The sequence below is a fragment of the Colias philodice genome, chromosome 29, assembly GCF_061535455.1.
Source record: "Colias philodice isolate Cphi_HAF_F1 chromosome 29, ilColPhil1 Martin Lab GWU primary, whole genome shotgun sequence".
Classification (NCBI taxonomy): Eukaryota; Metazoa; Arthropoda; class Insecta; order Lepidoptera; family Pieridae; genus Colias; species Colias philodice.
The window spans coordinates 1-122,139 of record NC_143114.1 but is presented as its reverse complement, the minus strand read 5'-3'; the positions used below and the strand labels follow the sequence as shown (position 1 = coordinate 122,139).

At 48.4% G+C, this 122,139-nt stretch overlaps 25 protein-coding genes across 25 annotated transcripts; 20 read left to right on the top strand and 5 right to left on the bottom strand.

Moving 5' to 3' along the window:
* The first annotated feature begins 3,801 nt into the window (after positions 1 to 3,801).
* On the top strand, positions 3,802 to 4,742 carry LOC149475586 (uncharacterized). Its single transcript, XM_089713145.1, has one exon. The coding sequence runs from the start codon at positions 3,885 to 3,887 to the stop codon at positions 4,713 to 4,715; it is 831 nt and encodes a 276-aa protein (XP_089569271.1). The 5' UTR covers positions 3,802 to 3,884; the 3' UTR covers positions 4,716 to 4,742.
* A 1,548-nt stretch (positions 4,743 to 6,290) lies between these two features.
* Positions 6,291 to 6,886, top strand: LOC149475585 (histone H2A). Its single transcript, XM_089712600.1, has one exon. It carries the CDS (start codon positions 6,324 to 6,326, stop codon positions 6,696 to 6,698), a length of 375 nt encoding a protein of 124 aa, XP_089568726.1. The 5' UTR covers positions 6,291 to 6,323; the 3' UTR covers positions 6,699 to 6,886.
* Positions 6,887 to 14,270: 7,384 nt separating this feature from the next.
* LOC149475584 (histone H2B) lies at positions 14,271 to 14,791 on the top strand. The gene has a single exon (XM_089712738.1). It carries the CDS (start codon positions 14,292 to 14,294, stop codon positions 14,664 to 14,666), a length of 375 nt encoding a protein of 124 aa, XP_089568864.1. The 5' UTR covers positions 14,271 to 14,291; the 3' UTR covers positions 14,667 to 14,791.
* Positions 14,792 to 23,584: 8,793 nt separating this feature from the next.
* Positions 23,585 to 24,334, top strand: LOC149475583 (histone H3). Its single transcript, XM_089712514.1, has one exon. It carries the CDS (start codon positions 23,693 to 23,695, stop codon positions 24,101 to 24,103), a length of 411 nt encoding a protein of 136 aa, XP_089568640.1. The 5' UTR covers positions 23,585 to 23,692; the 3' UTR covers positions 24,104 to 24,334.
* Positions 24,335 to 24,631: 297 nt separating this feature from the next.
* Positions 24,632 to 25,260, bottom strand: LOC149475582 (histone H4). The gene has a single exon (XM_089712714.1). The coding sequence runs from the start codon at positions 25,203 to 25,205 to the stop codon at positions 24,894 to 24,896; it is 312 nt and encodes a 103-aa protein (XP_089568840.1). The 5' UTR covers positions 25,206 to 25,260; the 3' UTR covers positions 24,632 to 24,893.
* Positions 25,261 to 29,877: 4,617 nt separating this feature from the next.
* LOC149475581 (uncharacterized) lies at positions 29,878 to 30,818 on the top strand. The gene has a single exon (XM_089713147.1). It carries the CDS (start codon positions 29,961 to 29,963, stop codon positions 30,789 to 30,791), a length of 831 nt encoding a protein of 276 aa, XP_089569273.1. The 5' UTR covers positions 29,878 to 29,960; the 3' UTR covers positions 30,792 to 30,818.
* A 1,548-nt stretch (positions 30,819 to 32,366) lies between these two features.
* LOC149475580 (histone H2A) lies at positions 32,367 to 32,962 on the top strand. The gene has a single exon (XM_089712599.1). It carries the CDS (start codon positions 32,400 to 32,402, stop codon positions 32,772 to 32,774), a length of 375 nt encoding a protein of 124 aa, XP_089568725.1. The 5' UTR covers positions 32,367 to 32,399; the 3' UTR covers positions 32,775 to 32,962.
* Positions 32,963 to 34,667: 1,705 nt separating this feature from the next.
* Positions 34,668 to 35,188, top strand: LOC149475579 (histone H2B). Its single transcript, XM_089712736.1, has one exon. The coding sequence runs from the start codon at positions 34,689 to 34,691 to the stop codon at positions 35,061 to 35,063; it is 375 nt and encodes a 124-aa protein (XP_089568862.1). The 5' UTR covers positions 34,668 to 34,688; the 3' UTR covers positions 35,064 to 35,188.
* Positions 35,189 to 43,980: 8,792 nt separating this feature from the next.
* Positions 43,981 to 44,730, top strand: LOC149475578 (histone H3). The gene has a single exon (XM_089713197.1). The coding sequence runs from the start codon at positions 44,089 to 44,091 to the stop codon at positions 44,497 to 44,499; it is 411 nt and encodes a 136-aa protein (XP_089569323.1). The 5' UTR covers positions 43,981 to 44,088; the 3' UTR covers positions 44,500 to 44,730.
* A 297-nt stretch (positions 44,731 to 45,027) lies between these two features.
* LOC149475577 (histone H4) lies at positions 45,028 to 45,678 on the bottom strand. Its single transcript, XM_089712583.1, has one exon. The coding sequence runs from the start codon at positions 45,599 to 45,601 to the stop codon at positions 45,290 to 45,292; it is 312 nt and encodes a 103-aa protein (XP_089568709.1). The 5' UTR covers positions 45,602 to 45,678; the 3' UTR covers positions 45,028 to 45,289.
* A 7,352-nt stretch (positions 45,679 to 53,030) lies between these two features.
* On the top strand, positions 53,031 to 53,983 carry LOC149475576 (uncharacterized). The gene has a single exon (XM_089713121.1). It carries the CDS (start codon positions 53,126 to 53,128, stop codon positions 53,954 to 53,956), a length of 831 nt encoding a protein of 276 aa, XP_089569247.1. The 5' UTR covers positions 53,031 to 53,125; the 3' UTR covers positions 53,957 to 53,983.
* A 1,476-nt stretch (positions 53,984 to 55,459) lies between these two features.
* LOC149475575 (histone H2A) lies at positions 55,460 to 56,153 on the top strand. Its single transcript, XM_089712571.1, has one exon. The coding sequence runs from the start codon at positions 55,489 to 55,491 to the stop codon at positions 55,861 to 55,863; it is 375 nt and encodes a 124-aa protein (XP_089568697.1). The 5' UTR covers positions 55,460 to 55,488; the 3' UTR covers positions 55,864 to 56,153.
* Positions 56,154 to 68,424: 12,271 nt separating this feature from the next.
* LOC149475574 (histone H2B) lies at positions 68,425 to 68,963 on the top strand. The gene has a single exon (XM_089713005.1). The coding sequence runs from the start codon at positions 68,464 to 68,466 to the stop codon at positions 68,836 to 68,838; it is 375 nt and encodes a 124-aa protein (XP_089569131.1). The 5' UTR covers positions 68,425 to 68,463; the 3' UTR covers positions 68,839 to 68,963.
* A 3,595-nt stretch (positions 68,964 to 72,558) lies between these two features.
* LOC149475573 (uncharacterized) lies at positions 72,559 to 74,103 on the top strand. The gene has a single exon (XM_089712479.1). It carries the CDS (start codon positions 72,559 to 72,561, stop codon positions 74,101 to 74,103), a length of 1,545 nt encoding a protein of 514 aa, XP_089568605.1.
* A 3,105-nt stretch (positions 74,104 to 77,208) lies between these two features.
* Positions 77,209 to 78,046, top strand: LOC149475572 (histone H3). The gene has a single exon (XM_089713198.1). It carries the CDS (start codon positions 77,317 to 77,319, stop codon positions 77,725 to 77,727), a length of 411 nt encoding a protein of 136 aa, XP_089569324.1. The 5' UTR covers positions 77,209 to 77,316; the 3' UTR covers positions 77,728 to 78,046.
* Positions 78,047 to 78,242: 196 nt separating this feature from the next.
* Positions 78,243 to 78,890, bottom strand: LOC149475571 (histone H4). The gene has a single exon (XM_089712554.1). The coding sequence runs from the start codon at positions 78,820 to 78,822 to the stop codon at positions 78,511 to 78,513; it is 312 nt and encodes a 103-aa protein (XP_089568680.1). The 5' UTR covers positions 78,823 to 78,890; the 3' UTR covers positions 78,243 to 78,510.
* A 7,188-nt stretch (positions 78,891 to 86,078) lies between these two features.
* Positions 86,079 to 87,031, top strand: LOC149475570 (uncharacterized). The gene has a single exon (XM_089713122.1). The coding sequence runs from the start codon at positions 86,174 to 86,176 to the stop codon at positions 87,002 to 87,004; it is 831 nt and encodes a 276-aa protein (XP_089569248.1). The 5' UTR covers positions 86,079 to 86,173; the 3' UTR covers positions 87,005 to 87,031.
* Positions 87,032 to 94,177: 7,146 nt separating this feature from the next.
* On the top strand, positions 94,178 to 94,714 carry LOC149475569 (histone H2B). Its single transcript, XM_089713008.1, has one exon. The coding sequence runs from the start codon at positions 94,215 to 94,217 to the stop codon at positions 94,587 to 94,589; it is 375 nt and encodes a 124-aa protein (XP_089569134.1). The 5' UTR covers positions 94,178 to 94,214; the 3' UTR covers positions 94,590 to 94,714.
* Positions 94,715 to 97,579: 2,865 nt separating this feature from the next.
* LOC149475568 (histone H3) lies at positions 97,580 to 98,424 on the top strand. Its single transcript, XM_089712518.1, has one exon. The coding sequence runs from the start codon at positions 97,695 to 97,697 to the stop codon at positions 98,103 to 98,105; it is 411 nt and encodes a 136-aa protein (XP_089568644.1). The 5' UTR covers positions 97,580 to 97,694; the 3' UTR covers positions 98,106 to 98,424.
* Positions 98,425 to 98,620: 196 nt separating this feature from the next.
* LOC149475567 (histone H4) lies at positions 98,621 to 99,251 on the bottom strand. Its single transcript, XM_089712720.1, has one exon. It carries the CDS (start codon positions 99,198 to 99,200, stop codon positions 98,889 to 98,891), a length of 312 nt encoding a protein of 103 aa, XP_089568846.1. The 5' UTR covers positions 99,201 to 99,251; the 3' UTR covers positions 98,621 to 98,888.
* Positions 99,252 to 107,105: 7,854 nt separating this feature from the next.
* On the top strand, positions 107,106 to 108,058 carry LOC149475566 (histone H1). Its single transcript, XM_089713115.1, has one exon. It carries the CDS (start codon positions 107,201 to 107,203, stop codon positions 108,029 to 108,031), a length of 831 nt encoding a protein of 276 aa, XP_089569241.1. The 5' UTR covers positions 107,106 to 107,200; the 3' UTR covers positions 108,032 to 108,058.
* A 1,479-nt stretch (positions 108,059 to 109,537) lies between these two features.
* Positions 109,538 to 110,228, top strand: LOC149475565 (histone H2A). Its single transcript, XM_089712572.1, has one exon. It carries the CDS (start codon positions 109,564 to 109,566, stop codon positions 109,936 to 109,938), a length of 375 nt encoding a protein of 124 aa, XP_089568698.1. The 5' UTR covers positions 109,538 to 109,563; the 3' UTR covers positions 109,939 to 110,228.
* A 1,664-nt stretch (positions 110,229 to 111,892) lies between these two features.
* Positions 111,893 to 112,450, top strand: LOC149475564 (histone H2B). Its single transcript, XM_089713002.1, has one exon. The coding sequence runs from the start codon at positions 111,951 to 111,953 to the stop codon at positions 112,323 to 112,325; it is 375 nt and encodes a 124-aa protein (XP_089569128.1). The 5' UTR covers positions 111,893 to 111,950; the 3' UTR covers positions 112,326 to 112,450.
* Positions 112,451 to 117,415: 4,965 nt separating this feature from the next.
* LOC149475563 (histone H3) lies at positions 117,416 to 118,260 on the top strand. The gene has a single exon (XM_089712537.1). It carries the CDS (start codon positions 117,531 to 117,533, stop codon positions 117,939 to 117,941), a length of 411 nt encoding a protein of 136 aa, XP_089568663.1. The 5' UTR covers positions 117,416 to 117,530; the 3' UTR covers positions 117,942 to 118,260.
* Positions 118,261 to 118,456: 196 nt separating this feature from the next.
* On the bottom strand, positions 118,457 to 119,099 carry LOC149475562 (histone H4). The gene has a single exon (XM_089712549.1). The coding sequence runs from the start codon at positions 119,034 to 119,036 to the stop codon at positions 118,725 to 118,727; it is 312 nt and encodes a 103-aa protein (XP_089568675.1). The 5' UTR covers positions 119,037 to 119,099; the 3' UTR covers positions 118,457 to 118,724.
* Positions 119,100 to 122,139: the final 3,040 nt, after the last annotated feature.

The window sequence follows — 122,139 nt, the reverse complement described above, 5'->3', positions numbered from 1 at the left end:
CGGGGGGGTCCTCGGGTTTCCCCTTCGGCGGTCTCGTCGTGGCCGTGGGGCCGGCCTTCTTGTTCCTTGCCTCACGTTTAAACACAGGGCAGGAGGCATTGTTAGCCGGGTGCGGCCCTCCGCAGTTTGCGCATGTCGCCGGCATGTCTTTAGGGCGGCTGCACTCTTTCGCCGCGTGCGCCTCCCCGCATCTTACGCACGCAATTTGACGGTGGCAATTGTGTGATGAGTGACGAAACTTTTGGCACCGGTGGCATTGTGCCGGCCCCTTCTTCGCTCGCCAGGCTTCAATCTTGACCCCCGGCATACACAACATTTCATTAATGTTGTATATGGCCGGGGTGGTGTCCGCTTCTCTTTTGATGATGGCGAAAAATATGCAGCCGGGCCGACCCTTTCTCGCCCTTATTGGTCGTGCATACTCCGCCGTGTGTCCCAGTTCCCTGAAAGCCTCGATTATTTCCTCTGGGAGCGTCTGGCTTGGGAGGCCGCGTATTGCGACCTTAAGATTTCTTTCTTGTGGCGGCGTGTACGCGTGCCACGCGATATTTTCGAGCCCATCCAAGTAGTTTTGGATGACTCGGAATTCATCGCCATCCTCAGGCATAAATCGGATGCCTTTCCCGTATGGGCGGGCGCTGGGATTCCTTCCTAGGATCTGTTTCAATTTTCGGAAGTGGGCCGACCAGTCGGGGAGCTCATCCACTACTATTGGCGGATACTTCTCTTTTTTGGTGGCAACGGCGGCGGTGCCCTGTGTTGCAGGCGGCGGCTGCTCTCCCGCGGGGGGTGGGGAGGATCCCACGGCCTTCGCGTAGGACAGCGTTTCGGGGTTTGGCCGCTTCTTTGGCCTCTCATTTTCTACTTCGTATTCGTCGCTTGCGGAGCGGGGGCGCCGCAAGGGGGTATCCGTCGGGGGGACGGGGGCGCTCTTCACCTCCTCTATTGCAGCCCTCTCCTCCTCGGTAATCGGCTGTGCCATCATCGACTGTATTTCATTCCTACGTTCGTTGAGGCACGCGGCCATCGCGGCGTTCATTTTCTCAGAAAAGGCACCCATCAGGACGAGACGTCTCGTAAGTTCAGCGTCCTTTTCAAAAAGGGCGCGCGGGGACAAAGTTTTACCGGTGTTTTGTGCCGGTGTAGGCTGTATATGGAGTTCCTGTTCTTCTTCTTCATCGGAGTTCCCATCGTCCTCCATTGGGCTGCTTCTTGATGCGCGGCTCTCCGCTCGGTCGACCGCGGTATCAATGCCTCTGGGGCTCTCCGCTCGGTCAACCGAGGCTTCGGTGTCCATGCGGCTCTCCGCGCGGTAAACCCGTGTATCAGTGTATGGTACGCTGACGCTAGGTGACGCTTCGGTGCCGCGGCTTTCTTTGCGGTAAACCCGCTGGTTCGCGGATTGTCCGCTAGGTGGCGCACTACTGGAGCTCGCCAGTCTGGGGTCGCGATTGCGCGGCTCCATTCCAACGTTTTAGAATAATTTCACACCGTTGAAATGCAGATTGGCCCTAAAAAGGGCCTTTGGTTTGGATACACTCTTCTGCGAAGAGCTTTGGGAGCGATCCACACGGTTCTAGGAGGGGGATCTACAGCCCCTCCTCCTCACGTTTCCCGGTGAGACCCGCTTGTGGGAGGCCGGGAAATGTGAGGAGGCGAGAATAAATCTTCCCTCCGGAATCTAATGTGAAGGCTTCCAACTCCTGGCGGTTACGACGAGAAATTTTGCAGCAACAAAATCCTCGGTAACCTCAGTCGTGTGCGTGAACCCGTGTGTGCTAGACGTCGACTCAGCGAATCCTGCGCTCCGCGCCATTTCATGTCGGACTTTTATACACACACATTATACACGCGTTTCGCTCGGCTCGCCCTCGACGCGCGACGGAGACGGATAGATATATCGTGCATATCGAGGGACTGCGTTAATAATCTTTGAATAATAATAATAATAACTCAATCACAACAATTGACAACATTTCATTTTTTAATCGCATATTTTAAGAGAAATTAAATAAAAAAAAAAATAACGATAAATGTGATGATGACGTCATACATACGGAGGAATAAAAAATAAAAATACTATCACATTTACACTAGACATTAACAGGGTAGGTATGGCATGTGTCAAATTTCATATTAATGTAATTTTTGTGAATTATTATATAAATAAGTAGCTTGAAATTTTTTGAAATGTATATAATAGATCGTCATTACTTAATTAACTTACTTGTGTTGTTATCATTATCCTTCTAATATTATAAATGTTACTATTTCACGCAAATATTACTGAACTGATTACAATGAACTTGGATTAACACATAGGATAGGTTTTATCCTGTTGAAAAAAAAAAATAAAAATCGACACAGCAAATTAAATAAGTAATTATTATTAACCAACTCTCTATCTATAAATATAGATCCCTCGTAGTTATTAAGTATAGTAGAGCCATTTTAAAATAGGCAACATTTGACAGTTCAACAAAATTCAACAACGTAACCTAGTAACGACGACATAGAATAACAAGATATTTCGTTTTGTTAGAACTGCACATTTGCTTAACTTTTTTCAATTACGACTACATAATATTAATTATAATAATAATGACCGATAAAAGTATTTTTTTTTTTTTAAGATTTCATTTTACTGATAAACCATTCTAAACATAATAAATACCAGAGACGTTACTCTAAAAATCGAAATCTGACATCTAGAATCGAATGCTTCACTTTAATCGATGTTTACTGCGCTCAGGTGCATTACGAAGATTTAAGGAATCTACAACGGTACGACAATAATAATTCATCAAAACATGGATACGTCATTGTCGCTATTGAATTAATCGTAATTGCAGTTGATGATGATGATATTATATATAAGTAACTTAATGATTAGGTAAATAATAAACTATTAATTAACTACCTACATTCGTGTTATTATCGATTCGTCATAATATTGTTACTACTCCTCTGTCTATTATTTAGGTATTGCTTATTATGCGTTATTATGCGACGATATTAAGTTAACACAATAATAATATTATAATAAATACGCAATTGTGAATCGTAGTCTCGTTCTCGCGCGGCCTATATAATATTTTGACAATATTAAAACGTGCGGGCGTTGCGGTGTGGTGTGCGTACTATGTACCTACTAGCTGTTAGTACCTGTGACTGTGAATATAATATTGTGACAAATATGTGACATTTATTTATAATATTGTCATTTCGTTATTGTGGCACATTCGTATTGTTATTATTTTTGTATTTAAAGGACGTTAAACATATTCGACCGATCGCCGAACTGTGTGTGTAGCCGGCCGCGCGGTCGTCGTTTGCGTTATGCTGTTCTACAACAGGTCACATTCATCCCCCTAAAAACCGTCGCAAACATATTATATGGCGATTACGAATAGTTTCACCTTAACGTCTGTATATCAGTGTATTGAGAGAGCCTTTTTCGAAACGACAATCGGTTTAATTACAGGTGAAATGATAATTTTAAAGTTGACACCGCGCACGCGGATAGCCCTTGGCAAAATTTAAACGTCCATCGCTATCGATGCGCTCCTCGAGCGTCGCGCGGGCTTGCACACTACGAGGGCCGATCTCAAAAGGGACGAGAAACATGTGAAACGTATACTTTTAAACGTTAATTTCACGTAAAATATACGTTCGAACGGAGGCATGTTAGTGAAAAGTTTCAAGCGCGACCGCGAGAAAACGTATCTCGATTGCACGGTTCCCCGTGAGGTAAACCGTCCAGTCGATTCCTACACTAGCGACACCGTACGTCGAATACAGTGAAACCTACTAAGTACTACTTATATATACTAATTATTATTACATACTATTGTCGACGTAAAGTTGAATTTTAATTAACAAAAATGGCAGACACCGCAGTCGAAACTGAAACTCCGGCGCCAGCGTCGACGCCCGCGAAGAAAGCGCCCAAAGCATCAGCAGCAGCAGCAGCAGCGGCGTCGGGAGGAGCCAAGAAAGCGGCCAAAGCAAGATTGGCGCACCCGAAGACGTCGGAAATGGTGAACACTGCTATCAGCGATCTCAAAGAGCGTAGCGGCTCTTCCCTGCAGGCGATCAAGAAGTACATATCGGCCACGTACAAGGTGGACGCGGATAAACTGGCGCCGTTCATTAGGAGATATCTCAAGGGCGCCGTCGAATCCGGCACGCTCGTTCAGACGAAGGGCAAGGGCGCATCTGGCTCGTTCAAACTGGAGTCAAAGTCCTCCGCGGCCAAGAAGAAGACCTCTCCGTCGAGCGGAGCCGCCGGCAAGGGCTCCGGAGCGGCGGCGGCCGTCAAGGTGCGCAAATCTGGCGGCGGTGGCAAGGCGCAAGCGGCCGCCAAAAAGACGGCCGTCAACGCAGGCAGCAGGTCCAAGAAGGCGGCGGCAGCCGCCGCCGCAGCAGCGGCCGCAGACTCGTCGTCCTCGCCGTCCAAGTCGAAAGCGTCAGCGGTGAAAGACAAGAAAGTAGCTGCAGGCAGAAAGAAGCCCGCCGCGGCCGCCAAGAAGGCGCCGGCTGCGGGCAAGGCGGCCGCAAAACCCGCCGCAGCAGCGTCGGCCGCCGCGCCGAAGGCTAAGAGGAGTGCCAAACCGCCGACGAAGAAGCCGAAGGCACCGAAACCGAAGAAAGCGGCAACGCCAAAATCCAAAGCGGCCACCGCCAAGAAAGCCTCGGCCGCGTCCAAGAAGTGAACGTGTGGTGTGCGTGCAATCGATCAATCGCAAGCGCAAGCGCAACCTAATTCGACTTCGACGAAGGTTAAGGTTGGAACTGGTTATGCAGTGCAGCGGCGACGGCGAGTGCATCGGGCACAAGTCTCAGCAAAATAGATACATATTATATATTATCTATCGCCAAAAAGCCCTTCTCAGGGCTAACATATATTTTCGAATGCGCACTCACTACGAACGTTAACGTTTCCTTCCAATTTGCGAGGACGAACAAGCAACTTGTAGGTACCTACACAATAAAACTACAATTATTACAATTTTACAAATTACATAATAGTTATGTAACATCATAATATATTATAGTAGCAACTAGCAACATGCATGCACAATATAATAACAACAAGAAAATCAAATCTACTACTAACTAATCTACAGCTTTACGTTAGGTTAGGTTTAGGTTTAGGTTTAGGTTTAGGTTTAGGTTTAGGTTTAGGTTTAGGTTTAGGTTTAGGTTAGGTTAGGTTAGGTTAGGTTAGGTTTCTTAAAAAAAAACTACACAGAAATAGGAGCCCCGCGAAGCGGGGCTCCGTCGACGCGCAATGAAATAAGGAATAAATAAAAAAACATCAAAATATACCTACGTAATACGTACGGTAAACACACACGTTACTTTTTACCTTCAACTTGCAAAATAAAATATTATGTAACTATTCATCGCACACTGCAACACGCTACCACACAGACAGACACAGACACAGACACAGACACAGACACAGACACAGCACAGACACCGCCCGCCCGCCCCACACCAGCGCACGCCGCCCGACCGACCGCCCGCCCGACGCCCGACTCCCGATAGTACATTTTACCGAAACTTACTAAATACCTACTCTCTAAAATCTATACATACCTACTGCTATGAATAATTATTAATTATTATTGATGGTTGTCTAGACAACACAGTCTGTTTCTGTCACCTGACAAGTTACTTTAAAAACAATCAACCACGGTACAGATACAAACTGTCTTTTCGACATCGTCATAGATTGTGACGTACGTACTAATCATTATTATTATGAGTAACTAGCGGTCCGCCCCGGCTTCGCCCGTGGTACATGTTTACGTTTTCTCTACGTAAGAACCATCCTCGTACTTCAAGGAATATAATAAAAAAAAAAGAATTATCGAAATCGGTTCAGCCGTTCTCGAGTTATGCGCTTACCAACACATGTTGCGATTCATTTTTATATATAAGAAGAAGAAGAAGAAAGAAGAAGAAGAAGATAATAATATTTGGGGATGCTGTACACTGAATCAAAAAAAAAAAAATATCATTTTGCATGTATGTTAAGAGATGAAGCCTCGCTTAAATAAAAATATAAATAAAATATGTACATAACAATATAAATTATTATTATTTGACACGGTCGTGTTCACTGCGCATCGCTCGTCGTTTGTGTTCGCTCGCATTTCACGGCGTCATGCCCACCGCAATCACTAGGACGCGTAGCCGTTATATATTAAATCAGATGGTGTCTTAAAAAAAAAACATACTTTAGTGATCGGCGCGTATCGTTGTACGTATCAGTTTTTCGTTTATTATAATATTATCAAAGAAAACGGTAAATAATGTCTGGACGCGGTAAAGGCGGTAAAGTGAAGGGGAAGGCAAAGTCACGTTCCAACCGTGCCGGTCTGCAGTTCCCCGTCGGCCGTATTCACAGATTGCTCAGGAAGGGCAATTACGCTGAGCGCGTGGGCGCCGGTGCCCCGGTCTACCTGGCGGCCGTGATGGAGTACCTGGCGGCTGAAGTTCTCGAGTTGGCCGGCAACGCGGCGCGCGACAACAAGAAGACTAGAATTATTCCGAGACATCTGCAATTGGCCATACGTAACGACGAAGAGCTGAACAAGCTCCTCTCCGGCGTGACCATAGCACAGGGCGGTGTATTGCCTAACATTCAGGCTGTGCTGCTGCCCAAGAAGACGGAGAAGAAGGCCTAATTGGATTGCATTGCATTTACCAATAACGCTACAATTACATATTTTTATGTATGTTCATCATAATATTATGAATTGTTCAAAAGGCCCTTTTCAGGGCCGCAATATATGTCTTGACAACAACGATAGATAGAGTTTCTAGCAGCCTAAACTCTCATCTCTTCAGTGATCGTTTACCATTTGACACGTACCAGAACATGAATAATATTAATCTATGTGTTTCGCCCGCATTTAATATTATATTATAATATAGCCTTTAACCCTAGAACCGTATCCATATTAGAATTTCATTAACGCTACCCAGGTGTACAAGACGTGTAGGTACCCCGATGAAAAAAAAGTAACATTCATTTGAGTATTTTTAATTTAATTTATAATGGCATTTTTGTATTTGATCAGTAGTTCCTGAGATTAGCGCGTTCAAACAAACAAACTCTTCAGCTTTATAATATTAGGATATAGATAAGAATTATACATAATTATTATAGATGTTTAGTTTATAATAAACCTTCTTGTTGAACGCATCAAAATCCGTTCCATTTTATGTTTGTTTGTAATATATATAATAACTAGCTGTGCCCCGCGGTTTCACCCGCATTGCTCCGCTCCTATTGGTCTTAGCGTGATTATATATAGCCTATAATAGCCTTCCTCGATAAATGGGCTATCTAACACCGAAAGAATTTCTGAAATTCGATTAGTAGTTCCTGAGATTAGCGTGTTCAAATAAACAAACAAACAAACTCTTCAGCTTTATAATATTAATTATAGATAATGTTCGTTCGTTAATCGTTTTCGTCAAGCGGGAAACTTGGAATATTGAAACTGTTTGGCGAGGCGAGCAACTGTTTTCATACTTCGTATTGTGTAAGCTGGAAATTTAAATAAATGTTAAATCAAGTAAAATTTTTAATAAATAGGTACTTGCTATTGTTTGGATACTATAGATTTATTTATTTATCATTTTATTTGATTTTGATATTTTATTTAAAGAAAAACCCGTTCCCGTAGGATTTCCGGGATAAAACCTTCTAATCTTATGTCCTTTCTCGGGTATCAAAATATCTCTAAGTATACCAAATTTCATGCAAATTGGTTCAGTAGTTAAGGCGTGATTGAGTAACAGACATACAGACAGAGTTACTTTCGCATTTATAATATTAGTATGGATAACAACAAACAATTGATGGAAAATTACCATACCTTTCAATGCTGCCTGCCTTTCAATTTTCTCGGTTTTGGAGACGACTGTATATTATGTTTTTATGTTTCCATATTATGCTTTCCAGAAATAAAGACGATGCTTAATTTGTGTGTGCACATGCATGCACATTTTTGTGGTTATCCTAAAAACAAATTAATAATAAATTATATACCATCATGATTAAGCTCGATATTTTTATACATGTTACATAATTTTTTTCACTCACAACCATTTTATTATATTAATTATTAATATAACAACGCGATGCGATTTCATGTACTATCTTTGAATCAATATTATAATTATTTTGACAGACATCGTCAGTTTGATTTATTGGTGTCAATTTAAAAAAAAAAAGAAAAGTTTAACACAAATAAGGTTTCATATCTTTAATTAAGTTAAGATATTAAATAAAATCCTCCTTGGTGATTCCCAATTCGACTGTAGTCTGTACTGTTATTTTACCTCAGCCTTATGTGATTTAAAAAAATAAATAAAATGCCAAATGTAAACATCTAAATGATTCACCGCATGTTCACCGCCCACTGTGTGGAGGGGACGCTTACGCTCCACGGTATTGGCCGATAACCAAAAGTGCTAGCTCGCATTACTAACCGACGGCCGTAACGCCGTGTGGCGCGATCTAGACCGGTTTTTGAACCGAAAAATTTTATGGAAGGCCACGTCCGTCGCCTTTTGATATATGCCCGTGCTTATACCAACTGTGTCGTGTTCGTGTCTTACTGTTTCCCTCGTGCGTACTGCGCTTCTTTCGTGTTTGTAAAGTCAGTGTCAGTCGCCCCACTGAGGAGTTCGCCCGTGCTCGTTGAAGCCCAGGTACGTTCCGCAGCACCGTCTGCCGTTTGACGGTGAAAGCCGAAAAGCGGAGAGGGCGGTGATGCGGCCGTAGCTGTTGAGACAGCACTGACGGACGCCCCAGTGCTTCGCCGAAGCACTCGACCGTAAAGGCCCTTCTCAGGGCCACACGGAGGACGCTGCAGTAATGCACGCGACTCCCGCGCGATCCGCGCGATTATCGCGCCCGCGCTTCATCGTGAGAAGAGACCGCTATGGAGCAGTCCGGTCGAGCTCCGCTCCCGGACGCCCCTCCCACCCGTTTTGGCAGCCCGCCCCGCTGTGGGAGACACCCAGGCCCGCCGCCGCTGCTGAGGACGAGTCCGGCGCGAACCAGACTACATCGCCGCGCACCGCATATTTGTCGGACGTGGCGATGATTGATCGGTTCGTGCAGTCGGGCCTCCTTTCATATAAGCTGCGCGGATGGCTAGCGTCATATATTGAAATGAGAAGAGGAGACCTGGCGCGAATGCCGCCCGGCTGTTGGGAGGAGCCATCGCCGGAGGACGAGCAGGTCCTGTTAGACAGGCTCGCCTCCGTGCCGATCCCGCCTAGCAAGCCGCGAGCGCGGCGCCGTCGCCTCATCAGTAGCAGCGACGAAGATGAGGAGCCGGTCGAGTCGGCACAGGCCAAGCGGCCTTGCCAGACTCCCGCCCTCACCGTCGCCGCCCCCGCCGTCGCCACTGCGATGGATACTACCATCGCGCCCGCACCGCAACCCGCCACCTATGCCGCGGTAAGTGCAGGCGCCGCCTCGAGCAAACCGCTCCACCCGCGGGACCCGCGCCGCCCCCGCCGCATCGACGTCGGAGCGGCCGAGGAGCCGCAGCCCGGCCCTTCCGGGCTACAACCGCCGCCAGCAGCAAACCGCGGCACTACGCCCGCGCGGCCGCCCGCGCAGCCGCCCGCGCAGCCGCCCGCGCAGCCGCCCGCGCGCACAGCAGTGCCAACTAGCGCCGCAGCTGCCAAAAGGTTCCCGCCTATCATTGTGGAGTCGTTCCCGAACTGGGCGACCCACATGCGGGAGCTAACCCACATAATAGGACACCAGGTGAGCGCGCGCGCCTATGGCACGGGCGTGCGCTTCACCCCAAAAGACGAAGCCGAGTACCGCGCAATCGACCGATACCTGCGCCGCATAGAGGGGGAGGGGACCGACATAAGTTGGTTCTCGTACTCCCCCGAAGCCGAGCGCAGTATAAAGGTGGCGATCCGCGGGCTACCGCATAACACGCAGCCAGACGAGCTGCTTGCCGCGCTGCGCGAATTAGGGTATGACCCAGAGTTCGCGCGGCCCATCCGCGCTAGGAAGGGGCGCCCTGGATGCCTCTTCCTTGCGATCCTAAGGAAAACACCGAATCTCACCCCGGGCATCTACGATGTCAACGAGTTGATGCACATGCCCGGGGTAATCATCGAGGCGTGGCGCTCAAAGCGGGGCCCGGCGCAATGCCACCGCTGTCAGGGGTTTAGACACTCCTCCCACAATTGCCACAGGCCGCTTGCCTGTGTGCGTTGTGGGGAGGGGCACACCGCGGCTGACTGCAATCGGCCCGCGGACGCCCCCCCACGGTGCGCCAACTGTGACGGGCCGCACCCGGCCAACCACGCTTCGTGCCCAGTGATGCGGCGCGAGGCCCGCAATAAAAAGGCGGGCCCTATCGCGCGCACCACCACCACCACCCACGCACAGCAGCAGCCGCGCACCGCGCCGGCCGCTCGACCCAGCGCGCCAGTAGCGCCACCCGCACCCGTCCAGCCGGTGCCGCGCGGAGAAGCGCACACCAGCGGCCTCATGGCGGCGGCGAACCCCGCCTCCGCCGCCCCCGCAAAACGCAAACGGGGGGGACGCGGGAAAAAATCCCGCTCGCAGCCCCCTCGGAGCGACACCGCCACAGTGCCCCATGCCGGCCCGCCCGCGCACATTCCGCCGGCGCAACGTCGTGCAATGCCGACAACAGCCGAGCGCCCCCGAACGGAGCCGAGTACAACTTCGGCTCCCGAGCACAGCCGAACACAGCCGACGACCTCAACGTCGGCACCACAGCGCCCACTAGCGACGCCTGCCGATCCCGCGAAACGAGCGGTGATCCGAGCGGCGTCGCTAGTACTCCAGAGTGTCCTGAGCGCCTTAGAGGAGGGGACGGACCCCGTACCCATCGTCATGCAGGGCCTCCTCAGCCTCCTGCAGCAGTAGCGCTCAGGCTGCTGTACTGGAACGCCCGCACTATGGTGCCGGCGCACAAGAAGCCTCTGCTCCGCCACATAATGCGGGAGCAAAACGTCGATGTAGCGCTAATCAACGAGACGCAGCTGGGGCCCTCGTCGAAGCTGAGCGCGTCCGGGTATGTAGTTTATCGCAGGGACGAGGTATCGCCTACTGGCAGGCGATACCGCGGGCTTGCGATCCTAATCCGTCGGTCCATTCCCCACACCCCCCTCCCTGCCTTCACATCCCAGTCATTTTCCGCGCTTGGCGTTGAAGCGGAACTTCCATGTGGCAGAATACGTATGTATGCTATATACAGACCGCCTGCGGGGAGTGTCGACACGAACGAGGTGAAACGACTTTTCGCCTCGGACGTGCCGACGTTCGCTGCGGGTGACTGGAATAGCAAGCATACGCACTGGCTGTCTCGCTTCAACTGCCACAACGGCAACGCCCTCTATAACCTTATTGATTATAACAATATCGTGATAGAGGGCCCTCCTGAACCCACTCACTATCCCGATAATGACTCCCACCGCGCGGATATTATCGACTTTTCGATCCACAATGTGGTCCGCCAGTCGATAACGCAAACTGTCATTGTGGACGAACTCGACTCAGACCATCTGCCGGTATTGGCCGAGTTCGCTGCAGACAGTCCGGCAATCGCCCCATCCCGCTCCCTCCGATGTGTAAATTGGAAGTTATTCGCAAGCACGCTTGAGCGCTCCACCCCCGCACGCGCGGTTACAAGCGCCGCGGATGTGGAGATGTTTGCGAATGATTTGCAAGATACACTACAAACCGCCCTCGTCCGAGCCACGACACACAAACCGTCCACCTCCCGTCTCCCCCCTCTTCCTGGTTACCTCAAAAACCTTATCCAGAGGAAGCGAGCTCTGCGACGGCAATGGCAGCGAACTCGCTGCCCGACCCTCAAGCGGCAACTTGTTCGTTTGCGAGAACAGGTTAGCAAGGCGCTTGAGGAGCACAAAAGCGAGGGCTGGCACCGGTCGCTCGAACAGGCCGCCGAGGACTGGCCGTCGCTTCATCGACTCTGTCGCAGGTTCAAATCCTCAACCGCCCCCGCGCGCCCACTCACCGACTCCGCAGGTACTTATGTATATAGCCCTCAGGGTCGCGCTGACTTGTTTGCCGAACACCTGGCACAAGTTTTTCAGCCGAACCCCCTGACGCCGTCGAACGCCGCCCACGCAACGGCAGTGAACGAATACCTAACGAGTTTTCTAAATTCACCGATGCCACTCGCTGAGGAAGCATTCTTCACGTCCCCGTCCGCCGTCCGCCGTGCGATTTCGCGTACAAAGTTGCGCAAAGCGCCCGGCGCGGACGGCGTGACGAATGAATCCCTGCGCCACCTCCCCCGTAAAACAGTCGCGGCTCTGTCGCGGCTGTTTAACGGTATATTACGCTCCGGTCATTTCCCTTCAGTGTGGAAGACCGGACGCGTAATAATGATCCCCAAACCAGGAAAGAATGCTTCCTTACCGAGCAGCTATCGACCCATTACTCTGTTGAGCACAGTCTCCAAAGTATTCGAGTCATTGCTGTTGCCGATGCTGCGCCCGTACGTGTCGCCTCGCGCTGAGCAATTCGGCTTTCGCGAGGCACATAGTACCACCCTTCAGGTGACAAGAGTATTGCACCACCTTAGCTCCGCTTTGAACAAGAATGAGAGAGCGGTTGCAGTACTGTTGGACATCGAAAAGGCTTTCGACCGCGTCTGGCATGAGGGTCTTATATATAAGATCCTTACCGCCACCCAGTGCCCCGCACGGCTCGTGAGGATATTGCACTCCTTCCTCACGAATCGTTCCTTTCACGTATCCGTGTCCCCCGCCATTTCACAAGACCACGCTGTGCAGGCGGGTGTCCCGCAGGGCAGCTGTTTATCGCCCGCGCTATACTCTGCCTACACAGACGATTTCCCCTCCCCCGCGCAACCCACCAACCAAATCGTCGCATTGTACGCCGACGATGTAGCCTTTGTCGCCGCATCGATGTGGACATCGAATGCGGTGATAAAGGCGCAGCGTTGGTTGGACGAATTGCCTGCGTATTTTGAGCGCTGGCGGATTACCGCGAACGCTAGAAAGACGCAGGCGATTATATTCGGCGGTTGGACCCCCTCCACCCATCTCACTCTGGCTGGTGAGCAAATCCCTTGGTCCAGCACTGTCACCTACCTGGGCATCACTATTGATCGCCGGCTTCGCTTTAACAGCCACGTGAAGCAGGTAATCAATAAGTGTAAATCCGCCCACGCAATACTTCGTCCGGTGTTGTCATCCGAACTCCCGCTGCGTATAAAGGTAAGTCTGTATAAGATTTACCTAAGGCCGCTCCTTACGTACGCCGCGCCCGCCTGGTATGCTTTTGTGGGTGAAAGCCTGCGCCGCAAAATGCGCGCGCGGCAGTCACTCGCATTACGCACTATCGCTGGCGCGCCGTGGTGCGTGAGGAACGAGCGGATACGCAGCGATCTCGGTGTGGAAACACTTGACGATTTCATCCTACGCCTATCCCAGAATATGTTTGCGCGCGCGGATGCATCCTCTCACTCCCATCTCCGAGAGATTGCACCGATGCGCGCCCCTCCCGAGTCGCGCCGTCCTTTTCCGCGCGACTTGTTATCACCCCCCCCTCCCGCGGCGTATACAACGCCCTCCTATCCTCCGGAATTGCTAGCTGCAATGACGGCTCCGTTACATACACCCGCGCCTCCAGCGCCACCTTCCGCCCACGCACTCCGTGCGCTCCCTTATACTCCGGTGCATAACGCACCATCCCTCCATACCTTCCTGCATGCACTCATAGTGCACTCCATCACTCCCCCGCCCCCGCAAGTCCCGTACTCTACTGCCCCGGCGCGCCCAGCCGCGCCGCCCACTACCCCTACGCCTACACCAATACAAATCCCGTCTGTCGGTACACAAGTACCCAGCCCACTTCCCCACCTATACTCCCACGCGCAATTGGCGCCTCCTACCCCGCCCACTCGTGTCGCTTCGCCCCAGTCCCCCTCCGTCCCCGGCCATGACACAACTCATGGCCGGGCTCGTAAAAGAAAGAGGTCGATTGATTCGTGCGACGCGGAATCAAATTCCAAAAAATAAGGGCTTTTCACGCCCCCCCAAATTCCCGCCCGTGTTGACGGGCGGCGTTATATACCCATTGCAGGGGGCTTCCCGCCCCGAACAATGTTCCCCACGCAGCCTCCTCGCGGAGGCTGCGTGTGCGAAGATCCTAGTCAGCAAAATTTTATACAGTTTCTATTGATTGAACTTATACTACAACAAGCAACATGCCGCCAAAAACGAGTGGAAAGGCCGCCAAGAAGTCCGGCAAAGCGCAGAAGAACATCTCGAAGTCTGACAAGAAAAAGAAGAAGCACAAGAGGAAGGAGAGCTACGCCATTTACATTTACAAGGTGCTCAAGCAGGTCCACCCCGACACCGGTATCTCCTCGAAGGCCATGTCCATCATGAACTCGTTCGTGAACGACATTTTCGAGCGCATCGCCGCGGAGGCGTCCCGGCTCGCTCACTACAACAAGCGGTCGACCATCACGTCGCGAGAGGTGCAAACCTCCGTGCGGCTGCTGCTGCCCGGCGAGCTCGCCAAGCACGCGGTCAGCGAGGGCACAAAGGCTGTCACCAAGTACACGAGCTCCAAGTGAGCGGTGAGCGGTCGTCGGGACAACGGCGTGGCGTGTTCGACTTATCGAACGCCCGCTCGCTCGCGTTTTGTGTTTATTATTATTATATACTATCAAAACAACAACGGCCCTTTTCAGGGCCACAATATATTTCATGAATGAATTGTGTGTGTGTGTACACGCCAAAAATACGTTTCTCCAACACGAACAACAGCAGTGAGAAAAAAAAAAACCTAAATTTGTAAGTAATTTTGAAATTCGAATTTCGAATTATACGTTCAACAATAATTATTAACGTTGGTCATATTTTGTGGGTATGATTTATTTTATTTTATTTACAAACTAGGGCTTCGCCCGTGGTACATATTATTTCGCAATAATAAAAAGTAGCCTATGTATGTTCTTTCTCAGCGTCTAAAGATTGTCTGTGCCAAATTTCATCAAAATCGGTCCAGTAGTTTTGATGATGAGCCTATTCATTAACAAACAAAGTTTTCCTCTTTATAATATTAGTGTAGATACAATATTATGATTGTCAGATCTACCAACCCGATATGCACACAACATTTCATGAGAATCGATCGAGCCGTTTCGTAGGAGTTTAACTTTAATTGGTTTAGATTATACAGAAGAATAAAATATAATCTAAAAATCTATATAGGTAGGTAGGTAGGTAGGTAGGTAGGTACGTACAATATAAAAATGAGACCCGTTTCGCGTTGTCACGGCATCACGTGTGAACGGCTGAACCGATTTCGATAATTCTTTCTTATCAAGTATATTCCTTATTATAATATTAGGATATAGATAAAAATTATACATAATTATTATAGATGTTTAGTTTATAATAAACCTTCTTGTTGAACGCATCAAAATCCGTTCCGTTTCATTTTATGTTTGTTTGTAATATAATATATATAATAATAACAACAAACAATTGATGGAAAATTACCATACCTTTCAATGCTGCCTGCCTTTCAATTTTCTCGGTTTTGGAGACGACTGTATATTATGTTTTTATGTTTCCATATTATGCTTTCCAGAAATAAAGACGATGCTTAATTTGTGTGTGCACATGCATGCACATTTTTGCGGTTATCCTAAAAACAAATTCATAATAAATTATATACCATCATGATTTGGCTCGATATTTTTATACATGTTACATAATTTTTTTTCACTCACAACCATTTTATTACTTATATATTAATATAACAACGCAATGCGATTTCATGTACTATCTTTGAATCAATATTATATTTATTTTGACAGACATCGTCAGTTTGATTTATTGGTGTCAATTTAAAAAAATAAAAAAGTTTAACACAAATAAGGTTTCATATCTTTAATTAAGTTAAGATATTAAATAAAATCCTCCTTGATGATTCCCAATTCGACTGTAGTCTGTACTGTTATTTTACCTCAGCCTTATGTCAAAACGTAAATTTAATTGATATACAACAAAAAATTAATATTAATTATTAAATGGAGAAATAATTAAACTTGTACAGTTAATTTGAAGTTATTTTTTTTTTTTAATAACTGTTTAACAAATAAATGGTAGATTGATTAGTTATCGCCCGCGGCTGTGCCTGCATTGTTCAGAACGTAACAAATTATATATACTAAAAGCTTCCTCGAGATGCAGCCTATCTATTGAAATAAACCGCATCAAAATCGGTTCTCTAGTTTTAATTATACAAATTTATATAGGGAATATAGCACACACGGACAGACATTCAAACCGATTTTCTGTTATATTTATATAGTTTTGTGTTTTGCAATAGTTTTGGTAAATTAATATTTTGTACTAGATTTCCGCCCGCGGCTTCGCCCGCGTTTTCAAAGGAAAACCCGCATAGTTCCCGTTCCCGCGGGATTTCCGGGATAAAACCTACCCTATGTGTTAATCCAAGTTACCTTCTATATGTGTGCTAAATTTCATTGTAATCGGTTCAGTAGTATTTTTCCGGACGTATAGAAATTTTCCTGGCGTATGGAAATTTTCCGGACTGAGAAAATTTTTCCTAACCTAACCTAACCCAACCTAACCTAACCTAACCTAACCTAACCTAACCTAACGTAACCTAACGTAACCTAACGTAACGTAACCTAACCTAACCTAACCTAACCTAACCTAACCTAACGTAACCTAACGTAACCTAACCTAACCTAACCTAACCTAACCTAACCTAACCTAACGTAACCTAACGTAACCTAACGTAACCTAACGTAACCTAACGTAACCTAACCTAACGTAACCTAACGTAACCTAACCTAACCTAACGTAACGTAACCTAACGTAACCTAACGTAACCTAACGTAACCTAACCTAACCTAACCTAACCTAACGTAACCTAACGTAACCTAACGTAACCTAACGTAACCTAACGTAACCTAACGTAACCTAACGTAACCTAACGTAACCTAACCTAACCTAACCTAACGTAACCTAACGTAACCTAACCTAACCTAACCTAACCTAACGTAACGTAACCTAACGTAACGTAACCTAACGTAACCTAACCTAACCTAACCTAACCTAACCTCTCCTAACCTAACCTCTCCTAACCTAACCTAACCTAACCTAACCTAACCTAACCTATCCTTTTCCACCTTATAGAAATTTTTCCTGACGTATAGAAATTTTCCTGGCTTATATAAATGTTCCTGACTTATAGAAATTTTCCTGGCGTATAGAAATTTTCCGGACTTATGATAATTCTCCTATCTTATAGAAATTTTCCTTTCTTATGGAATAATCAACTTGAAGATTACTCGAGATCTCAAAAACGGCGCAACGGATTTTGATGCGGTTTATTTTAATAGATATAATTTTTAAATGTTCATAAAATTTGCAACCGAACGAGGCCGCGGCGAATTTCTAGTTAGGTATATTATGAACGTATTATGTATTTGTTGGTATTTTTTTTTTTAGTGCTGTTTTGTTTTGGTATACGAAAATACCTATGTAGAGTATGAAGTAAAATAAATATAGTTTGAAAAACTAAAAAACACGCTTTCAAGTTAGATACTTACCACTAAAAAGTAGAAAATAATAATTCTTTAATCTTGTAATCAAGCAATAACCAAGACATATTTTATTTTTGAACGCATTTTTATGAAACTTTGCACCTATGTAGAGTATGTATGAAGTAAAATAAAAAAGTAGAATAATTTCCATCCATTTTGGATAAGACCGTACATGTAAATTTAATGAATAGATCCAGTACGACCATACCATAATGACGAACATAACAATATTATGACATGGGCTGTGTATGACATTGACAATATTATGACAGTGCAGATTGCACATTGCACATTGAAGATCGTTTTTCTTTTTTTTTTTTTGTTTTCGAGTTCGAGTAGTTAATTTTGCATCAGGAATCGTGCAAATCCAACACAAAACTTTGATTATTATTATTTTATCTCTCTTTTCTCGACATACACACCGCGCGAACGGTTACTTATCGATGTCTCTCTCGCACTCGACTACGATGAATAACGAAACGGAGACGAGTGTACCTAATGTGTTTATAAAAACGGCGTCGTACGCGTTTTCGTACATCAACATACCGGGTTTGGCACTCGAGCTGAGCACTCGTGCTTAGCAAGAGCGCCCTACCTGCCGTCTATTGTTCTCCGTAGAGACGGGGGACCGCTACCTGAGATTCGCCGAAAGGCAAATTCCGGGAAGTGACCCGCGCCTTTGTTGTGAACAATAGCGACCGATAAGCGACCGGTCCCACCCCGCCTGCTCAGGTAGTTTACTACCTGGTCAGTCGCGGTGCAACCGCAGCTGCACTCGCAGCGTACAACTAATTCTTGTTTCTCGACGCGCCAGTCGCGGTTTCTCCGTTGCCCACCTAACGGTGTCAAACGGGCTTCGGAGAAATTAACACCATCCGGTGGAAGTATCTGTGGGGCGCAGATACCGCACGTTTGTATAAACGGCGTACAGCCTCACCGCTTCGGGAGCTTTTCGGTGACTGTGAGTCCGGGGTCCTCTTAGTAGGCACTGCCACGGCGGGCAGGTACTCCAACTGCTCGCTAGCGCCCGGACTCGGCCGAGAACTACTCCTGACGGGTCCACGTCACGCTTTCGCAGGGGGTCACTCCAAGACCCCTGCGAACTGTTAGGTAGTGACAACCTCACCCCGCTATCACCAGCGGGACGCACCAAACACACCACACACACATACATACGTGTAGGCACACAACCCCCCCCCCGCCCGGAAGCGGGGAGGGCCGCTAGGACGACGATTAGGAAAAATAAAAACCGTTAGGATGTCCGATTCGTTGGAGGACCTAGATATAAAAGCCTTTATGGCTTTTTTAGTCAGGGAGAACCCGGAGGTGCTGGATGCATTTAAAGCACACAGCGCCGCCGGGGCTCAAAAACTTGCCGCGCCCGTTGCGCAACCGTTAAGGGACTCTCCTGAGTCCCCACCGCTGTCCCCAGTGGCAGTCGAAGCGGGGTTCGAAGCCCCGACCGTTATGGAGTGCGAGAGCGCTCCAGAGTCAGAGTCGATAGCTTCGGAGGCGGAGTCCTCAAATTCGTCAGACGGCTTCGAAACCGTCACAAATAAAAAGAGACGCAAACTAAAAAATGCTGCTCCGCCCGCCAAACGGAACGCGACCGTTCGCGATTCCGCGCGCGCCGAATCTAGCCGTGCGCCCCCCGCCCCTCAGGCATCCGCCCCTCAGGCACCCGAAGGCCCGACCGCGGGCAACGCCGCGACGCGTAAACCGCCCTCCCCTCCCCCCGTCTATGTGAGGGATAAGTCCGCGTGGCTGAAGATCTCAGCCTTTTTAGATAGTGAAGGAATCTCCTTCAAAGCTCGTCCAACTAAGGACAACATTCGAGTTCAGTTATTAACGTCTACCCATCACAGGGTTTTCACTTCATATTTAAGAGACCAAAACATAGGCGGCCATTCGTTCCCCCTTCCGGAGGAACGTTCTTTAAGAGTCGTTATAAAAGGGATCCCCAAAGAGATCTCTGCCGATCAAGTCTTCAATGACTTGAAAGACCAAGGTTTCCCTGTGCAGGAGTGCTTCCGCATGCACAATAGAATCACTAAAGCACCATATGACATGGTCCTCGCGGTCCTAGATCGTACCCCGAAGGGTAAAGACATTTTTAAAATGCGGCATTGCTGCAAACTCTCAGGGCTCAAGGTGGAAACACCCGACTCCCACAGCTATATTAGACAGTGTCATCGCTGTCAACTTTACGGGCACTCTGCTCGTAACTGTTTTTCGCGGCCTCGCTGCGTCAAATGTTTAGGCGACCACGGCACGGAGGATTGCACGAGGTCCAAAGATTTGCCTAATGAGGATCCACCGTCCTGCGTACTATGTGAGACTTCGGGCCACCCCGCGAACTACCGGGGTTGCCCGAAGGCTCCCAAGCACAGGGCGGGGGGTCGCCAGAAGGCGAACAAACCTCGCGGGATCGCCCGCGCCGGGGCTCAACCCCCACAACCAAAGCCGGTCTTTATACCGGCTCCACCTCCCAAGACAAACGCTTGGACGAAACCTCCGTCACTAGTGACGCAGGCCCAGTCGAGCGTGGCGGTGCCGCCTTCAGCGGCTCCCGCTATACATATAGCACCGAAGCCCTCAGCTAAAGTGCACACACCCGAATTAGACTTGCCTGACGAGTCTATCGCAAACCTCGTTTACTTAATGAATTATATTCACGAAATCAACTTTGATGAGGTAAATCTAGTTGCAAACCAACTTAGGAATGCCAAAAGCAGCCTAGAGAGAATCCATATATTAGCAGCTCATAGGGAGTTGGTAATAAAACTCAACAAGACTCCCTAATGGCTACCACAAGTAGAATTAAACCTAGAGCGATCTCCGTAGTTACTTTTAACGCGGACGGCCTTCTCAAACAGACTAACTTAGTTAGGGACTTTGTCACCAGACGGCGTGTCGATGTGCTAGTAATGCAAGAGACATTCCTTAAACCATTTAACCGTAATCCGCGTATCGCCAACTACATGTTGGTGCGTAACGACCGCGAAAACAGCCCCTTAGGCGGCACACTTATATATTACAGAAGGGCCTTGCACTGCACGCCCATCGACACGCCGCCTCTAATTAACTTAGAAGCCACAGTGATCAAGGTGTCTATGACCGGTCATCAGCCCGTCATAATCGCCTCGGTCTATCTCTCACCGTCAAAGGCAATCTTGGAGAGCGATCTCAGAGCCTTGCTTGCACTGGGCGACTCGGTCATTCTGGCCGGCGACCTCAACTGCAAGCACTGGAACTGGAATAGCTCCTACGAGAATGCCAATGGCAAACGACTAGACCGACTGACTGACCTACTTAACGTCACGATTGTAGGCCCCTTAGAACCGACTCACTTTCCGAAGAACACGGGACACAGACAGGACGTGCTCGATGTGGCGGTGATGCGGAACGTGACGCTACAGTTGCGCTCCGTTGAAACGTTGCACGAGCTCGACTCTGATCACAGGCCCGTGTTGTTCGAACTGGGTCCCCCCGATAGCACCACCGTAGAGTACATGACGAAGGTAGACTGGCGAAAGTTGCACGAGGCCTTACAGCCCGTCGACTCGCCAGAGCTGGAGTCTGTACCTGACAAAATCGACACGGTCGTAGAGGCGCTCGACGCGGTCTCCTCGGTCACCAGCCACATTCAATCCAAGATTGAATACGCGTCCCGGCGGGTCCCCGTTGGCCTCGGCCACCGGTTGGATCTGCCCCCGGACGTACGAAGGCTGGTGGGCGATAAGAACGCGGCGACGCGCGCCTACGACCGAGCACCGACAGACGAAAACCGTAGAATACTTCGTTCCTTACAGAGAGAGGTAAGAGAGCGAATTCACGAATTACGCAACGAGCGGTGGGACTCTTTACTTAGCGATCTCTCTCCCTCGCACACTGCCTACTGGCGGCTTGCGAGGACTCTCAAATCTGATGGTATTGCCGCCACGCCACCGCTCATTCGTCCTGACCAACCTCCCGCTTTTGACGATTTTGAGAAGGCCGAATGCTTAGCTGACAGTTTAGAGGAACAATGTTCCCCCAATCTCGACATGACCGACTCGACTCACATTAACGTAGTTAATCAAGAGATCGCACGTTTTACCGAAACCCCTCGTATCGATGCCGAGCCCTTGTCACCAACGACGGCCACCGAAGTAAAATCACTCATCAAGTCACTTGCCAATAGGAAGTCCCCAGGCGGAGACTCTATTCCCAATAGAGCTCTAAAAAGCCTGCCGCCCGCCCTTATCGCTCTCCTAGTAGCCACCTTTAATTGTCTCCTGGCCAATTGTACCTTCCCCGCTAAGTGGAAGGAAGCAATTGTGATCGGGATCCACAAACCGGGCAAACCCCGGAACGTGGCGTCTAGTTACCGTCCCATCAGTCTCCTCAGCTCTCTGGGGAAAATCTATGAGAGAATCATCTCTAAACGCCTCTGGGACGCAGTCATTGCCAAAAAGCTGCTCCCGGACGAACAGTTCGGCTTTAGGCGAGCTCACTCATGTCCTCACCAAGTACACCGCATCACGGAGTACATTCTCGCGGGCCTCACCCGCCTCACACCCCACAGAACGGGAGCGGTCTTCTTTGACGTAGCGAAGGCGTTCGACAAGGTCTGGCACAACGGTTTGATTTACAAACTGTACACTCTCGGCGTGCCAGACAGTCTCGTGTTCATCATACGAGACTACTTGTCTAACCGGTCCTTCCGCTACAGACTAGACGGCACGCTCTCGTCTTCACGTCCCATCCAGGCCGGAGTCCCTCAGGGCTCCGTCTTGTCGCCCCTCCTATTCGCGCTATACACTAGCGACATCCCTAAGCACGATAAAGTGCAACTATCCCTCTTCGCGGACGACACGGCACTCTACGTGTCGAGTCCATACCGCAAAAGAATAACTCCACTCCTACAATCCGCGACCGATGCACTAGGCAAATGGTTCCGCAAATGGGGTATCACTGTGAACCCCGACAAGAGCGCCGCCGTGCTCTTCAGGCGCGGCGGCCCCGAGGCCATAGATAGTGTCAAACTCTATGGCCAAGTCATTCCGTGGCAAAAGCACACCAAATTCTTAGGCGTCACTCTAGACGCACACATGTCATTTAAAGCCCACATTAAGGCAGTCCGTAAGAAAGCCAGCTATGTTCTTAGCCGGCTCTATTACCTTATAAACAGTCGCAGTAAAATGTCCCTTAGACATAAGGTGACACTTTACAAAACGGTGGTCCGTCCTATCCTCACTTATAGTAGTGTAGTTTTCGCGCATTGCGCCCCCAGCTCCATACACAAGCTCCAGACGATTCAGTCGCGGTTCATGAGAACGGCGACTGGAGCGCCCTGGTTCGTGCGTAACGTGGACCTACATAGGGACCTAGAACTCCCCACCATAGCCCAATGGATGAAGCAAGCGTCTAAGCGCTACTTCGACAAGGCTAAAAACCACCCCAACCCATTGGTGACAAAGGCCATCGCATACGTCGCGAATCCCGATCCCACTCGTCGTCGCAGGCGGCCAAGACACGTCTTGGACGACTCCGACGACGACATTACCAAAGCCAACGCACGGCTAGACTCGGCGATTGAAGCCCAACGTCGAACCAACCGCGACACCGCACACACCACAGCAGAAAGCGTACACCGTCTTCGCCGGCGAAGACGAGGTCCCTTGTTCCGCGTTCCCGCGCCCACCCGGGTGAGCGCCCGTCCGATTAGGGCCCTTCTGGCCTCCTCCACTCAAGCGACAGCTCAAGCCGAGGTTCGTGGTCCCCGTCAAGGGGGGACGCCCTTGTGCATGTCGCTACCAGGGTGAACCTTCAGTTCACCCCCGCGTCCGCGTTAAAATGTAGAAGCCCTTCTGGCTAACATTGAGAGACACCACACAAAAAAAAAAAAAAAAAAAAAAGCGTTTTCGTATTCATTCGAAGCGCAACCACTTCTCCGTGCGGTCGTATTTGTTGTTTTATTTCTCTATAATAAATATAGTGAATTCGAATTTCGAACAAGCCCCCCGGTCACAATGGCTCGCACAAAGCAGACCGCTCGCAAGTCCACCGGTGGAAAGGCGCCGAGGAAGCAGCTCGCCACCAAAGCGGCCCGCAAGAGTGCGCCCGCAACCGGTGGCGTGAAGAAGCCCCATCGCTACAGGCCCGGCACGGTTGCTCTGCGTGAGATTCGTCGCTACCAGAAGAGCACTGAGCTACTGATCCGCAAGTTGCCGTTCCAACGTCTCGTCCGTGAGATAGCGCAGGACTTCAAGACCGACCTCCGCTTCCAGAGCTCGGCCGTCATGGCCCTGCAGGAGGCGAGCGAAGCGTACCTCGTAGGTCTATTTGAAGACACCAATCTGTGCGCTATACACGCTAAGAGAGTGACCATTATGCCAAAGGACATTCAATTGGCCCGCCGTATCCGTGGTGAACGCGCCTAAGATCCGTTTGTTGTTTGCATTGTTCGTGTCTCGTGTCGTGTCGTGTGGTGTGTGGTTTCAATATGAAATAACATAACATAACATGACATAGCACAGAGGACACGTCATCGGACATCGAATGTTAAAAAAAAAGGCCCTTTTCAGGGCCGCACGTGATTCATTTTAATAGTAGGTACCTAACCTAACTATAAACGTTTTCCACTGTGCAGTAACGGAAACATACAACGAAATATCTAATAATATAATGATAATATTGTTATGAGAATGATAAAATGTATTAATATTATTATATTACTATTATAAACAGAAAACTTACCTACCTGATGAATTTTAGATTTTAGTAATGTAATCATTCAGTAGCCATTAACTTTAAATTCTTCTAATGAAATAGTTTTATTTAATATTATAAATGCAAAAGTTGTTGATGGATGGACGTATGTATGTATGTACCTATGTGTTGAACCGATTACAATGAAATTTAGCACACATAATAATAGAGAGATAATAGAGTACAAGTGAAATGATAGTGAGTGTTGTAGTTTTGCGCGCGTGGGGAAACATATCCATAATACAATAATATATAATATTGTGGAATTAATGAATCGTATGCGGCCCTGAAAAGGGCCTTTTTGTTGTTAATTTGTTTGTTTCAAAATCATCGCCGTGGTGGTCGTACGCCCATCTTTATTCGTACCAAGAATAATAATTATTAAAACGCCGAATCGATTGCATGGAATAATTATTGACGTACGTACGAACGGACGGACGATCTTTGAAGTAACACAATTAATTAACCGCCGAATCCGTAGAGGGTACGTCCCTGACGTTTCAGCGCGTACACGACGTCCATTGCGGTGACGGTCTTCCTCTTTGCGTGCTCGGTGTAAGTGACGGCGTCACGGATCACGTTCTCAAGGAATACCTTGAGAACGCCGCGCGTCTCTTCGTATATCAAACCGGATATACGCTTGACGCCACCCCTGCGAGCGAGACGACGGATCGCGGGCTTCGTGATACCCTGGATGTTGTCACGGAGCACCTTCCTGTGCCGCTTAGCGCCACCTTTTCCGAGCCCCTTGCCTCCTTTACCGCGGCCTGTCATATCGCCGACTGTCTTGCGTTATTCTACTCGTTTACTTGCTTACTCGCTGCGTGCCCGAAAGCTTGTGCGCTCCGCGCTTCGGGGGTCTTCGCTCCCACCATCACTGGTGAGGGGAAAGAGTACCGGGGCTAAGCCCCCCAACTCTAGTGTCTCTCGCCTCCCGCCACTACGGGAGGGTCCCTGGATTAACCCCACATCTGTGGGGCTGTTATTTGTTTAATTGTCGCTTGTGCGTTGTTTCTGGTGGTGTTCTAGATACGCAGTCCCCCGCCCAGGCAACCTGCCCACGGCGACTCGGGGTCCGCATTTCCGCTGACTGGGCGATCCGCCCCACCGGGTGAGACCCTTACGGGAAGCCCAGCGAGTGCGGATCAGCGACCATGCGCGGTGGCGACGCGTCCCCTTCGTCCCGGGCCAAGTCGCGCGGGCAGGGCTACGCATCAGTCGCGCTAGCTTTCTATCTTCCATTGTGGAGCTCAAGAATCTTGGAGAGTCCCTGGACGACCGCCGTCACTGGGCTTTCGTCCTTTTGGATCGCATCTAAGACATCTATTAGTATTTGGACCAGTACGGCCACCTCCTCCCTCTGACGGGGCGGGTCGTGGCGCGTTTGGCGTGGGAACTCTCTTGCTCTCGGTTTCTTTTGTTTGTCTTCGGCTGCTGCTGCAGCTCGACCGACTGTTTGGGCGGCTTGCGGCACCTCATTGGGTTCTACGTTGGATGGCGGCGCTTCATTCTTCTTCTTCTTCTTCTTGGACTTCTTCTTTTTCCCCTGTGTGGCCGCCGCTACCGCTTTGGGCATGTTTGCCACGGCCATTAATGAAGCGCCCGTTTGTTCCCCCAGTGGGACGGGTTCTACGGTCATCGGGGCGGGGGGGTCCTTAGGTTTCCCCTTCGGTGGTGGTCTCGTTGAGGCCGTGGGACCGGCCTTCCTATTCCTAGCCTCTCGCTTAAAAACTGGGCAGGAGGCATTGTTAGCAGGGTGCGGCCCTCCGCAGTTGGCGCAGGTCGCTGGTATGTCCTTAGGGCGGCTGCACTCCCTCGCCGCGTGCGCCTCCCCGCATCTTACGCACGCAATTTGACGGTGACAATTGTGTGATGAGTGACGGAACTTTTGGCACCGGTGGCATTGCGCCGGCCCCTTCTTCGCTCGCCAGGCTTCAATCTTGACCCCCGGCATACACAACATTTCATTAATGTTGTATATGGCCGGGGTGGTGTCCGCTTCTCTTTTGATGATGGCGAAAAAAATGCAGCCGGGCCGACCCTTTCTCGCCCTTATTGGTCGTGCATACTCCGCCGTGTGTCCCAGTTCTCTGAAAGCCTCGATTATTTCCTCTGGGGGCGTCTGGCTTGGGAGGCCGCGTATTGCGACCTTAAGATTTCTTTCTTGTGGCGGCGTGTACGCGTGCCACGCGATATTTTCGAGCCCATCCAAGTAGTTCTGGATGACTCGGAATTCGTCGCCATCCTCAGGCATAAATCGGATGCCTTTCCCGTATGGGCGGGCGCTAGGATTCCTTCCTAGGATCTGTTTCAATTTTCGGAAGTGGGCCGACCAGTCGGGGAGCTCATCCACGACTATTGGCGGATACTTCTCTTTTTTGGTGGCAACGGCGGAGGTGCCCTGTGTTACAGGCGGTGGTTGATCTCCCGCGGGGGGTGGGGGGGATCCCGCGACCTTCGCGTATGTTGGCGTTTCTGGGATAAGTCGCTTCTTCGGCCTCTCGTTCTCTACCTCGAGTTCATCGCTTGCGGAGCGGGGGCGCCGCAAGGGGGTATCCGTCGGGGTGGGGGGGGGTTCCCTCGCATCCTCGATTGCAGTCCTCTCCTCCTCTGGAATCGGCTGCGACTTCAAGTTCATTATTTGATCCTTCTTCTTTTTTATGTGTGCGGCCATCGCAGTGTTCATTTCTTCAGAAAAGGCACCCATCAAGACGAGCCGTCTTGTGATTTCAATGTCCTTTTCTAAGCGGGCACGTGGGGATAAAATTTCGCCGGCGTTTTTTGCCGAAGTAGGCTGCTTATAGGGTTCTGGTTCTTCCTCATTGGAGCTCCCATCACCCTCCATAGGGCTGCTTTTTGATGAGCGGCTCTCCGCTCGGTCGACCGCGGTTTCAGTACCTCTGCGGCTCTCCGCTCGGTCAACCTCGGTTTCGATGTCTCTGCGGCTCTCCGTACGGTCGACCTCCATTCCAGTATCCGTAACTCGAACGTTAGGTGGCGCTTCGGTGCCGCGGCTCTCTTGACGGTAAACCCGCGGGTTCGCAGATTGTCCGCCAGGTGGCGCTTGACTGGAGCTTGCCAGTCTGGGGGCGCGTTTGCGTGGCTTCATTTCAGCGATAAGAATGATATTTCACACCGTTGAAATGCAGTTTGGCCCTGAAAAGGGCCTTGGATCTAGATACACTCTTGCTACGAAGAGTTTGGGGAGCGACCACACGGTCCCAGGAGGGGGATCTACAGCCCCTCCTCCTCACGTTTCCCGGTGAGACCCGCTTGTGGGAGGCCGGGAAATGTGAGGAGGCGAGAATAAACCTTCCCTCCGGAATCTAATGTGAAGGCTTCCAACTCCTGGCGGTTACGGCGAAAAATTTTGCAGCAACAAAATCCTCGGTAACCTCAGTCGTGTGCGTGAACCCGTGTGTGCTAGACGTCGACTCGGCGAATCCTGCGCTCCGCGCCATTTCATGTCGGACTTTTATACACACACATTATACACGCGTTTCGCTCGGCTCGCCCTCGACGCGCGACGGAGACGGATAGATATATCGTGCATATCGAGGGACTGCGTTAATAATCTTTGAATAATAATAATAATAACTCAATCACAACAATTGACAACATTTCATTTTTTAATCGCATATTTTAAGAGAAATTAAATAAAAAAAAAAATAACGATAAATGTGATGATGACGTCATACATACGGAGGAATAAAAAATAAAAATACTATCACATTTACACTAGACATTAACAGGGTAGGTATGGCATGTGTCAAATTTCATATTAATGTAATTTTTGTGAATTATTATATAAATAAGTAGCTTGAAATTTTTTGAAATGTATATAATAGATCGTCATTACTTAATTAACTTACTTGTGTTGTTATCATTATCCTTCTAATATTATAAATGTTACTATTTCACGCAAATATTACTGAACTGATTACAATGAACTTGGATTAACACATAGGATAGGTTTTATCCTGTTGAAAAAAAAAAATAAAAATCGACACAGCAAATTAAATAAGTAATTATTATTAACCAACTCTCTATCTATAAATATAGATCCCTCGTAGTTATTAAGTATAGTAGAGCCATTTTAAAATAGGCAACATTTGACAGTTCAACAAAATTCAACAACGTAACCTAGTAACGACGACATAGAATAACAAGATATTTCGTTTTGTTAGAACTGCACATTTGCTTAACTTTTTTCAATTACGACTACATAATATTAATTATAATAATAATGACCGATAAAAGTATTTTTTTTTTTTTAAGATTTCATTTTACTGATAAACCATTCTAAACATAATAAATACCAGAGACGTTACTCTAAAAATCGAAATCTGACATCTAGAATCGAATGCTTCACTTTAATCGATGTTTACTGCGCTCAGGTGCATTACGAAGATTTAAGGAATCTACAACGGTACGACAATAATAATTCATCAAAACATGGATACGTCATTGTCGCTATTGAATTAATCGTAATTGCAGTTGATGATGATGATATTATATATAAGTAACTTAATGATTAGGTAAATAATAAACTATTAATTAACTACCTACATTCGTGTTATTATCGATTCGTCATAATATTGTTACTACTCCTCTGTCTATTATTTAGGTATTGCTTATTATGCGTTATTATGCGACGATATTAAGTTAACACAATAATAATATTATAATAAATACGCAATTGTGAATCGTAGTCTCGTTCTCGCGCGGCCTATATAATATTTTGACAATATTAAAACGTGCGGGCGTTGCGGTGTGGTGTGCGTACTATGTACCTACTAGCTGTTAGTACCTGTGACTGTGAATATAATATTGTGACAAATATGTGACATTTATTTATAATATTGTCATTTCGTTATTGTGGCACATTCGTATTGTTATTATTTTTGTATTTAAAGGACGTTAAACATATTCGACCGATCGCCGAACTGTGTGTGTAGCCGGCCGCGCGGTCGTCGTTTGCGTTATGCTGTTCTACAACAGGTCACATTCATCCCCCTAAAAACCGTCGCAAACATATTATATGGCGATTACGAATAGTTTCACCTTAACGTCTGTATATCAGTGTATTGAGAGAGCCTTTTTCGAAACGACAATCGGTTTAATTACAGGTGAAATGATAATTTTAAAGTTGACACCGCGCACGCGGATAGCCCTTGGCAAAATTTAAACGTCCATCGCTATCGATGCGCTCCTCGAGCGTCGCGCGGGCTTGCACACTACGAGGGCCGATCTCAAAAGGGACGAGAAACATGTGAAACGTATACTTTTAAACGTTAATTTCACGTAAAATATACGTTCGAACGGAGGCATGTTAGTGAAAAGTTTCAAGCGCGACCGCGAGAAAACGTATCTCGATTGCACGGTTCCCCGTGAGGTAAACCGTCCAGTCGATTCCTACACTAGCGACACCGTACGTCGAATACAGTGAAACCTACTAAGTACTACTTATATATACTAATTATTATTACATACTATTGTCGACGTAAAGTTGAATTTTAATTAACAAAAATGGCAGACACCGCAGTCGAAACTGAAACTCCGGCGCCAGCGTCGACGCCCGCGAAGAAAGCGCCCAAAGCATCAGCAGCAGCAGCAGCAGCGGCGTCGGGAGGAGCCAAGAAAGCGGCCAAAGCAAGATTGGCGCACCCGAAGACGTCGGAAATGGTGAACACTGCTATCAGCGATCTCAAAGAGCGTAGCGGCTCTTCCCTGCAGGCGATCAAGAAGTACATATCGGCCACGTACAAGGTGGACGCGGATAAACTGGCGCCGTTCATTAGGAGATATCTCAAGGGCGCCGTCGAATCCGGCACGCTCGTTCAGACGAAGGGCAAGGGCGCATCTGGCTCGTTCAAACTGGAGTCAAAGTCCTCCGCGGCCAAGAAGAAGACCTCTCCGTCGAGCGGAGCCGCCGGCAAGGGCTCCGGAGCGGCGGCGGCCGTCAAGGTGCGCAAATCTGGCGGCGGTGGCAAGGCGCAAGCGGCCGCCAAAAAGACGGCCGTCAACGCAGGCAGCAGGTCCAAGAAGGCGGCGGCAGCCGCCGCCGCAGCAGCGGCCGCAGACTCGTCGTCCTCGCCGTCCAAGTCGAAAGCGTCAGCGGTGAAAGACAAGAAAGTAGCTGCAGGCAGAAAGAAGCCCGCCGCGGCCGCCAAGAAGGCGCCGGCTGCGGGCAAGGCGGCCGCAAAACCCGCCGCAGCAGCGTCGGCCGCCGCGCCGAAGGCTAAGAGGAGTGCCAAACCGCCGACGAAGAAGCCGAAGGCACCGAAACCGAAGAAAGCGGCAACGCCAAAATCCAAAGCGGCCACCGCCAAGAAAGCCTCGGCCGCGTCCAAGAAGTGAACGTGTGGTGTGCGTGCAATCGATCAATCGCAAGCGCAAGCGCAACCTAATTCGACTTCGACGAAGGTTAAGGTTGGAACTGGTTATGCAGTGCAGCGGCGACGGCGAGTGCATCGGGCACAAGTCTCAGCAAAATAGATACATATTATATATTATCTATCGCCAAAAAGCCCTTCTCAGGGCTAACATATATTTTCGAATGCGCACTCACTACGAACGTTAACGTTTCCTTCCAATTTGCGAGGACGAACAAGCAACTTGTAGGTACCTACACAATAAAACTACAATTATTACAATTTTACAAATTACATAATAGTTATGTAACATCATAATATATTATAGTAGCAACTAGCAACATGCATGCACAATATAATAACAACAAGAAAATCAAATCTACTACTAACTAATCTACAGCTTTACGTTAGGTTAGGTTTAGGTTTAGGTTTAGGTTTAGGTTTAGGTTTAGGTTTAGGTTTAGGTTTAGGTTTAGGTTAGGTTAGGTTAGGTTAGGTTAGGTTTCTTAAAAAAAAACTACACAGAAATAGGAGCCCCGCGAAGCGGGGCTCCGTCGACGCGCAATGAAATAAGGAATAAATAAAAAAACATCAAAATATACCTACGTAATACGTACGGTAAACACACACGTTACTTTTTACCTTCAACTTGCAAAATAAAATATTATGTAACTATTCATCGCACACTGCAACACGCTACCACACAGACAGACACAGACACAGACACAGACACAGACACAGACACAGCACAGACACCGCCCGCCCGCCCCACACCAGCGCACGCCGCCCGACCGACCGCCCGCCCGACGCCCGACTCCCGATAGTACATTTTACCGAAACTTACTAAATACCTACTCTCTAAAATCTATACATACCTACTGCTATGAATAATTATTAATTATTATTGATGGTTGTCTAGACAACACAGTCTGTTTCTGTCACCTGACAAGTTACTTTAAAAACAATCAACCACGGTACAGATACAAACTGTCTTTTCGACATCGTCATAGATTGTGACGTACGTACTAATCATTATTATTATGAGTAACTAGCGGTCCGCCCCGGCTTCGCCCGTGGTACATGTTTACGTTTTCTCTACGTAAGAACCATCCTCGTACTTCAAGGAATATAATAAAAAAAAAAGAATTATCGAAATCGGTTCAGCCGTTCTCGAGTTATGCGCTTACCAACACATGTTGCGATTCATTTTTATATATAAGAAGAAGAAGAAGAAAGAAGAAGAAGAAGATAATAATATTTGGGGATGCTGTACACTGAATCAAAAAAAAAAAAATATCATTTTGCATGTATGTTAAGAGATGAAGCCTCGCTTAAATAAAAATATAAATAAAATATGTACATAACAATATAAATTATTATTATTTGACACGGTCGTGTTCACTGCGCATCGCTCGTCGTTTGTGTTCGCTCGCATTTCACGGCGTCATGCCCACCGCAATCACTAGGACGCGTAGCCGTTATATATTAAATCAGATGGTGTCTTAAAAAAAAAACATACTTTAGTGATCGGCGCGTATCGTTGTACGTATCAGTTTTTCGTTTATTATAATATTATCAAAGAAAACGGTAAATAATGTCTGGACGCGGTAAAGGCGGTAAAGTGAAGGGGAAGGCAAAGTCACGTTCCAACCGTGCCGGTCTGCAGTTCCCCGTCGGCCGTATTCACAGATTGCTCAGGAAGGGCAATTACGCTGAGCGCGTGGGCGCCGGTGCCCCGGTCTACCTGGCGGCCGTGATGGAGTACCTGGCGGCTGAAGTTCTCGAGTTGGCCGGCAACGCGGCGCGCGACAACAAGAAGACTAGAATTATTCCGAGACATCTGCAATTGGCCATACGTAACGACGAAGAGCTGAACAAGCTCCTCTCCGGCGTGACCATAGCACAGGGCGGTGTATTGCCTAACATTCAGGCTGTGCTGCTGCCCAAGAAGACGGAGAAGAAGGCCTAATTGGATTGCATTGCATTTACCAATAACGCTACAATTACATATTTTTATGTATGTTCATCATAATATTATGAATTGTTCAAAAGGCCCTTTTCAGGGCCGCAATATATGTCTTGACAACAACGATAGATAGAGTTTCTAGCAGCCTAAACTCTCATCTCTTCAGTGATCGTTTACCATTTGACACGTACCAGAACATGAATAATATTAATCTATGTGTTTCGCCCGCATTTAATATTATATTATAATATAGCCTTTAACCCTAGAACCGTATCCATATTAGAATTTCATTAACGCTACCCAGGTGTACAAGACGTGTAGGTACCCCGATGAAAAAAAAGTAACATTCATTTGAGTATTTTTAATTTAATTTATAATGGCATTTTTGTATTTGATCAGTAGTTCCTGAGATTAGCGCGTTCAAACAAACAAACTCTTCAGCTTTATAATATTAGGATATAGATAAGAATTATACATAATTATTATAGATGTTTAGTTTATAATAAACCTTCTTGTTGAACGCATCAAAATCCGTTCCATTTTATGTTTGTTTGTAATATATATAATAACTAGCTGTGCCCCGCGGTTTCACCCGCATTGCTCCGCTCCTATTGGTCTTAGCGTGATTATATATAGCCTATAATAGCCTTCCTCGATAAATGGGCTATCTAACACCGAAAGAATTTCTGAAATTCGATTAGTAGTTCCTGAGATTAGCGTGTTCAAATAAACAAACAAACAAACTCTTCAGCTTTATAATATTAATTATAGATAATGTTCGTTCGTTAATCGTTTTCGTCAAGCGGGAAACTTGGAATATTGAAACTGTTTGGCGAGGCGAGCAACTGTTTTCATACTTCGTATTGTGTAAGCTGGAAATTTAAATAAATGTTAAATCAAGTAAAATTTTTAATAAATAGGTACTTGCTATTGTTTGGATACTATAGATTTATTTATTTATCATTTTATTTGATTTTGATATTTTATTTAAAGAAAAACCCGTTCCCGTAGGATTTCCGGGATAAAACCTTCTAATCTTATGTCCTTTCTCGGGTATCAAAATATCTCTAAGTATACCAAATTTCATGCAAATTGGTTCAGTAGTTAAGGCGTGATTGAGTAACAGACATACAGACAGAGTTACTTTCGCATTTATAATATTAGTATGGATAACAACAAACAATTGATGGAAAATTACCATACCTTTCAATGCTGCCTGCCTTTCAATTTTCTCGGTTTTGGAGACGACTGTATATTATGTTTTTATGTTTCCATATTATGCTTTCCAGAAATAAAGACGATGCTTAATTTGTGTGTGCACATGCATGCACATTTTTGTGGTTATCCTAAAAACAAATTAATAATAAATTATATACCATCATGATTAAGCTCGATATTTTTATACATGTTACATAATTTTTTTCACTCACAACCATTTTATTATATTAATTATTAATATAACAACGCGATGCGATTTCATGTACTATCTTTGAATCAATATTATAATTATTTTGACAGACATCGTCAGTTTGATTTATTGGTGTCAATTTAAAAAAAAAAAGAAAAGTTTAACACAAATAAGGTTTCATATCTTTAATTAAGTTAAGATATTAAATAAAATCCTCCTTGGTGATTCCCAATTCGACTGTAGTCTGTACTGTTATTTTACCTCAGCCTTATGTGATTTAAAAAAATAAATAAAATGCCAAATGTAAACATCTAAATGATTCACCGCATGTTCACCGCCCACTGTGTGGAGGGGACGCTTACGCTCCACGGTATTGGCCGATAACCAAAAGTGCTAGCTCGCATTACTAACCGACGGCCGTAACGCCGTGTGGCGCGATCTAGACCGGTTTTTGAACCGAAAAATTTTATACAGTTTCTATTGATTGAACTTATACTACAACAAGCAACATGCCGCCAAAAACGAGTGGAAAGGCCGCCAAGAAGTCCGGCAAAGCGCAGAAGAACATCTCGAAGTCTGACAAGAAAAAGAAGAAGCACAAGAGGAAGGAGAGCTACGCCATTTACATTTACAAGGTGCTCAAGCAGGTCCACCCCGACACCGGTATCTCCTCGAAGGCCATGTCCATCATGAACTCGTTCGTGAACGACATTTTCGAGCGCATCGCCGCGGAGGCGTCCCGGCTCGCTCACTACAACAAGCGGTCGACCATCACGTCGCGAGAGGTGCAAACCTCCGTGCGGCTGCTGCTGCCCGGCGAGCTCGCCAAGCACGCGGTCAGCGAGGGCACAAAGGCTGTCACCAAGTACACGAGCTCCAAGTGAGCGGTGAGCGGTCGTCGGGACAACGGCGTGGCGTGTTCGACTTATCGAACGCCCGCTCGCTCGCGTTTTGTGTTTATTATTATTATATACTATCAAAACAACAACGGCCCTTTTCAGGGCCACAATATATTTCATGAATGAATTGTGTGTGTGTGTACACGCCAAAAATACGTTTCTCCAACACGAACAACAGCAGTGAGAAAAAAAAAAACCTAAATTTGTAAGTAATTTTGAAATTCGAATTTCGAATTATACGTTCAACAATAATTATTAACGTTGGTCATATTTTGTGGGTATGATTTATTTTATTTTATTTACAAACTAGGGCTTCGCCCGTGGTACATATTATTTCGCAATAATAAAAAGTAGCCTATGTATGTTCTTTCTCAGCGTCTAAAGATTGTCTGTGCCAAATTTCATCAAAATCGGTCCAGTAGTTTTGATGATGAGCCTATTCATTAACAAACAAAGTTTTCCTCTTTATAATATTAGTGTAGATACAATATTATGATTGTCAGATCTACCAACCCGATATGCACACAACATTTCATGAGAATCGATCGAGCCGTTTCGTAGGAGTTTAACTTTAATTGGTTTAGATTATACAGAAGAATAAAATATAATCTAAAAATCTATATAGGTAGGTAGGTAGGTAGGTAGGTAGGTACGTACAATATAAAAATGAGACCCGTTTCGCGTTGTCACGGCATCACGTGTGAACGGCTGAACCGATTTCGATAATTCTTTCTTATCAAGTATATTCCTTATTATAATATTAGGATATAGATAAAAATTATACATAATTATTATAGATGTTTAGTTTATAATAAACCTTCTTGTTGAACGCATCAAAATCCGTTCCGTTTCATTTTATGTTTGTTTGTAATATAATATATATAATAATAACAACAAACAATTGATGGAAAATTACCATACCTTTCAATGCTGCCTGCCTTTCAATTTTCTCGGTTTTGGAGACGACTGTATATTATGTTTTTATGTTTCCATATTATGCTTTCCAGAAATAAAGACGATGCTTAATTTGTGTGTGCACATGCATGCACATTTTTGCGGTTATCCTAAAAACAAATTCATAATAAATTATATACCATCATGATTTGGCTCGATATTTTTATACATGTTACATAATTTTTTTTCACTCACAACCATTTTATTACTTATATATTAATATAACAACGCAATGCGATTTCATGTACTATCTTTGAATCAATATTATATTTATTTTGACAGACATCGTCAGTTTGATTTATTGGTGTCAATTTAAAAAAATAAAAAAGTTTAACACAAATAAGGTTTCATATCTTTAATTAAGTTAAGATATTAAATAAAATCCTCCTTGATGATTCCCAATTCGACTGTAGTCTGTACTGTTATTTTACCTCAGCCTTATGTCAAAACGTAAATTTAATTGATATACAACAAAAAATTAATATTAATTATTAAATGGAGAAATAATTAAACTTGTACAGTTAATTTGAAGTTATTTTTTTTTTTTAATAACTGTTTAACAAATAAATGGTAGATTGATTAGTTATCGCCCGCGGCTGTGCCTGCATTGTTCAGAACGTAACAAATTATATATACTAAAAGCTTCCTCGAGATGCAGCCTATCTATTGAAATAAACCGCATCAAAATCGGTTCTCTAGTTTTAATTATACAAATTTATATAGGGAATATAGCACACACGGACAGACATTCAAACCGATTTTCTGTTATATTTATATAGTTTTGTGTTTTGCAATAGTTTTGGTAAATTAATATTTTGTACTAGATTTCCGCCCGCGGCTTCGCCCGCGTTTTCAAAGGAAAACCCGCATAGTTCCCGTTCCCGCGGGATTTCCGGGATAAAACCTACCCTATGTGTTAATCCAAGTTACCTTCTATATGTGTGCTAAATTTCATTGTAATCGGTTCAGTAGTATTTTTCCGGACGTATAGAAATTTTCCTGGCGTATGGAAATTTTCCGGACTGAGAAAATTTTTCCTAACCTAACCTAACCCAACCTAACCTAACCTAACCTAACCTAACCTAACCTAACGTAACCTAACGTAACCTAACGTAACGTAACCTAACCTAACCTAACCTAACCTAACCTAACCTAACGTAACCTAACGTAACCTAACCTAACCTAACCTAACCTAACCTAACCTAACCTAACGTAACCTAACGTAACCTAACGTAACCTAACGTAACCTAACGTAACCTAACCTAACGTAACCTAACGTAACCTAACCTAACCTAACGTAACGTAACCTAACGTAACCTAACGTAACCTAACGTAACCTAACCTAACCTAACCTAACCTAACGTAACCTAACGTAACCTAACGTAACCTAACGTAACCTAACGTAACCTAACGTAACCTAACGTAACCTAACGTAACCTAACCTAACCTAACCTAACGTAACCTAACGTAACCTAACCTAACCTAACCTAACCTAACGTAACGTAACCTAACGTAACGTAACCTAACGTAACCTAACCTAACCTAACCTAACCTAACCTCTCCTAACCTAACCTCTCCTAACCTAACCTAACCTAACCTAACCTAACCTAACCTATCCTTTTCCACCTTATAGAAATTTTTCCTGACGTATAGAAATTTTCCTGGCTTATATAAATGTTCCTGACTTATAGAAATTTTCCTGGCGTATAGAAATTTTCCGGACTTATGATAATTCTCCTATCTTATAGAAATTTTCCTTTCTTATGGAATAATCAACTTGAAGATTACTCGAGATCTCAAAAACGGCGCAACGGATTTTGATGCGGTTTATTTTAATAGATATAATTTTTAAATGTTCATAAAATTTGCAACCGAACGAGGCCGCGGCGAATTTCTAGTTAGGTATATTATGAACGTATTATGTATTTGTTGGTATTTTTTTTTTTAGTGCTGTTTTGTTTTGGTATACGAAAATACCTATGTAGAGTATGAAGTAAAATAAATATAGTTTGAAAAACTAAAAAACACGCTTTCAAGTTAGATACTTACCACTAAAAAGTAGAAAATAATAATTCTTTAATCTTGTAATCAAGCAATAACCAAGACATATTTTATTTTTGAACGCATTTTTATGAAACTTTGCACCTATGTAGAGTATGTATGAAGTAAAATAAAAAAGTAGAATAATTTCCATCCATTTTGGATAAGACCGTACATGTAAATTTAATGAATAGATCCAGTACGACCATACCATAATGACGAACATAACAATATTATGACATGGGCTGTGTATGACATTGACAATATTATGACAGTGCAGATTGCACATTGCACATTGAAGATCGTTTTTCTTTTTTTTTTTTTGTTTTCGAGTTCGAGTAGTTAATTTTGCATCAGGAATCGTGCAAATCCAACACAAAACTTTGATTATTATTATTTTATCTCTCTTTTCTCGACATACACACCGCGCGAACGGTTACTTATCGATGTCTCTCTCGCACTCGACTACGATGAATAACGAAACGGAGACGAGTGTACCTAATGTGTTTATAAAAACGGCGTCGTACGCGTTTTCGTATTCATACCGGGTTTGGCACTCGAGCTGAGCACTCGTGCTTAGCAAGAGCGCCCTACCTGCCGTCTATTGTTCTCCGTAGAGACGGGGGACCGCTACCTGAGATTCGCCGAAAGGCAAATTCCGGGAAGTGACCCGCGCCTTTGTTGTGAACAATAGCGACCGATAAGCGACCGGTCCCACCCCGCCTGCTCAGGTAGTTTACTACCTGGTCAGTCGCGGTGCAACCGCAGCTGCACTCGCAGCGTACAACTAATTCTTGTTTCTCGACGCGCCAGTCGCGGTTTCTCCGTTGCCCACCTAACGGTGTCAAACGGGCTTCGGAGAAATTAACACCATCCGGTGGAAGTATCTGTGGGGCGCAGATACCGCACGTTTGTATAAACGGCGTACAGCCTCACCGCTTCGGGAGCTTTTCGGTGACTGTGAGTCCGGGGTCCTCTTAGTAGGCACTGCCACGGCGGGCAGGTACTCCAACTGCTCGCTAGCGCCCGGACTCGGCCGAGAACTACTCCTGACGGGTCCACGTCACGCTTTCGCAGGGGGTCACTCCAAGACCCCTGCGAACTGTTAGGTAGTGACAACCTCACCCCGCTATCACCAGCGGGACGCACCAAACACACCACACACACATACATACGTGTAGGCACACAACCCCCCCCCGCCCGGAAGCGGGGAGGGCCGCTAGGACGACGATTAGGAAAAATAAAAACCGTTAGGATGTCCGATTCGTTGGAGGACCTAGATATAAAAGCCTTTATGGCTTTCTTAGTCAGGGAGAACCCGGAGGTGCTGGATGCATTTAAAGCACACAGCGCCGCCGGGGCTCAAAAACTTGCCGCGCCCGTTGCGCAACCGTTAAGGGACTCTCCTGAGTCCCCACCGCTGTCCCCAGTGGCAGTCGAAGCGGGGTTCGAAGCCCCGACCGTTATGGAGTGCGAGAGCGCTCCAGAGTCAGAGTCGATAGCTTCGGAGGCGGAGTCCTCAAATTCGTCAGACGGCTTCGAAACCGTCACAAATAAAAAGAGACGCAAACTAAAAAATGCTGCTCCGCCCGCCAAACGGAACGCGACCGTTCGCGATTCCGCGCGCGCCGAATCTAGCCGTGCGCCCCCCGCCCCTCAGGCATCCGCCCCTCAGGCACCCGAAGGCCCGACCGCGGGCAACGCCGCGACGCGTAAACCGCCCTCCCCTCCCCCCGTCTATGTGAGGGATAAGTCCGCGTGGCTGAAGATCTCAGCCTTTTTAGATAGTGAAGGAATCTCCTTCAAAGCTCGTCCAACTAAGGACAACATTCGAGTTCAGTTATTAACGTCTACCCATCACAGGGTTTTCACTTCATATTTAAGAGACCAAAACATAGGCGGTCATTCGTTCCCCCTTCCGGAGGAACGCTCTTTAAGAGTCGTTATAAAAGGGATCCCCAAAGAGATCTCTGCCGATCAAGTCTTCAATGACTTGAAAGACCAAGGTTTCCCTGTGCAGGAGTGCTTCCGCATGCACAATAGAATCACTAAAGCACCATATGACATGGTCCTCGCGGTCCTAGATCGTACCCCGAAGGGTAAAGACATTTTTAAAATGCGGCATTGCTGCAAACTTTCAGGGCTCAAGGTGGAAACACCCGACTCCCACAGCTATATTAGACAGTGTCATCGCTGTCAACTTTACGGGCACTCTGCTCGTAACTGTTTCTCGCGGCCTCGCTGCGTCAAATGTTTAGGCGACCACGGCACGGAGGATTGCACGAGGTCCAAGGATTTGCCTAATGAGGATCCACCGTCCTGCGTGCTCTGTGAGACTTCGGGTCACCCCGCGAACTACCGGGGTTGCCCGAAGGCTCCCAGACACAGGGCTGGGGGTCGCCAGAAGGCGAACAAACCTCGCGGGATCGCCCGCGCCGGGGCTCAACCCCCACAACCAAAGCCGGCCTTTATACCGGCTCCACCACCCAAAACAAACGCTTGGGCGAAACCTCCGTCACTAGTGACGCAGGCCCAGCCGAGCGTGGCGGCGCCGCCTTCAGCGGCTCCCGCCATACAAGCAGCACCGAAGCCTTCAGCTGAAGTGCACTCACTAGAATTAGCCTCGCCTAACGAGTTCTTAGCAAACGTTATCTACATTAGGAATTATGTTAAAAACCTCAACCTCAACCCTGATGAGGTAAATCTAGTGGCCGAGAAATTAAGAAACGCCAAAAGCCGTGATGAGGCCATGATCACTGTATTCACCCATTGGGAGTTAATAAATAAAATCAACACAACTCCCTAATGGCTACTACAGCTAGAATTAAACCCAGAGCGATCTCCGTAGTTACTTTTAACGCGGACGGCCTTCTCAAACAGACTAACTTAGTTAGGGACTTTGTCACTAGACGGCGTGTCGATGTGCTAGTAATGCAAGAGACATTCCTTAAGCCTTTTAACCGCAATCCGCGAATCGCCAACTACATGTTGGTGCGTAACGACCGCGTAAACAGCCCCTTAGGCGGCACCCTTATATATTACAGAAGGGCCTTGCACTGCACGCCCATCGACACGCCGCCTCTAATTAACTTAGAAGCCACAGTGATCAAGGTGTCTATGACCGGTCATCAACCCGTCATAATCGCCTCGGTCTATCTCTCACCGTCAAAGGCAATCTTGGAGAGCGATCTCAGAGCCTTGCTTGCACTGGGCGACTCGGTCATTCTGGCCGGCGACCTCAACTGCAAGCACTGGAACTGGAATAGCTCCTACGAGAATGCCAATGGCAAACGACTAGACCGACTGACTGACCTACTTAACGTCACGATTGTAGGCCCCTTAGAACCGACTCATTTTCCGAAGAACACGGGACACAGACAGGACGTGCTCGATGTGGCGGTGATGCGGAACGTGACGCTACAGTTGCGCTCCGTTGAAACGTTGCACGAGCTCGACTCTGATCACAGGCCCGTGTTATTCGAACTGGGTCCCCCCGATAGCACCACCGTAGAGTACATGACGAAGGTAGACTGGCGAAAGTTGCACGAGGCCTTACAGCCCGTCGACTCGCCAGAACTGGAGTCTGTACCTGACAAAATCGACACGGTCGTAGAGGCGCTCGACGCGGTCTCCTCGGTCACCAGCCACATTCAATCCAAGATTGAATACGCGTCCCGGCGGGTCCCCGTTGGCCTCGGCCACCGGTTGGATCTGCCCCCGGACGTACGAAGGCTGGTGGGCGATAAGAACGCGGCGACGCGCGCCTACGACCGAGCACCGACAGACGAAAACCGTAGAATACTTCGTTCCTTACAGAGAGAGGTAAGAGAACGAATTCACGAAATACGCAACGAGCGGTGGGACTCTTTACTTAGCGATCTCTCTCCCTCGCACACTGCCTACTGGCGGCTTGCGAGGACTCTCAAATCTGATGGTATTGCCGCCACGCCACCGCTCATTCGTCCTGACCAACCTCCCGCTTTTGACGATTTTGAGAAGGCCGAATGCTTAGCTGACAGTTTAGAGGAACAATGTTCCCCCAATCTCGACATGACCGACTCGACTCACATTAACGTAGTTAATCAAGAGATCGCACGTTTTACCGAAACCCCTCGTATCGATGCCGAGCCCTTGTCACCAACGACGGCCACCGAAGTAAAATCACTTATCAAGTCACTTGCCAATAGGAAGTCCCCAGGCGGAGACTCTATTCCCAATAGAGCTCTAAAAAGCCTGCCGCCCGCCCTTATCGCTCTCCTAGTAGCCACCTTTAATTGTCTCCTGGCCAATTGTACCTTCCCCGCTAAGTGGAAGGAAGCAATTGTGATCGGGATCCACAAACCGGGCAAACCCCGGAACGTGGCATCTAGTTACCGTCCCATCAGTCTCCTCAGCTCTCTGGGGAAAATCTATGAGAGAATCATCTCTAAACGCCTCTGGGACGCAGTCATTGCCAAAAAGCTGCTCCCGGACGAACAGTTCGGTTTTAGGCGAGCTCACTCATGTCCTCACCAAGTACACCGCATCACGGAGTACATTCTCGCGGGCCTCACCCGCCTCACACCCCACAGAACGGGAGCGGTCTTCTTTGACGTAGCGAAGGCGTTCGACAAGGTCTGGCACAACGGTTTGATTTACAAACTGTACACTCTCGGCGTGCCAGACAGTCTCGTGTTCATCATACGAGACTACTTGTCTAACCGGTCCTTCCGCTACAGACTAGACGGCACGCTCTCGTCTTCACGTCCCATCCAGGCCGGAGTCCCTCAGGGCTCCGTCTTGTCGCCCCTCCTATTCGCGCTATACACTAGCGACATCCCTAAGCACGATAAAGTGCAACTATCCCTCTTCGCGGACGACACGGCACTCTACGTGTCGAGTCCATACCGCAAAAGAATAACTCCACTCCTACAATCCGCGACCGATGCACTAGGCAAATGGTTTCGCAAATGGGGTATCACTGTGAACCCCGACAAGAGCGCCGCCGTGCTCTTCAGGCGCGGCGGCCCCGAGGCCATAGATAGTGTCAAACTCTATGGCCAAGTCATTCCGTGGCAAAAGCACACCAAATTCTTAGGCGTCACTCTAGACGCACACATGTCATTTAAAGCCCACATTAAGGCAGTCCGTAAGAAAGCCAGCTATGTTCTTAGCCGGCTCTATTACCTTATAAACAGTCGCAGTAAAATGTCCCTTAGACATAAGGTGACACTTTACAAAACGGTGGTCCGTCCTATCCTCACTTATAGTAGTGTAGTTTTCGCGCATTGCGCTCCCAGCTCCATACACAAGCTCCAGACGATTCAGTCGCGGTTCATGAGAACGGCGACTGGAGCGCCCTGGTTCGTGCGTAACGTGGACCTACATAGGGACCTAGAACTCCCCACCATAGCCCAATGGATGAAGCAAGCGTCTAAGCGCTACTTCGACAAGGCTAAAAACCACCCCAACCCATTGGTGACAAAGGCCATCGCATACGTCGCGAATCCCGATCCCACTCGTCGTCGCAGGCGGCCGAGACACGTCTTGGACGACTCCGACGACGACATTACCAAAGCCAACGCACGGCTAGACTCGGCGATTGAAGCCCAACGTCGAACCAACCGCGACACCGCACACACCACAGCAGAAAGCGTACACCGTCTTCGCCGGCGAAGACGAGGTCCCTTGTTCCGCGTTCCCGCGCCCACCCGGGTGAGCGCCCGTCCGATTAGGGCCCTTCTGGCCTCCTCCACTCAAGCGACAGCTCAAGCCGAGGTTCGTGGTCCCCGTCAAGGGGGGACGCCCTTGTGCATGTCGCTACCAGGGTGAACCTTCAGTTCACCCCCGCGTCCGCGTTAAAATGTAGAAGCCCTTCTGGCTAACATTGAGAGACACCACACAAAAAAAAAAAAAAAAAAAAGCGTTTTCGTATTCATTCGAAGCGCAACCACTTCTCCGTGCGGTCGTATTTGTTGTTTTATTTCTCTATAATAAATATAGTGAATTCGAATTTCGAACAAGCCCCCCGGTCACAATGGCTCGCACAAAGCAGACCGCTCGCAAGTCCACCGGTGGAAAGGCGCCGAGGAAGCAGCTCGCCACCAAAGCGGCCCGCAAGAGTGCGCCCGCAACCGGTGGCGTGAAGAAGCCCCATCGCTACAGGCCCGGCACGGTTGCTCTGCGTGAGATTCGTCGCTACCAGAAGAGCACTGAGCTACTGATCCGCAAGTTGCCGTTCCAACGTCTCGTCCGTGAGATAGCGCAGGACTTCAAGACCGACCTCCGCTTCCAGAGCTCGGCCGTCATGGCCCTGCAGGAGGCGAGCGAAGCGTACCTCGTAGGTCTATTTGAAGACACCAATCTGTGCGCTATACACGCTAAGAGAGTGACCATTATGCCAAAGGACATTCAATTGGCCCGCCGTATCCGTGGTGAACGCGCCTAAGATCCGTTTGTTGTTTGCATTGTTCGTGTCTCGTGTCGTGTCGTGTGGTGTGTGGTTTCAATATGAAATAACATAACATAACATGACATAGCACAGAGGACACGTCATCGGACATCGAATGTTAAAAAAAAAGGCCCTTTTCAGGGCCGCACGTGATTCATTTTAATAGTAGGTACCTAACCTAACTATAAACGTTTTCCACTGTGCAGTAACGGAAACATACAACGAAATATCTAATAATATAATGATAATATTGTTATGAGAATGATAAAATGTATTAATATTATTATATTACTATTATAAACAGAAAACTTACCTACCTGATGAATTTTAGATTTTAGTAATGTAATCATTCAGTAGCCATTAACTTTAAATTCTTCTAATGAAATAGTTTTATTTAATATTATAAATGCAAAAGTTGTTGATGGATGGACGTATGTATGTATGTACCTATGTGTTGAACCGATTACAATGAAATTTAGCACACATAATAATAGAGAGATAATAGAGTACAAGTGAAATGATAGTGAGTGTTGTAGTTTTGCGCGCGTGGGGAAACATATCCATAATACAATAATATATAATATTGTGGAATTAATGAATCGTATGCGGCCCTGAAAAGGGCCTTTTTGTTGTTAATTTGTTTGTTTCAAAATCATCGCCGTGGTGGTCGTACGCCCATCTTTATTCGTACCAAGAATAATAATTATTAAAACGCCGAATCGATTGCATGGAATAATTATTGACGTACGTACGAACGGACGGACGATCTTTGAAGTAACACAATTAATTAACCGCCGAATCCGTAGAGGGTACGTCCCTGACGTTTCAGCGCGTACACGACGTCCATTGCGGTGACGGTCTTCCTCTTTGCGTGCTCGGTGTAAGTGACGGCGTCACGGATCACGTTCTCAAGGAATACCTTGAGAACGCCGCGCGTCTCTTCGTATATCAAACCGGATATACGCTTGACGCCACCCCTGCGAGCGAGACGACGGATCGCGGGCTTCGTGATACCCTGGATGTTGTCACGGAGCACCTTCCTGTGCCGCTTAGCGCCACCTTTTCCGAGCCCCTTGCCTCCTTTACCGCGGCCTGTCATATCGCCGACTGTCTTGCGTTATTCTACTCGTTTACTTGCTTACTCGCTGCGTGCCCGAAAGCTTGTGCGCTCCGCGCCTTTTTTTTTTTTTTTTTTTTTTTTTGTGTGGTGTCTCTCAATGTTAGCCAGAAGGGCTTCTACATTTTAACGCGGACGCGGGGGTGAACTGAAGGTTCACCCTGGTAGCGACATGCACAAGGGCGTCCCCCCTTGACGGGGACCACGAACCTCGGCTTGAGCTGTCGCTTGAGTGGAGGAGGCCAGAAGGGCCCTAATCGGACGGGCGCTCACCCGGGTGGGCGCGGGAACGCGGAACAAGGGACCTCGTCTTCGCCGGCGAAGACGGTGTACGCTTTCTGCTGTGGTGTGTGCGGTGTCGCGGTTGGTTCGACGTTGGGCTTCAATCGCCGAGTCTAGCCGTGCGTTGGCTTTGGTAATGTCGTCGTCGGAGTCGTCCAAGACGTGTCTCGGCCGCCTGCGACGACGAGTGGGATCGGGATTCGCGACGTATGCGATGGCCTTTGTCACCAATGGGTTGGGGTGGTTTTTAGCCTTGTCGAAGTAGCGCTTAGACGCTTGCTTCATCCATTGGGCTATGGTGGGGAGTTCTAGGTCCCTATGTAGGTCCACGTTACGCACGAACCAGGGCGCTCCAGTCGCCGTTCTCATGAACCGCGACTGAATCGTCTGGAGCTTGTGTATGGAGCTGGGAGCGCAATGCGCGAAAACTACACTACTATAAGTGAGGATAGGACGGACCACCGTTTTGTAAAGTGTCACCTTATGTCTAAGGGACATTTTACTGCGACTGTTTATAAGGTAATAGAGCCGGCTAAGAACATAGCTGGCTTTCTTACGGACTGCCTTAATGTGGGCTTTAAATGACATGTGTGCGTCTAGAGTGACGCCTAAGAATTTGGTGTGCTTTTGCCACGGAATGACTTGGCCATAGAGTTTGACACTATCTATGGCCTCGGGGCCGCCGCGCCTGAAGAGCACGGCGGCGCTCTTGTCGGGGTTCACAGTGATACCCCATTTGCGAAACCATTTGCCTAGTGCATCGGTCGCGGATTGTAGGAGTGGAGTTATTCTTTTGCGGTATGGACTCGACACGTAGAGTGCCGTGTCGTCCGCGAAGAGGGATAGTTGCACTTTATCGTGCTTAGGGATGTCGCTAGTGTATAGCGCGAATAGGAGGGGCGACAAGACGGAGCCCTGAGGGACTCCGGCCTGGATGGGACGTGAAGACGAGAGCGTGCCGTCTAGTCTGTAGCGGAAGGACCGGTTAGACAAGTAGTCTCGTATGATGAACACGAGACTGTCTGGCACGCCGAGAGTGTACAGTTTGTAAATCAAACCGTTGTGCCAGACCTTGTCGAACGCCTTCGCTACGTCAAAGAAGACCGCTCCCGTTCTGTGGGGTGTGAGGCGGGTGAGGCCCGCGAGAATGTACTCCGTGATGCGGTGTACTTGGTGAGGACATGAGTGAGCTCGCCTAAAACCGAACTGTTCGTCCGGGAGCAGCTTTTTGGCAATGACTGCGTCCCAGAGGCGTTTAGAGATGATTCTCTCATAGATTTTCCCCAGAGAGCTGAGGAGACTGATGGGACGGTAACTAGATGCCACGTTCCGGGGTTTGCCCGGTTTGTGGATCCCGATCACAATTGCTTCCTTCCACTTAGCGGGGAAGGTACAATTGGCCAGGAGACAATTAAAGGTGGCTACTAGGAGAGCGATAAGGGCGGGCGGCAGGCTTTTTAGAGCTCTATTGGGAATAGAGTCTCCGCCTGGGGACTTCCTATTGGCAAGTGACTTGATAAGTGATTTTACTTCGGTGGCCGTCGTTGGTGACAAGGGCTCGGCATCGATACGAGGGGTTTCAGAAAAACGTGCGATCTCTTGATTAACTACGTTAATGTGAGTCGAGTCGGTCAAGTCGAGACTGGGGGAACATTGTTCCTCTAAACTGTCAGCTAAGCATTCGGCCTTCTCAAAATCGTCAAAAGCGGGAGGTTGGTCAGGGCGAATGAGCGGTGGCGTGGCGGCAATGCCATCAGATTTGAGAGTCCTCGCAAGCCGCCAGTAGGCAGTGTGCGAGGGAGAGAGATCGCTAAGTAAAGAGTCCCACCGCTCGTTGCGTAATTCGTGAATTCGCTCTCTTACCTCTCTCTGTAAGGAACGAAGTATTCTACGGTTTTCGTCTGTCGGTGCTCGGTCGTAGGCGCGCGTCGCCGCGTTCTTATCGCCCACCAGCCTTCGTACGTCCGGGGGCAGATCCAACCGGTGGCCGAGGCCAACGGGGACCCGCCGGGACGCGTATTCAATCTTGGATTGAATGTGGCTGGTGACCGAGGAGACCGCGTCGAGCGCCTCTACGACCGTGTCGATTTTGTCAGGTACAGACTCCAGCTCTGGCGAGTCGACGGGCTGTAAGGCCTCGTGCAACTTTCGCCAGTCTACCTTCGTCATGTACTCTACGGTGGTGCTATCGGGGGGACCCAGTTCGAACAACACGGGCCTGTGATCAGAGTCGAGCTCGTGCAACGTTTCAACGGAGCGCAACTGTAGCGTCACGTTCCGCATCACCGCCACATCGAGCACGTCCTGTCTGTGTCCCGTGTTCTTCGGAAAGTGAGTCGGTTCTAAGGGGCCTACAATCGTGACGTTAAGTAGGTCAGTCAGTCGGTCTAGTCGTTTGCCATTGGCATTCTCGTAGGAGCTATTCCAGTTCCAGTGCTTGCAGTTGAGGTCGCCGGCCAGAATGACCGAGTCGCCCAGTGCAAGCAAGGCTCTGAGATCGCTCTCCAAGATTGCCTTTGACGGTGAGAGATAGACCGAGGCGATTATGACGGGTTGATGACCGGTCATAGACACCTTGATCACTGTGGCTTCTAAGTTAATTAGAGGCGGCGTGTCGATGGGCGTGCAGTGCAAGGCCCTTCTGTAATATATAAGGGTGCCGCCTAAGGGGCTGTTTACGCGGTCGTTACGCACCAACATGTAGTTGGCGATTCGCGGATTGCGGTTAAAAGGCTTAAGGAATGTCTCTTGCATTACTAGCACATCGACGCGCCGTCTAGTGACAAAGTCCCTAACTAGGTTAGTCTGTTTGAGAAGGCCGTCCGCGTTAAAAGTAACTACGGAGATCGCTCTAGGTTTAATTCTACTTGTGGTAGCCATTAGGGAGTCTTGTTGAGTTTTATTACCAACTCCCTATGAGCTGCTAATATATGAATTCTCTCTAGGCCGCTTTTGGCATTCCTAAGTTGGTTTGCAACTAGATTTACCTCATCAAAGTTGATTTCGTGAATATAATTCATTAAGTAAACGAGGTTTGCGATAGACTCGTCAGGCAAGTCTAATTCGGGTGTGTGCACTTTAGCTGAGGGCTTCGGTGCTATATGTATAGCGGGAGCCGCTGAAGGCGGCACCGCCACGCTCGACTGGGCCTGCGTCACTAGTGACGGAGGTTTCGTCCAAGCGTTTGTCTTGGGAGGTGGAGCCGGTATAAAGACCGGCTTTGGTTGTGGGGGTTGAGCCCCGGCGCGGGCGATCCCGCGAGGTTTGTTCGCCTTCTGGCGACCCCCCGCCCTGTGTTTGGGAGCCTTCGGGCAACCCCGGTAGTTCGCGGGGTGACCCGAAGTCTCACATAGTACGCAGGACGGTGGATCCTCATTAGGCAAATCTTTGGACCTCGTGCAATCCTCCGTGCCGTGGTCGCCTAAACATTTGACGCAGCGAGGCCGCGAAAAACAGTTACGAGCAGAGTGCCCGTAAAGTTGACAGCGATGACACTGTCTAATATAGCTGTGGGAGTCGGGTGTTTCCACCTTGAGCCCTGAGAGTTTGCAGCAATGCCGCATTTTAAAAATGTCTTTACCCTTCGGGGTACGATCTAGGACCGCGAGGACCATGTCATATGGTGCTTTAGTGATTCTATTGTGCATGCGGAAGCACTCCTGCACAGGGAAACCTTGGTCTTTCAAGTCATTGAAGACTTGATCGGCAGAGATCTCTTTGGGGATCCCTTTTATAACGACTCTTAAAGAGCGTTCCTCCGGAAGGGGGAACGAATGACCGCCTATGTTTTGGTCTCTTAAATATGAAGTGAAAACCCTGTGATGGGTAGACGTTAATAACTGAACTCGAATGTTGTCCTTAGTTGGACGAGCTTTGAAGGAGATTCCTTCACTATCTAAAAAGGCTGAGATCTTCAGCCACGCGGACTTATCCCTCACATAGACGGGGGGAGGGGAGGGCGGTTTACGCGTCGCGGCGTTGCCCGCGGTCGGGCCTTCGGGTGCCTGAGGGGCGGATGCCTGAGGGGCGGGGGGCGCACGGCTAGATTCGGCGCGCGCGGAATCGCGAACGGTCGCGTTCCGTTTGGCGGGCGGAGCAGCATTTTTTAGTTTGCGTCTCTTTTTATTTGTGACGGTTTCGAAGCCGTCTGACGAATTTGAGGACTCCGCCTCCGAAGCTATCGACTCTGGAGCGCTCTCGCACTCCATAACGGTCGGGGCTTCGAACCCCGCTTCGACTGCCACTGGGGACAGCGGTGGGGACTCAGGAGAGTCCCTTAACGGTTGCGCAACGGGCGCGGCAAGTTTTTGAGCCCCGGCGGCGCTGTGTGCTTTAAATGCATCCAGCACCTCCGGGTTCTCCCTGACTAAGAAAGCCATAAAGGCTTTTATATCTAGGTCCTCCAACGAATCGGACATCCTAACGGTTTTTAATTTTTCCTAATTGTCGTCCTAGCGGCCCTCCCCGCTTCCGGGCGGGGGGGGGGTTGTGTGCCTACACGTATGTATGTGTGTGTGGTGTGTTTGGTGCGTCCCGCTGGTGATAGCGGGGTGAGGTTGTCACTACCTAACAGTTCACAGAGGTCTTGGAGTGACCCCCTGCGAAAGCGTGACGTGGACCCGTCAGGAGTAGTTTTCGGCCGAGTCCGGGCGCTAGCGAGCAGTTGGAGTACCTGCCCGCCGTGGCAGTGCCTACTAAGAGGACCCCGGACTCACAGTCACCGAAAAGCTCCCGAAGCGGTGAGGCTGTACGCCGTTTATACAAACGTGCGGTATCTGCGCCCCACAGATACTTCCACCGGATGGTGTTAATTTCTCCGAAGCCCGTTTGACACCGTTAGGTGGGCAACGGAGAAACCGCGACTGGCGCGTCGAGAAACAAGAATTAGTTGTACGCTGCGAGTGCAGCTGCGGTTGCACCGCGACTGACCAGGTAGTAAACTACCTGAGCAGGCGGGGTGGGACCGGTCGCTTATCGATCGCTATTGTTCACAACAAAGGCGCGGGTCACTTCCCGGAATTTGCCTTTCGGCGAATCTCAGGTAGCGGTCCCCCGTCTCTACGGAGAACAATAGACGGCAGGTAGGGCGCTCTTGCTAAGCACGAGTGCTCAGCTCGAGTGCCAAACCCGGTAAGCCTGCGCTCCGCGCCATTTCATGTCGGACTTTTATACACACACATTATACACGCGTTTCGCTCGGCTCGCCCTCGACGCGCGACGGAGACGGATAGATATATCGTGCATATCGAGGGACTGCGTTAATAATCTTTGAATAATAATAATAATAACTCAATCACAACAATTGACAACATTTCATTTTTTAATCGCATATTTTAAGAGAAATTAAATAAAAAAAAAATAACGATAAATGTGATGATGACGTCATACATACGGAGGAATAAAAAATAAAAATACTATCACATTTACACTAGACATTAACAGGGTAGGTATGGCATGTGTCAAATTTCATATTAATGTAATTTTTTTTTGAATTATTATATAAATAAGTAGCTTGAAATTTTTTGAAATGTATATAATATATCGTCATTACTTAATTAACTTACTTGTGTTGTTATCATTATCCTTCTAATATTATAAATGTTACTATTTCACGCAAATATTACTGAACTGATTACAATGAACTTGGATTAACACATAGGATAGGTTTTATCCTGTTGAAAAAAAAAAAAATAAAAATCGACACAGCAAATTAAATAAGTAATTATTATTAACCAACTCTCTATCTATAAATATAGATCCCTCGTAGTTATTAAGTATAGTAGAGCCATTTTAAAATAGGCAACATTTGACAGTTCAACAAAATTCAACAACGTAACCTAGTAACGACGACATAGAATAACAAGATATTTCGTTTTGTTAGAACTGCACATTTGCTTAACTTTTTTCAATTACGACTAGGTACATAATATTAATTATAATAATAATGACCGATAAAAGTAATTTTTTTTTAAGATTTCATTTTATTTTACTGATAAACCATTCTAAACATAATAAATACCAGAGACGTTACTCTAAAAATCGAAATCTGACATCTAGAATCGAATGCTTCACTTTAATCGATGTTTACTGCGCTCAGGTGCATTACGAAGATTTAAGGAATCTACAACGGTACGACAATAATAATTCATCAAAACATGGATACGTCATTGTCGCTATTGAATTAATTGTAATTGCAGTTGATGATGATGATATAGGTATAAGTAACTTAATGATTAGGTAAATAATAAACTATTAATTAACTACCTACATTCGTGTTATTATCGATTCGTCATAATATTGTTACTACTCCTCTGTCTATTATTTAGGTATTGCTTATTATGCGTTATTATGCGACGATATTAAGTTAACACAATAATAATATTATAATAAATACGCAATTGTGAATCGTAGTCTCGTTCTCGCGCGGCCTATATAATATTTTGACAATATTAAAACGTGCGGGCGTTGCGGTGTGGTGTGCGTACTATGTACCTACTAGCTGTTAGTACCTGTGACTGTGAATATAATATTGTGACAAATATGTGACATTTATTTATAATATTGTCATTTCGTTATTGTGGCACATTCGTATTGTTATTATTTTTGTATTTAAAGGACGTTAAACATATTCGACCGATCGCCGAACTGTGTGTGTAGCCGGCCGCGCGGTCGTCGTTTGCGTTATGCTGTTCTACAACAGGTCACATTCATCCCCCTAAAAACCGTCGCAAACATATTATATGGCGATTACGAATAGTTTCACCTTAACGTCTGTATATCAGTGTATTGAGAGAGCCTTTTTCGAAACGACAATCGGTTTAATTACAGGTGAAATGATAATTTTAAAGTTGACACCGCGCACGCGGATAGCCCTTGGCAAAATTTAAACGTCCATCGCTATCGATGCGCTCCTCGAGCGTCGCGCGGGCTTGCACACTACGAGGGCCGATCTCAAAAGGGACGAGAGACATGTGAAACGTATACTTTTAAACGTTAATTTCACGTAAAATATACGTTCGAACGGAGGCATGTTAGTGAAAAGTTTCAAGCGCGACCGCGAGAAAACGTATCTCGATTGCACGGTTCCCCGTGAGGTAAACCGTCCAGTCGATTCCTACACTAGCGACACCGTACGTCGAATACAGTGAAACCTACTACCACTTATATATACTAATTATTATTACATACTATTGTCGACGTAAAGTTGAATTTTAATTAACAAAAATGGCAGACACCGCAGTCGAAACTGAAACTCCGGCACCAGCGTCGACGCCCGCGAAGAAAGCGCCCAAAGCAGCAGCAGCAGCAGCAGCAGCGGCGTCGGGAGGAGCCAAGAAAGCGGCCAAAGCAAGATTGGCGCACCCGAAGACGTCGGAAATGGTGAACACTGCTATCAGCGATCTCAAAGAGCGTAGCGGCTCTTCCCTGCAGGCGATCAAGAAGTACATATCGGCCACGTACAAGGTGGACGCGGATAAACTGGCGCCGTTCATTAGGAGATATCTCAAGGGCGCCGTCGAATCCGGCACGCTCGTTCAGACGAAGGGCAAGGGCGCATCTGGCTCGTTCAAACTGGAGTCAAAGTCCTCCGCGGCCAAGAAGAAGACCTCTCCGTCGAGCGGAGCCGCCGGCAAGGGCTCCGGAGCGGCGGCGGCCGTCAAGGTGCGCAAATCTGGCGGCGGTGGCAAGGCGCAAGCGGCCGCCAAAAAGACGGCCGTCAACGCAGGCAGCAGGTCCAAGAAGGCGGCGGCAGCCGCCGCCGCAGCAGCGGCCGCAGACTCGTCGTCCTCGCCGTCCAAGTCGAAAGCGTCAGCGGTGAAAGACAAGAAAGTAGCTGCAGGCAGAAAGAAGCCCGCCGCGGCCGCCAAGAAGGCGCCGGCTGCGGGCAAGGCGGCCGCAAAACCCGCCGCAGCAGCGTCGGCCGCCGCGCCGAAGGCTAAGAGGAGTGCCAAACCGCCGACGAAGAAGCCGAAGGCACCGAAACCGAAGAAAGCGGCAACGCCAAAATCCAAAGCGGCCACCGCCAAGAAAGCCTCGGCCGCGTCCAAGAAGTGAACGTGTGGTGTGCGTGCAATCGATCAATCGCAAGCGCAAGCGCAACCTAATTCGACTTCGAGGAAGGTTAAGGTTGGAACTGGTTATGCAGTGCAGCGGCGACGGCGAGTGCATCGGGCACAAGTCTCAGCAAAATAGATGTACATATTATATATATCTATCGCCAAAAAGCCCTTCTCAGGGCTAACATATATTTTCGAATGCGCACTCACTACGAACGTTAACGTTTCCTTCCAATTTGCGAGGACGAACAAGCAACTTGTAGGTACCTACACAATAAAACTACAATTATTACAATTTTACAAATTACATAATAGTTATGTAACATCATAATATATTATAGTAGCAACTAGCAACATGCATGCACAATATAATAACAACAAGAAAATCAAATCTACTACTAACTAATCTACAGCTTTACGTTAGGTTAGGTTTAGGTTTAGGTTTAGGTTAGGTTAGGTTAGGTTAGGTTTCTTAAAAAAAAACTACACAGAAATAGGAGCCCCGCGAAGCGGGGCTCCGTCGACGCGCAATGAATTAAGGAATAAATAAAAAAACATCAAAATATACCTACGTAATACGTACGGTAAACACACACGTTACTTTTTACCTTCAACTTGCAAAATAAAATATTATGTAACTATTCATCGCACACTGCAACACGCTACCACACAGACACAGACACAGACACAGACACAGACACCGCCCGCCCGCCCCACACCAGCGCACGCCGCCCGACCGACCGCCCGCCCGACGCCCGACTCCCGATAGTACATTTTACCGAAACTTACTAAATACCTACTCTCTAAAATCTATACATACTGGTATGAATAATTATTAATAATTATTGATGGTTGTCTAGACAACACAGTCTGTTTCTGTCACCTGACAAGTTACTTTAAAAACAATCAACCACGGTACAGATACAAGTCTTTTCGACATCGTCATAGATTGTGACGTACGTACTAATCATTATTATTATGAGTAACTAGCGGTCCGCCCCGGCTTCGCCCGTGGTACATGTTTACGTTTTCTCTACGTAAGAACCATCCTCGTACTTCAAGGAATATAATAAAAAAAGAATTATCGAAATCGGTTCAGCCGTTCTCGAGTTATGCGCTTACCAACACATGTTGCGATTCATTTTTATATATAAGAAGAAGAAGAAGAAAGAAGAAGAAGAAGATAATAATATTTGGGGATGCTGTACACTGAATCAAAAAAAAAAAAATATCATTTTGCATGTATGTTAAGAGATGAAGCCTCGCTTAAATAAAAATATAAATAAAATATGTACATAACAATATAAATTATTATTATTTGACACGGTCGTGTTCACTGCGCATCGCTCGTCGTTTGTGTTCGCTCGCATTTCACGGCGTCATGCCCACCGCAATCACTAGGACGCGTAGCCGTTATATATTAAATCAGATGGTGTCTTAAAAAAAAAACATACTTTAGTGATCGGCGCGTATCGTTGTACGTATCAGTTTTTTCGTTTATTATAATATTATCAAAGAAAACAGTAAATAATGTCTGGACGCGGTAAAGGCGGTAAAGTGAAGGGGAAGGCAAAGTCACGTTCCAACCGTGCCGGTCTGCAGTTCCCCGTCGGCCGTATTCACAGATTGCTCAGGAAGGGCAATTACGCGGAGCGCGTGGGCGCCGGTGCCCCGGTCTACCTGGCGGCCGTGATGGAGTACCTGGCGGCTGAAGTTCTCGAGTTGGCCGGCAACGCGGCGCGCGACAACAAGAAGACTAGAATTATTCCGAGACATCTGCAATTGGCCATACGCAACGACGAAGAGCTGAACAAGCTCCTCTCCGGCGTGACCATAGCACAGGGCGGTGTATTGCCTAACATTCAGGCTGTGCTGCTGCCCAAGAAGACGGAGAAGAAGGCCTAATTGGATTGCATTGCATTTACCAATAACGCTACAATTACATATTTTTATGTATGTTCATCATAATATTATTATGAATTGTTCAAAAGGCCCTTTTCAGGGCCGCAATATATGTCTTGACAACAACGATAGATAAGAGTTTCTAGCAGCCTAAACTCTCATCTCTTCAGTGATCGTTTACCATTTGACACGTACCAGAACATGAATAATATTAATCTATGTATATTAAACTAGCTGCGCTCCGCGGTTTCACCAGCATTTAATATTATATTATAATATAGCCTTTTACTTGATACTGGACTATTTCTCCTTTTTGCAGAGGACAATACCTATATTGTGTTTTCTAGATGATTGCGCAAGTAACAGACAGACAGACAGACAGAGTTACTTTCGCATTTATAATATTATATTATATACGAAGTGTCTAGTCGTCCGCTAAACGGATGAATAAAATAAATTTGTCGTCCGATTACCGGATGAATAAAATAATTTAATCGTCGACCTACGTGTGCCCTCCTTCCCCCCCCCCCCCCCCCCCCACAAAAAACCTATAATACGTGCGGCAGTTCTCTAAAGAAACCCCGATAACCTAACTATATAGATAAATAGATGTTATCGGACGATTCAATTTTTGATTTTATTCATCCGGTAATCGGACGACTAATTTATTTTATTCACCCGTTTAGCGGACGACTAGCGCTGTCCTATTATATATTATAGTATGGATAACAACAAACAATTGATGGAATATTACCATACCTTTCAATGCTGCCTGCCTTTCAATTTTCTCGGTTTTGGAGACGACTGTATATGTTTTTATGTTTCCATATTATGCTTTCCATAAATAAAGACGATGCTTAATTTGTGTGTGCACATGCACATTTTTGTGGTTATCCTAAAAACAAATTCATAATAAATTATATACCATCATGATTTGGCTCGATATTTTTATACATGTTACATAATTTTTTTTCACTCACAACCATTTTATTATATTAATTAATATAACAACGCGATGCGATTTCATGTACTATCTTTGAATCAATATTATATTTATTTTGACAGACATCGTCAGTTTGATTTATTGGTGTCAATTAAAAAAATAAAAAAGTTTAACACAAATAAGGTTTCATATATTATCTTTAATTAAGATATTTTAAAATAAAACCCTCCTTGATGATTCCCAATTCGACTGTAGTCTGTACTGTTATTTTACCTCAGCCTTATGTGATTTAAACAAGATAAAAAGTAAAACAACTAAAACCCAACTACGACAAAAAACGACGCTGAAAAAGTATAAAACAAAAGTTAAATTGATGAACTAATAAAGAAGCTATGAACGAAAAGATGTGAATTATATGCAATCAGCCCATGAATACAGGTAAAGTCACAAGCAAATGCTAGTAATATATATAGGTATATATATATATACTAGCTGGTGCGTTGTGCGCGGGCTGCAAGCAGCCCGCGAGCCCCTTTTGCCCCTGGGTTGAAGCAATAGGGCAGTCATTTGAAAATGTATCAAAATTCCCCGTCAATTTGTTATTATTTGCAAACAGCGATTCCACAGTCAATCGAAAGTGCTTATAAATTCCCAATTCAAATATTTTCTATTCTGGAATGCTGTCGACCTTCGAGGGTGCGTGGTGCGCGGGCTGCAAGCAGCCCGCGAGCCCCTTTCTCCCCTGGGTTGAAGCAATAGGGCAGTCATTTAAAAATGCATTCGAATTTCCTGTCCATTTGTTATATCTCCTAACAGCGATTCTACAGTCAGTTGGTAATGCTTATGAATTTCCCATTCAAGTATTTTCCACTCAGGGAGGCTGTCTACCTTCGAGGGAGCGTGGTGCACGGGCTGCAAGCAGCCCGCGAAGCATCACAGAGCAGAAATCTTCAGTCATTTGAAAATGCATTAAAATTCCCCGCCAATTTGTTATTATCTGCTAACAGCGATTCCACAGTCAATCGGAGGTGCTTATAAATTCCCAATTCAAATATTTTCTGCTCTGGGGGGCTGTCCACTTTCGAAGGTGCGGGTGCGTCTCATCCCGGGGCAGAAATCTTCAGTCACTTGAAAATGCATTCGAATTTCCTGTCCATTTGTTACTATATGCTAACAGAGATTCTACAATCTACAGTCAATGATAAAAAATCATTGATTCGTGATGAAAAATACACTAAAAAGTATTAAATAAAAATAACTACGTTAAAAAAACCGACTTCAAAAACGGAAAAGTAAAAAATAAAAACGATTTAATATACCTACTTAATTACTACATAATATTTAGTTATGCTATTTACCTTACTTGCAATTCAAGAACTACATTATTCGCAATACAAAAATACGCTATTTTCGATACAAAAACAGAGAGTAGTGTGCTACTATTGGTGTAAGTCCTACGCTTATAAAGCGTGAACGATTGGCTTATTCACTCAATAAAATATTTATTTATTTATTTAAAAAACATCACATGCCATTACAGGACAATGCCCAATGCGACAGAGATACAATGAAACAAAAAATAAACTTAACTAAATTAAAATAACATACATAAATTAACAAAGAAATATAAGCTTTAAATAACTTCTTAACAAAAACAGATTAACTGTAATATCACCCTTGCGAATTCAGTTTAATATGTGTGAAGATGTATAAAACATATTGAAAACTTCAGTCTTAAAATAAATAAATAAATAAATAATTTAGTAGCGTCGATTAAAATCGAATTCATTATGCATTAAAATTCCCCGTCAATTTGTTATTATCTGCTAACAGCGATTCCACAGTCAATCGGAAGTGCTTATAAATTTCTCATTCAAATATTTTCTATTCCGGGGGGCTGTCCACCTTTGAGAGTGAGTGGTGCGCGAGCTGCAAGCAGCTCGCGGCTCATCCCAGGGCAGAAATCTTCAGTCATTTGAAAATGCATTCGAATTTCCTGTCCATTTCTTACATCTGCTAACAGCGATTCTACAGTCAGTTTGAAATGCTTATAAATTCCCAATTCAAGTTTTTTTTCTACTCCGGGAGGCCATCTTCCACTGAAGTTGCGTGGTGCGCGGGCAGCAAGCAGCCCGCGGCGCGTCCCAGGGCAGTTATCTTCAGTCATTTGAAAATGCATTACAATTCCCTATCCATTTGTTATTAAGTATCTGCTAACAGCGATTCCCCAGTCAGTTGAACCTGCTTATAAATTACTTATTCAAATATTTTCTACTTCGGAAGGCTGTTGACCTTCGAGGTTGCGCGGTGCGCGGGCAGCAAGCAGCCCGCGGCGCCATCTTTTGCCATTGCTATTCAATCACCCTTCCTACTATGGAAATTTCCATACAAAATTTTCGAAAAAAAAAATTTCGCGTTTTATCAAAACTTCTTATATCCCTGGAAGCGGACCAGGTTTTGAAGCATTTTTTACTTCGGCGACCCCGACCTAAGTGCCACCGGTTCAGAGAGCCGTTGAATTTCGTGATGTATGGAAAATGGAAACCGGGGGTCGGAGAGAAATTCTGAGTATGCAGTTTTGTAAATCTGACCGATCAGAGCACAGAAGTCAATTTTCAGACCGATCGTGAAGTAACCGGCGTCACCATCTTGCTTTGAAAAATTGGCCATTTTTGAAAAAAAAAATGGCGTCCAATTTGAAATTTCTCGATTGCCCTGGTAGCACCCCATCTTCTTGATCATTTTTTAGTTCTACACCCCCAAGCTATCTTGCGCCGTTTCGGAGAGCCGTCGAATTTTGCGTTGTATGAAACTCGGAAACCAGCGGTGGAAACTCGATTATGAGTATGCCAACTTAATGTGCGGCTCGATTAAAGCCCCTGTGCCAAGTTTCAGCGCGATCGGACCAGCGATGGCCGTTTTAGAAATTTGTATGGCGGCGGCCATTTTTCCGCCATTTTGAATTTTTTTCACTTTCTGTGGTAATTGCTCGAGGTCTACTCCAAGTTTAGTTCGAGCACCCCAGATGTAGCTGCTACCGTTTGCGCGGGCCGTTGACCGTCTTCGCGGGCTGTGAGAAAGTTCAGGGTTTCATATTTTTCTGGATATCCTGGGAGCTGGGCGAGTATGAATGCGTCATTGGTGTGTTTCTCCATTGCACCACCTCGGCTATAGGCACCTTTTTATGTTTGCGCCAAAAATGGAAAAATTCCAAAATCGAGCGACCCACTATGGCTCCCTGGTAGCGTCCCAGGGTGGTGATCATTTTTAGTTCCCGGACCCCCCACCCAACTCGCACCGTTTCCGCGGGCCGTTGGATTTTACGTTGTATGGAAGTCGGAAACGGGGGCCCGGAGCCACTCGAACGGGGTACCGATCGATTCGCCGGCTCGAACAGAGCACGTGTGCCAAATTTGAGACGTAAGGATTCATAAACGGCGATTTTGGCAAAGTACGGCGGCCATCTTGTTTTCGCGAAAATCCCCATTTTTCCACCCCCCCTGGTAATTGCGGTAGTTCAAAAGTAACCTAACTCGCTCGTCGCTTCGCTCCTCGCTACTTCTTTGAGTATTTACGCCGGCCGCTGACGTGACTTGCTCGCTTCGCTCGCTTGGCTAGTGCGGTAGTTCAAAAGTTAACCTGACTGGCTCGTCGCTTCGCTCCTCGCTACTTCTTTGAATATTTACGCCGGCCGCAGACGTGACTTGCTCGCTTCGCTCGCTTGGCTAGTGCGGTAGTTCAAAAGTAACCTAACTCGCTCGTCGCTTCGCTCCTCGCTATTTCTTTGAATATTTACGCAGGCCGCTGACGTGACTTGCTCGCTTCGCTCGCTTGGCTAGTGCGGTAGTTCAAAAGTTAACCTAACTCGCTCGTCGCTTCGCTCCTCGCTACCTATTTGAATATTTACGCCAGCCGCTGCCGCTATTCGCTCGCTTCGCTCGCTAGGCTCGTGCGGTAGTTCAAAAGTTAATAAATATTTTCTACTCCGGGAGGCTGTCGACCTTCGAGGTTGCGCGGTGCGCGGGCAGCAAGCAGCCCGCGGTGCCATCTTTTTCCGTTGCTATATTCCTTCCTACTATGGAAATTTCCATACAAAATTTTCGAAAAAAAAATTCGCTTTTTACCAAAAATTTTTATATGCCTGGAAGCGGACCAGGTTTTGAAGCATTTTTTACTTCGGCGACCCTGACCTACCTGACACCGGTTCAGAGAGCCGTTGAATTTCGTGATGTATGGAAAATGGAAACCGAGGGTCGGAGAGAAATTCTGAGTATGCAGTTTTGTAAATCTGGCCGATTAGAGCACAGAAATCAATTTTCAGACCGATCGTAAAGTAACCGGCGCCACCATCTTGCTTTGAAAAATTGGCCATTTTTGAAAAAAAAATTTCGTCCAACTTGAAATTTCTCGATTGCCCTGGTAGCGCCCCATGTTTCTGATCATTTTTTAGTTCTACACCCCCCACCTATCTTGCGCCGTTTCGGAGAGCCGTCGAATTTCGCGTTGTATGAAACTCGGAAACCAGAAGTGAAAACTCGATTATGAGTATGCCAACTAAATATGCGGCTCGATTAAAGCCCCTTTGCCAAGTTTCAGCGCGATCGGACCAGCGATGGCCATTTTAGCATTTGTATGGCGGCGGCCATTTTTTCCGCCATTTTGAATTTTTTTCACTATCTGTGGTAATTGCTCGAGGTCTACTACACATTTAGTTTGAGTACCCCAGATGTAGCTGCTACCGTTTGCGCGGGCCGTTGACCGTCTCCGCGGGCTGTGAGAAAGTTCAAGATATCGGATTTTTCTGGATATCCTGGGAGCTGGGCGAGTACGAACGTGGTGTGAGTGTGTTTCTGCGATGCGTCACCTCGTCTAAATTTACGTTTTTATGTTTGCGCCAAAAATGGAAAAATTCCAAAATCGAGCGTCCCACTACGGCTCCCTGGTAGCGTCCCAGGGTGGTGATCATTTTTAGTTCCGGGACCCCCCACCCAACTCGCACCGTTTCCGCGGGCCGTTGGATTTTACGTTGTATGGAAGTTGGAAACTGGGGCCCGGAGCCACTCGAACGGGGCACCGATCGATTGGCTGGCTCGAACAGAGCACGTGTGCCAAATTTGAGACGTAAGGATTCATAAACGGCGATTTTGGCAAAGTACGGCGGCCATCTTGTTTTCGCGAAAATCGCCATTTTTCCACCACCCCTGGTAATCGCCACCAGTTCCGAGCATTTTTTGTTCAGACAACCCCCCTCGAGGTATCACCGTTTTTGCGCACCTCCAGGGGTCCACTCGGTTTTCGAAGATGATCGAGATCGCTATATTTTTCCGGTGGTCACTGGGAGCACCTCTACACGATCACGTCGAAATTCCCCCAACTTTCCCCGTAGTTTCCGAGAAACCCGATGTCAGTGAGTCAGTCAGTGAGTGGTAGTGTAGCTTTATATATATATGATATATATATATATATTCAAAATGTGCAAGTAAAAAGCTTTCAAATGATACCAAACACGGCATATTTATCTTAACTTTATTTTTTTACGCTGTATGTTTTGTCCGCTAGAGGAATTTTGTGAAACCCCATATAGCCTATAACCAGCGGACAATTAAGACGCTTCTAATGATATGTCATTTGTCGAATTCTGATAAGTAGTTTAGAAGTTACGAGGGAACAGATGAACATACATACATACATAGCCTGTCAAAATCATAACCCTCCTTTTGCTTTGCCGTAGTCGGGTAAAAAAAAATAAAATGCCAAATGTAAACATCTGAATGATTCACCGCATGTTCACCGCCCACTGTGTGGAGGGGACGCTTACGCTCCACGCTATTGGCCGATAACCAAAAGTGCTAGCTCGCATTACTAACCGACGGCCGTAACGCCGTGTGGCGCGATCTATACCGTTTGATTTTGCCCCTTCGTTTTTGGGAAGGCCACGTCCGTCGCCTTTTGATATATGCCCGTGCTTATACCAACTGTGTCGTGTTCGTGTCTTACTGTTTCCCTCGTGCGTACTGCGCTTCTTTCGTGTTTGTAAAGTCAGTGTCAGTCGCCCCACTGAGGAGTTCGCCCGTGCTCGTTGAAGCCCAGGTACGTTCCGCAGCACCGTCTGCCGTTTGACGGTGAAAGCCGAAAAGCGGAGAGGGCGGTGATGCGGCCGTAGCTGTTGAGACAGCACTGACGGACGCCCCAGTGCTTCGCCGAAGCACTCGACCGTAAAGGCCCTTCTCAGGGCCACACGGAGGACGCTGCAGTAATGCACGCGACTCCCGCGCGATCCGCGCGATTATCGCGCCCGCGCTTCATCGTGAGAAGAGACCGCTATGGAGCAGTCCGGTCGAGCTCCGCTCCCGGACGCCCCTCCCACCCGTTTTGGCAGCCCGCCCCGCTGTGGGAGACACCCAGGCCCGCCGCCGCTGCTGAGGACGAGTCCGGCGCGAACCAGACTACATCGCCGCGCACCGCATATTTGTCGGACGTGGCGATGATTGATCGGTTCGTGCAGTCGGGCCTCCTTTCATATAAGCTGCGCGGATGGCTAGCGTCATATATTGAAATGAGAAGAGGAGACCTGGCGCGAATGCCGCCCGGCTGTTGGGAGGAGCCATCGCCGGAGGACGAGCAGGTCCTGTTAGACAGGCTCGCCTCCGTGCCGATCCCGCCTAGCAAGCCGCGAGCGCGGCGCCGTCGCCTCATCAGTAGCAGCGACGAAGATGAGGAGCCGGTCGAGTCGGCACAGGCCAAGCGGCCTTGCCAGACTCCCGCCCTCACCGTCGCCGCCCCCGCCGTCGCCACTGCGATGGATACTACCATCGCGCCCGCACCGCAACCCGCCACCTATGCCGCGGTAAGTGCAGGCGCCGCCTCGAGCAAACCGCTCCACCCGCGGGACCCGCGCCGCCCCCGCCGCATCGACGTCGGAGCGGCCGAGGAGCCGCAGCCCGGCCCTTCCGGGCTACAACCGCCGCCAGCAGCAAACCGCGGCACTACGCCCGCGCGGCCGCCCGCGCAGCCGCCCGCGCAGCAGCCCGCGCAGCCGCCCGCGCGCACAGCAGTGCCAACTAGCGCCGCAGCTGCCAAAAGGTTCCCGCCTATCATCGTGGAGTCGTTCCCGAACTGGGCGACCCACATGCGGGAGCTAACCCACATAATAGGACACCAGGTGAGCGCGCGCGCCTATGGCACGGGCGTGCGCTTCACCCCAAAAGACGAAGCCGAGTACCGCGCAATCGACCGATACCTGCGCCGCATAGAGGGGGAGGGGACCGACATAAGTTGGTTCTCGTACTCCCCCGAAGCCGAGCGCAGCATAAAGGTGGCGATCCGCGGGCTACCGCATAACACGCAGCCAGACGAGCTGCTTGCCGCGCTGCGCGAATTAGGGTATGACCCAGAGTTCGCGCGGCCCATCCGCGCTAGGAAGGGGCGCCCTGGATGCCTCTTCCTTGCGATCCTAAGGAAAACACCGAATCTCACCCCGGGCATCTACGATGTCAACGAGTTGATGCACATGCCCGGGGTAATCATCGAGGCGTGGCGCTCAAAGCGGGGCCCGGCGCAATGCCACCGCTGTCAGGGGTTTAGACACTCCTCCCACAATTGCCACAGGCCGCTTGCCTGTGTGCGTTGTGGGGAGGGGCACACCGCGGCTGACTGCAATCGGCCCGCGGACGCCCCCCCACGGTGCGCCAACTGTGACGGGCCGCACCCGGCCAACCACGCTTCGTGCCCAGTGATGCGGCGCGAGGCCCGCAATAAAAAGGCGGGCCCTATCGCGCGCACCACCACCACCACCCACGCACAGCAGCAGCCGCGCACCGCGCCGGCCGCTCGACCCAGCGCGCCAGTAGCGCCACCCGCACCCGTCCAGCCGGTGCCGCGCGGAGAAGCGCACACCAGCGGCCTCATGGCGGCGGCGAACCCCGCCTCCGCCGCCCCCGCAAAACGCAAACGGGGGGGACGCGGGAAAAAATCCCGCTCGCAGCCCCCTCGGAGCGACACCGCCACAGTGCCCCATGCCGGCCCGCCCGCGCACATTCCGCCGGCGCAACGTCGTGCAATGCCGACAACAGCCGAGCGCCCCCGAACGGAGCCGAGTACAACTTCGGCTCCCGAGCACAGCCGAACACAGCCGACGACCTCAACGTCGGCACCACAGCGCCCACTAGCGACGCCTGCCGATCCCGCGAAACGAGCGGTGATCCGAGCGGCGTCGCTAGTACTCCAGAGTGTCCTGAGCGCCTTAGAGGAGGGGACGGACCCCGTACCCATCGTCATGCAGGGCCTCCTCAGCCTCCTGCAGCAGTAGCGCTCAGGCTGCTGTACTGGAACGCCCGCACTATGGTGCCGGCGCACAAGAAGCCTCTGCTCCGCCACATAATGCGGGAGCAAAACGTCGATGTAGCGCTAATCAACGAGACGCAGCTGGGGCCCTCGTCGAAGCTGAGCGCGTCCGGGTATGTAGTTTATCGCAGGGACGAGGTATCGCCTACTGGCAGGCGATACCGCGGGCTTGCGATCCTAATCCGTCGGTCCATTCCCCACACCCCCCTCCCTGCCTTCACATCCCAGTCATTTTCCGCGCTTGGCGTTGAAGCGGAACTTCCATGTGGCAGAATACGTATGTATGCTATATACAGACCGCCTGCGGGGAGTGTCGACACGAACGAGGTGAAACGACTTTTCGCCTCGGACGTGCCGACGTTCGCTGCGGGTGACTGGAATAGCAAGCATACGCACTGGCTGTCTCGCTTCAACTGCCACAACGGCAACGCCCTCTATAACCTTATTGATTATAACAATATCGTGATAGAGGGCCCTCCTGAACCCACTCACTATCCCGATAATGACTCCCACCGCGCGGATATTATCGACTTTTCGATCCACAATGTGGTCCGCCAGTCGATAACGCAAACTGTCATTGTGGACGAACTCGACTCAGACCATCTGCCGGTATTGGCCGAGTTCGCTGCAGACAGTCCGGCAATCGCCCCATCCCGCTCCCTCCGATGTGTAAATTGGAAGTTATTCGCAAGCACGCTTGAGCGCTCCACCCCCGCACGCGCGGTTACAAGCGCCGCGGATGTGGAGATGTTTGCGAATGATTTGCAAGATACACTACAAACCGCCCTCGTCCGAGCCACGACACACAAACCGTCCACCTCCCGTCTCCCCCCTCTTCCTGGTTACCTCAAAAACCTTATCCAGAGGAAGCGAGCTCTGCGACGGCAATGGCAGCGAACTCGCTGCCCGACCCTCAAGCGGCAACTTGTTCGTTTGCGAGAACAGGTTAGCAAGGCGCTTGAGGAGCACAAAAGCGAGGGCTGGCACCGGTCGCTCGAACAGGCCGCCGAGGACTGGCCGTCGCTTCATCGACTCTGTCGCAGGTTCAAATCCTCAACCGCCCCCGCGCGCCCACTCACCGACTCCGCAGGTACTTATGTATATAGCCCTCAGGGTCGCGCTGACTTGTTTGCCGAACACCTGGCACAAGTTTTTCAGCCGAACCCCCTGACGCCGTCGAACGCCGCCCACGCAACGGCAGTGAACGAATACCTAACGAGTTTTCTAAATTCACCGATGCCACTCGCTGAGGAAGCATTCTTCACGTCCCCGTCCGCCGTCCGCCGTGCGATTTCGCGTACAAAGTTGCGCAAAGCGCCCGGCGCGGACGGCGTGACGAATGAATCCCTGCGCCACCTCCCCCGTAAAACAGTCGCGGCTCTGTCGCGGCTGTTTAACGGTATATTACGCTCCGGTCATTTCCCTTCAGTGTGGAAGACCGGACGCGTAATAATGATCCCCAAACCAGGAAAGAATGCTTCCTTACCGAGCAGCTATCGACCCATTACTCTGTTGAGCACAGTCTCCAAAGTATTCGAGTCATTGCTGTTGCCGATGCTGCGCCCGTACGTGTCGCCTCGCGCTGAGCAATTCGGCTTTCGCGAGGCACATAGTACCACCCTTCAGGTGACAAGAGTATTGCACCACCTTAGCTCCGCTTTGAACAAGAATGAGAGAGCGGCTGCAGTACTGTTGGACATCGAAAAGGCTTTCGACCGCGTCTGGCATGAGGGTCTTATATATAAGATCCTTACCGCCACCCAGTGCCCCGCACGGCTCGTGAGGATATTGCACTCCTTCCTCACGAATCGTTCCTTTCACGTATCCGTGTCCCCCGCCATTTCACAAGACCACGCTGTGCAGGCGGGTGTCCCGCAGGGCAGCTGTTTATCGCCCGCGCTATACTCTGCCTACACAGACGATTTCCCCTCCCCCGCGCAACCCTCCAACCAAATCGTCGCATTGTACGCCGACGATGTAGCCTTTGTCGCCGCATCGATGTGGACATCGAATGCGGTGATAAAGGCGCAGCGTTGGTTGGACGAATTGCCTGCGTATTTTGAGCGCTGGCGGATTACCGCGAACGCTAGAAAGACGCAGGCGATTATATTCGGCGGTTGGACCCCCTCCACCCATCTCACTCTGGCTGGTGAGCAAATCCCTTGGTCCAGCACTGTCACCTACCTGGGCATCACTATTGATCGCCGGCTTCGCTTTAACAGCCACGTGAAGCAGATAATCAATAAGTGTAAATCCGCCCACGCAATACTTCGTCCGGTGTTGTCATCCGAACTCCCGCTGCGTATAAAGGTAAGTCTGTATAAGATTTACCTAAGGCCGCTCCTTACGTACGCCGCGCCCGCCTGGTATGCTTTTGTGGGTGAAAGCCTGCGCCGCAAAATGCGCGCGCGGCAGTCACTCGCATTACGCACTATCGCTGGCGCGCCGTGGTGCGTGAGGAACGAGCGGATACGCAGCGATCTCGGTGTGGAAACACTTGACGATTTCATCCTACGCCTATCCCAGAATATGTTTGCGCGCGCGGATGCATCCTCTCACTCCCATCTCCGAGAGATTGCACCGATGCGCGCCCCTCCCGAGTCGCGCCGTCCTTTTCCGCGCGACTTGTTATCACCCCCCCCTCCCGCGGCGTATACAACGCCCTCCTATCCTCCGGAATTGCTAGCTGCAATGACGGCTCCGTTACATACACCCGCGCCTCCAGCGCCACCTTCCGCCCACGCACTCCGTGCGCTCCCTCACACTCCGGTGCATAACGCACCATCCCTCCATACCTTCCTGCATGCACTTATAGTGCACTCCATCACTCCCCCGCCCCCGCAAGTCCCGTACTCTACTGCCCCGGCGCGCCCAGCCGCGCCGCCCACTACCCCTACGCCTACACCAATACAAATCCCGTCTGTCGGTACACAAGTACCCAGCCCACTCCCCCACCTATACTCCCACGCGCAATTGGCGCCTCCTACCCCGCCCACTCGTGTCGCCTCGCCCCAGTCCCCCTCCGTCCCCGGTCATGACACAACTCATGGCCGGGCTCGTAAAAGAAAGAGGTCGATTGATTCGTGCGACGCGGAATCAAATTCCAAAAAATAAGGGCTTTTCACGCCCCCCCAAATTCCCGCCCGTGTTGACGGGCGGCGTTATATACCCATTGCAGGGGGCTTCCCGCCCCGAACAATGTTCCCCACGCAGCCTCCTCGCGGAGGCTGCGTGTGCGAAGATCCTAGTCAGTCAGCCTTCGTTTTTGTACAGTACAACAGTTTCAATTGTTTGAACTAATACTACAACAAACAAACATGCCGCCAAAAACGAGTGGAAAGGCCGCCAAGAAGTCCGGCAAAGCGCAGAAGAACATCTCGAAGTCTGACAAGAAAAAGAAGAAGCACAAGAGGAAGGAGAGCTACGCCATTTACATTTACAAGGTGCTCAAGCAGGTCCACCCCGACACCGGTATCTCCTCGAAGGCCATGTCCATCATGAACTCGTTCGTGAACGACATTTTCGAGCGCATCGCCGCGGAGGCGTCCCGGCTCGCTCACTACAACAAGCGGTCGACCATCACGTCGCGAGAGGTGCAAACCTCCGTGCGGCTGCTTCTGCCCGGCGAGCTCGCCAAGCACGCGGTCAGCGAGGGCACAAAGGCTGTCACTAAGTACACGAGCTCCAAGTGAGCGGTGAGCGGTCGTCGGGACAACGGCGTGGCGTGTTCGACTTATCGAACGCCCGCTCGCTCGCGTTTTGTGTTTATTATTATTATATACTATCAAAACAACAACGGCCCTTTTCAGGGCCACAATATATTTCATGAATGAATTGTGTGTGTGTGTACACGCCAAAAATACGTTTCTCCAACACGAACAACAGCAGTGAGAAAAAAAAAACCTAAATTTGTAAGTAATTTTGAAATTCGAATTTCGAATTATACGTTCAACAATAATTATTAACGTTGGTCATATTTTGTGGGTATGATTTATTTTATTTTATTTACAAACTAGGGCTTCGCCCGTGGTAGGTACATATTATTTCGCAATAATAAAAAGTAGCCTATGTATGTTCTTTCTCAGCGTCTAAAGATTGTCTGTGCCAAATTTCATCAAAATCGGTCCAGTAGTTTTGATGATGAGCCTATTCATTAACAAACAAAGTTTTCCTCTTTATAATATTGCACATTTTTGCGGTTATCCTAAAAACAAATTCATAATAAATTATATACCATCATGATTTGGCTCGATATTTTTATACATGTTACATAATTTTTTTTCACTCACAACCATTTTATTACTTATATATTAATATAACAACGCAATGCGATTTCATGTACTATCTTTGAATCAATATTATATTTATTTTGACAGACATCGTCAGTTTGATTTATTGGTGTCAATTTAAAAAAATAAAAAAGTTTAACACAAATAAGGTTTCATATCTTTAATTAAGTTAAGATATTAAATAAAATCCTCCTTGATGATTCCCAATTCGACTGTAGTCTGTACTGTTATTTTACCTCAGCCTTATGTCAAAACGTAAATTTAATTGATATACAACAAAAAATTAATATTAATTAATTATTTAATGGAGAAATAATTAAACTTGTACAGTTAATTTGAAGTTATTTTTTTTTAATAACTGTTTAACAAATAAATGGTAGATTGATTAGTTATCGCCCGCGGCTGTGCCTGCATTGTTCAGAACGTAACAAATTATATATACTAAAAGCTTCCTCGAGATGCAGCCTATCTATTGAAATAAACCGCATCAAAATCGATTCTCTAGTTTTAATTATACAAATTTATATAGGGAATATAGCACACACGGACATACATTCAAACCGATTTTCTGTTATATTTATATAGTTTTGTGTTTTGCAATAGTTTTGGTAAATTAATATTTTGTACTAGATTTCCGCCCGCGGCTTCGCCCGCGTTTTCAAAGGAAAACCCGCATAGTTCCCGTTCCCGCGGGAATTCCGGGATAAAACCTACCCTATGTGTTAATCCAAGTTACCTTCTATATGTGTGCTAAATTTCATTGTAATCGGTTCAGTAGTATTTTTCCGGACGTATAGAAATTTTCCTGGCGTATGGAAATTTTCCGGACTGAGAAAAATTTTCCTAACCTAACCTAACCTAACCTAACGTAACCTAACCTAACCTAACCTAACCTAACGTAACCTAACGTAACATAACCTAACCTAACCTAACCTAACCTAACCTAACCTAACCTAACCTAACCTAACCCAACCTAACCTAACCTAACGTAACCTAACGTAACGTAACCTAACGTAACCTAACGTAACGTAACCTAACGTAACCTAACGTAACGTAACCTAACGTAACGTAACCTAACGTAACCTAACGTAACGTAACCTAACCTAACCTAACCTAACCTAACCTAACCTAACCTAACGTAACCTAACCTAACCTAACCTAACCTAACCTAACCTCTCCTAACCTAACCTAACCTAACCTAACCTAACCTAACCTAACCTAACCTAACCTAACCTAACCTAACCTAACCTAACCTCTCCTAACCTAACCTAACCTAACCTAACCTAACCTAACCTAACCTAACCTAACCTAACCTAACCCAACCTAACCTAACCTAACCTAACCTAACGTAACCTAACGTAACGTAACCTAACCTAACCTAACCTAACCTAACCTAACCTAACCTAACCTAACCTTTTCCACCTTATAGAAATTTTTCCTGACGTATAGAAATTTTCCTGGCTTATATAAATTTTCCTGACGTATAGAAATTTTCCTGGCGTATGGAAATTTTCCGGACTGAGAAAAATTTTCCTAACCTAACCTAACCTCTCCTAACCAAACCTATATTATAGAAATTTTCCTTTCTTATGGAATAATCAAGTTGAAGATTACTCGAGATCTCAAAAACGGCGCAACGGATTTTGATGCGGTTTATTTTAATAGATATAATTTTTAAATGTTCATAAAATTTGCAACCGAACGAGGCCGCGGCGAATTTCTAGTTAGGTATATTATGAACGTATTATGTATTTGTTGGTATTTTTTTTTTTTTTAGTGCTGTTTTGTTTTGCTATACGAAAATACCTATGTAGAGTATGAAGTAAAATAAATATAGTTTGAAAAACTAAAAAACACGCTTTCAAGTTAGATACTTACCACTAAAAAGTAGAAAATAATAATTCTTTAATCTTGTAATCAAGCAATAACCAAGACATATTTTATTTTTGAACGCATTTTTATGAAACTTTGCACCTATGTAGAGTATGTATGAAGTAAAATAAAAGAGTAGAATAATTTCCATCCATTTTGGATAAGGTACATGTAAATTTAATGAATAGATCCAGTAAGTACGACCATACCATAATGACGAACATAACAATATTATGACATGGGCTGTGTATGACATTGACAATATTATGACAGTGCAGATTGCACATTGCACATTGAAGATCGTTTTTTTTTTTTTTTTGTTTTCGAGTTCGAGTAGTTAATTTTGCATCAGGAATCGTGCAAATCCAACACAAAACTTTGATTATTATTATTTTATCTCTCTTTTCTCGACATACACACCGCGCGAACGGTTACTTATCGATGTCTCTCTCGCACTCGACTACGATGAATAACGAAACGGAGACGAGTGTACCTAATGTGTTTATAAAAACGGCGTCGTACGCGTTTTCGTACATTCCGGGTTTGGCACTCGAGCTGAGCACTCGTGCTTAGCAAGAGCGCCCTACCTGCCGTCTATTGTTCTCCGTAGAGACGGGGGACCGCTACCTGAGATTCGCCGAAAGGCAAATTCCGGGAAGTGACCCGCGCCTTTGTTGTGAACAATAGCGACCGATAAGCGACCGGTCCCACCCCGCCTGCTCAGGTAGTTTACTACCTGGTCAGTCGCGGTGCAACCGCAGCTGCACTCGCAGCGTACAACTAACTTTCTTGTTTCTCGACGCGCCAGTCGCGGTTTCTCCGTTGCCCACCTAACGGTGTCAAACGGGCTTCGGAGAAATTAACACCATCCGGTGGAAGTATCTGTGGGGCGCAGATACCGCACGTTTGTATAAACGGCGTACAGCCTCACCGCTTCGGGAGCTTTTCGGTGACTGTGAGTCCGGGGTCCTCTTAGTAGGCACTGCCACGGCGGGCAGGTACTCCAACTGCTCGCTAGCGCCCGGACTCGGCCGAGAACTACTCCTGACGGGTCCACGTCACGCTTTCGCAGGGGGTCACTCCAAGACCCCTGCGAACTGTTAGGTAGTGACAACCTCACCCCGCTATCACCAGCGGGACGCACCAAACACACCACACTCACATACATACGTGTAGGCACACAACCCCCCCCCCGCCCGGAAGCGGGGAGGGCCGCTAGGACGACGAGTAGGAAAAATAAAAACCGTTAGGATGTCCGATTCGTTGGAGGACCTAGATATAAAAGCCTTTATGGCTTTCTTAGTCAGGGAGAACCCGGAGGTGCTGGATGCATTTAAAGCACACAGCGCCGCCGGGGCTCAAAAACTTGCCGCGCCCGTTGCGCAACCGTTAAGGGACTCTCCTGAGTCCCCACCGCTGTCCCCAGTGGCAGTCGAAGCGGGGTTCGAAGCCCCGACCGTTATGGAGTGCGAGAGCGCTCCAGAGTCGATAGCTTCGGAGGCGGAGTCCTCAAATTCGTCAGACGGCTTCGAAACCGTCACAAATAAAAAGAGACGCAAACTAAAAAATGCTGCTCCGCCCGCCAAACGGAACGCGACCGTTCGCGATTCCGCGCGCGCCGAATCTAGCCGTGCGCCCCCCGCCCCTCAGGCATCCGCCCCTCAGGCACCCGAAGGCCCGACCGCGGGCAACGCCGCGACGCGTAAACCGCCCTCCCCTCCCCCCGTCTATGTGAGGGATAAGTCCGCGTGGCTGAAGATCTCAGCCTTTTTAGATAGTGAAGGAATCTCCTTCAAAGCTCGCCCTACTAAGGACAATATACGTGTCCAATTGCTTACGTCAACCCACCATAGGGTTTTTACGGCCTATCTTAGAGACCAAAACATAGGCGGTCATTCGTTCCCCCTTCCGGAGGAACGCTCTTTAAGAGTCGTTATAAAAGGGATCCCCAAAGAGATCTCTGCCGATCAAGTCTTCAATGACTTGAAAGACCAAGGTTTCCCTGTGCAGGAGTGCTTCCGCATGCACAATAGAATCACTAAAGCACCATATGACATGGTCCTCGCGGTCCTAGATCGTACCCCGAAGGGTAAAGACATTTTTAAAATGCGGCATTGCTGCAAACTTTCAGGGCTTAAGGTGGAAACACCCGACTCCCACAGCTATATTAGACAGTGTCATCGCTGTCAACTTTACGGGCACTCTGCTCGTAACTGTTTCTCGCGGCCTCGCTGCGTCAAATGTTTAGGCGACCACGGCACGGAGGATTGCACGAGGTCCAAGGATTTGCCTAATGAGGATCCACCGTCCTGCGTGCTCTGTGAGACTTCGGGTCACCCCGCGAACTACCGGGGTTGCCCGAAGGCTCCCAGACACAGGGCTGGGGGTCGCCAGAAGGCGAACAAACCTCGCGGGATCGCCCGCGCCGGGGCTCAACCCCCGCAACCAAAGCCGGCCTTTATACCGGCTCCACCACCCAAAACAAACGCTTGGGCGAAACCTCCGTCACTAGTGACGCAGGCCCAGCCGAGCGTGGCGGCGCCGCCTTCAGCGGCTCCCGCCATACAAGCAGCACCGAAGCCTTCAGCTGAAGTGCACTCTCTAGAATTAGCCTCGCCTAACGAGTTCTTATCAAACGTTATCTACATTAGGAATTATGTTAAAAACCTCAACCTCAACCCTGAGGAGGTAAATCTAGTGGCCGAGAAATTAAGAAACGCCAAAAGCCGTGATGAGGCCATGATCACTGTATTCACCCATTGGGAGTTAATAAACAAAATCAACACAACTCCCTAATGGCTACTACAGCTAGAATTAAACCCAGAGCGATCTCCGTAGTTACTTTTAACGCGGACGGCCTTCTCAAACAGACTAACTTAGTTAGGGACTTTGTCACTAGACGGCGTGTCGATGTGCTAGTAATGCAAGAGACATTCCTTAAGCCTTTTAACCGCAATCCGCGAATCGCCAACTACATGTTGGTGCGTAACGACCGCGTAAACAGCCCCTTAGGCGGCACCCTTATATATTACAGAAGGGCCTTGCACTGCACGCCCATCGACACGCCGCCTCTAATTAACTTAGAAGCCACAGTGATCAAGGTGTCTATGACCGGTCATCAACCCGTCATAATCGCCTCGGTCTATCTCTCACCGTCAAAGGCAATCTTGGAGAGCGATCTCAGAGCCTTGCTTGCACTGGGCGACTCGGTCATTCTGGCCGGCGACCTCAACTGCAAGCACTGGAACTGGAATAGCTCCTACGAGAATGCCAATGGCAAACGACTAGACCGACTGACTGACCTACTTAACGTCACGATTGTAGGCCCCTTAGAACCGACTCATTTTCCGAAGAACACGGGACACAGACAGGACGTGCTCGATGTGGCGGTAATGCGGAACGTGACGCTACAGTTGCGCTCCGTTGAAACGTTGCACGAGCTCGACTCTGATCACAGGCCCGTGTTGTTCGAACTGGGTCCCCCCGATAGCACCACCGTAGAGTACATGACGAAGGTAGACTGGCGAAAGTTGCACGAGGCCTTACAGCCCGTCGACTCGCCAGAGCTGGAGTCTGTACCTGACAAAATCGACACGGTCGTAGAGGCGCTCGACGCGGTCTCCTCGGTCACCAGCCACATTCAATCCAAGATTGAATACGCGTCCCGGCGGGTCCCCGTTGGCCTCGGCCACCGGTTGGATCTGCCCCCGGACGTACGAAGGCTGGTGGGCGATAAGAACGCGGCGACGCGCGCCTACGACCGAGCACCGACAGACGAAAACCGTAGAATACTTCGTTCCTTACAGAGAGAGGTAAGAGAGCGAATTCACGAATTACGCAACGAGCGGTGGGACTCTTTACTTAGCGATCTCTCTCCCTCGCACACTGCCTACTGGCGGCTTGCGAGGACTCTCAAATCTGATGGCATTGCCGCCACGCCACCGCTCATTCGCCCTGACCAACCTCCCGCTTTTGACGATTTTGAGAAGGCCGAATGCTTAGCTGACAGTTTAGAGGAACAATGTTCCCCCAATCTCGACATGACCGACTCGACTCACATTAACGTAGTTAATCAAGAGATCGCACGTTTTACTGAAACCCCTCGTATCGATGCCGAGCCCTTGTCACCAACGACGGCCACCGAAGTAAAATCACTTATCAAGTCACTTGCCAATAGGAAGTCCCCAGGCGGAGACTCTATTCCCAATAGAGCTCTAAAAAGCCTGCCGCCCGCCCTTATCGCTCTCCTAGTAGCCACCTTTAATTGTCTCCTGGCCAATTGTACCTTCCCCGCTAAGTGGAAGGAAGCAATTGTGATCGGGATCCACAAACCGGGCAAACCCCGGAACGTGGCATCTAGTTACCGTCCCATCAGTCTCCTCAGCTCTCTGGGGAAAATCTATGAGAGAATCATCTCTAAACGCCTCTGGGACGCAGTCATTGCCAAAAAGCTGCTCCCGGACGAACAGTTCGGCTTTAGGCGAGCTCACTCATGTCCTCACCAAGTACACCGCATCACGGAGTACATTCTCGCGGGCCTCACCCGCCTCACACCCCACAGAACGGGAGCGGTCTTCTTTGACGTAGCGAAGGCGTTCGACAAGGTCTGGCACAACGGTTTGATTTACAAACTGTACACTCTCGGCGTGCCAGACAGTCTCGTGTTCATCATACGAGACTACTTGTCTAACCGGTCCTTCCGCTACAGACTAGACGGCACGCTCTCGTCTTCACGTCCCATCCAGGCCGGAGTCCCTCAGGGCTCCGTCTTGTCGCCCCTCCTATTCGCGCTATACACTAGCGACATCCCTAAGCACGATAAAGTGCAACTATCCCTCTTCGCGGACGACACGGCACTCTACGTGTCGAGTCCACACCGCAAAAGAATAACTCCACTCCTACAATCCGCGACCGATGCACTAGGCAAATGGTTTCGCAAATGGGGTATCACTGTGAACCCCGACAAGAGCGCCGCCGTGCTCTTCAGGCGCGGCGGCCCCGAGGCCATAGATAGTGTCAAACTCTATGGCCAAGTCATTCCGTGGCAAAAGCACACCAAATTCTTAGGCGTCACTCTAGACGCACACATGTCATTTAAAGCCCACATTAAGGCAGTCCGTAAGAAAGCCAGCTATGTTCTTAGCCGGCTCTATTACCTTATAAACAGTCGCAGTAAAATGTCCCTTAGACATAAGGTGACACTTTACAAAACGGTGGTCCGTCCAATCCTCACTTATAGTAGTGTAGTTTTCGCGCATTGCGCTCCCAGCTCCATACACAAGCTCCAGACGATTCAGTCGCGGTTCATGAGAACGGCGACCGGAGCGCCCTGGTTCGTGCGTAACGTGGACCTACATAGGGACCTAGAACTCCCCACCATAGCCCAATGGATGAAGCAAGCGTCTAAGCGCTACTTCGACAAGGCTAAAAACCACCCCAACCCATTGGTGACAAAGGCCATCGCATACGTCGCGAATCCCGATCCCACTCGTCGTCGCAGGCGGCCGAGACACGTCTTGGACGACTCCGACGACGACATTACCAAAGCCAACGCACGGCTAGACTCGGCGATTGAAGCCCAACGTCGAACAAACCGCGACACCGCACACACCACAGCAGAAAGCGTACACCGTCTTCGCCGGCGAAGACGAGGTCCCTTGTTCCGCGTTCCCGCGCCCACCCGGGTGAGCGCCCGTCCGATTAGGGCCCTTCTGGCCTCCTCCACTCAAGCGACAGCTCAAGCCGAGGTTCGTGGTCCCCGTCAAGGGGGGACGCCCTTGTGCATGTCGCTACCAGGGTGAACCTTCAGTTCACCCCCGCGTCCGCGTTAAAATGTAGAAGCCCTTCTGGCTAACATTGAGAGACACCACACAAAAAAAAAAAAAAAAAAAAAAAGCGTTTTCGTATTCATTCGAAGCGCAACCACTTCTCCGTGCGGTCGTATTTGTTGTTTTATTTCTCTATAATAAATATAGTGAATTCGAATTTCGAACAAGCCCCCCGGTCACAATGGCTCGCACAAAGCAGACCGCTCGCAAGTCCACCGGTGGAAAGGCGCCGAGGAAGCAGCTCGCCACCAAAGCGGCCCGCAAGAGTGCGCCCGCAACCGGTGGCGTGAAGAAGCCCCATCGCTACAGGCCCGGCACGGTTGCTCTGCGTGAGATTCGTCGCTACCAGAAGAGCACTGAGCTACTGATCCGCAAGTTGCCGTTCCAACGTCTCGTCCGTGAGATAGCGCAGGACTTCAAGACCGACCTCCGCTTCCAGAGCTCGGCCGTCATGGCCCTGCAGGAGGCGAGCGAAGCGTACCTCGTAGGTCTATTTGAAGACACCAATCTGTGCGCTATACACGCTAAGAGAGTGACCATTATGCCAAAGGACATTCAATTGGCCCGCCGTATCCGTGGTGAACGCGCCTAAGATCCGTTTGTTGTTTGCATTGTTCGTGTCTCGTGTCGTGTCGTGTGGTGTGTGGTTTCAATATGAAATAACATAACATAACATGACATAGCACAGAGGACACGTCATCGGACATCGAATGTTAAAAAAAAAGGCCCTTTTCAGGGCCGCACGTGATTCATTTTAATAGTAGGTACCTAACCTAACTATAAACGTTTTCCACTGTGCAGTAACGGAAACATACAACGAAATATCTAATAATATAATGATAATATTGTTATGAGAATGATAAAATGTATTAATATTATTATATTACTATTATAAACAGAAAACTTGCCTACCTGATGAATTTTAGATTTTAGTAATGTAATCATTCAGTAGCCATTAACTTTAAATTCTTCTAATGAAATAGTTTTATTTAATATTATAAATGCGAAAGTTGTTGATGGATGGACGTATGTATGTATGTATGTATGTGTTGAACCGATTACAATGAAATTTAGCACACATAATAATAGAGAGATAATAGAGTACAAGTGAAATGATAGTGAGTGTTGTAGTTTTGCGCGCGTGGGGAAACATATCCATAATACAATAATATATAATATTGTGGAATTAATGAATCGTATGCGGCCCTGAAAAGGGCCTTTTTGTTGTTAATTTGTTTGTTTCAAAATCATCGCCGTGGTGGTCGTACGCCCATCTTTATTCGTACCAAGAATAATTATTAAAAGGCCGAATCGATTGCATGGAAGAATTATTGACGTACGTACGAACGGACGGACGATCTTTGAAGTAACACAATTAACCGCCGAATCCGTAGAGGGTACGTCCCTGACGTTTCAGCGCGTACACGACGTCCATTGCGGTGACGGTCTTCCTCTTTGCGTGCTCGGTGTAAGTGACGGCGTCACGGATCACGTTCTCGAGGAATACCTTGAGAACGCCGCGCGTCTCTTCGTATATCAAACCGGATATACGCTTGACGCCACCCCTGCGAGCGAGACGACGGATCGCGGGCTTCGTGATACCCTGGATGTTGTCACGGAGCACCTTCCTGTGCCGCTTAGCGCCACCTTTTCCAAGCCCCTTGCCTCCTTTACCGCGGCCTGTCATATCGCCGACTGTCTTGCGTTATTCTACTCGTTTACTTGCTTACTCGCTGCGTGCCCGAAAGCTTGTGCGCTCCGCGCCTTCGGGGTCTTCGCTCCCACCATCACTGGTGAGGGGAAAGAGTACCGGGGCTAAGCCCCCCAACTCTGGTGTCTCTCGCCTCCCGCCACTACGGGAGGGTCCCTGGGTTAACCCCACATCTGTGGGGCTGTTATTTGTTCAATTGTCGCTTGTGCGTTGTTTCTGGTGGTGTTCTATACGCAGTCCCCCGCCCAGGCAACCTGCCCACGGCGACTCGGGGTTTGCGTTTCCGCGAACCGGGCGATCCGCCCCACCGGGTGAGACCCTTAAGGGAGGCCCAGCGAGTGCGGATCAGCGACCGTGTGCGGTGGCGACGCATCCCCCTCGTCCCGGGCCAAGTCGCGCGGGTAGGGTTTCGCGTCAATCACGCTGGCTCTCCAAGGTGCTATGCTTTGGAGGTGCTCATAGTTCGATCTATCGGCTTTTTCAAAGATTTTCTTTGCTTGCTCTTTGATGATCTTTTCGAGGGGCTCCACTCCCAAGTCCCTTTCAATAGTGGAGTTGCGGACGTATCTGGGGGCGTCGACGATAACTCGCAGAGTGCGCGACTGAGCCGTCTTTATTTTCTTTTTGCTGGCCTGTGAGATGTAGCCGTACCAGACTGGAGCGGCGTACAAGATCTTGGGTTTAACGTATGTATTGTAGAGTCTCAGCTTCAGTCTGGTAGGCAAGCTGGACGTGAAAATCGGTCTCAGTCGCACAGCTGCGACCTGTGCCTGGCGAGCGGCTTTCAGGGCTTGGTGATTAAAGGCTAGGCGCCTGTCAATCTCCACCCCCAGATACGTGGCCTTGCTTGACCATGGGATCCTTGTCTCTTGGAACTCTACATTTGCCGGGTTTGGAGCACAACCCATGCAAATTGCTTGCGACTTCTTGGGATTCACTCGGAGCCTCCATCTGTCCAGCCACTCCGGCAGCTCGTCAAGCATTTTCTGCATCTTGATAGCGGCATGGTTACGGTTGAGCGATGTCGCTATGTACGCCGTGTCGTCCGCGAACAGGGATAATTGGGAGTCCGCCCTGTTCGGGATATCGTCCGTGTACACGGCGTACAAGTGCGGTGACAGGCAGCTGCCCTGTGGGACTCCGGCTTCAATCTTCCTAGTGGTGGAGAAGGCACCACCTATGCGGACCTGAAAAGCCCGGTCCTCCAGGAAGCTCCGAATGAAGTTGAGGACGTAGTGTGGACAGCTTAACTTGCTCAACTTGAATAGGAGGCCCTCGTGCCACACCTTGTCAAAGGCCTTCTCCATGTCCAAGAACACTGCAACTGCCGCTTCCTTTTTGTTTTTTGGCTGCTACGAGGGAATGAATGACTCTGGACAGTTGCAGTGTTGTGCTGTGTTCTGTCCGGAACCCAAATTGCTCCTCTCTTGGTGTGAAGTGTGGTGAGAACCGTCGCAAAACCAGTCGTTCGAGCACCTTGGACATGGAGGGCAGTAGAGATATGGGCCTGTACCCATCGGGCCTTGTTTGGTCCTTTCCCTGCTTGGGGAGCATCACAACAACGGCAGTCTTCCACATCAGGGGGACATGGCCCAGCCTAAGGCACCCGTTATATACGCGGCAGAGCGCCGCAACCGCTCTTCGGTGCAAGTTTCTTAGGGCCAGGTTGGGTATGGAGTCATTCCCCGGCGCTTTCTTTGGCTTCAAGTCTCTGATGGCCTTTTTTAGCTCCCCTGGGGACACCGCCTTGATTTCCTCCCGAGGGCGCGGTCCGGCGAATACTTCTTGGAGCGTGACCTCCACCGCTCTGGCGTGCGCTCTGTCCACTGTTGGGAATGGTCTAAAGGTGCTGGCGAGGTGGTCAGCCAGCAGCTCCGCCCTTTGTGTCGGGTCGTAAATAAGACCGCTCTCCGTCCTCAGTGGTAGGGTAGGGACGGCTTCGCTCGTGAGTGCCTTGCATATTCCATACAGGGCTTCATCGTTGTCCACCGCTGCGTCCATCTTTTCCTCCCATTCAGCTGTCCTCTGTTTTCTAAGCAGTTCTTTCATTTCTTCGTCCAGTCGGTTTAGTCGACTACGGAGCGTTGGGCACCTGGTTTTTTGCCATTCTTTCCTGAGTCTGCGCTTCTCTTGTATCCTGGTTTCCAGGTGTCTTGGCAGTGGCTGTCGCTGTCGGTCTCGGAAGCTCGGTTCAGATGAGGTGTTTTTCAGAGCCTCTTGAATGTTCGAAGTAATGTCCCAGACATACTTGTCAATGTCCTCTCTACTTCTTATTGGTCCTGCTGTGATACCGGCTGTCTTTTCTGTGAAGGCCTCCCAGTTAGTTTTTCCCCTTCTGGGGGCTGGTGGAATGGTTGTCGGGGGAGCTGTGGTGGTTACCACAACTGGGTGATGGTCTGACCCCAGATTGTCCTCCAGGACCTCTTGTGTGAGCCCACCAGCAAAGGCCCGGGTGACTGCGAAGTCTATGGTACTCGGCATATGTGTATGCGTGTCCGGGTAATGTGTTGGCACACCCGGGCTGTGGATGATGGCACCAATGTGGTTTAGGGTGGCCGAAAGTCGTATGCCAGCGGTGTTGGTATTCGGTCCACCCCATTCCATATTTTGGGCATTCCAGTCTCCCATGGCTATTGTGGGGACGTCCTGTTGGGGAGTGAAGATCGCCTCCATGTCGCCTCTGATGACTGCGGCGCCTCCTCCCGGTCGGTAGATGCTGAAGATCCTAGTAGCCGATCCCCGGATTTCGACCTCAATCCCCAGGGCGTTTATAGCTTCCAGTGTGTAGGGGGCTAAGACTTGGTGGATTATCGTTCTCTTGACAAGGACGGCTAGTCCACGGTAAGCTCTTCCTGCCTGGTCCACCTGGTCCTCTCTGTACATGTGGTATCCTGGGAACCTAAGCTTATCCCTTGCCGCCATATGGGTCTCCGAAATCAGGGCGATATTGATTCTGTATTCATGTAGGACCTGCTTTAGCAGCGCGGCCTTCTGCCGCAGGCCCCGAGCGTTCCAGTAGAGAATTCTTAGACTATCCATTATGGAGCTCTAAAATTTTGGACAGTCCTTGGACGACCGCCGTCACAGGGCTCTCGTCATTGAGTACGGCGTTCAGTACATCAATCATGATCTTGACCAGCACGGCCACCTCTTCCTTCTGCCGGGGCGGATCGTGGCGCGCCTGACGTGGGATTCTTCTTGTATTTTCGGGCGGTTGCTCGTCCTTGGCTGCTGTTGCCGCTCGACTGTCCGGTTGGGCGGTTGTTGGCTCCTCATTGGGCGGCTGTGTCTGCTTCTTCTTCTTCTTTGGCTTCTTCTTTTTGCCTTGTGTGGCCGCCGCTGCCGCTTTAGGCATGTTGGCCACGGCCATCAATGAGGCACCCGTCTGTTCGCCCAGCGGGACGGGTTCTACGGTCGTCGGGGCGGGGGGGTCCTCGGGTTTCCCCTTCGGCGGTCTCGTTGTGGCCGTGGGACCGGCCTTCTTGTTCCTTGCCTCCCGCTTGAACACAGGGCAGGAGGCATTGTTGGCCGGGTGCGGCCCTCCGCAGTTTGCGCATGTCGCCGGAATGTCTTTAGGGCGGCTGCACTCTTTCGCCGCGTGCGCCTCCCCGCATCTTACGCACTTGATTGGTCGGTGGCAATTGTGCGAGGAGTGGCGAAACTTTTGGCACCGGTGGCATTGCGCCGGCCCCTTCTTTGCTCGCCAGGCTTCTATTTTGATCCCCGGCATACACAGCATTTCGTTGATGCTGTATATAGCCGGGGTGGTGTCAGCTTCTCGCTTTATTATTGCGAAGAATATGCAGCCGGGCCGGCCCTTCCTTGCCCTTATATGGCGTGCATATTCCGCCTTGTGTCCCAGTTCACTAAATGCATCCATAATCTCCTCCGGAGTCGTCTGACTGGGAAGGCCGCGTATTGCGACCTTCAGGCTCCGTTCCTGCGGTGGCGTGTAAGCGTGCCACGCTATATCACTCAACCCGCCCAAGTAATTTTGAATGCATCTAAATTCATCTCCGTCTTCGGGCATGAATCTTATGCCTTTCCCGTAAGGGCGGGCGCTGGGGTTCCTTCCTAGTACTTTCTTTAGTTCCTTGAAATGGGATGCCCAATTCGGTAGTTCGTCCACTACTATTGGTGGGTATTTGTCCTTCTTTGTGGTGGCAGCCGTGGTGACGCCCTGTGTTGTCGGCAGCGGCTGGTCTCCCGCGGGGGGTGGGGGGGATCTCGCGGCCGTCGCGTATGTCCGCACCTCTGGGTTGAGTCTTTTCCTAGGTCTCGCGTTTTCCGCTTCATGTTCGTCGCTTGCGGAGCGGGGGCGCCGCAAGGGGGTATCCATGGGAGGGAGGGGGGTGCTCCTCGCCTCTTCGATCACAGCCTTCTCCTCTTCAGGTATCGGCTGCGCCATCATCTTCTGAATTTGCTTTTTACGCTCGCTGAGGCAGGCGGCCATCGCGGCGTGCATCTCTTCTGAGAGGGCTCCCAGCTCAAAGAGGCGGCTTGTGAGGATCATGTCCTTCTCTAAGCGGGCGCGTGGGGATAGGGTTTCGCCGGTGTTTTTCGCCGAAGTAGCCTGCGGAATCTTGGGGGGCTCTGGTTCCTCTTCGTCGGAGCTTCCATCATCCTCCATAGAATCGCTCTTTGTTGAGTGGCTCTCCGCTCGGTCAACCGCGGTTTCAGTGCCTCTGTGGCTTTCCGCTCGGTAAACCGAGGTTTTAGTATCTATGCGGCTCTCCGTTCGGTCAACCTGCATCTCAGTATCGGTAACATGAACGCTAGGTGGCGCTTCAGTGCCGCGGCTCTCCTGTCGGTAAACCCGCGGGTTCGTAGTTTGCCCGCTAGGTGGCGCTTGGCTAGTCCTCGCCAGTCTTGGGTCGCGATTGCGCGGCTCCATTTCAACGATACGAATTTCATAAATTCTTGACTGTTGATATGTGGTTTGGCCCTAAAAAGGGCCTTTGGTTTGGATACACTCTTCCGCGAAGAGCTTTGGGAGCGATCCACACGGTTCTAGGAGGGGGATCTACAGCCCCTCCTCCTCACGTTTCCCGGTGAGACCCGCTTGTGGGAGGCCGGGAAATGTGAGGAGGCGAGAATAAATCTTCCCTCCGGAATCTAATGTGAAGGCTTCCAACTCCTGGCGGTTACGACGAAAAATTTTGCAGCAACAAAATCCTCGGTAACCTCAGTCGTGTGCGTGAACCCGTGTGTGCTAGACGTCGACTCAGCGAATCCTGCGCTGCGCTCCGCGCCATTTCATGTCGGACTTTTATACACACACATTATACACGCGTTTCGCTCGGCTCGCCCTCGACGCGCGACGGAGACGGATAGATATATCGTGCATATCGAGGGACTGCGTTAATAATCTTTGAATAATAATAATAATAACTCAATCACAACAATTGACAACATTTCATTTTTTAATCGCATATTTTAAGAGAAATTAAATAAAAAAAAAATAACGATAAATGTGATGATGACGTCATACATACGGAGGAATAAAAAATAAAAATACTATCACATTTACACTAGACATTAACAGGGTAGGTATGGCATGTGTCAAATTTCATATTAATGTAATTTTTTTTTGAATTATTATATAAATAAGTAGCTTGAAATTTTTTGAAATGTATATAATATATCGTCATTACTTAATTAACTTACTTGTGTTGTTATCATTATCCTTCTAATATTATAAATGTTACTATTTCACGCAAATATTACTGAACTGATTACAATGAACTTGGATTAACACATAGGATAGGTTTTATCCTGTTGAAAAAAAAAAAAATAAAAATCGACACAGCAAATTAAATAAGTAATTATTATTAACCAACTCTCTATCTATAAATATAGATCCCTCGTAGTTATTAAGTATAGTAGAGCCATTTTAAAATAGGCAACATTTGACAGTTCAACAAAATTCAACAACGTAACCTAGTAACGACGACATAGAATAACAAGATATTTCGTTTTGTTAGAACTGCACATTTGCTTAACTTTTTTCAATTACGACTAGGTACATAATATTAATTATAATAATAATGACCGATAAAAGTAATTTTTTTTTAAGATTTCATTTTATTTTACTGATAAACCATTCTAAACATAATAAATACCAGAGACGTTACTCTAAAAATCGAAATCTGACATCTAGAATCGAATGCTTCACTTTAATCGATGTTTACTGCGCTCAGGTGCATTACGAAGATTTAAGGAATCTACAACGGTACGACAATAATAATTCATCAAAACATGGATACGTCATTGTCGCTATTGAATTAATTGTAATTGCAGTTGATGATGATGATATAGGTATAAGTAACTTAATGATTAGGTAAATAATAAACTATTAATTAACTACCTACATTCGTGTTATTATCGATTCGTCATAATATTGTTACTACTCCTCTGTCTATTATTTAGGTATTGCTTATTATGCGTTATTATGCGACGATATTAAGTTAACACAATAATAATATTATAATAAATACGCAATTGTGAATCGTAGTCTCGTTCTCGCGCGGCCTATATAATATTTTGACAATATTAAAACGTGCGGGCGTTGCGGTGTGGTGTGCGTACTATGTACCTACTAGCTGTTAGTACCTGTGACTGTGAATATAATATTGTGACAAATATGTGACATTTATTTATAATATTGTCATTTCGTTATTGTGGCACATTCGTATTGTTATTATTTTTGTATTTAAAGGACGTTAAACATATTCGACCGATCGCCGAACTGTGTGTGTAGCCGGCCGCGCGGTCGTCGTTTGCGTTATGCTGTTCTACAACAGGTCACATTCATCCCCCTAAAAACCGTCGCAAACATATTATATGGCGATTACGAATAGTTTCACCTTAACGTCTGTATATCAGTGTATTGAGAGAGCCTTTTTCGAAACGACAATCGGTTTAATTACAGGTGAAATGATAATTTTAAAGTTGACACCGCGCACGCGGATAGCCCTTGGCAAAATTTAAACGTCCATCGCTATCGATGCGCTCCTCGAGCGTCGCGCGGGCTTGCACACTACGAGGGCCGATCTCAAAAGGGACGAGAGACATGTGAAACGTATACTTTTAAACGTTAATTTCACGTAAAATATACGTTCGAACGGAGGCATGTTAGTGAAAAGTTTCAAGCGCGACCGCGAGAAAACGTATCTCGATTGCACGGTTCCCCGTGAGGTAAACCGTCCAGTCGATTCCTACACTAGCGACACCGTACGTCGAATACAGTGAAACCTACTACCACTTATATATACTAATTATTATTACATACTATTGTCGACGTAAAGTTGAATTTTAATTAACAAAAATGGCAGACACCGCAGTCGAAACTGAAACTCCGGCACCAGCGTCGACGCCCGCGAAGAAAGCGCCCAAAGCAGCAGCAGCAGCAGCAGCAGCGGCGTCGGGAGGAGCCAAGAAAGCGGCCAAAGCAAGATTGGCGCACCCGAAGACGTCGGAAATGGTGAACACTGCTATCAGCGATCTCAAAGAGCGTAGCGGCTCTTCCCTGCAGGCGATCAAGAAGTACATATCGGCCACGTACAAGGTGGACGCGGATAAACTGGCGCCGTTCATTAGGAGATATCTCAAGGGCGCCGTCGAATCCGGCACGCTCGTTCAGACGAAGGGCAAGGGCGCATCTGGCTCGTTCAAACTGGAGTCAAAGTCCTCCGCGGCCAAGAAGAAGACCTCTCCGTCGAGCGGAGCCGCCGGCAAGGGCTCCGGAGCGGCGGCGGCCGTCAAGGTGCGCAAATCTGGCGGCGGTGGCAAGGCGCAAGCGGCCGCCAAAAAGACGGCCGTCAACGCAGGCAGCAGGTCCAAGAAGGCGGCGGCAGCCGCCGCCGCAGCAGCGGCCGCAGACTCGTCGTCCTCGCCGTCCAAGTCGAAAGCGTCAGCGGTGAAAGACAAGAAAGTAGCTGCAGGCAGAAAGAAGCCCGCCGCGGCCGCCAAGAAGGCGCCGGCTGCGGGCAAGGCGGCCGCAAAACCCGCCGCAGCAGCGTCGGCCGCCGCGCCGAAGGCTAAGAGGAGTGCCAAACCGCCGACGAAGAAGCCGAAGGCACCGAAACCGAAGAAAGCGGCAACGCCAAAATCCAAAGCGGCCACCGCCAAGAAAGCCTCGGCCGCGTCCAAGAAGTGAACGTGTGGTGTGCGTGCAATCGATCAATCGCAAGCGCAAGCGCAACCTAATTCGACTTCGAGGAAGGTTAAGGTTGGAACTGGTTATGCAGTGCAGCGGCGACGGCGAGTGCATCGGGCACAAGTCTCAGCAAAATAGATGTACATATTATATATATCTATCGCCAAAAAGCCCTTCTCAGGGCTAACATATATTTTCGAATGCGCACTCACTACGAACGTTAACGTTTCCTTCCAATTTGCGAGGACGAACAAGCAACTTGTAGGTACCTACACAATAAAACTACAATTATTACAATTTTACAAATTACATAATAGTTATGTAACATCATAATATATTATAGTAGCAACTAGCAACATGCATGCACAATATAATAACAACAAGAAAATCAAATCTACTACTAACTAATCTACAGCTTTACGTTAGGTTAGGTTTAGGTTTAGGTTTAGGTTAGGTTAGGTTAGGTTAGGTTTCTTAAAAAAAAACTACACAGAAATAGGAGCCCCGCGAAGCGGGGCTCCGTCGACGCGCAATGAATTAAGGAATAAATAAAAAAACATCAAAATATACCTACGTAATACGTACGGTAAACACACACGTTACTTTTTACCTTCAACTTGCAAAATAAAATATTATGTAACTATTCATCGCACACTGCAACACGCTACCACACAGACACAGACACAGACACAGACACAGACACCGCCCGCCCGCCCCACACCAGCGCACGCCGCCCGACCGACCGCCCGCCCGACGCCCGACTCCCGATAGTACATTTTACCGAAACTTACTAAATACCTACTCTCTAAAATCTATACATACTGGTATGAATAATTATTAATAATTATTGATGGTTGTCTAGACAACACAGTCTGTTTCTGTCACCTGACAAGTTACTTTAAAAACAATCAACCACGGTACAGATACAAGTCTTTTCGACATCGTCATAGATTGTGACGTACGTACTAATCATTATTATTATGAGTAACTAGCGGTCCGCCCCGGCTTCGCCCGTGGTACATGTTTACGTTTTCTCTACGTAAGAACCATCCTCGTACTTCAAGGAATATAATAAAAAAAGAATTATCGAAATCGGTTCAGCCGTTCTCGAGTTATGCGCTTACCAACACATGTTGCGATTCATTTTTATATATAAGAAGAAGAAGAAGAAAGAAGAAGAAGAAGATAATAATATTTGGGGATGCTGTACACTGAATCAAAAAAAAAAAAATATCATTTTGCATGTATGTTAAGAGATGAAGCCTCGCTTAAATAAAAATATAAATAAAATATGTACATAACAATATAAATTATTATTATTTGACACGGTCGTGTTCACTGCGCATCGCTCGTCGTTTGTGTTCGCTCGCATTTCACGGCGTCATGCCCACCGCAATCACTAGGACGCGTAGCCGTTATATATTAAATCAGATGGTGTCTTAAAAAAAAAAAAAAAAAAAAAAAAAAAAGGAAGGCCACGTCCGTCGCCTTTTGATATATGCCCGTGCTTATACCAACTGTGTCGTGTTCGTGTCTTACTGTTTCCCTTGTGCGTACTGCGCTTCTTTCGTGTTTGTAAAGTCAGTGTTAGTCGCCCCACTGAGGAGTTCGCCCGTGCTCGTTGAAGCCCAGGTACGTTCCGCAGCACCGTCTGCCGTTTGACGGTGAAAGCCGAAAAGCGGAGAGGGCGGTGATGCGGCCGTAGCTGTTGAGACAGCACTGACGGACGCCCCAGTGCTTCGCCGAAGCACTCGACCGTAAAGGCCCTTCTCAGGGCCACACGGAGGACGCTGCAGTAATGCACGCGACTCCCGCGCGATCCGCGCGATTATCGCGCCCGCGCTTCATCGTGAGAAGAGACCGCTATGGAGCAGTCCGGTCGAGCTCCGCTCCCGGACGCCCCTCCCACCCGTTCTGGCAGCCCGCCCCGCTGTGGGAGACACCCAGGCCCGCCGCCGCTGCTGAGGAAGAGTCCGGCGCGAACCAGACTACATCGCCGCGTACCGCATATCTGTCGGACGTGGCGATGATTGATCGGTTCGTGCAGTCGGGCCTCCTTTCATATAAGCTGCGCGGATGGCTAGCGTCATATATTGAAATGAGAAGAGGAGACCTGGCGCGAATGCCGCCCGGCTGTTGGGAGGAGCCATCGCCGGAGGACGAGCAGGTCCTGTTAGACAGGCTTGCCTCCGTGCCGATCCCGCCTAGCAAGCCGCGAGCGCGGCGCCGTCGCCTCATCAGTAGCAGCGACGAAGATGAGGAGCCGGTCGAGTCGGCACAGGCCAAGCGGCCTTGCCAGACTCCCGCCCTCACCGTCGCCGCCCCCGCCGTCGCCACTGCGATGGATACTACCATCGCGCCCGCACCGCAACCCGCCACCTATGCCGCGGTAAGTGCAGGCGCCGCCTCGAGCAAACCGCTCCACCCGCGGGACCCGCGCCGCCCCCGCCGCATCGACGTCGGAGCGGCCGAGGAGCCGCAGCCCGGCCCTTCCGGGCTACAACCGCCGCCAGCAGCAAACCGCGGCACTACGCCCGCGCGGCCGCCCGCGCAGCCGCCCGCGCAGCCGCCCGCGCAGCCGCCCGCGCAGCCGCCCGCGCGCACAGCAGTGCCAACTAGCGCCGCAGCTGCCAAAAGGTTCCCGCCTATCATCGTGGAGTCGTTCCCGAACTGGGCGACCCACATGCGGGAGCTAACCCACATAATTGGACACCAGGTGAGCGCGCGCGCCTATGGCACGGGCGTGCGCTTCACCCCAAAAGACGAAGCCGAGTACCGCGCAATCGACCGATACCTGCGCCGCATAGAGGGGGAGGGGACCGACATTAGTTGGTTCTCGTACTCCCCCGAAGCCGAGCGCAGTATAAAGGTGGCGATCCGCGGGCTACCGCATAACACGCAGCCAGACGAGCTGCTTGCCGCGCTGCGCGAATTAGGGTACGACCCAGAGTTCGCGCGGCCCATCCGCGCTAGGAAGGGGCGCCCTGGATGCCTCTTCCTTGCGATCCTAAGGAAAACACCGAATCTCACCCCGGGCATCTACGATGTCAACGAGTTGATGCACATGCCCGGGGTAATCATCGAGGCGTGGCGCTCAAAGCGGGGCCCGGCGCAATGCCACCGCTGTCAGGGGTTTAGACACTCCTCCCACAATTGCCACAGGCCACTTGCCTGTGTGCGTTGTGGGGAGGGGCACACCGCGGCTGACTGCAATCGGCCCGCGGACGCCCCCCCACGGTGCGCCAACTGTGGCGGGCCGCACCCGGCCAACCTCGCTTCGTGCCCAGTGATGCGGCGCGAGGCCCGCAATAAAAAGGCGGGCCCCATCGCGCGCACCACCACCACCACCCACGCACAGCAGCAGCCGCGCACCGCGCCGGCCGCTCGACCCAGCGCGCCAGTAGCGCCGCCCGCACCCGTCCAGCCGGTGCCGCGCGGAGAAGCGCACACCAGCGGCCTCATGGCAGCGGCGAACCCCGCCTCCGCCGCCCCCGCAAAACGCAAACGGGGGGGACGCGGGAAAAAATCCCGCTCGCAGCCCCCTCGGAGCGACACCGCCACAGTGCCTCATGCCGGCCCGCCCGCGCACATTCCGCCGGCGCAACGTCGTGCAATGCCGACGACAGCCGAGCGCCCCCGAACGGAGCCGAGTACAACTTCGGCTCCCGAGCACAGCCGAACACAGCCGACGACCTCAACGTCGGCACCACAGCGCCCACTAGCGACGCCTGCCGATCCCGCGAAACGAGCGGTGATCCGAGCGGCGTCGCTAGTACTCCAGAGTGTCCTGAGCGCCTTAGAGGAGGGGACGGACCCCGTACCCATTGTCATGCAGGGCCTCCTCAGCCTCCTACAGCAGTAGCGCTCAGGCTGCTGTATTGGAACGCCCGCACTATGGTGCCGGCGCACAAGAAGCCTCTGCTCCGCCACATAATGCGGGAGCAAAACGTCGATGTAGCGCTAATCAACGAGACGCAGCTGGGGCCCTCGTCGAAGCTGAGCGCGTCCGGGTATGTAGTTTATCGCAGGGACGAGGTATCGCCTACTGGCAGGCGATACCGCGGGCTTGCGATCCTAATCCGTCGGTCCATTCCCCACACCCCCCTCCCTGCCTTCACATCCCAGTCATTTTCCGCGCTTGGCGTTGAAGCGGAACTTCCATGTGGCAGAATACGTATGTATGCTATATACAGACCGCCTGCGGGGAGTGTCGACACGAACGAGGTGAAACGACTTTTCGCCTCGGACGTGCCGACGTTCGCTGCGGGTGACTGGAATAGCAAGCATACGCACTGGCTGTCTCGCTTCAACTGCCACAACGGCAACGCCCTCTATAACCTTATTGATTATAACAATATCGTGATAGAGGGCCCTCCTGAACCCACTCACTATCCCGATAATGACTCCCACCGCGCGGATATTATCGACTTTTCGATCCACAATGTGGTCCGCCAGTCGATAACGCAAACTGTCATTGTGGACGAGCTCGACTCAGACCATCTGCCGGTATTGGCCGAGTTCGCTGCAGACAGTCCGGCAATCGCCCCATCCCGCTCCCTCCGATGTGTAAATTGGAAGTTATTCGCAAGCACGCTTGAGCGCTCCACCCCCGCACGCGCGGTTACAAGCGCCGCGGATGTGGAGATGTTTGCGAATGATTTGCAAGATACACTACAAACCGCCCTCGTCCGAGCCACGACACACAAACCGTCCACCTCCCGTCTCCCCCCCCTTCCTGGTTACCTCAAAAACCTTATCCAGAGGAAGCGAGCTCTGCGACGGCAATGGCAGCGAACTCGCTGCCCGACCCTCAAGCGGCAACTTGTTCGTTTGCGAGAACAGGTTAGCAAGGCGCTTGAGGAGCACAAAAGCGAGGGCTGGCACCGGTCGCTCGAACAGGCCGCCGAGGACTGGCCGTCGCTTCATCGACTCTGTCGCAGGTTCAAATCCTCAACCGCCCCCGCGCGCCCACTCACCGACTCCGCAGGTACTTATGTATATAGCCCTCAGGGTCGCGCTGACTTGTTTGCCGAACACCTGGCACAAGTTTTTCAGCCGAACCCCCTGACGCCGTCGAACGCCGCCCACGCAACGGCAGTGAACGAATACCTAACGAGTTTTCTAAATTCACCGATGCCACTCGCTGAGGAAGCATTCTTCACGTCCCCGTCCGCCGTCCGCCGTGCGATTTCGCGTACAAAGTTGCGCAAAGCGCCCGGCGCGGACGGCGTGACGAATGAATCCCTGCGCCACCTCCCCCGTAAAACAGTCGCGGCTCTGTCGCGGCTGTTTAACGGTATATTGCGCTCCGGTCATTTCCCTTCAGTGTGGAAGACCGGACGCGTAATAATGATCCCCAAACCAGGAAAGAATGCTTCCTTACCGAGCAGCTATCGACCCATTACTCTGTTGAGCACAGTCTCCAAAGTATTCGAGTCATTGCTGTTGCCGATGCTGCGCCCGTACGTGTCGCCTCGCGCTGAGCAATTCGGCTTTCGCGAGGCACATAGTACCACCCTTCAGGTGACAAGAGTATTGCACCACCTTAGCTCCGCTTTGAACAAGAATGAGAGAGCGGTTGCAGTACTGTTGGACATCGAAAAGGCTTTCGACCGCGTCTGGCATGAGGGTCTTATATATAAGATCCTTACCGCCACCCAGTGCCCCGCACGGCTCGTGAGGATATTGCACTCCTTCCTCACGAATCGTTCCTTTCACGTATCCGTGTCCCCCGCCATTTCACAAGACCACGCTGTGCAGGCGGGTGTCCCGCAGGGCAGCTGTTTATCGCCCGCGCTATACTCTGCCTACACAGACGATTTCCCCTCCCCCGCGCAACCCACCAACCAAATCGTCGCATTGTACGCCGACGATGTAGCCTTTGTCGCCGCATCGATGTGGACATCGAATGCGGTGATAAAGGCGCAGCGTTGGTTGGACGAATTGCCTGCGTATTTTGAGCGCTGGCGGATTACCGCGAACGCTAGAAAGACCCAGGCGATTATATTCGGCGGTTGGACCCCCTCCACCCATCTCACTCTGGCTGGTGAGCAAATCCCTTGGTCCAGCACTGTCACCTACCTGGGCATCACTATTGATCGCCGGCTTCGCTTTAACAGCCACGTGAAGCAGGTAATCAATAAGTGTAAATCCGCCCACGCAATACTTCGTCCGGTGTTGTCATCCGAACTCCCGCTGCGTATAAAGGTAAGTCTGTATAAGATTTACCTAAGGCCGCTCCTTACGTACGCCGCGCCCGCCTGGTATGCTTTTGTGGGTGAAAGCCTGCGCCGCAAAATGCGCGCACGGCAGTCACTCGCATTACGCACTATCGCTGGCGCGCCGTGGTGCGTGAGGAACGAGCGGATACGCAGCGATCTCGGTGTGGAAACACTTGACGATTTCATCCTACGCCTATCCCAGAATATGTTTGCGCGCGCGGATGCATCCTCTCACTCCCATCTCCGAGAGATTGCACCGATGCGCGCCCCTCCCGAGTCGCGCCGTCCTTTTCCGCGCGACTTGTTATCACCCCCCCCTCCCGCGGCGTATACAACGCCCTCCTATCCTCCGGAATTGCTAGCTGCAATGACGGCTCCGTTACATACACCCGCGCCTCCAGCGCCACCTTCCGCCCACGCACTCCGTGCGCTCCCTCACACTCCGGTGCATAACGCACCATCCCTCCATACCTTCCTGCATGCACTTATAGTGCACTCCATCACTCCCCCGCCCCCGCAAGTCCCGTACTCTACTGCCCCGGCGCGCCCAGCCGCGCCGCCCACTACCCCTACGCCTACACCAATACAAATCCCGTCTGTCGGTACACAAGTACCCAGCCCACTTCCCCACCTATACTCCCACGCGCAATTGGCGCCTCCTACCCCGCCCACTCGTGTCGCTTCGCCCCAGTCCCCCTCCGTCCCCGGTCATGACACAACTCATGGCCGGGCTCGTAAAAGAAAGAGGTCGATTGATTCGTGCGACGCGGAATCAAATTCCAAAAAATAAGGGCTTTTCACGCCCCCCCAAATTCCCGCCCGTGTTGACGGGCGGCGTTATATACCCATTGCAGGGGGCTTCCCGCCCCGAACAATGTTCCCCACGCAGCCTCCTCGCGGAGGCTGCGTGTGCGAAGATCCTAGTCAGCCTTCGTTTTTGTACAGTACAACAGTTTCAATTGTTTGAACTAATACTACAACAAACAAACATGCCGCCAAAAACGAGTGGAAAGGCCGCCAAGAAGTCCGGCAAAGCGCAGAAGAACATCTCGAAGTCTGACAAGAAAAAGAAGAAGCACAAGAGGAAGGAGAGCTACGCCATTTACATTTACAAGGTGCTCAAGCAGGTCCACCCCGACACCGGTATCTCCTCGAAGGCCATGTCCATCATGAACTCGTTCGTGAACGACATTTTCGAGCGCATCGCCGCGGAGGCGTCCCGGCTCGCTCACTACAACAAGCGGTCGACCATCACGTCGCGAGAGGTGCAAACCTCCGTGCGGCTGCTTCTGCCCGGCGAGCTCGCCAAGCACGCGGTCAGCGAGGGCACAAAGGCTGTCACTAAGTACACGAGCTCCAAGTGAGCGGTGAGCGGTCGTCGGGACAACGGCGTGGCGTGTTCGACTTATCGAACGCCCGCTCGCTCGCGTTTTGTGTTTATTATTATTATATACTATCAAAACAACAACGGCCCTTTTCAGGGCCACAATATATTTCATGAATGAATTGTGTGTGTGTGTACACGCCAAAAATACGTTTCTCCAACACGAACAACAGCAGTGAGAAAAAAAAAACCTAAATTTGTAAGTAATTTTGAAATTCGAATTTCGAATTATACGTTCAACAATAATTATTAACGTTGGTCATATTTTGTGGGTATGATTTATTTTATTTTATTTACAAACTAGGGCTTCGCCCGTGGTAGGTACATATTATTTCGCAATAATAAAAAGTAGCCTATGTATGTTCTTTCTCAGCGTCTAAAGATTGTCTGTGCCAAATTTCATCAAAATCGGTCCAGTAGTTTTGATGATGAGCCTATTCATTAACAAACAAAGTTTTCCTCTTTATAATATTGCACATTTTTGCGGTTATCCTAAAAACAAATTCATAATAAATTATATACCATCATGATTTGGCTCGATATTTTTATACATGTTACATAATTTTTTTTCACTCACAACCATTTTATTACTTATATATTAATATAACAACGCAATGCGATTTCATGTACTATCTTTGAATCAATATTATATTTATTTTGACAGACATCGTCAGTTTGATTTATTGGTGTCAATTTAAAAAAATAAAAAAGTTTAACACAAATAAGGTTTCATATCTTTAATTAAGTTAAGATATTAAATAAAATCCTCCTTGATGATTCCCAATTCGACTGTAGTCTGTACTGTTATTTTACCTCAGCCTTATGTCAAAACGTAAATTTAATTGATATACAACAAAAAATTAATATTAATTAATTATTTAATGGAGAAATAATTAAACTTGTACAGTTAATTTGAAGTTATTTTTTTTTAATAACTGTTTAACAAATAAATGGTAGATTGATTAGTTATCGCCCGCGGCTGTGCCTGCATTGTTCAGAACGTAACAAATTATATATACTAAAAGCTTCCTCGAGATGCAGCCTATCTATTGAAATAAACCGCATCAAAATCGATTCTCTAGTTTTAATTATACAAATTTATATAGGGAATATAGCACACACGGACATACATTCAAACCGATTTTCTGTTATATTTATATAGTTTTGTGTTTTGCAATAGTTTTGGTAAATTAATATTTTGTACTAGATTTCCGCCCGCGGCTTCGCCCGCGTTTTCAAAGGAAAACCCGCATAGTTCCCGTTCCCGCGGGAATTCCGGGATAAAACCTACCCTATGTGTTAATCCAAGTTACCTTCTATATGTGTGCTAAATTTCATTGTAATCGGTTCAGTAGTATTTTTCCGGACGTATAGAAATTTTCCTGGCGTATGGAAATTTTCCGGACTGAGAAAAATTTTCCTAACCTAACCTAACCTAACCTAACGTAACCTAACCTAACCTAACCTAACCTAACGTAACCTAACGTAACATAACCTAACCTAACCTAACCTAACCTAACCTAACCTAACCTAACCTAACCTAACCCAACCTAACCTAACCTAACGTAACCTAACGTAACGTAACCTAACGTAACCTAACGTAACGTAACCTAACGTAACCTAACGTAACGTAACCTAACGTAACGTAACCTAACGTAACCTAACGTAACGTAACCTAACCTAACCTAACCTAACCTAACCTAACCTAACCTAACGTAACCTAACCTAACCTAACCTAACCTAACCTAACCTCTCCTAACCTAACCTAACCTAACCTAACCTAACCTAACCTAACCTAACCTAACCTAACCTAACCTAACCTAACCTAACCTCTCCTAACCTAACCTAACCTAACCTAACCTAACCTAACCTAACCTAACCTAACCTAACCTAACCCAACCTAACCTAACCTAACCTAACCTAACGTAACCTAACGTAACGTAACCTAACCTAACCTAACCTAACCTAACCTAACCTAACCTAACCTAACCTTTTCCACCTTATAGAAATTTTTCCTGACGTATAGAAATTTTCCTGGCTTATATAAATTTTCCTGACGTATAGAAATTTTCCTGGCGTATGGAAATTTTCCGGACTGAGAAAAATTTTCCTAACCTAACCTAACCTCTCCTAACCAAACCTATATTATAGAAATTTTCCTTTCTTATGGAATAATCAAGTTGAAGATTACTCGAGATCTCAAAAACGGCGCAACGGATTTTGATGCGGTTTATTTTAATAGATATAATTTTTAAATGTTCATAAAATTTGCAACCGAACGAGGCCGCGGCGAATTTCTAGTTAGGTATATTATGAACGTATTATGTATTTGTTGGTATTTTTTTTTTTTTTAGTGCTGTTTTGTTTTGCTATACGAAAATACCTATGTAGAGTATGAAGTAAAATAAATATAGTTTGAAAAACTAAAAAACACGCTTTCAAGTTAGATACTTACCACTAAAAAGTAGAAAATAATAATTCTTTAATCTTGTAATCAAGCAATAACCAAGACATATTTTATTTTTGAACGCATTTTTATGAAACTTTGCACCTATGTAGAGTATGTATGAAGTAAAATAAAAGAGTAGAATAATTTCCATCCATTTTGGATAAGGTACATGTAAATTTAATGAATAGATCCAGTAAGTACGACCATACCATAATGACGAACATAACAATATTATGACATGGGCTGTGTATGACATTGACAATATTATGACAGTGCAGATTGCACATTGCACATTGAAGATCGTTTTTTTTTTTTTTTTGTTTTCGAGTTCGAGTAGTTAATTTTGCATCAGGAATCGTGCAAATCCAACACAAAACTTTGATTATTATTATTTTATCTCTCTTTTCTCGACATACACACCGCGCGAACGGTTACTTATCGATGTCTCTCTCGCACTCGACTACGATGAATAACGAAACGGAGACGAGTGTACCTAATGTGTTTATAAAAACGGCGTCGTACGCGTTTTCGTATTCATTCGAAGCGCAACCACTTCTCCGTGCGGTCGTATTTGTTGTTTTATTTCTCTATAATAAATATAGTGAATTCGAATTTCGAACAAGCCCCCCGGTCACAATGGCTCGCACAAAGCAGACCGCTCGCAAGTCCACCGGTGGAAAGGCGCCGAGGAAGCAGCTCGCCACCAAAGCGGCCCGCAAGAGTGCGCCCGCAACCGGTGGCGTGAAGAAGCCCCATCGCTACAGGCCCGGCACGGTTGCTCTGCGTGAGATTCGTCGCTACCAGAAGAGCACTGAGCTACTGATCCGCAAGTTGCCGTTCCAACGTCTCGTCCGTGAGATAGCGCAGGACTTCAAGACCGACCTCCGCTTCCAGAGCTCGGCCGTCATGGCCCTGCAGGAGGCGAGCGAAGCGTACCTCGTAGGTCTATTTGAAGACACCAATCTGTGCGCTATACACGCTAAGAGAGTGACCATTATGCCAAAGGACATTCAATTGGCCCGCCGTATCCGTGGTGAACGCGCCTAAGATCCGTTTGTTGTTTGCATTGTTCGTGTCTCGTGTCGTGTCGTGTGGTGTGTGGTTTCAATATGAAATAACATAACATAACATGACATAGCACAGAGGACACGTCATCGGACATCGAATGTTAAAAAAAAAGGCCCTTTTCAGGGCCGCACGTGATTCATTTTAATAGTAGGTACCTAACCTAACTATAAACGTTTTCCACTGTGCAGTAACGGAAACATACAACGAAATATCTAATAATATAATGATAATATTGTTATGAGAATGATAAAATGTATTAATATTATTATATTACTATTATAAACAGAAAACTTGCCTACCTGATGAATTTTAGATTTTAGTAATGTAATCATTCAGTAGCCATTAACTTTAAATTCTTCTAATGAAATAGTTTTATTTAATATTATAAATGCGAAAGTTGTTGATGGATGGACGTATGTATGTATGTATGTATGTGTTGAACCGATTACAATGAAATTTAGCACACATAATAATAGAGAGATAATAGAGTACAAGTGAAATGATAGTGAGTGTTGTAGTTTTGCGCGCGTGGGGAAACATATCCATAATACAATAATATATAATATTGTGGAATTAATGAATCGTATGCGGCCCTGAAAAGGGCCTTTTTGTTGTTAATTTGTTTGTTTCAAAATCATCGCCGTGGTGGTCGTACGCCCATCTTTATTCGTACCAAGAATAATTATTAAAAGGCCGAATCGATTGCATGGAAGAATTATTGACGTACGTACGAACGGACGGACGATCTTTGAAGTAACACAATTAACCGCCGAATCCGTAGAGGGTACGTCCCTGACGTTTCAGCGCGTACACGACGTCCATTGCGGTGACGGTCTTCCTCTTTGCGTGCTCGGTGTAAGTGACGGCGTCACGGATCACGTTCTCGAGGAATACCTTGAGAACGCCGCGCGTCTCTTCGTATATCAAACCGGATATACGCTTGACGCCACCCCTGCGAGCGAGACGACGGATCGCGGGCTTCGTGATACCCTGGATGTTGTCACGGAGCACCTTCCTGTGCCGCTTAGCGCCACCTTTTCCAAGCCCCTTGCCTCCTTTACCGCGGCCTGTCATATCGCCGACTGTCTTGCGTTATTCTACTCGTTTACTTGCTTACTCGCTGCGTGCCCGAAAGCTTGTGCGCTCCGCGCGCAGCAAGGGGGGTCTTCACACACGCGGCCTCCGTTAGGAGGCTGCGTGGGGGATGCTGTTCAGGACGATTCGTCCTCTGCAGCAGGTGTATGGCGCCGCCCGCTAATACGGGCGTGCGCTCCGCGCCATTTCATGTCGGACTTTTATACACACACATTATACACGCGTTTCGCTCGGCTCGCCCTCGACGCAGCAAGGGTCTTCACACACGCGGCCTCCGTTAGGAGGCTGCGTGGGGGATGCTGTTCAGGACGATTCGTCCTCTGCAGCAGGTGTATGGCGCCGCCCGCTAATACGGGCGGGTTAATGGGAGGACGAATCGCCCTGTTTGGGAAGAAAAATATTTGTCGATTGGGGCACAGTATAGGAGACTGTGCCCGACTGTTTGAACCTTTTGGATGTTTCCGATGACTCAACCGACCTTGTTCTTTTTCGAGCCCGGCCAGAACTTTTTAGGCCGGGGACGGACGGGGACGGGAGCGACATAAAACCAATGGGTGTGGTGGGAGGCGCCAATTGCGCGTGGGGATAGGCGTAGGAGTGGCTGGGTACGTTGTGTACCGACTGTGAAGGAGTTATGCAGGGTGAGGCGACAGACGGCGCGATAGAGAGCGCCGTCGCAGGCGGGGCTTGCGGGGGTGGGGGCGTTATTTGGGATTGCGCTATTTGCGCGTGGGAGTGGATTTGGTAGGAGGGAATAGTGAGGGGCGCACAAAGTGCGTGGGCGGTAGGTGGCGCTGGAAGCGCGGTATGGGGCGCCGGCATTGTTTGCAATGCCGGTGGTGAGGACGGCGTGTTCGCCTTAGGAGAGGGGGGTGGTAGTAGATCGCGCGGATTTGGACGACGCGACCCGGGAATGGCGCGGTGCGGAGCAATCTCTCGGAGATGGGGATGAGAGGAGGCGTCCGCCCGCGAGAACATATTTTGGGAGAGACGAAGGATAAACTCATCCAGCGTTTCTACACCGAGATCGCTACGTATTAGCTCGTTTCTCACATACCTCGGCGCACCGACGATAGCGCGTAATGCGAGTGACTGCCGCGCACGCATTTTGCGGCGCAGGCTTTCACACACATACACATACCAGGCGGGCGCGGCGTACGTGAGGAGCGGCCGTAGGTAGGTTTTATAAACGCTTACCTTTATACGCAGCGGGAGTTCAGAGTATAACACCGGACGAAGTATGGAGTGGGCGGCTTTGCACTTGTTAATTACCTGCTTCACGTGGCTGTTAAAGCGAAGCCGGCAATCAATAGTTACACCTAGGTAAAGGACAGTATCGGACCATGGGATCTGCTCACCAGCCAAAGTGAGTTGGTGGGAGGGAGTCAAACCACCGAACCGAATCACCTGTGTCTTTCGCGCGTTGACAGATATCCGCCAACGCTCGAAATACGCAGGCAACTCATCAAGCCAGCGTTGCGCCTTAACCATCGCATGCGTTGTATTCAACGATGCGGCGATCAAAGCTACATCGTCGGCGTATAGCGCGAGGATTTGATTAGAATTTGGCGCGGGGGAGGGGAAGTCATCTGTGTAGGCGGAGTATAGCGCGGGCGATAAACAGCTGCCCTGCGGGACACCCGCCTGCACAGAGTGGTTTCGGGAAATGGCGGGGGACACGGAAACGTGAAAGGAGCGGTCCGTGAGGAAAGAGTGCAATATCCTCACGAGTCGCGCGGGGCATTGGGTGGTGGTAAGGATCTTATATATAAGACCCTCATGCCAGACGCGGTCGAAAGCCTTTTCGATATCTAGGAATATTGCGACCGCTCTCTCATTCCTGTTCAAGGCGGAGCTAACATGGTGCAATACTCTAGATACCTGAAGGGTGGTACTGTGTGCCGAGCGAAAGCCGAATTGCTCAGCGCGCGGCGACACGTACGGACGCAGCATAGGCAGCAGTAGTGACTCGAACACTTTGGAGACTGTGCTCAACAAGGTGATGGGTCGATAACTGCCCGCTAAGGAGGCATTCTTGCCGGGTTTGGGGATCATTATTACGCGACCGGTTTTCCACACTGAAGGGAAATGACCGGCGCGTAATATACCGTTAAACAGCCGCGACAAAGCCGCGACTGTTTTACGGGGGAGGTGGCGAAGGGATTCGTTCGTCACGCCGTCCTCACCGGGCGCTTTGCGCAACTTTGTACGCGAAATCGCACGGCGGACGGCGGACGGGGAGGTGAAGAATACTTCCTCAGCGGGCGGTATCGGTGATGCTAGAAAACCTGATAGGTGTTCGTTCACCACCGCTGCGTGGGCGGCGCTCGACGGCGTCAGGGGGTTCGGCTGAAAAACTTGTGCCAGATGTTCGGCGAACAAGTCAGCGCGACCCTGAGGGGCGTATATATAATTACCCGCGGAATCGGTGAGTGGGCGCGCGGGGGCGGTTGAAGATTTAAGCCTGCGACAGAGGTTGTGGAGCGAGGGCCAGTCCTCGGCGGCCGAGTCGATCGCACGGTGCCAGCCCTCGATCCTGTTCGCCTCAAGCGCATCGCTAACTTGCTCACGCAAACGAGCAAGTTGCCGCTTGAGGGTGGGGCAGCGCGAATGCTGCCACTGCCGTCGCAGAGCTCGCTTCCTCTGGATAAGGGCTTTGATATGAGAAGGAATGGGGGGGAGTATGGACGTGGACGGTTTAAGAGTCGTGGCTTGGACAAGAGCGGACTTGAGTGCATCATGCAAGTCATTTGCGAATATCTCCACGTCCTCGGCGCTTGAAACCGCGCGTGAGGGCGTAGAGCGCTCAAGCGCATTCGCAAATAACTCCCAATTAACACAGCGGCGGGAGTAGGATGGGGCAAGCGCGGAACTGTTTGCGGTGATCTCGACCAATACCGGCAGGTGGTCTGAGCCGAGATCGTCCACAATAACAGTTTGCGTCATCGACTGGCGGATCACATTGTGAATCGTAAAGTCGATGACGTCCGCTTGGTGGGAGTCTGTACGAGGATAATGAGTAGGTTCGGAAGGGCCCTCTATAACAATGTCGTTATAATCGATAATGTTATAAAGGGCTTTGCCGTTGCAACAATCGAGGCGGGATAGCCAGTGCGAATGCTTACTGTTCCAGTCACCCGCGGCGATCGTCGGCACGCTCGAGGCGAAAAGACGTTTCACCTCGTTCGTGTCAACTCTCCCCCCGGGCGGCCTGTATACAGCATACATTCGCAGCCTGCCCACCGGAAACTCCGCCTCGATGCCGAGCGCGGAAAAGGATTGGGATGTGAAAGCGGGGAGTGGGGTGTGAGGGATGGACTTGCGGATAAGGATCGCAAGTCCGCGGTACTTACGCCCATGCGGGGAGCATTCGTCCTGTCTGTACGAGACGTAGCCAGACGCGCTGAGTTTGTCAGGCGCGCCCAGGTGCGTCTCGTTTAGGAGGACGACGTCTACTCGTTGTTCCCGCATGAGGTGGCGCAGTAGTGTCGCTCTCTCCTTGCTGAGCCCGCTCGCGTTCCAGTAAATGAAGCGGTTACTCACTGTTGAGCGAGAGTCAGCAGGCCCTGCATGATGATGGGGATCGGGTCGGCGCCTTCCTCCAGCGCGGCCAGCATGCTCTGGAGCACCTGGCACGCCACTCGCATCGCAGCCCGCTTGGCTGGGTCGAGTTGTGCCGATGCTGGGCCGAGCTGTGTCGAGCTGGGTTGAGCTGTGCGCTGTTGCAGTACTCGGGCGGGTTCGGGTAAGTTCGGCTGCGTTCGTTGCGCCGAAGTTACCCGAGCGGAGGTCGGCGGTTGCGCTCGTATATGCTCGGGCTGGCGCTGCTGCGCATGCGCCGGCGCCTGCGGAATGTGCGCGGGCGGGCCGGCGGGGAGCACGGAGGCGGTAGCGGTCCGAGGGGGCTGCGTGCGGGAACGTTTCTTACCGCTGCGCCCCTTTCGGTTTCTTCTTGTGGAGGTGGTTGCGGGGGCGTTATTCGCTGCCGCCATGAGACCCGTGGTGAGGGCCTCTCCGCGAGGCACCGGCTCCACGGGCGCGGGTGGCGCCGCCGGCGCGCTGGGCCGCACATTCGGTGCGGCGCGCGGCTGCTGCGGCTGCTGCTGGGTGGTTGTGGTGCGCGCTATCGGGCCCGCCTTCTTGTTGCGGGCCTCGCGCCGCAGCACCGGGCATGAGGCGTGGTTGGCGGGATGTGGTCCCGCGCAATTGGCGCAGATGGGAGGGGCGTCCCTCGGCCGCGGGCAGTCCGCGGTCGCATGGCTCCCGCCGCAACGCACACAGGCAAGCGGCCTGTGGCAGTTGTGCGAGGAGTGCCGGAAGCCCTGGCACCTGTGACACTGCGCGGGGCCCCGCTTGGAGCGCCACGCCTCAATGGTGACGCCGGGCATGTACAGCAGCTCCTTGATTGCGTAGATGCCCGGCGTGAGGTTCTCCGTCTTCTTCAAGATGACGAGGAAGATGCAGCCGGGGCGCCCTTTCCGGGCGCGAATGGGCCGCGCGAATTCCGGGTCATATCCCCGGTCGCGCAGCGCAGCCATGAGCTCTTCGGGCTGCGTGTTTACCGGCAGCCCGCGGACGGCAACTTTGACACTGCGCTCAGCCTCAGGGGAGTACGAGAACCAGGAGATCTCCTCTCCCTCCTCCTGGATGTGGCGCAGGTACCGGTCGACCGCCCGGTATTCCGCCTCGTCTTGGGGCGAGAAGCGCACGCCAGTCCCGTAGGCGCGCGCGCTCACCTGTCTCCCCAGCGAAGCGGTGATGTTACGTAGGTGAGTCGCCCAGTTTGGGAGCGACTCAACCACGATAGGCGGGTAGCGGGGCGACTTCGGCGCGCCGCTAGGCGGTGCCGTAGTAGCGGTAGTAGGTGCGGGGGCAGTGGCGCTAGGTGGCGCTGCTGTCGCCCTCGGTGTGGGGGCGGTCGGCTGCGCAGGCGCACTAGCGCGCTGCAAGCCGGACGGTCCCGGTTGCGGCTCCTCGGCCGCCTCCACGTTGATACGACGGGGGCGGCGCGGATCGCGTGGGTGGAGTGGTGGCACGACGGCGCCTGCACTTACCGCCGCGTAGGTGGGCGGAACGGGTGTGGCTGCGGCCGTGTCTGTCTCCATGGTGTCTGCCATGGCGGCGGTGGTAGCGGGTGTAGCGGGGAGGAGGGCGGGAGTCTGGCAAGGCCGCTTGGCCTGCGCCGACTCGACCTGGTCCTCCTCCTCGTCGCTGCTGAGGGGGCGACGGCGCCTCGCCCGTGGCTTGCCCGGAGGGATCGGGAGGACGGCAAGTTTTGCCAGTAAAACCTGTTCGTCTTCCGGCGAAGGCTCCTCCAGGCAGCCCGGCGGTATGCGCGCCAGGTCGCCTCGCCTCATCTCGATGTACGAGGCCAGCCAGCCGCGCAGCTTGCGCGACAGGAGGCCCGACGAAACGAACCGGTCGATCAGCACGGCATCCGACAAGTATGCGGTCCGTGGTGATACTCCCTGGTCCGGGTCAGGCACCTCCTCTGCGGCGGCGGCCTCAGGTATTCCCCATCGTCGGGGCTGCGTCCAAAAGGGGCGGGAGGGGCGCCCGGGAGCCGAGCTCGACCGGGCTACTCCATCGCGGCCAGTGCGCGTAACGATGCGTGGGCGCGAACTACGCGCGGGGGTCACATTTGTGTGGCCCTGAGAAGGGCCTTTGGGTCCGGCGTGCTCCATCGGGGAGCACGTGGGCGTTTGCCTGCGCTGCTGAAACGTGTTAAACACACATCACCGCCCTCTCCACTTAACGGCTTTCGCCGAGAAACGGCAGGCGGTGCTGCGGGTTATAACCGGGTATAACAGGCAAAGGCGAACTCCACGTGGGGCGACTAGCAGACCGAACTTTACACACAAAGTGGCGCAGACGCTCTGAATTGCGTAAGCAAGAGTGAGACAGCACGAGCGCAAAGCACGTGGTCGGGAGCAACGAGTGAACACGACCAGCGTCCTCGGCAAAGACGCGCGACGGAGACGGATAGATATATCGTGCATATCGAGGGACTGCGTTAATAATCTTTGAATAATAATAATAATAACTCAATCACAACAATTGACAACATTTCATTTTTTAATCGCATATTTTAAGAGAAATTAAATAAAAAAAAAATAACGATAAATGTGATGATGACGTCATACATACGGAGGAATAAAAAATAAAAATACTATCACATTTACACTAGACATTAACAGGGTAGGTATGGCATGTGTCAAATTTCATATTAATGTAATTTTTTTTTGAATTATTATATAAATAAGTAGCTTGAAATTTTTTGAAATGTATATAATATATCGTCATTACTTAATTAACTTACTTGTGTTGTTATCATTATCCTTCTAATATTATAAATGTTACTATTTCACGCAAATATTACTGAACTGATTACAATGAACTTGGATTAACACATAGGATAGGTTTTATCCTGTTGAAAAAAAAAAAAATAAAAATCGACACAGCAAATTAAATAAGTAATTATTATTAACCAACTCTCTATCTATAAATATAGATCCCTCGTAGTTATTAAGTATAGTAGAGCCATTTTAAAATAGGCAACATTTGACAGTTCAACAAAATTCAACAACGTAACCTAGTAACGACGACATAGAATAACAAGATATTTCGTTTTGTTAGAACTGCACATTTGCTTAACTTTTTTCAATTACGACTAGGTACATAATATTAATTATAATAATAATGACCGATAAAAGTAATTTTTTTTTAAGATTTCATTTTATTTTACTGATAAACCATTCTAAACATAATAAATACCAGAGACGTTACTCTAAAAATCGAAATCTGACATCTAGAATCGAATGCTTCACTTTAATCGATGTTTACTGCGCTCAGGTGCATTACGAAGATTTAAGGAATCTACAACGGTACGACAATAATAATTCATCAAAACATGGATACGTCATTGTCGCTATTGAATTAATTGTAATTGCAGTTGATGATGATGATATAGGTATAAGTAACTTAATGATTAGGTAAATAATAAACTATTAATTAACTACCTACATTCGTGTTATTATCGATTCGTCATAATATTGTTACTACTCCTCTGTCTATTATTTAGGTATTGCTTATTATGCGTTATTATGCGACGATATTAAGTTAACACAATAATAATATTATAATAAATACGCAATTGTGAATCGTAGTCTCGTTCTCGCGCGGCCTATATAATATTTTGACAATATTAAAACGTGCGGGCGTTGCGGTGTGGTGTGCGTACTATGTACCTACTAGCTGTTAGTACCTGTGACTGTGAATATAATATTGTGACAAATATGTGACATTTATTTATAATATTGTCATTTCGTTATTGTGGCACATTCGTATTGTTATTATTTTTGTATTTAAAGGACGTTAAACATATTCGACCGATCGCCGAACTGTGTGTGTAGCCGGCCGCGCGGTCGTCGTTTGCGTTATGCTGTTCTACAACAGGTCACATTCATCCCCCTAAAAACCGTCGCAAACATATTATATGGCGATTACGAATAGTTTCACCTTAACGTCTGTATATCAGTGTATTGAGAGAGCCTTTTTCGAAACGACAATCGGTTTAATTACAGGTGAAATGATAATTTTAAAGTTGACACCGCGCACGCGGATAGCCCTTGGCAAAATTTAAACGTCCATCGCTATCGATGCGCTCCTCGAGCGTCGCGCGGGCTTGCACACTACGAGGGCCGATCTCAAAAGGGACGAGAGACATGTGAAACGTATACTTTTAAACGTTAATTTCACGTAAAATATACGTTCGAACGGAGGCATGTTAGTGAAAAGTTTCAAGCGCGACCGCGAGAAAACGTATCTCGATTGCACGGTTCCCCGTGAGGTAAACCGTCCAGTCGATTCCTACACTAGCGACACCGTACGTCGAATACAGTGAAACCTACTACCACTTATATATACTAATTATTATTACATACTATTGTCGACGTAAAGTTGAATTTTAATTAACAAAAATGGCAGACACCGCAGTCGAAACTGAAACTCCGGCACCAGCGTCGACGCCCGCGAAGAAAGCGCCCAAAGCAGCAGCAGCAGCAGCAGCAGCGGCGTCGGGAGGAGCCAAGAAAGCGGCCAAAGCAAGATTGGCGCACCCGAAGACGTCGGAAATGGTGAACACTGCTATCAGCGATCTCAAAGAGCGTAGCGGCTCTTCCCTGCAGGCGATCAAGAAGTACATATCGGCCACGTACAAGGTGGACGCGGATAAACTGGCGCCGTTCATTAGGAGATATCTCAAGGGCGCCGTCGAATCCGGCACGCTCGTTCAGACGAAGGGCAAGGGCGCATCTGGCTCGTTCAAACTGGAGTCAAAGTCCTCCGCGGCCAAGAAGAAGACCTCTCCGTCGAGCGGAGCCGCCGGCAAGGGCTCCGGAGCGGCGGCGGCCGTCAAGGTGCGCAAATCTGGCGGCGGTGGCAAGGCGCAAGCGGCCGCCAAAAAGACGGCCGTCAACGCAGGCAGCAGGTCCAAGAAGGCGGCGGCAGCCGCCGCCGCAGCAGCGGCCGCAGACTCGTCGTCCTCGCCGTCCAAGTCGAAAGCGTCAGCGGTGAAAGACAAGAAAGTAGCTGCAGGCAGAAAGAAGCCCGCCGCGGCCGCCAAGAAGGCGCCGGCTGCGGGCAAGGCGGCCGCAAAACCCGCCGCAGCAGCGTCGGCCGCCGCGCCGAAGGCTAAGAGGAGTGCCAAACCGCCGACGAAGAAGCCGAAGGCACCGAAACCGAAGAAAGCGGCAACGCCAAAATCCAAAGCGGCCACCGCCAAGAAAGCCTCGGCCGCGTCCAAGAAGTGAACGTGTGGTGTGCGTGCAATCGATCAATCGCAAGCGCAAGCGCAACCTAATTCGACTTCGAGGAAGGTTAAGGTTGGAACTGGTTATGCAGTGCAGCGGCGACGGCGAGTGCATCGGGCACAAGTCTCAGCAAAATAGATGTACATATTATATATATCTATCGCCAAAAAGCCCTTCTCAGGGCTAACATATATTTTCGAATGCGCACTCACTACGAACGTTAACGTTTCCTTCCAATTTGCGAGGACGAACAAGCAACTTGTAGGTACCTACACAATAAAACTACAATTATTACAATTTTACAAATTACATAATAGTTATGTAACATCATAATATATTATAGTAGCAACTAGCAACATGCATGCACAATATAATAACAACAAGAAAATCAAATCTACTACTAACTAATCTACAGCTTTACGTTAGGTTAGGTTTAGGTTTAGGTTTAGGTTAGGTTAGGTTAGGTTAGGTTTCTTAAAAAAAAACTACACAGAAATAGGAGCCCCGCGAAGCGGGGCTCCGTCGACGCGCAATGAATTAAGGAATAAATAAAAAAACATCAAAATATACCTACGTAATACGTACGGTAAACACACACGTTACTTTTTACCTTCAACTTGCAAAATAAAATATTATGTAACTATTCATCGCACACTGCAACACGCTACCACACAGACACAGACACAGACACAGACACAGACACCGCCCGCCCGCCCCACACCAGCGCACGCCGCCCGACCGACCGCCCGCCCGACGCCCGACTCCCGATAGTACATTTTACCGAAACTTACTAAATACCTACTCTCTAAAATCTATACATACTGGTATGAATAATTATTAATAATTATTGATGGTTGTCTAGACAACACAGTCTGTTTCTGTCACCTGACAAGTTACTTTAAAAACAATCAACCACGGTACAGATACAAGTCTTTTCGACATCGTCATAGATTGTGACGTACGTACTAATCATTATTATTATGAGTAACTAGCGGTCCGCCCCGGCTTCGCCCGTGGTACATGTTTACGTTTTCTCTACGTAAGAACCATCCTCGTACTTCAAGGAATATAATAAAAAAAGAATTATCGAAATCGGTTCAGCCGTTCTCGAGTTATGCGCTTACCAACACATGTTGCGATTCATTTTTATATATAAGAAGAAGAAGAAGAAAGAAGAAGAAGAAGATAATAATATTTGGGGATGCTGTACACTGAATCAAAAAAAAAAAAATATCATTTTGCATGTATGTTAAGAGATGAAGCCTCGCTTAAATAAAAATATAAATAAAATATGTACATAACAATATAAATTATTATTATTTGACACGGTCGTGTTCACTGCGCATCGCTCGTCGTTTGTGTTCGCTCGCATTTCACGGCGTCATGCCCACCGCAATCACTAGGACGCGTAGCCGTTATATATTAAATCAGATGGTGTCTTAAAAAAAAAACATACTTTAGTGATCGGCGCGTATCGTTGTACGTATCAGTTTTTTCGTTTATTATAATATTATCAAAGAAAACAGTAAATAATGTCTGGACGCGGTAAAGGCGGTAAAGTGAAGGGGAAGGCAAAGTCACGTTCCAACCGTGCCGGTCTGCAGTTCCCCGTCGGCCGTATTCACAGATTGCTCAGGAAGGGCAATTACGCGGAGCGCGTGGGCGCCGGTGCCCCGGTCTACCTGGCGGCCGTGATGGAGTACCTGGCGGCTGAAGTTCTCGAGTTGGCCGGCAACGCGGCGCGCGACAACAAGAAGACTAGAATTATTCCGAGACATCTGCAATTGGCCATACGCAACGACGAAGAGCTGAACAAGCTCCTCTCCGGCGTGACCATAGCACAGGGCGGTGTATTGCCTAACATTCAGGCTGTGCTGCTGCCCAAGAAGACGGAGAAGAAGGCCTAATTGGATTGCATTGCATTTACCAATAACGCTACAATTACATATTTTTATGTATGTTCATCATAATATTATTATGAATTGTTCAAAAGGCCCTTTTCAGGGCCGCAATATATGTCTTGACAACAACGATAGATAAGAGTTTCTAGCAGCCTAAACTCTCATCTCTTCAGTGATCGTTTACCATTTGACACGTACCAGAACATGAATAATATTAATCTATGTATATTAAACTAGCTGCGCTCCGCGGTTTCACCAGCATTTAATATTATATTATAATATAGCCTTTTACTTGATACTGGACTATTTCTCCTTTTTGCAGAGGACAATACCTATATTGTGTTTTCTAGATGATTGCGCAAGTAACAGACAGACAGACAGACAGAGTTACTTTCGCATTTATAATATTATATTATATACGAAGTGTCTAGTCGTCCGCTAAACGGATGAATAAAATAAATTTGTCGTCCGATTACCGGATGAATAAAATAATTTAATCGTCGACCTACGTGTGCCCTCCTTCCCCCCCCCCCCCCCCCCCACAAAAAACCTATAATACGTGCGGCAGTTCTCTAAAGAAACCCCGATAACCTAACTATATAGATAAATAGATGTTATCGGACGATTCAATTTTTGATTTTATTCATCCGGTAATCGGACGACTAATTTATTTTATTCACCCGTTTAGCGGACGACTAGCGCTGTCCTATTATATATTATAGTATGGATAACAACAAACAATTGATGGAATATTACCATACCTTTCAATGCTGCCTGCCTTTCAATTTTCTCGGTTTTGGAGACGACTGTATATGTTTTTATGTTTCCATATTATGCTTTCCATAAATAAAGACGATGCTTAATTTGTGTGTGCACATGCACATTTTTGTGGTTATCCTAAAAACAAATTCATAATAAATTATATACCATCATGATTTGGCTCGATATTTTTATACATGTTACATAATTTTTTTTCACTCACAACCATTTTATTATATTAATTAATATAACAACGCGATGCGATTTCATGTACTATCTTTGAATCAATATTATATTTATTTTGACAGACATCGTCAGTTTGATTTATTGGTGTCAATTAAAAAAATAAAAAAGTTTAACACAAATAAGGTTTCATATATTATCTTTAATTAAGATATTTTAAAATAAAACCCTCCTTGATGATTCCCAATTCGACTGTAGTCTGTACTGTTATTTTACCTCAGCCTTATGTGATTTAAACAAGATAAAAAGTAAAACAACTAAAACCCAACTACGACAAAAAACGACGCTGAAAAAGTATAAAACAAAAGTTAAATTGATGAACTAATAAAGAAGCTATGAACGAAAAGATGTGAATTATATGCAATCAGCCCATGAATACAGGTAAAGTCACAAGCAAATGCTAGTAATATATATAGGTATATATATATATATATATATATATATATATATATATATATATATATATATATATATATATATATATATATATATATATATATATATATTCAAAATGTGCAAGTAAAAAGCTTTCAAATGATACCAAACACGGCATATTTATCTTAACTTTATTTTTTTACGCTGTATGTTTTGTCCGCTAGAGGAATTTTGTGAAACCCCATATAGCCTATAACCAGCGGACAATTAAGACGCTTCTAATGATATGTCATTTGTCGAATTCTGATAAGTAGTTTAGAAGTTACGAGGGAACAGATGAACATACATACATACATAGCCTGTCAAAATCATAACCCTCCTTTTGCTTTGCCGTAGTCGGGTAAAAAAAAATAAAATGCCAAATGTAAACATCTGAATGATTCACCGCATGTTCACCGCCCACTGTGTGGAGGGGACGCTTACGCTCCACGCTATTGGCCGATAACCAAAAGTGCTAGCTCGCATTACTAACCGACGGCCGTAACGCCGTGTGGCGCGATCTATACCGTTTGATTTTGCCCCTTCGTTTTTGTACAGTACAACAGTTTCAATTGTTTGAACTAATACTACAACAAACAAACATGCCGCCAAAAACGAGTGGAAAGGCCGCCAAGAAGTCCGGCAAAGCGCAGAAGAACATCTCGAAGTCTGACAAGAAAAAGAAGAAGCACAAGAGGAAGGAGAGCTACGCCATTTACATTTACAAGGTGCTCAAGCAGGTCCACCCCGACACCGGTATCTCCTCGAAGGCCATGTCCATCATGAACTCGTTCGTGAACGACATTTTCGAGCGCATCGCCGCGGAGGCGTCCCGGCTCGCTCACTACAACAAGCGGTCGACCATCACGTCGCGAGAGGTGCAAACCTCCGTGCGGCTGCTTCTGCCCGGCGAGCTCGCCAAGCACGCGGTCAGCGAGGGCACAAAGGCTGTCACTAAGTACACGAGCTCCAAGTGAGCGGTGAGCGGTCGTCGGGACAACGGCGTGGCGTGTTCGACTTATCGAACGCCCGCTCGCTCGCGTTTTGTGTTTATTATTATTATATACTATCAAAACAACAACGGCCCTTTTCAGGGCCACAATATATTTCATGAATGAATTGTGTGTGTGTGTACACGCCAAAAATACGTTTCTCCAACACGAACAACAGCAGTGAGAAAAAAAAAACCTAAATTTGTAAGTAATTTTGAAATTCGAATTTCGAATTATACGTTCAACAATAATTATTAACGTTGGTCATATTTTGTGGGTATGATTTATTTTATTTTATTTACAAACTAGGGCTTCGCCCGTGGTAGGTACATATTATTTCGCAATAATAAAAAGTAGCCTATGTATGTTCTTTCTCAGCGTCTAAAGATTGTCTGTGCCAAATTTCATCAAAATCGGTCCAGTAGTTTTGATGATGAGCCTATTCATTAACAAACAAAGTTTTCCTCTTTATAATATTGCACATTTTTGCGGTTATCCTAAAAACAAATTCATAATAAATTATATACCATCATGATTTGGCTCGATATTTTTATACATGTTACATAATTTTTTTTCACTCACAACCATTTTATTACTTATATATTAATATAACAACGCAATGCGATTTCATGTACTATCTTTGAATCAATATTATATTTATTTTGACAGACATCGTCAGTTTGATTTATTGGTGTCAATTTAAAAAAATAAAAAAGTTTAACACAAATAAGGTTTCATATCTTTAATTAAGTTAAGATATTAAATAAAATCCTCCTTGATGATTCCCAATTCGACTGTAGTCTGTACTGTTATTTTACCTCAGCCTTATGTCAAAACGTAAATTTAATTGATATACAACAAAAAATTAATATTAATTAATTATTTAATGGAGAAATAATTAAACTTGTACAGTTAATTTGAAGTTATTTTTTTTTAATAACTGTTTAACAAATAAATGGTAGATTGATTAGTTATCGCCCGCGGCTGTGCCTGCATTGTTCAGAACGTAACAAATTATATATACTAAAAGCTTCCTCGAGATGCAGCCTATCTATTGAAATAAACCGCATCAAAATCGATTCTCTAGTTTTAATTATACAAATTTATATAGGGAATATAGCACACACGGACATACATTCAAACCGATTTTCTGTTATATTTATATAGTTTTGTGTTTTGCAATAGTTTTGGTAAATTAATATTTTGTACTAGATTTCCGCCCGCGGCTTCGCCCGCGTTTTCAAAGGAAAACCCGCATAGTTCCCGTTCCCGCGGGAATTCCGGGATAAAACCTACCCTATGTGTTAATCCAAGTTACCTTCTATATGTGTGCTAAATTTCATTGTAATCGGTTCAGTAGTATTTTTCCGGACGTATAGAAATTTTCCTGGCGTATGGAAATTTTCCGGACTGAGAAAAATTTTCCTAACCTAACCTAACCTAACCTAACGTAACCTAACCTAACCTAACCTAACCTAACGTAACCTAACGTAACATAACCTAACCTAACCTAACCTAACCTAACCTAACCTAACCTAACCTAACCTAACCCAACCTAACCTAACCTAACGTAACCTAACGTAACGTAACCTAACGTAACCTAACGTAACGTAACCTAACGTAACCTAACGTAACGTAACCTAACGTAACGTAACCTAACGTAACCTAACGTAACGTAACCTAACCTAACCTAACCTAACCTAACCTAACCTAACCTAACGTAACCTAACCTAACCTAACCTAACCTAACCTAACCTCTCCTAACCTAACCTAACCTAACCTAACCTAACCTAACCTAACCTAACCTAACCTAACCTAACCTAACCTAACCTAACCTCTCCTAACCTAACCTAACCTAACCTAACCTAACCTAACCTAACCTAACCTAACCTAACCTAACCCAACCTAACCTAACCTAACCTAACCTAACGTAACCTAACGTAACGTAACCTAACCTAACCTAACCTAACCTAACCGTGGAAGTGAGTAGGGGGACCAGCAAGGGGTGCGTGCAGGGATCCATAGGTGGACCAATCCTGTGGAACCTCTTGCTGGACCCTCTGCTATGGATGTTAGAGGAGATGGGAGTATTCTGTCAGGCGTTCGCCGACGACATAGTGTTGGTCTTTGAGGGGGATACGGCCCTTGAAATAGAAGGAAAAGCGAACCGTGTCCTAAATGTAATACACGAATGGGGTAAAGACAACAAATTAAATTTTGCACCACACAAAACTTGTGCCCTCCTTTCGACGAGGAGGTTAAAATATGACGTGCCACGGCTCGCTATGGGGAGTGTGGAAATTAAATATTTTTCACATATAAAAATACTGGGCCTTACAATTGACAGCGGCCTTACTTTCAACGCCCACGTCGGGACGGTATGCCAAAAGGCAATCGCCCGGTATAAACTCTTGGCTAGGGCAGCCAGAGTTGGTTGGGGACTTAGCCCAGATATTATTAGAACTATTTATGTAGCAGTTATCGAACCGACTATTATGTATGCATCGGCAGCGTGGGCACCCACCGTGGAAAAGATGGGGGTCCAAAAAAGGCTGAACACCGTGCAACGGGGTTTTGCCCAAAAAATCTGCAGAGCATATCGGACCGTCTCCCTGAACTCAGCTATGCTGTTGGCTGGGATACTCCCCCTTGACCTCAGAATACTCGAAGTCTCGAGATTATATGAGATCAAGAAGGGGGTGTCGCACCCAGCGTTGGGAGACAGGGAGGTGGAAAGAATGGCTCCGGCGATTGAGGACCCACATCCGGCAGAGCAGGAAGGGCTGGGGTTCGGGCTGGTGGACGAGGACTCGTATTCCGACGTGGCTAATAGCCACGTACATAGGATCTACACGGACGGCAGCAAGATTGAGGGTCGAGTCGGAGCCGCCCTTTCCGTATGGGAGGGGGAGGCCGAGACGAAGGCCGTCAAGCTTGCTTTGCCGCCGTATTGCACCGTCTACCAGGCCGAACTCCTAGCGCTCCAAAGAGCAGTAATTAGAGCCTGCAAGAGTGGAGTGGCGAAAGTCGGCATCTTCAGCGACTCCAGATCGGCCCTCCAGGCAGTCACACTCGGTTCCCCCCACCCCCTTGCTGTGCAAACAAGAGCGGCCCTCCGAAAAGCTGCTTCGCAGAGGCGGGAGGTCGCTCTGTTTTGGATCAAGGCGCACGCAGGGCTAAGGGGGAACGAAAGAGTGGACCAGTTAGCCAAGGAGGCCGCTCTGGGGTCGAAGAAGAAACCCGACTACGATCTGTGTCCTGTTTCATTCGTCAAGCGTATCCTGAGACGGGATACGATCGGGGAATGGGACAGGAGATATGATGTGGGGGAGACGGCTGGAGGCACGAAGCTCTTTTTCCCAAGCGCTGCTGCTGCATACAAAATAGTTCGGAAAATAGACATCACACACCACGCCACACAAGCACTGACTGGACACGGTGGATTCGCCTTCTACTTGAACAGATTCAAGCTGAAGGAGAATCCATCGTGCCTGTGTCAGCCCGGAGTCGACGAGACGGTTTCTCACCTGTTGCTCGAGTGTCCGATTTTTGCAAGAGATAGATATGTTATTGAGCAAAAATTGGGCATCGCGATGACGGGTGAGAATCTGCCTGCGGCCCTGGGGGATGATACGAGAACTGAATTCTTGGAATATTGTAAATACATTGTTGGGGTGGTTAACAAACGAAACTGTGATAAGCTGTGATGTTAGGGTTAAGTTATATTGTTGTGCCGTGTTAATTTGTATATTTATTTGTATTGGTTTTTATTTTTATTGTAATGTTTAAATTGTTAATTTTAAAGTGACTTTTAATTATTGTATTTTATTATTATTTTGAAAATTTTATAGTATATTGTGAATTCGTATTTTAAAATTTTATTGTATTTTAATATTATGTGCCCATATTGTAAATAAAGAAAATTGTGTTTATTATTTGATTAAAGAAAATAAATGTCTCTAGACAATACTCTAGAGAAAAAGCAGACAACACCCTGCGATGGCGGGTGCTTTTAAAAAAAAAAAAAAAAAAAAAAAAAAAAAAAAAAAAAAAAAAAAAAAAAACCTAACCTAACCTAACCTAACCTAACCTAACCTTTTCCACCTTATAGAAATTTTTCCTGACGTATAGAAATTTTCCTGGCTTATATAAATTTTCCTGACGTATAGAAATTTTCCTGGCGTATGGAAATTTTCCGGACTGAGAAAAATTTTCCTAACCTAACCTAACCTCTCCTAACCAAACCTATATTATAGAAATTTTCCTTTCTTATGGAATAATCAAGTTGAAGATTACTCGAGATCTCAAAAACGGCGCAACGGATTTTGATGCGGTTTATTTTAATAGATATAATTTTTAAATGTTCATAAAATTTGCAACCGAACGAGGCCGCGGCGAATTTCTAGTTAGGTATATTATGAACGTATTATGTATTTGTTGGTATTTTTTTTTTTTTTAGTGCTGTTTTGTTTTGCTATACGAAAATACCTATGTAGAGTATGAAGTAAAATAAATATAGTTTGAAAAACTAAAAAACACGCTTTCAAGTTAGATACTTACCACTAAAAAGTAGAAAATAATAATTCTTTAATCTTGTAATCAAGCAATAACCAAGACATATTTTATTTTTGAACGCATTTTTATGAAACTTTGCACCTATGTAGAGTATGTATGAAGTAAAATAAAAGAGTAGAATAATTTCCATCCATTTTGGATAAGGTACATGTAAATTTAATGAATAGATCCAGTAAGTACGACCATACCATAATGACGAACATAACAATATTATGACATGGGCTGTGTATGACATTGACAATATTATGACAGTGCAGATTGCACATTGCACATTGAAGATCGTTTTTTTTTTTTTTTTGTTTTCGAGTTCGAGTAGTTAATTTTGCATCAGGAATCGTGCAAATCCAACACAAAACTTTGATTATTATTATTTTATCTCTCTTTTCTCGACATACACACCGCGCGAACGGTTACTTATCGATGTCTCTCTCGCACTCGACTACGATGAATAACGAAACGGAGACGAGTGTACCTAATGTGTTTATAAAAACGGCGTCGTACGCGTTTTCGTATTCATTCGAAGCGCAACCACTTCTCCGTGCGGTCGTATTTGTTGTTTTATTTCTCTATAATAAATATAGTGAATTCGAATTTCGAACAAGCCCCCCGGTCACAATGGCTCGCACAAAGCAGACCGCTCGCAAGTCCACCGGTGGAAAGGCGCCGAGGAAGCAGCTCGCCACCAAAGCGGCCCGCAAGAGTGCGCCCGCAACCGGTGGCGTGAAGAAGCCCCATCGCTACAGGCCCGGCACGGTTGCTCTGCGTGAGATTCGTCGCTACCAGAAGAGCACTGAGCTACTGATCCGCAAGTTGCCGTTCCAACGTCTCGTCCGTGAGATAGCGCAGGACTTCAAGACCGACCTCCGCTTCCAGAGCTCGGCCGTCATGGCCCTGCAGGAGGCGAGCGAAGCGTACCTCGTAGGTCTATTTGAAGACACCAATCTGTGCGCTATACACGCTAAGAGAGTGACCATTATGCCAAAGGACATTCAATTGGCCCGCCGTATCCGTGGTGAACGCGCCTAAGATCCGTTTGTTGTTTGCATTGTTCGTGTCTCGTGTCGTGTCGTGTGGTGTGTGGTTTCAATATGAAATAACATAACATAACATGACATAGCACAGAGGACACGTCATCGGACATCGAATGTTAAAAAAAAAGGCCCTTTTCAGGGCCGCACGTGATTCATTTTAATAGTAGGTACCTAACCTAACTATAAACGTTTTCCACTGTGCAGTAACGGAAACATACAACGAAATATCTAATAATATAATGATAATATTGTTATGAGAATGATAAAATGTATTAATATTATTATATTACTATTATAAACAGAAAACTTGCCTACCTGATGAATTTTAGATTTTAGTAATGTAATCATTCAGTAGCCATTAACTTTAAATTCTTCTAATGAAATAGTTTTATTTAATATTATAAATGCGAAAGTTGTTGATGGATGGACGTATGTATGTATGTATGTATGTGTTGAACCGATTACAATGAAATTTAGCACACATAATAATAGAGAGATAATAGAGTACAAGTGAAATGATAGTGAGTGTTGTAGTTTTGCGCGCGTGGGGAAACATATCCATAATACAATAATATATAATATTGTGGAATTAATGAATCGTATGCGGCCCTGAAAAGGGCCTTTTTGTTGTTAATTTGTTTGTTTCAAAATCATCGCCGTGGTGGTCGTACGCCCATCTTTATTCGTACCAAGAATAATTATTAAAAGGCCGAATCGATTGCATGGAAGAATTATTGACGTACGTACGAACGGACGGACGATCTTTGAAGTAACACAATTAACCGCCGAATCCGTAGAGGGTACGTCCCTGACGTTTCAGCGCGTACACGACGTCCATTGCGGTGACGGTCTTCCTCTTTGCGTGCTCGGTGTAAGTGACGGCGTCACGGATCACGTTCTCGAGGAATACCTTGAGAACGCCGCGCGTCTCTTCGTATATCAAACCGGATATACGCTTGACGCCACCCCTGCGAGCGAGACGACGGATCGCGGGCTTCGTGATACCCTGGATGTTGTCACGGAGCACCTTCCTGTGCCGCTTAGCGCCACCTTTTCCAAGCCCCTTGCCTCCTTTACCGCGGCCTGTCATATCGCCGACTGTCTTGCGTTATTCTACTCGTTTACTTGCTTACTCGCTGCGTGCCCGAAAGCTTGTGCGCTCCGCGCCTTCGGGGTCTTCGCTCCCACCATCACTGGTGAGGGGAAAGAGTACCGGGGCTACGCCCCCCAACTCTGGTGTCTCTCGCCTCCCGCCACTACGGGAGGGTCCCTGGGTTAACCCCACATCTGTGGGGCTGTTATTTGTTCAATTGTCGCTTGTGCGTTGTTTCTGGTGGTGTTCTATACGCAGTCCCCCGCCCAGGCAACCTGCCCACGGCGACTCGGGGTTTGCGTTTCCGCGAACCGGGCGATCCGCCCCACCGGGTGAGACCCTTAAGGGAGGCCCAGCGAGTGCGGATCAGCGACCGTGTGCGGTGGCGACGCATCCCCCTCGTCCCGGGCCAAGTCGCGCGGGTAGGGTTTCGCGTCAATCACGCTGGCTCTCCAAGGTGCTATGCTTTGGAGGTGCTCATAGTTCGATCTATCGGCTTTTTCAAAGATTTTCTTTGCTTGCTCTTTGATGATCTTTTCGAGGGGCTCCACTCCCAGGTCCCTTTCAATAGTGGAGTTGCGGACGTATCTGGGGGCGTCGACGATAACTCGCAGAGTGCGCGACTGAGCCGTCTTTATTTTCTTTTTGCTGGCCTGTGAGATGTAGCCGTACCAGACTGGAGCGGCGTACAAGATCTTGGGTTTAACGTATGTATTGTAGAGTCTCAGCTTCAGTCTGGTAGGCAAGCTGGACGTGAAAATCGGTCTCAGTCGCACAGCTGCGACCTGTGCCTGGCGAGCGGCTTTCAGGGCTTGGTGATTAAAGGCTAGGCGCCTGTCAATCTCCACCCCCAGATACGTGGCCTTGCTTGACCATGGGATCCTTGTCTCTTGGAACTCTACATTTGCCGGGTTTGGAGCACAACCCATGCAAATTGCTTGCGACTTCTTGGGATTCACCCGGAGCCTCCATCTGTCCAGCCACTCCGGCAGCTCGTCAAGCATTTTCTGCATCTTGATAGCGGCATGGTTACGGTTGAGCGATGTCGCTATGTACGCCGTGTCGTCCGCGAACAGGGATAATTGGGAGTCCGCCCTGTTCGGGATATCGTCCGTGTACACGGCGTACAAGTGCGGTGACAGGCAGCTGCCCTGTGGGACTCCGGCTTCAATCTTCCTAGTGGTGGAGAAGGCACCACCTATGCGGACCTGAAAAGCCCGGTCCTCCAGGAAGCTCCGAATGAAGTTGAGGACGTAGTGTGGACAGCTTAACTTGCTCAACTTGAATAGGAGGCCCTCGTGCCACACCTTGTCAAAGGCCTTCTCCATGTCCAAGAACACTGCAACTGCCGCTTCCTTTTTGTTTTTGGCTGCTACGAGGGAATGAATGACTCTGGACAGTTGCAGTGTTGTGCTGTGTTCTGCCCGGAATCCAAATTGCTCATCTCTCGGGGTGAAATGTGGTGTGAAACGTCTTAGTAACAATCGTTCAAGCACCTTGGACATGGAGGGCAGTAGCGAGATCGGCCTGTATCCGTCCGGTTTGGTGTTATCCTTCCCTGGCTTCGGCAGCATAACCACCGTGGCCGTTTTCCAGTTGCAGGGGACATGTCCCAACCTCAGACATCCATTGAACACGCGGCTGAGTGCCGCTACCGCTCGCCTATGTAGGTTTTTAAGGGCCATGTTGGTGATGGCGTCATTGCCAGGCGCTTTTTTGGTTTGTAGTTCACGTATCGCCTTTTGTACTTCTCTAGGAGACACCGCCTCTATATTCTCCTGTAGGCGCGGCCCGGCGAATACATCGTATAGCGCTTTTTCTACCATTCCAGTGTGCGCTGCGTCAACGGATGGGAGTGGCTTGAATGTGCTGGCCAGGTGGTCGGCCAGTAACTCTGCTCTATGGTTGGCATCGTATACTAGACCGCTTTCCGTCCTCAGCGGTAGGTCGGGAGTGGTGTCTTTCGTGAGCCCCTTGCAGAGCCTGTGTAGGGTTTCGTCGCTTCCCAGTGCTGCATCTATGGCTTCCTCCCATTCAATGGTTCTTTGGTTATTCAGCAGCTCTTTGACTTCCTCGTCGAGACGATTTAGTTTACTGCGAAGAGTCGGACACCTGGATCTTTGCCATTCCTTCCGCAATCGACGCTTCTCCTTGAGCTTAGTTTCCAGGTGTCTAGGCAGTGGTGGACAGCCACGTGGAGTCAGTTTTTTCGTAGAGCTGAACAGGGCCTCCTGAATGTTCCGGGTGATATCTCTGGCGTACATGTCGACGTCCTCCCTACATCCGATCGGTCCTGTAGTGATATTAGCAGTTTTCTCCTTGAATGCTTCCCAATTAGTTTTCCCCCTTCTGGGGACTGGCGGGATGGTTGTCGGGGGCGTTGAGACGGTTACTACGACTGGGTGATGGTCCGACCCCATATTGTCCTCCAGGACCTCCTGTGTGAGCCTCCCATCAAAGGCCCGGGTGACTGCAAAGTCTATAGTGCTTGGCATGTGGGTGTGCGTGTCCGGGTAGTGTGTTGGTACACCCGGGCTGTGGACAATGGCGTCGACATGATCCAGGACGGCTCGGAGTCGCGTGCCAGCAGAGTTCGTGTTCGGTCCGCCCCATTCTAGGTTTTGGGCGTTCCAATCGCCCATGGCCAGAGTGGCGATATCTTGCGGAGGAGAGAGGATTGTTTCAATGTCGCTTCTGGAGATAGCGTTTCCTCCCGGCCGGTAGATGCTAAGAATTCTTGTTTGCGTGCCCCGGATATCAATCTCAATCCCCAGGGCATCCATGGCTTCCAGCTGTGTATAGGGAGCCAGTGGTCTGTGGATCACTGCCCTCTTGACTAGGACAGCAATCCCGCGGTACGCGCTCCCAGCTTGGTTCGTTTTGTCCTCCCTATACACATGGTATCCTGGGACTCTCAGTTTTTCCTTGGTTGATAAGTGGGTCTCGGAGATCAGGGCGATGTGAATTTTGTACTCTTGTAGGACCTGCTTCAGCAGAGCGGCCTTCTGCCGCAGGCCTCGAGCGTTCCAGTAGAGAATTTTCAGGTTATCCATTGTGGAGTTCCAAAATTTTGGAAAGTCCTTGGACGACCGCCGTCACG

Bases quoted from the DNA above. Each gene is read 5' to 3' on its own strand.
- LOC149475586 (XM_089713145.1), top strand. From the start codon at position 3,885: ATGGCAGACACCGCAGTCGAAACTGAAACTCCGGCGCCAGCGTCGACG.
- LOC149475585 (XM_089712600.1), top strand. From the start codon at position 6,324: ATGTCTGGACGCGGTAAAGGCGGTAAAGTGAAGGGGAAGGCAAAGTCA.
- LOC149475584 (XM_089712738.1), top strand. From the start codon at position 14,292: ATGCCGCCAAAAACGAGTGGAAAGGCCGCCAAGAAGTCCGGCAAAGCG.
- LOC149475583 (XM_089712514.1), top strand. From the start codon at position 23,693: ATGGCTCGCACAAAGCAGACCGCTCGCAAGTCCACCGGTGGAAAGGCG.
- LOC149475582 (XM_089712714.1), bottom strand. From the start codon at position 25,205: ATGACAGGCCGCGGTAAAGGAGGCAAGGGGCTCGGAAAAGGTGGCGCT.
- LOC149475581 (XM_089713147.1), top strand. From the start codon at position 29,961: ATGGCAGACACCGCAGTCGAAACTGAAACTCCGGCGCCAGCGTCGACG.
- LOC149475580 (XM_089712599.1), top strand. From the start codon at position 32,400: ATGTCTGGACGCGGTAAAGGCGGTAAAGTGAAGGGGAAGGCAAAGTCA.
- LOC149475579 (XM_089712736.1), top strand. From the start codon at position 34,689: ATGCCGCCAAAAACGAGTGGAAAGGCCGCCAAGAAGTCCGGCAAAGCG.
- LOC149475578 (XM_089713197.1), top strand. From the start codon at position 44,089: ATGGCTCGCACAAAGCAGACCGCTCGCAAGTCCACCGGTGGAAAGGCG.
- LOC149475577 (XM_089712583.1), bottom strand. From the start codon at position 45,601: ATGACAGGCCGCGGTAAAGGAGGCAAGGGGCTCGGAAAAGGTGGCGCT.
- LOC149475576 (XM_089713121.1), top strand. From the start codon at position 53,126: ATGGCAGACACCGCAGTCGAAACTGAAACTCCGGCACCAGCGTCGACG.
- LOC149475575 (XM_089712571.1), top strand. From the start codon at position 55,489: ATGTCTGGACGCGGTAAAGGCGGTAAAGTGAAGGGGAAGGCAAAGTCA.
- LOC149475574 (XM_089713005.1), top strand. From the start codon at position 68,464: ATGCCGCCAAAAACGAGTGGAAAGGCCGCCAAGAAGTCCGGCAAAGCG.
- LOC149475573 (XM_089712479.1), top strand. From the start codon at position 72,559: ATGTCCGATTCGTTGGAGGACCTAGATATAAAAGCCTTTATGGCTTTC.
- LOC149475572 (XM_089713198.1), top strand. From the start codon at position 77,317: ATGGCTCGCACAAAGCAGACCGCTCGCAAGTCCACCGGTGGAAAGGCG.
- LOC149475571 (XM_089712554.1), bottom strand. From the start codon at position 78,822: ATGACAGGCCGCGGTAAAGGAGGCAAGGGGCTTGGAAAAGGTGGCGCT.
- LOC149475570 (XM_089713122.1), top strand. From the start codon at position 86,174: ATGGCAGACACCGCAGTCGAAACTGAAACTCCGGCACCAGCGTCGACG.
- LOC149475569 (XM_089713008.1), top strand. From the start codon at position 94,215: ATGCCGCCAAAAACGAGTGGAAAGGCCGCCAAGAAGTCCGGCAAAGCG.
- LOC149475568 (XM_089712518.1), top strand. From the start codon at position 97,695: ATGGCTCGCACAAAGCAGACCGCTCGCAAGTCCACCGGTGGAAAGGCG.
- LOC149475567 (XM_089712720.1), bottom strand. From the start codon at position 99,200: ATGACAGGCCGCGGTAAAGGAGGCAAGGGGCTTGGAAAAGGTGGCGCT.
- LOC149475566 (XM_089713115.1), top strand. From the start codon at position 107,201: ATGGCAGACACCGCAGTCGAAACTGAAACTCCGGCACCAGCGTCGACG.
- LOC149475565 (XM_089712572.1), top strand. From the start codon at position 109,564: ATGTCTGGACGCGGTAAAGGCGGTAAAGTGAAGGGGAAGGCAAAGTCA.
- LOC149475564 (XM_089713002.1), top strand. From the start codon at position 111,951: ATGCCGCCAAAAACGAGTGGAAAGGCCGCCAAGAAGTCCGGCAAAGCG.
- LOC149475563 (XM_089712537.1), top strand. From the start codon at position 117,531: ATGGCTCGCACAAAGCAGACCGCTCGCAAGTCCACCGGTGGAAAGGCG.
- LOC149475562 (XM_089712549.1), bottom strand. From the start codon at position 119,036: ATGACAGGCCGCGGTAAAGGAGGCAAGGGGCTTGGAAAAGGTGGCGCT.